We start from the raw sequence: 115429 nt of genomic DNA on the forward strand, positions 1-115429 counted from the left end.
AATCATCAAGGCTCAGGCTCCTGCCCCAGTAATTAAAGCCTAATATGGAATATTCATGATAGCTGTAATTCCTTCATTACTTTTGCCAATGAGTCTGTGAGTGGCTATTGATATCCACGGATTGGCTTCCACTTAATTATTATGATCTTCCCATTAATATTACATTTTTTCAATCCCCAAAGCTTGAGCCCTATAACTATTCATGAGTCATTTCCCCTAAAAGTTAGATGTAGCCCAAGATGAATTACCTTGAGTTTCATTTGATCAACAGTTGAATTTTAATGATCACCTGCTGCACAAATAAAATAAGAGAAGCTCTCATTTTTTATAAAAGTCGTGTGTGTTTTTGATACAAGTTATATTTAGCTACTCTCCTTGAAGTTTTCTGTAAATTTTGAATGAGCTAGCTAGCATGGGGTAGAGTGAAATCACAAAGACTGCATAAAGAAGTAATTAAGAGCACACTGATACATTTGAATTGCAGTGTCTTGTTTTACATTGTTTTCAGTGGTTTTATCATTGCCTTTCTGTTATTTAATGTTCATGTGCCTAGTTGTATAACCGGGTAGTAGTATGCTTGAAGGCAGTTTCTAAGATATCTCAGTATTTTGAATTTGAGTATCAAACACCTAGCATGAACTCACAACCAGCTCCTTTCCAATGAAGAGTTTAAGTGAATGGGTAGATAAAATCGGTTAGGACAGGTAGGTTGAAACATAAGATACTGCAAAAAAGACTGCTTTGGAGTGTTAAAAGAATTAGACAGGAATTAAAATGAGAACTTAGTGGAACATCTACTCAGGCACCTGTGGATTTCTGAATTAGTGTAAAAGGGCATAAAGGGCCATTTACTTTATAGCTCTGAGTAAATAATACATTTCAATGTTAAGATTGTGTGTACTTTTTACCTCAGTTACTTTTATAGGCTGTTAGATGTAACAAAATCTATAGTAGTGCTGGTAAGCATAATAAATTATGTTTATGGAATAAATTGTCAGATGTTGGTTGGTAGCAAGAAGGGAGACTTTCCATTGCATCCAAAAGTGATGTTGCTTTTTTTTTAAGAGAGGAAACAATGTGTCTTATGGGATGATATACAATTATTCTAACAATATTAAAACCAAAGTTTTTTGGTTTTAATGGGATTTCCAAGTGCACTGTGCATGAGGGATTGAGATGATGTTCTAAAGATTTGATTCTTTGTAATTTTTATTTCACAAATATTTTATGACACCTGAAATTCATGGACAGCAAGAATTAAGCGTGTTGCTTGGACTTCCTGGAATGGTTACCTGATATGTCTGTCAGACAGTAAGAAAAGTATAAAATTAAGGAAGATGAAACATAGACTGTGGCATCATCTGAAGTCTTTTCCTAAGGATGGAATTAAATTTCCTTGATGATGCCCAAGATGATGAAAGGAAAGAGCTCCATGGCCTCTGTGGTTCTTTCTAATTGTCTGATAACCTTGAGGCAGGCAATTTCTGTAGAGAAATTAGAGAACAATAATGCCCCATTAGTTTCTAATAAAATATGTAGATCTAGTCCTAGGCCACATTGGTAGGTGAGGCACCTCTTGCCATTGTTCTCACTTTTTGCCTTTTGCACATAATTGCAGGTTTTTACTGCTGAGGTACACCAACTCATTATTTGGATTTCAGTCTTCATAAATGGCTAAGGAAAAGGGTAGGGTATAAGGAGAAAGACTGTTGTAATTATGGTACAAGAAAACAAAATGTGTCCATCTCTGCAATTATCATCTCTCAAATAGTCATGAAGGCTGAGCCCAAACTCTCCATAGTATTAATTCTTTCAATCCATGAGCACAGTTATTCATTTCATCTTCAATATCGTTCATCGGTATCTTCTAACTTTCAGAGTATAAGTCTTTCACCTCCTTGGTTAAATTCATTCCTAGGTATTTCCTTCTTTTGGATGCAACTGTAAATGGGATTTCCTTAATTTCTCTTTATGCTAATTCAATTTTAGTATATAGAAGGTCAACAGATTTCTGTTATGTCGATTTTCTATAGTACTGCATATAAATGTCAAATCACTATGTTATACATGTGAGACTAATATAATAATATGTAACTATACTCCAATTAAAAACTTTTTTTAATTTCTAAGAAGGAAAATAAACCCTCTCCATAGTAGTTGCAGCACATTTTGGTGGCTCTATGCCTATTATAATTGCTGTCTCTGACACCTGCTCTGTACTTATTTGGCTCATCTGCAAATATTAATGAGACCTAATTATATGCCAGGAGTTGTGCTTGGTCTTGGGATTATAGGAGAAGAACAAGCCAGTTTAGTATTTAAGAACTCTATATTCTGGCACACCTCTTAAAACCTTCCAGTCTCTCATTAATGTTGTGAATACGAGCAAATTAATATATTAATTGTACTTCATTTTCTACTTAAAAACGTGAATAATATCTGCATTAACAGAATGCAGTGAGTACTAAATAATGAACATAAAGCACTTTGAAATGAGATCAATGTTTATGTATTTTCAATTGTTGTTATACTATTGTTTTAACAAGCTTTAACTCTGTGTTAGGCACTACTAAGTGCCAGATTATAAAAGTACATGTATCTGGTCTTTGTGTGCTTACCTGGCGTAAAATCCAAGATCAAGAATGCTTCTCTGTAGAATGAGTTCCTTCCTGCTGGGTTGCTTTTGTAGAACCTTCTGGTAGGCAAGCACCTAAGTCCTAAAGGGCCTCGTTGGTGAAACTGTTCCTGGGTGTCAAGCTGAGAGACCCTCCCGGCTAGCTAAGGGCCTTCAGATGTTTGCCTTCACTGGGGAGCTTTCACCAGTAAGTGAATGAAGGTTTCTGCCACTTACCCACTGACTGCATAGACCAGACTATAAGGAGTCCTATGTTCATTGTGAGATTACTTCCCTCTAAGATATGGCATCTAATTTCAGGCAGCTTAAAGTGGGGCAGGTAGACACACAAATTAAACTAACACATTGAAAAAAGAGGGAAAATCTAGATGAGGAGCAATGTGTAGTATGCAATTATTCATACTCTTCATCACTCAGCTGTGAATTGGTGTTCAGGGGTGGAGTTTAAAAATCCATGTTTTCATTTATAAGGTGTGAGAAGTAGGCAATTTACTGCTCTTAACCTTGGCTTCCTGGTCAGCACAATGAAGGTGACCATAGTTTCTTCATCCTAGCTTATTGTGAGGTGATGTACCATACCTAGCATCTTGTACAGTGCCTGACATACAATAAGCTCTCAGTGAATGAAAGTAATTCGAATAATACATGGTGAATAGATTTGGGGACTGTCAAGTATCTCCCAAAGGAAAGTTAATGTCATACAGCATAATTTCCAAGTACTTGTAGAATGATTCATATTAGTGTCCAGATTTGCTCGGTGGCTCCCTATTTTACAGATTTTATGAGGCATCTACCTCTGTTAGGGATCACCAGGCTTTTACAGCCCAAATCTGTTTCCTTTCTTTCCTTTTGGTTCTTAAAAGAAACATTTTCTAAAGATAAGGAATGTATTGTTTCTTAATGATTCTACTTCTGTCATCCACAATGCCATCTTAAAATAAATGAAATAAACATTAGGGAAGTTAGATATATAAATAGATGATAGATAGATGTGACTGTATAATGGGAGGCTATTAAGTTCCTCATGTTTTATGTCATCTTCCTTTATGTGATAAAAACAGTGGGAGAACAAAATGAGTAACAGGAGAGAAAATTTGTATCAGAATTGTATTAAGTTTAGGATGGCATGTACTGCCTGTGTTCCAAAGAATGCCCTACTTGTATTGTTTTTAAAAAATCATGAAAGAGAGGATACATTTTAAAAATATCCTGTTCCTCCACAGAAAATCTCTGCTGGTTGTTGAAATATTAAATTCTCTCAAGCCTTATGAAGCTACTTTTCTATGATAAAGAAGCTAAGGGTACACCAGGCTAATTATGTTGCTGGTTTCTGTCCAACAATGACTTATTCTTACAAGTTATCAGTGAGTTTATTGAACTGCTAAATCAAGAATTTATTAAAATAAACTGCTTTCCCTTACTTTTTGCTGAAGCATCAGGGTATAGAGTAAGTACATAAGGCTACAAAACATTAAATAAAAGATCATGAGCTTGAGTTTCTGATGAAAGTAAAGCTAGATTTAAAATTAGCGAAGCATTAGCTTCACACTTGGAATTCTTGGCAAAATAATGCACTTGATGTGGGAAGGTCCCATTTTTAAAGAAATTTTGCCTTGACTTGGGGTGAAAAGTTGGGGAATGTAGGGAAATCATCTGATGCCAAAATGACTTCTAAATGACAGGTAGGCTCAGCATAATTTTCCTGGGAACCATTCTCTACATTGGATTCCTTTTAAAGCTGCTCTTCTTATTACATGAAATTCATCACTGGTGATGAGGACCCACCAGTAAAATCTGAATCATGGAAAATTATTCATATTAAAGTTTGATTTCCTTACTTGGAATGACCACCTCTCTTGCTAAATGATTTCTTTTAACATTTTATGATTTAGCTCTATTGCTTACCCTCTGTGAATGTCCATCATTATTCTCATTCCTAATGAATTCCTATGGTAGACTATGCTCTAACAAACTCAGTCCTTCCTTTTGTGCTACTTGGAAACTCATAGATTGCTTGCTTGGAATTTCTAGAGGGTTGGAAATCTGAGTCAATGAAAGTTGCTTTACTGTTATTACTGTAGCTTCACATGCTATAGTCTGTTAAAGCATAAATAATCTGCAATGTCAGGCACATCTTAGGCAAATATTTCAAACTTCAGAAAAACAATTTGTCCTCCAAAATAAATGGAAAACCACTCAATAACAGAGAGAGTGATGTCATGTGATGAGTAAAATTGGCTTCCATTAAAGATCAGGCATCCTTGGAACTGTCTGAAGAGCACTCTATTTTCTAAACTGTCTGAAGAACATCTGAATAAAAAGTGTGACCTAATTTATGGGCCATGGTCAGACTAGGCTGAAACATTTACAATTGAACTAAACATGCTTGCTTCACTGGTATCCCCACATAGGAACCAGGTTAACTCACCTTGGATTTAAAAGAGCTAAGAGAGAAGAGTAAAGAAAACACAATGCCTGGTGAATTGCTGGTGGGGGAATAATTGTGTAACAATTGTGCTGGAAGCTGGGGAGGGGAGAGATCGGAGGGGAGAGTGAGTGAGAATTACATCTGGGAGAATTCTTTATGCCTCTCCACCCACCACAGGGACTGGCAACATTTACTTCTATGAAAGGCCCAGGGTTCCTGGGAGATCCCCTGTTCTGTGTGAGAGGAGAGAGAATTCTATGTACAAGGTGGAGTTCAGCACTTGGCTGCACTCCTAGTCCAACCCCTGCACCGTTCACATCTAAACTGAATGTGAAACAAAGGTTTTCAAGTTAAAAACATTAGAACAGCATTCACAGTAAACAATGATAACAAAAACAAAACAAAGCAAAACAGGAGGAATTAGTGTACTGAAACGTCGGAAAAACTGGGGCATAAACAGCATTTTCGAGTGGCCCTTTCAGAAGGTGTAGCCCAAGAGGAGAGAAGAAATAATTACCTTTTTGTGGTAATGCACTTAGAGCTGTGGTAGAGACAGAGGATTTGGGTGTTCATAGGGGTAACAACAGCACCTTTGGGTAAGTGATTACTCATCAGGGTCCTACAGGCACTTAGGAATTCCATGCAGCCAGCAGGAAATTGGCTTGTTTGTGAGCGTGTTATTTATCTCCTTGGGTATTCAGACATGTTTACCTAGGGAAGGAGAAGGACTTTTCTAGAGGATTGGAAATAAAAGTCAGTGCAAGTTGCTTTATTATTATTACTGTAACCTCACATGCACTACAGTCTGTTTAAAGATAAATAATCTTCAATTTCAGGCAAATCTTAGGCAAATCTTTCAAGCTTTAGAAAAATAATCAGAGTAAAAGACTCAAAACTCTTGAATATAGTAATTTATAACTTTTGAGTATGAAGTGACTCAGGTTTTTGTGATAAAAATGAACAGTTCTTCCAGATATAACAGAAATCATTCAAAGGGATAATATTTATTTCCTTGGACAATTATTTTGAATGTTGATAGTACTAAGACAATCATTATAGGGTTGTGATAAATACAATGGGAATTTTTTTTAAGTAACACAAGCATATTTTGAACAAGAAAGTGAAGTGAAACTAAGAAATGTCAGCACCCCATGGAAAATATTCTTAAGTGTAAAATTTTAGACCAGACACAACAGTATTTTGGTAATTTTCCCATTAAACCCAAGGTTGATTTTGTTCCCTTAAGACTTTCCTAAGATTTTGAGAAGGAATATAATTCTGGAATTTATTTTGAGCAATCACTGAAAAGGGCAGAACAGAGATGTACATGAGCTCTCAGTGCTGCACCTAGAAAATGTACATGGTTTTCCCTTCTTAAAGGCAACCATGTCTTTCCACAAGTACCTGTGAGCAGGAAACAGACTGAGGAATCTAGAGGTCTACCTTCCACCCCCTTAACCAACCACATTCACAGTAGCATTCTCACCATCATCAGGATTATAAACATGCAACTGGATACCTAATATACACCAGGCATTATGCTAAGTGATCTACTTACTTACTTATTTGATTTTTTAAACAACCTAATGAATAAAGGAGTTTTAATCCCATTTTTCAGATAAGAAAATCACAAACTGTAAAACTTGTACCAGTTCACTGATAAGACAAGCAGCAGAGCTAGGATCTGAATTCAGGTAGTTTGATCACAGAATTTGTCTTATAAATGAGTGCTGCTTTATCCTGCCTCCCATCAGTTCCAGGTTATTTACATCCAAGTACTGTATATACCTACCAGAGAGGAATGATGGAATTTAACCTTCTTGTTTATATTTGTCTAGATAAGGAATCCTGCTGTTGTCTCTCAAATAGAATTGCAACTAAACTGTTATGGACTTGCTCCAGGTGAGAAAAATCAGTAGTCAGCCAAAAACAGCTTATCTCTATTTGCAAAATGACCAAATATATGTACCTCCATATAACTGCAAAGCTAGGATGCCTCTTATTTGGGAGAATACATTAACTCCTTCCATCCTCAGGTGAAGATCTGTATCCCATTTGTTTAAAATGGTCTTTCCCAGACTATTATTTTTCACCAGTTGAAGGACAATCTCCTACCTTCCTTAATGACCAGCATAATCTCCATCTACTCTCCCATTTCCTGGTATCATTATTTTTGAGAACTTAGCAACTATACTAGTTTGATGAACTGAATTCATGATTCTACTTCAGGAACAAATAGATCTTTTTGTCACAAACTCAGAATTACCTATATGCCACTTCTTTCCCTCTCTGCCTCCTTCCTTTCTGCATTCTTCCTTCCATCCTTTCTTAGTCCCTTCCTTCTGGAAGGAAAGTGTGTGCCAGGCACTCTAATAGAAACTGGAATTTTGATAAAGAGAAATTGATATTCTTTGCATCTGATAATATAATGAAGATCAACTTGGAAGTCCATTGTCGTGCAGCACAGAAATTGTGTAATGGGAGCACAGAAGGGGTAGAAGCAGTGGAATCTTGATAAAGCAGATCTCAAAAAAAAAAAAACCCCAGTATATAGTGTTTACCAATTTCCAGATTATGAATATTCTCACCCTGGAAGATATCAAATTACCAAAATCACATCACTGAATGTGGGGTTGGAAAGAGATATATGTGATTATTAGCTCTCACAAACCTGTATAAGCCACCCTGGCACTCTTTCGACTATAACTGCTTAATCCATCTACAGGTGTTAAAGGAAGTTGTTGCATTGGAGGTGACGTGATTGTTTGCCCATGTCTCATAAACTCTTAAGTCCTCCTTATGTGCCTTTATATCCTTTCAACCTCACCCCAGTCATGTTTATTGTAAATACATGATAAATTCACTAGTTCAGTACAGACAGATAAGTATATATTTAGGCTGAACTAAAAAGCATAGAAAGATAAGTGGATATAGAGATATGAATAGATATGGACATGAATATAGATATATAGTCCCAAGGGGTTAAATAGTCACAAGCACACCTAAACTGCTATATAGCTACATGAAATTATAATGAAACTTTTCTGGTATCTACTTATGAGTTCCTATTAGTTCACTGTATTTGGTCTCATTGCTGCTCTGCCATCCTTCATCCCCTCTTAATTTTCCATTTCTTTATAACTGCTGTTACAAATGTTTTCCATTCTTTTGCAGTCATCAGTTCCATTTCTGAGCCCTTTATTCTCACAAAAAATAACCCCAATTCCTTCTCTTTAGGGAGCAAGATCAAACAATAAGAAGCTCTTCTTTTTTGGTGCCTCCAAATACAATTTGTGTCTTTACCTACTCAACTTTATCGTGTGTGCTCCTAGTTCTGTTTATTTCTGATGTCTCTGAAACTTTGTCCGAGCATTTGTCAGCATTTTCTCTCCATCTTCATAACTCCATTTTTTTACTGGCTGTTTTCCCACACCTATAAACAAACTTGACTCTTTTCTCCTATGAGAGATTTTTCTCCAATTGGATATAACTTCAAGCTTTCTTTTTTCCTGCCTTGTATATTTTTCAGGAGAGTTTTCTAAACTCTTTTCCTCTTTTGCTCCTTTTAACCTTAATTCCTTAGTGACTTTCACTCTAGTTTTTATCCTCACTCTTCTGTGATTATTTATTAAAGGTCACACTGTGTGTCTAACCAGGGGGTTGTTTTTACCGAGACTGTTTTACTGGAGTGCCTACTGACTGGCCTCTTTGCACCTGGTTTTTTGAAATTTGCTTGATGCTACCGTTTTGCTGTCCTACTTCTCTGACTGCTTTTCTGTCTCATTCAGTGGCTCCTTTTCCAGTCCCAACTCCATAAGCACTTCCTCCTTGGGGTCCTTTCTGTGACAAGTGTAACTACTCCGTAATTCCAGCTAATTGTTAGATGCTCTACATCCTTTTGAATATTTGGAATTAGACATTTAACTTTAGTTGTTTTAGTGCTTGTGCAGTGGAATCACATTGGGTTCCACTGAGGACAAATTACACTTTCACGTACTTCTTTACCAATTTTATGCAGGAATATATACGTATTCCTCTTTGAATAGTCTTTTCAAGTCTTTGCCCATCTTTTACTGTGTGGTTTATATTTCTTTATTGATGTATAGAACTGCTTTAGATATGTTCTGGGTAACAGCCTTTTGACAGATGTGTATCTACCTTTCTAAAGCCTTGCCTACTCATTTTCAATGGTGTCTTGTGTCTTTTGAAAAGGGGATATTTTAATTTTGATGAAGTCCAACTTATTTTATTTAAATACTTTTATTTAATCAGTGTCTTATTAAGCAAACATATCCTATCTTGTTGTAAAGTCAGCATCCTATATTATTTTCTGGAAGTTTGAAAACGTTAGTATTTATATTTGTGTCTATGATGCATCCCGCATGAATTTTTATATGTAAAGTGCGGTCGGTAGTGGTTGATGCTTACTTTTCATCCATATGAATATTCAATTATTCTGGCACGGCACGTTAAAAAACATTTCCGTCTTTGAATTGTTGCTGCTGGAGGTCGTACAGAGGATGCGACTGCCTGTTGATCCCGAGCTAGATCCGGGCAACCCGAGGCTCCTGCCCGGGCCCCTCTGCGGCCGCCCCAGCCGTTCCCTCGGCGGGAGCCACGTTGGAGGACGCGGGCGGAGAGCGGGTCGTGTTCCTGAGACCCGCGGGGCGGGCGGCGCTCGGGACAGGCCCCGGGGAAGGCTCCAGATGAACTTTCAAGGTAGCGACCGGCGGTCTGGAGACCCACTCCTTGGGCGGCCAACCCGGGAGAAGCCTCCTAAGTTCCCTCAGTAAACCGCCCGCTGCCCGGGTGCAGGGCCTGCCGCGCGCCCAGGCCCTCCTCGCTTCCGTGTGCGACGGCCAGTGTGCGACCATCAGTTTCTTGGCGTGTATTTAAAATCGAATGGCCGGTGGGTTTATTTACTTACTTATGCAATTCATCTATTTTTTTATCCTTTCATTACTGACAAAGTATTTTGATTATAGTAGCATTGCAAGAATCTTGAATTTAGAGAGTGTAAGTCCTCCAACTTTGCTTGTTTTTCAAGATTAATTTGGGAGTTCTGATCCTTTTCATTTCCACATAGATTTTAGAATAAACTTGTCAATTTCTGAAAAAAAAAATGCCTGTTGGAATTTTGAAGGACATTGATTTATATCTTGAGACCAAACAGGAGAGAATTAACATCTAAATAATATGGAGTCTGCTATTGCATTAACATAGATCATCTCTCCATTTATTCCTGTCTTTATTTCAGCATTTTTTTTCTTTAGTTCAAGGTTATAATTGGAAGCACACTTCTAAACTTATATTTTATACATTGAAAATTATACAGTGAAAAATTCCTGCAAATCTTTTATTATAATTATCCTTAAATATTTTTTTCCTAATGACAAATCATGTATTTCAATTTAATATCCCAGTTCTTATTACTAATCTATAGAGATAAATATATATTAACTTGTGACTTTGTTATGAATTTACTAAATTTAGTTATTAAATTGTGGATTTTTTTTGTACATTGCTTAAGGTTTTAAACTTAAATAACTGAAAAATACATTTTATTTGTTTCTTTCCAAATTGTGCTTTTTATATATCTTACTACAGGTGAACTTTTGTACAATGTTTAAAAGACATGATGAAAGTGAACATTCTTTCTGTGTCCCTAGTATAGATAAAACATGCAGTATTTTACCATTAAATACTGTATTAGCTGTAGGTCTTACATATATGTGCTTTGTAAGACTGACAAAATTTCTTTTTATTTCTTGCTTGCTGTAATTTTTTTTTTATCATGAATGTGTGGACATTGTCAAATACTTCTTTTATATCTACTGAGCTGGTTATGTTTCTTATATAGCTTTTATTCTGTTAATGTGGTGAACTATATCCAGTTATAAATATTAACTAAACTGCATTCCTGGCATACACTTTTCTCTTCTTTAAAATTTTTATATGATGTTCATTTGATTTCTAGTATTTTTTTAAGGATTCTGCATTTAATTCATGATGGATATTAGTTTGCAACTTCATTTTTTTTTTTGTAGTATTTTGGTCTGGTGTTAGCATCAGAATTATTTGATTATTCTGACCTCATAAAATGCATTGGAAATGCTTCTTCTGTTTTCTGAAATAATTTATGTATAAGTGATATTATTCCTTTTTTAAATATTTAATACAAAATTTTGGTGAAGCCATCTGGGCCAGGAATGTAACTGAGGGAAGCTTTTTGAATACAAACTTGGTTTCTTTAATAAGTATTAAGCTATTCAGATTGTGTATCTGTTTTGAAATTAAGCTTCAGAGAGTATATCTGAGTTTCCCTAAACTTCACAGTTAACAAAACATAACTCAGTTTTAAGATGAACAAAATTTGGGCATTTTGCAAATGAATATAACTTTAAAATTTATTTACCTAAGAGCCTTTATTATGTCAGATAGAGGTGAGCACAATTAATGCCAAATTTCCCAAGGGGAAAGTAAATATGTAAAATGTACAACTCCCAGATTCCTACAGGTAATCAGTCACCTGACAGGCTGCCTACTTTGAACTGACCTTGATAAGGGTGTCAAAGAGGCACTCAAGTTGTCTGTGAGCCTTTAGCTGAGGCTGGCAAATGCACACCAGGCTAATGCAAGTGAGCAAGTCCATGTGGCTGAGCCCCAGTCAAGTATTATAGTGGTTAAACAGCAGAGGAGTGGTAAGAAAAAATAGGATGCACTGCTGCTTTTTCAATAACCAAACCACCTTATCAAATCATCATATCCAACTTGTGGCCATTCACCTCCTTTGTCATGAAGTCACTCTCCAACTGCTAATATCATCTGATAGCAGTACCTAGATATTTTTTAGGTGCAGACATGATAATTGGAAATAAATTGGAGGATGCAAAATAGGAAAAATATAATTTCAAAAAACCTCATAAGTCTTTCAGAGTTAATCCCAGAATGTTTCCTTAATAAAAGTATGTGTTTATAATTCATAATTAATATCATTGTGTTTATATTTTATATATTCATTTTTTTAATTAATATGTTATTATTTTCCAATTCAAACTATATATTTTTGAATTTCTTAATTGTAAATTATGTCATTTAAAAGCTACACTTGAATTTGTTTAGCCATTACTTGCCTTAATTTTGATCTGCATAAAATCTATATAATTCTTTGATAGATTTTCTCATCTTTTGGATAGATTCCTATAAGATGAAATAATGGGTCAAAGGTATAGACTTTTTTAAGGTTATTGATAATATATTCCTAATTTGTTTCTTGGAGAGCAATGGGAATATTTAAATTTGTGCCATTGATAAGTGGAAGTGCCATTTGCTTGCACAATTGCAAACAAGCAATGTTTACAAAACCTATGAACATTTGCTAGGTAAATATTTATTTTGTTAATTTTACAAAACATTTTCTAACATTCATAAAACATTTTAAACATTCATAAAATTAAACTTTTTTCCTTTTTCAAATTTTATTGAGAAATAACATACATCACTGTGTAACTTAGGATGTACACTATGCAATTTTTCTGTAAGTTTCAAGAGGTACAGCATTATGGTTTGACTTAGATAAACATTTTAATATATTTTTATGTATATATACATACACACTTTTTTCAGCAAATTACATTATTCTCTTTTCTACTTGCCTAGTGGGATTTTGGTGTAATTCTTATTAATGTATATGCTCTTTAAGGAATAATATAAATTTTTTTCTGTAATATTTTGGCAAAAACTGTCCTTGGTTCTGTTTGCCTTTTAATTTAGTTTATGTGTTTTGATATGCAAAGACATTTATTTGCATTTACATTTTCAATTCCTTTTTGGTTTATTTAATTGCATATGTTTTTAGAAAATCTTGTTTCATATTTATGAAAATTATTCATCTGTATGTTAGTGAGTGTTATACACTTTATTTTAATGCTTAAAATTCAGTCCATTTGGAATGTATTTTGCTGTCTTAAGCCTTGCCATAAAGGAGTCTACCTTTTCATTCTCATCATTAAGTTCAAAGCTTAATAGGGAATGAAAGAGAACTTAATAGGTCATGAAGTTGATCAGTGTATCTTGTGTTCATCCTTCATGATACTCCGAAAATATGGTGTTTTCCCTGTGTTAGAAGGGCACACATTTCCAGCTCTTAAACAGTGCACTATAGTTAGTGACTATGCAGCGTATTTCTATAGCACATGATAGAAGACAACTTTCCACAGGATGGGCTGAATAATAATTATAGAAGAGGGAAAGAAAGAGAATAGTATTTGAACTGTGGAGGCAATAATTAAGTTTATTTTCAGAAGTGGTCTTTGAGTGGTTTGGTATATGGGGTGTGTGTGTGTGTAGGGAGAGAAAAGGAGCAGTTAGTGAATATGGGGGTGTTTACTGTATATTTTCTAACTTTTTAAATTAGTCTGAAAAGTTTCTGAACACATACCACTTGTTTTCCCTGCCTCTGACTATTCGAAAATACTACATAGCATTCAATACGGTACCCATCTGTAGTAGGAAGTCACAAAATTTTACAGCATAAAGAAAAATACAACTTAAGATGAAAGGAATTATCTATACTATGGCAGGAGTTGCCCTTTAAGATTGTGTCCAATTGTGAAAGTAGGTTTTCCTTAAGTCTGAAATTTAAGGTGAGAAAAATTATATGCCTTTGAAGAGCCCTCTGATCACGCTATGCAACCTGCAGTACAAAGGAGGACTGGATTTCACTGTGTACTTTGAATTCTAATATTCCCTGCCTACTTCCTAAATGCATAGATATATTTTGTAATAAAAATTGGCCCCAGAGCAGGATTAATATAGATGAGATCCCCTCAAACACAATACCAATCATGATCCCTTCAATTTAAGTTTCTACTTCCATGGGATTTGAAAGGAAAGAAATTTAATTTTTCCTGAAGACAAATGTATTAATATTTAATAAAAACAAAGTCAGATGATGGTGTTAGTAAAAAATAAGAAATATACATAAATCCTCTCTGTATTTGAATAAGACAACTGAATTGAGCAGCATTAATTCCTGGACAGGAAATAAAATATGGGTGAGAAGAAAAATTTCAGGCAGAAAGAAAGTTTGGTTGTTGAGCTTAAGTGTTGAATGGATTTATGTTATGGTAATAGATCACTGATTTATTCTCAGAAAGACTGTCCTTTCGGAGAGTGGAGGATATGGATGTGATTAGGTCTAGGAAATTGGCAACTATGTTCAGTATGAGTTACCCACTATGAGACAAATACAGGCTATAAAATATATAGTGGACACAATTTTATATTCTATCTCTGTTCCTTTGCATTATGACTTCTCCAAAATTCTGTATGATTTATTTTGGGTGGTTCCAAATTGGATCTGGCCTTTTAAATTATTTTAAACTCTCACCTAAGTACTCAGAGACTGGCATAAGAAACAAGTTAGTCCCTCAAGATTGATATCTGAGACTTGCTTTCATCAGATTGTTCTATTAAACAGGAAATGCTAGGATATTCTACAGCAACAGATTAGTGCTGGCATTTCAATAAATTAACAATAAAACAAAGATATATTTGTAGATCAAGGAAAGTCCCATTTGGGTTGGACCACACCCTTGCTTCTGACTGCACCATATGAAACATGTGGCCTCCAAGATAACTGCACCAGGGAGAAAGAGGTCTGAAAGACACAGGAAAAGTATTTCTAAGAGCTAGGCCTGAATGGACTTACACCGTTTCCGCCCACACCTCATTGGTTAGAGCTCATGTGCATGGCCCCAGCAATGTGAAAATGAGGCGTGGGAAGAAAATGGCAGCGTGTCTTCCCATGTACTTAGTAGGAAGAGGTGAGGCGGTGAAAGTGTCTTCATCTCAGTGCTCTTCCGAATAGTCCCATAAAATATGAGTCTTAAGTAACTGGTGTCCATTTTTTTTAACCCAGTATGAAAAAAAGCCTTCATAAGAATGAAAACAGGCAGAAAGGCATTGTCCTGAGTATATCATTTGAGCCTTGCATATGACTTCGTAAGTGCTCACCTCCTTTTTCCTAAGTACAGTTTAAGCTGGGTTTCTCCTTACCATCAGGGGTCGTCACTAATTTAGAGCTTTTAAACTACCTAGCCTGATGCTTCCTAAATTTAGCTTAATTAATTAATTAATCAACCTATGGGAAATAATTTATCAATTAGGAACCATATCCTTAACACTGTAAGTGCACCTAGTAAATTTCTGCTCATCTGTCAAACTGGGTTCTAGTGTCACATGCTCAGTGAGGTGACTTCATCACATTCTGTTCCCAGGGCTATCAATTCACGTAATTCTCCTGGGCAGCATGGCATGAAAAATAAAAGCATAGACACTAAGTTAAACCTCCTTGATATAAATGCTGGCCTTCCCAATGATCACTTTGCATCATTGGGCATTGCGTTTAGTTTCTTTGTGCCTCTGTTCCCCCAACTGTAAAATGGGTATAGTATGAAGTTATTTTAAGTAACAAAGGAGTTGACATAGAGAAAGATGTGCAACAGTGGCACACTTCAGGTAAGCCTCAGTAAATATTAGCTATTGCTGTCATTATTGTTTACTTTTTATTAAGACTGTAAATTCCTCAGGGAAAAAGACAATTTTCTACAGTACTCAAAACATGTTTGGTATCTAGGGAGTACTCATTAAATTTGAGTAAAAAAGATTGCACTAGTATATTAGCAGTAGTAATTACAACAACTAGCGTTATTAAGCACATACTAGATGCCAAGCATGGTTCTAAGGGCTGTGCATTCATTAACTGATATAATGAATAAATAGAGGAAGTAGTATATCACTCAGGGTAATTAACTTGCTATTCTAATGCTACAAACACTCCCAAATTCTAGTGGCTTAAAAATATGAGTTTATTTATCATTGGCACAAATTTAAATTCAATGTTCTTGGTTGGAGAGGTCTCCTGGGTAGCCCTTCTGATTCAGGGCCTTGAACTTGGCACCTCTTGTTCTTAACCAGGGCTTCCAGGTCACCAGAAAGGAAAGAGGTAAAAGAATTTTAGAGATTTTGTTTTATCCTTTTAATTAGAGCCAGATCTGGAAATGTATCTATTCTATTGGTCAAAATTTGTCATATAATTGTACTATAATGGAAAAAAAGACTATTTTTGTGACCACTAATAAATTCATCTGATAGAAAGATAGATCTCTTAATGGGGGGAGGCAAGATTAACACTCAAACAAATAAAAAATAAAGACTTCTATTATTGGAGAATGTCCCACTGAAGAACTGGGATGGGCTCAGCAGGATAAGAAGTTGGATTGGTGGAAAAAAGGGGAACGTATTCCAGGTGAGGTGACTGGCACAAGTAAAGGTATAGAGGAAGACTTAGGAGGAAAAACAACTATTAGATAGCCAAAGGCTCAGCACAAATAAACCCAGCATCAAACACAGCTCACAGTCGTTACAATCATGTAGCAATTGACACATGCATCCTCTTTCTAGAGACCCCTTTTCGCTATAGAACTAAGCATATTCCTGGTGGCAGGTTGAGTTATTCCACTGCACTTGGACATCAGATAAACAGACTCTGTATATGAAGCCATTCTTTTTTTCAAATTATATATCCCACACAAGATGGTCTACTGATCTGGTTTATGCTGACATTGCCAACATTTTCTGACAATTTCAACCTGGTTCACCAATTCTGAATGCTGATTGTTTTTGGAGTTTAGCCGTGCCTCCTCACCTAGAAGATACATTTGTAAATAGGGGCTTGAATCACTCCACAGTCCTAAGCACAGTGCAGTAAACACTGTTGTCATTTAAATGGCACTTCTTTATCTCTTGATCACTAGGTAATTTCATAGATATCTGGCACTGTAGTTCTTCTTTGGTTTTGGTACACAGGTTTCTAAAAAGCAGTGACAAATCCCCAAACCCTATCTATATATTTTTTTCTATTTTTTATCTTTTCTACTGAATAGTAATGGAACAAAAACCTGAGTTGTGACATTTCAAGTCGTGGACCTGTCCTAGTCCCTTTAATCCTTCTTGTGAGACATGGACAGCTGATCATTGGTAAATGATTGGTATTTTCCATTTCTCCCTGTTCATACAACCATCAGTAACCCACATTCTGTTGAGTATGTTGTCCTCTGATGTTATTTTTCCACTCTTCTGCCACATTTGAAAGTTGGGCACCATGTTAGATTGTGTGGGAGTCCAAGATTGCCTTAAAATTGTAGTGCCTTCTCTCTTCAAGTTCTGAGGCATTAGGGGGGAGTGTAACTTCTCCCTGGAATGCATCTGCCAAGTAAGGAAATTAAATAAGCAAAGAAATAGAAATGTCATATTATGTAAAATCCAATTCAGGTCCAATTGAGGTGTTTCCAAGAAGCATCTTTTAAAAATAAATTTCTAATCCATGTTAAATTTGTATCTTAAAGTGAGTTGTTATGGAGATGAATGGATTGCTTTCTCTATGGGAGGAAATAATTTATGTTGGACTAAGTTTCACTCTAAATCTGAAATATATTTTCTCTTGAGGTTCAAAATACATTGGTTTATGGTATTCTGTTTTTCAAAGAATTGCATCTGTAGGCTCTTAGATTAAAACAATCAGAATCTCCGGTATAGTGAAATCTGGCTGAAGGCACCTGAATTGAATTTGAGGCGCTGGTATTAAAAATTTGTGATGTAGACTGGGGATATCTTTTATCCTCACTAATGCAGGTAAAGACAGAATCCCAAAAGAGATGACAAATTGGCTAAATGAGGCAGCTTTGTAAAGGATTCTGTTGATCATCAACTAGATTTGATATGCATCTAAATCCCAGTAGCCATGAATGAATGAATGACTTAGACACTCTGCCCAGCTTCCTTGTTCCACTTTTTCACCTATTCATTTGTTGACCCTGCAGTAAAGACTGCACACAGGCATTCAGAGAAGTTTGCGATTTGTATGTTATAGGTGGTTGCTGTTTCTCCAAGACAGAGAGGTCAAGAAGCACTCCTCAGGTTTCTGCCACTAAAGTGTGGTTCCGAAATAGTATGTAAATTACCCTTTGCAACATAATTCTTTTCTGCTATTTTCTTGCTCCTGTAGATTGGCACATAAGAGGTTAGGCTTTATCTCACAACTGTAAATATAACACTTTGACATTAATATAGATTACACATCAATATGAGATCTGGCAAGAATGGTGCTATCCAATAAATCTGATGAGAAGAGTTAAACTTCTCTCCTTGTACCAGCATTGGCAATTAGATTTGGTTGAAAAATGAGTTGTTCTCACTGGCACTAGAAATTGTAAATTTCAAGTGTTCATATATCAACAAATAGCTAATAACCGACATTGTATATATCATTAAATAATCATAACAATTATTCTTCTTCAGTAGGACTAGAGAACCTTGTGCACTCAGCTGAGTAAATCACCTCTCCTGATGGTTTCCTGTTTTACTCTAAAAAGCAAAGAATGTAAATAGTACAAGTTGTTAGCTGCCACACAACTCATATCATTAGTATAAAGAATATTTACAGAACCTTAATCAAACCTAATATGACAGAAAAAGGATGAAAGGAAGACAGCAAAGGCATGGTAGAAATATTAGTAGGAGAAATAGCAAATAATACAGAAGAAATATAATGAAATCCAACCTGATTTTACATAAGCATTCTTCCAATGAACTAATGTGTTGATTCCTAGAAGTTTACTTATACCTGGCTAGACGTTTTGATGGAAATATGCCCTGAGTTCTAGTACAAATTCAGATGTACAGACTTTGATGTGCAAAAGTCTATTTATCCCAGAATAAGAATAAAATATTTAGTTAGGTATTAATAGTTATTTGAAGCTGGTTTCTCATATAACTTATACTCAGCTATTTGTAAGACCGTTTGGAAATAATAGTTGATTTAAGAAGATAGAAGTGAAGAGCAAAAAGCACAAACTCACTTTCATTGGAAATCCAGTATTATATTTTTCTCTCCTGCCATTCATATCACATATAAAGCATCTTCAAATGTGCCTTATGTTCAAAATGATATCTGAAACTGGAAATTATCCTTATGTTCTAGACAATACAAAAGAACAGGACAACAGGGACTTTTAATCCTTTCAAGCTTTTCTGGAAGTTGCAAAGAACAACTTCTATGTGCATTTAACTGGTCAAAACCTACCTTAAAGGAGGCTAGAAATACAATAGTTAAATAGGCACAGTATCTTTAATGGATTAGTAATATGGTCTCCTCTTCAAATAATGGTTTAGTTCATTGTTTTTGACCAGTCTGCCCTCTAACAACTAAAAATATTGGAGGAATATCATGATAGGCAGATAGATAAAGATAGTGGTATGCGCACACAAAATATTTGAATGCAGTTAAGAGCTGCTAAGGCGGTGAGGAGTTATGGGGCCAGTAGTTATAGGATGAGAAAACTCAGTGATAATTAGTCAGAGACTTTGGGATCTTGAGTACATCAGTCACTGAGAAGCTGAGTAAAACTTCCAATGTTTGTCGGGATGGTGGGACAAAAAAACGAAAGCCTGATAGAGACCTTGGACTCTGGCTATAACTAAAATGAGAGGATGCAGAGGAAATTGATCAGTCCCTACATTAAATAATTCCCATCTTTAAATAATCTTGTTTGCTAGTTGGATTATGATTATCTGGGAATTCTAATACTGCTAGTACCTTCATGGTAGAAACACAGTTTTTTCTGAAGGAAGATGGTTCTGTTTAATGCCTTATATTGTCTCTGTACATTTTTATACTTTGTGACTGGATATCAATAAAAAAACTACCCAGGCACTAGAGAAGACATGTTTTTGTTGCTTCATTTATTTAAAAAACAGGTAATAGAGGCAAATCCACAGGGACTCCAACCAAATAATGGAGTCATTATAATTAAAAAAGAAACTATTGAATCCTGTTGTATACTTGAAACCAGTATTATATATAAGTAACTGTACTTCAATAAATAAATTAAAAAACCCAACCTTAATGTGTTTGTGGAATTAAAGAAAACATTGAAAATTTCAGTAGAATAATAACTGTAAATTAAAACAAATGGAAATATAAATGAAAATACAATTATTGAAAACAAAATCAATAGATAGTTTTTACCCACATACTAGACACAGACAAGGAGAGAACTAGTGAACGAGAAGATAGAATATCCAGATTGAAGTTCATAGAAACAAAATGATGAAAACTGCAAAGAAAGAGTATATTGCTCATATGGAATATGTTATAAAGGTCAAGCATGCGTGTAATTAAAATTTTAAAAATGAGCATAGAGAGGAGGGCAGATACAGGGACAGTGAATTTCTCCCAACTGATGAATGTTACCAAGGCACTCACCTGGTAAGAACTATGTACCACATCACAAATAATACCAAGAAAATACATACAAGAATATCATAATAAAATTGGTAAAAGCTTTGACCAAAGAGAGAAATCTTATAAACAGGCATATAAAGTTTTATATTCAAAAAAGCCATAATAAGAGTTATAGCTAATTTCTTAACAGAAAAGCTGGAGGAGAGGAAACAGGTGAATAATGTAATTAATAAATTAAAAGTTTGTGATGTCCAGTCTTAAATTGTCTATCCAGAAGAATTTAAAAAGGAAAAATATTTTATTAATAAAGTCAGAATTTATTCATAATTAATAAAGTCAGAAGAGGGATAAATGGTGTTAAAGTATTCTAAAGATGTTGACTAGAAGGCAGTAAAGCACTAATTTATATTTATTAGATATATTATGTAATCTTTAATATACCACTTAAACTATAAGAATATTGTATAATAAGCCATTTTAGGCCAAAATTAATAAAATGTATTAACTATAAGAAGTCAAGGAAGCAGAGAAAAAGGAACAAGAGCAGGCAGGTCAAATAGATAATAAATAAAAGGTGGAAAATTTTAATGTAAACATATGGATAACCACATTAGTTAACAATAGACTGAATATTCTGACTTAAAAGGAACAGAAAAAAAAATATTCATTTCCTAGAAATGCCATAACAAATAACCTCAGATCTTTTGCTTTAAAGTAACAGAAATTTATTCTCTCACTGTCTGGAGGCCCATTCCTTCCAAATGCCCTAGGAGAGAATTCTTCCTTGCCTTTTCCAGCTTCCATTGGCACCATGGATGCTTTGGCTTCTGGCAACGCAGCTCCCATTCTGCCTCTGTGTTCCTGGCCCCTACATCCTGTGTTTTATACTCTTCTTTCTCTTACAAGGATACTTGTCATAACATTTAGAGCCCACCTGGTTAATTCAAGTCAGTCTCTTCTGGAGAGCTTTAACTTAATTACAACCAAAAAGACCCGTTTTCCTGAATAAGATCACATTCACAGGTACTGGGCATTAGACTCAGCTATTATCTTTTTTGGGACCATTCTTCAACCCACTACAGTTGCCAGCCAGACTCAGGGGAAAAATTCACCCATGTGTGGTTACAATAGACCCATTTTAAATATGAAGTTGAAAAAAAAGTAATTAAAAAAAATCATGCAAACACTAATCAGTAGGAAGCTGCTACAGAAAATTTATATCAGATGATTCAGTTTTTAGACAAGAATTATAATTAAAGATAAACTGATAATTTCATGATGAAGAAAAAATTCATTCATTAGGAAACCATTAGTAGATCTGAATACATATGCAACCAATGATATAGCCTCGATATATATAAAGCAAAATTATACAGAAATAAATAGGAAAAAGATATATCCATAATTTTGGTGGAAGACTTTAAGCAGGTGATGGAACAGGAAATAGGTTCAGTAAAATATGACAAATGTGAAAAACAAATGGACAAACTTGGTATAAACTGGGAAGACTTGAGCACTGAGCCCAAGTATTTAAGAAGGCATATTGATTTCAAGTGCACGTGAAATTTTTGATAAGATGGACTATATGTTAAGCCATTGTCTAATTCTTAACAAATGCCACATAATTGAAACACTAAAGAGTAAGTTCTTTATTTTGAAATTAAGCTAGAATGGACTAACAGAAAATTGCCCAAGATGTATAAATTAGTCAGTAATTGTCTAAAAACCCATAAATCAAAGAAGATACCACAATCAAAAGTTATTTTCAACCTAATGAGAATTAATGTTATTATTGCAATGAAAAGCACAACAATGATTAATTGGAATGCTGGTAAATCTATGAATAGAAGAAATTTCTAATGTATGAGCACATACATTAGAAAATAAAGAAGCCTGGGAAGTAATCACTTAAGAATTCATTCAAAGAATTTTAGAAAGTAACGAATGCCCCAAAAGACCAGAAGGAGGGAAACAATAATGATAGAAGTAGAGATTGACAACTAAAAGAAAATAAAAAAGACACATGCACCTCTATATTTATTGCAGCACTATTTACAAAAGCCAAGATATGGAAGCAACCTAAGTGTCCATCAGCAGATGAATGGATAAGGAAGATGTGGTACATATGCACAATGGCATACTGTTCAGCCATAAGAAAGAAACTAATTCTACTATTTGCAACAACATGGATGTTGCTGGAGGATATTATCCTCAGTGAAATAAGCCAGGCAGGGAAAGACAAGTGCCAAATGATTTCCCTCATTTGTGGAGTATAACAACGAAGCAAAACTGAAGGAACAAAACAGCAGCAGACTCACGAGTCCAAAAAGGGACTAGCAGTTACCAAAGAGGACAGGTGGCGAAGGAGGGAGAGGGGATTGAGGGATATTATGATTGGTACACATGGTGTGTGTGGGAGGTCACGGGGAAGACAGTGTAGCACAGAGAAGACAAGTAGTGACTCTCGCATCTTACTGCACTGATAGACAGTGACTGCTATGGTGTATGTGTGGGAACTTGACAATATGCGTAAATGTAGTAACCACATTTTTCTTTCATGTGAAACCTTCATAAGAGTGTATATCAATAATACCTTAATAAAAAAAATTTGGTGGTGAAGCTATGTGGTCCAGGGATTTTGTTCTTAGGTAAATTTTTTTATTACCAATTCAATTTCATTGCTGGTAATTGGTCTGTTTAGATTTTCTGTTTCTCCCTGGGTCAGTCTTGGAAGGTTGTGTTTTTCTAGAAAGTTGCCCATTTCTTCTAGGTTATCCAATTTGTTGGCATATAATTTTTCATAGTATTCTGTAATAATTTTTTGTATTTCTGTGGGGTCCGTCATGATTTTTCCTTTCTCATTTCTGATTCTGTTTATGTGTGTAGACTCTCTTTTTCTCTTAATAAGTCTGGCTAGGAGTTTATCTATTTTGTTTATTTTCTCAAAGAACCAGGTCTTGGTTTCATTGATTTTTTTTCTGTTATTTTATTCTTCTCAATTTTATTTATTTCATCTCTGATCTTTATTATGTCCCTCATTCTACTGACTTTGGGCCTTATTTATTGTTTTTCTAGTTTCATTACTTGTGAGTTTAGACTCTTCATTTGGGATTGTTCTTCCTTCTTTAAGTAGGTCTGGATTACTATATAATTTCCTTTTAGAACTGTGTTTGCTGCATCTCACAGAAGTTGGTGCATTGTGCTGTTGTTTTCAGTTGTCTCTATATATTGCTTGATCTCTTAATTTAATTTGGTCATTGGTTCATTGATTATTTCGGAGCATGTTGTTAAGCCTCCATGTGTTTGCAAGCCTTTTTGTTTTCTTTATATCATTTATTTCTAGTTTCATACCTTTGTGATCTGAGAAGTTAGTTGGTACAATTTCAAAGTTTTTGAATTTGTTGAGGCTCTTTTTGTGGCCTAGCATGTGGTCTATTCTGGAAAATGTTCCATGTGTACTTGAGAAGAATGTGTATCCTTCTGCTTTTGGGTGGAGTGTTCTATAGATGTCCTTTAGGTCCATCTGTTCTAATGTGTTTTTTACTGCCTCTGTCTCCTTACTTATTTTCTGTCTGGTTGATCTGTCCTTTGGAGTGAGTGGTGTGTTAAAGTCTCCTAAAATGAATGCATCACATTCTATTTCCCCCTTTAATTCTGTTAGTATTTGTTTCACATATTTGGGTGCTCCTATGTTAGGTCCATAGATATTTATAATGGTTATATCCTCTTGTTGGACTGACTTCTTTATCATTATGTAATGTCCTTCTTTGTCTCTTGTTACTTTCTTTGTTTTGAAGTCTATTTTTTCTGATACAAGTACTGCAACTCCTGCTTTTTTGTTTCTATTATTTGCTTGGAATATCTTTTTCCATCCCTTCACTTTTAGTCTGTTTGTCTTTGAGTTTGAAGCAGGTCTCTTGTTGGAAGTATATAGATGGGACTTATTTTTTGACCATTCTGTAACTCTTGCATCTTTTGATTGGGGCATTCAGTCTATTTGCATTTACAGTGATTATTGACAGATGTGTATTTATTGCCATTGCAGACTTTAGATTCATTGTTACCAAAGGTTCAAGGTAGTTTCTTTTCTATCTAACAGTCTAACTTAACTCCTTAGTATGCTATTTAAAACAAAATCTAAAGGTTTTTTTTTTCTTCCTCCTCCACTCTTTATATGTTAGGTTTTGTATTCTGTACTCTTTGTGTATCCCTTGACTGACTTTGTGGGTAGTTGATTTTAATGTTGCATTTCCTTAGTAATTAATTGGTCTACTTCCTTTATTGTGATTTTATTTTCTCTAGTGACAGCTATTTAGCTTTAGGATTACTTCCATCCAGAGCAGTCCCTCCAAAATACACCATAGAGATGGTGTGTGGGAAGTAAATTTCCTCAACTTTTGCTCATCTCAAAATTGTTTAATCCCTGCTTTAAATTTAAATGATAATCCTGCTGGGTAGGGCATTCTTAGTTCGAGGCCCTTCTGTTTCATTGCTTTAAATATATCATTCTACACCCTTCTGGCTTGTAAGGTTACTGCTGAGAAGTCTGATGATAGCCTTATGGTTTTCCTTTTGTATGTGATATTTTTTCTCTCTGACTGCTTTTAATACTCTGTCCTTGTGCTTGATCTTTGCCATTTTAATTATTATATGTCTTGATGTTGTCTTCCTTGGGTCCCTTATGTTGGGAGATCTGTGTACCTCCATGGCCTATCAGAATTCTTCCTTCCCCAGATTAGGGAATTTTTCAGCAATTATTTCTTCAAAGGCAATTTCTATCTCTTTTCCTGTCTTTTCTTTGGTACCCCTATAATGCAAATATTGTTCGGTTGGATTGGTCACAGTGTTCTCTTAATATTCTTTCATTCCTAGAGATCCTTTTTTCTCATTCTATCTCAGCTTCTTTGTATTCTTGTTGTCTAATTTCTTTTCCATTTACTGTCTCCTCTCCCTCATCTAATCTGCTTTTAAGTCCCTCCATTGTATATTTTATTTTGGATGCTGTATGTTTCAAAGTTTCCATCTTTCTTGGGAGTTTTCCATGATATGTTGTATATTTTACTGTATCTCCATGAACATGTTTATGATTTTTATTTTCAACTCTTTCTCCAGAAGATAGATGATTTCAGTTTCACTTAGCTCTCTTTCTGGTTTGTGTGAGATTTTGGTTTGTATCAGGTTCTTTTGCTGTTTGATTGCTCTGTGTAAGTGGCGCCCTCTAGTGCCCAGAATCACTTCTCTCTGAAGCTGCCCAGTCCTTGGAGCAATGGCGAGGGTTGCAGGTAAGTGGCACCAGTGCCTGAATGGAGGAAAGAGATCTTTCCTGTTTCTTGGTCACAGTGCCTGCCCCCACTGCCAGGGGCCATGGACCGAGCACACAGAGAGGAGCCTCTGTGTTAGGCCTCTGTACCTTCCATAGGCACGCCACCCTCTGCCTGGCCTGGCACAGTGGTGGGGGCAGCAGGTTTGTGAACTGATTCTTTCTGGGGGGAGAAAGCAGCAAGCTACCTATCTCATTGTGGGGACTTGGCACATGTTGTCAGTCAGAGGGATGGAGTGAAAGAAGCTCCTGAAAGTTCACAACCTGCTGGGCTAAGTATGCCCAGACAATTTTGTCCACCTGTCCTTTCTCCTGTGCAGCAAGCTCTGTATAATCCTTGCCCCTCTAGCAGATGTCTCACTGTTCGGAAGTCTTTCAAAGTGCCCTCCTTTCTTTTGTCCCAGAATCTCCAGTTTTGGGTACCTGTTTTCCACAAGTGACTGGAATCTCAGTCTCTCTGAATATTCCACCTTTATCAGCTTTCCAACCCCACTAATCTCCAGAGCACCATGTAATGTAGGCTTGTGCTCCCAGAGCAGATCTCCAGGGCTGGTGTTCAGCAGTCCTAGGCTTCCACTCGCTCCCAGCTCTGTTTCTCCTCCTCCCACTAGTGAGCTGGGGTGGGGAGAGTGCTTGGGTCTCACCAGCTCATGGCTTTGCTCCTTTACCCTTTTCCTTGAGGTCTTCTCTTTTCCCCAGATGTAGGTAGCCTGTTGCAATCTTCTTTCAGGATTTATTGTGTTTGTTGTATTTTCATATTATATGTGATTTTGAGAGGAGTTTTCTGTCTCACTTCTCATGCCACCATCTTCTCAAAAAAGTCTGTGTGCTTTTTAAGTTTTATTTTGATTTACATATTTCTCTTACTTATTGATTTATAAATTACATATGGTTATAGGCTGAATTTTTTCCTCTCAGAATTCATATGTTGAAGTCCTAACTCCTCATACCTCGGAATGTGACTATATTTGGAGATAGGAGCTTTAAAGAGGAAATTAAGATAAAATGAGGTCATGTGGGCAGGTCTTAATCCAATGTGACTGGTATTCTTATAAGAAGTAGAAATTTGAATGCAGATAGTTGTGGATGTGGAGGAAAGATCACTTGAATCCTCAGTGAGAAGGCAGGCATCTGCAAGGCAAGGAGAGAGGCCTCAGGAGAAACTAACCCTGCTGACACCTTGATTTAGACTTCAGAAGCCAGAACTGTGAGAAAAAAAATTTCTGTTGTTTAAGCCAAAGAGACTGTGGTATTTTGTCATGGCAGTTCTGGTAAACTAATACACATACAGTAAAATGTAAAAATCTTGTGTTCAGTGTCATGAAATTTTACACATTTATAAGGTACATACAGTTACCACTTAAATACATAGATCATTGTCAGTCTCCCAAATGGCTCCCTTAACATTACAGCTATCTCAATCTCTATTATCACATTAGTTTTGTTTTGCAGCTCCATGTAAATGAAATCACACATGTAAATGAAATGTAGTAACTTGTTTTGTGTCCTTTTTCTTTTGCTCCAAACTACATCTGTGGGATTCATCCTTGTTACTACTACAGCAATAGTTTCCTCTATTGCATGGCTGTACAGTGTTCCATTGTGTGAATATACAAAAGTGTTTTAGTTCATATTGTTTATGGACATTCATACTGTTTCTGCTGTTTTACTGCTGTAAGTAGTCACACAGTGGACATCCTAGTATACGTCTTTCATGGGATGTAGTGTTCATCGCTCTTGAGTTCTCATACATCTTTTATTAAGTATGAGCACTACCTTCTCTTGGATAGATATGTAGGAATGAGATCACTGTATCACAGAATATATGTATGTTCTGTTTTAATTGGTTTAATTTGACATTTTTCAGAAGCTGGTATACTCTTTAATACTACATTCATATTTTCTGTGTACTGTTGATCCACAGGCTCACCAACAAGTATTTTCTGTTATCTTAATTTCAGTTGTTCTTCTTTGAAGTGCATTAATGTCTCTTTGTGATTTTAGTTTGCCACCTGATTACTAATGATTCTGAGAAAATTGAAATATAACATTGTGTAAGTTTAAGTTATATAGTGTGATGATTTGAAACATATGTACTATATTGCAAAATGTTTATTACAATAATGTTATACTTATTGATCCCTAAAATATCCTCTTCTACCCAAGTAGCTCTTCAAGTCTTATCTACTTAAGTAGTGGTTTGTCAGAGTATTTCTGTTTGATTTGTAGGAATTCTTTTTATTTTTCTAAATGCTTGTATATATATATATTTCTGTATGTGAAAGATTTATTATTAATTGACAAATTTATTTATAAGGTATAATATTTAGGATTTTATATTTCATCTTTTTTCAGTTTTGATAAATTGTTTTTTTGAAGGAATTGATGATTTCACCTAATTTGTAGATTTCTTATAATGCTTTTTAATATACTACAGGATATATTCAATGTCTGTAAAATGAATAGTGATTTATCTTTTTTATTCATGTGTACTAAATGTCTTTTATACTCTGGTTTCTTTCAGCTTTTATTTTCTATGCTTCAATTTCCATATAACCTATTGAACTGCCCTTAAATTCATTAATCCTACCTTCTGCTTGTCAAGTTTTCTATTAAACCTATGCAAAGAATTTTATATTTCATATATTTTGTATTTCAGAATTAGATAAGGGGCAGATACCATCAACCAGTAAGGTATTGAGATGGGTCAGGATAGAGCTGACATTTTAGCAAGGGTTTGTTCACTTCTGGTTTGTCTCTTTCTCATTCGGGGAAGAGATTTTTATTCCAATCCTGGTGTGTCTCTGTTTTTTCATTGCCTCAAGAGACAGAGTGAAGGATATTCAGCTTTGCCATCTGATGGTTTTAACTTCACCCTTTAGCTCCATTCTTTGAAACTTCAGTAGGGCAAGTGTCTGATGTAGAGACAAAATGTGGGCTTGAGGCAGGTCTTTTCCTCTGGCAGGGCTTTGCCTATGAAGGACCGAAAGATTACCAGGGCTTCCCTTTTGCCTATAGAAGATGCTCTTGAGTCCTCAGAGTGCGGCAGATGTCCCATGGGGAAAACCAGCCATTCATTCAGGTTCTGTAAGTTTTCATTCTGTTACCTCATGCCTGTTTGTCTGCCAACATCGTCTTTTTTCTCTCTCTTATTTTGTTAAATCCATGGGAACTAAACTTGATACTCACTTCATGACCAAACTCTACAAAGGCCTCAGTCTAGAATATGGTCAATAATGTCCAACTCTATTTGAATGGGGTTCCTGTGTCTGAAATTTCAGTTCATTTGATCCTCATTGTTTACATGGTGCTCTGATTTCTTTTAAAATAAATTTATATAATTTACACAGCTTCTCCGGGTTGTTGCAGAGATTTACTGGGTGACTGATAAAACCTACTATATTCTACGTGGGGGCAGAAGGCATGTAGGATAATAAAGTTTGGGGGGCTAGAGGCTTAAATAAAGGAGCTCTTTTGTTTCTACTATTTTCCTAGTTGATCTCACCTTTATGAGACTTTTACATTTATTTTGCCAGACCAGACCCATTTTCTGAGCTCCATATTATTATGGAAAATGACCTGTATTCCATACCTATGTTGATGTTTTGAAGCACTTCAAACTCTACAAGTCTAGGAGTGAACACACATTTATTACCCCAAACTGGGCCTCTTGAGTATTTTGATGACCAGTAATATGATCCAGTTGTAGTGTTTTCATTCGCCTATCAGAGCCCAGAGTCTTCTTTGGCTTCTCTCTTTCTTATACCCCCAATCTAGGGAGCCACCAAATCTTTATTACTTCACCACTTACATATTTCTTTACTCCATCCAATTCTCTATATGTTTACTACCTTCCTTCTAGGCCTTGCCACCCTCACTGTTCACTTTAACTTTTGCTGTAGTCCCATAGTCTTTAACTGCCTCTGTGCTTGCTCTTTTCCATTGCATTATTCAAGGGTGACAAGTATTTGTCTTGCCTATTCAGGCTGCTGTAACAGAATATTATGGACTGGGTAGCTTACAAACAATAGAAATTTATTTCTCACAGTTCTGGAAGCTGAAAAATCCAAGATCAGATTCAGTGAGATTCAGTGTCTGATGAAAATCCATTCACTGGACTGAAGGGATGAAGGAGCTCTCTGGGGTCTCTTTTATAAGGGCACAGATCCCATTATGCCCATGAGCCAATCACTTCCCAAAGGTCCCACCTCCTATGACATTGGGAATTAGGTTTCTATGTGAATTTTGGAAGGAGCTCAAGCATCCTGTCTATAGCAGTGTTCTTTTAGTAGCCTCTATTTAATGTTTTTCTCTGCTAAAATTTATGACTTCCCATGTTTCACAAGAATATGTCTGCAATATTTAATAAAGGTATTGAGGTCCTGTGTGATTCATCCTGTGTATCTCTAGCCTTAGTGGAACTCTCTTTGGGTTTTTTCATTGTTCTTGTTAATTCACTTAACTTCTCTTCATGCTTTTCATGGATGTTTTTAACCCTGACTTACACACTTTATTCTGTGTCATTGTAGCACAGGAGCTTGACTCCTAGCAGGTTCACACTTGGATTCTGCAAGACCAAAAAATGACAACAGCATTAGATAGAGGGTTCATACCAAGTTTTATTCTCATGACAGCTGGTGGAGCAATGCAGTCACATCCTGCCAAAAATATCTATCTGGTGGTCATCCTTTTATAATAGCATAGACAATAATGGCTCACCGCCAGCAATTACGTAAGCATGTGCCTGCGCAGTGGGCCCAGTGATTATATAAGCATAAAACAGCATATGCCTGCACAGTAGGTACAAGCATGAGACAACATCCTGGGGAGTATCCTGACCATGGTGACTCCATTTGCCTTACAGTCATCTGGATAACTCCTACTTATTCTTTATTTTTTAATACAAATGTTTTCCTTTTGGAAGAGTATTTCATGAGTCTCCATTCTAAGGCTGATATTCCTCTTCATATATATTGTAGTCCCTTTACTTCTCTACTGCGCTATTGGGGAAAAGTTTCTTTTTTTAAAGAAGATTTCCAACATAAACAAAAGAGAATAGTGTAATTAAACCCCCATATGCTTATCATCTAATTTCAAAAATCGCAACTCATGGCAAATTTTATTTCCACTTTGCCATAACCATCCCCTATGTCACTCAGATTATTTTGCAATAAATACTATGGACATTTCAATATGTATCTTTAATTCAGTATGTATCTTTAAAAGATAAGGATCTTTTTAAAAAATCATACCATTTATCACATGTAAAAGTCTACAGTATTTTCCAGTACTTTCAAAGTATTAGTCTTTATTTCTCTGTCTCTGGTCTCTTTTTCTCTCCCTGATCCCAGTTTGTTTATTTGAATCAGGATTCAAAAGCACGAACCAGAAAGTAGGTATACCTTACAACAGATTAACATCACTCCTAAATATGTTTTTATACATGTATTTTTTTTGTCTTGCCATTTGTTTGTTGAAGAATCATGGGTTATCTACTCTGTTAATTCCTCCATACTCTGGACTTTTTGGATCATCCCTCACAATGACATTTAGCATATTCCTTTCTCCTCTATGTATTCATTTCATTTGTAGTTATATGTAAAAGCTAACATATTCAGTTTTGATACTTTGGGGAAAATGTGGTTTAGGTGGTTTCAAGTGCTTCCATCAGGAAGGCACAGTATTCTGTTTTTTCCTGTCTTTGTAAGCTCAATTTTCATTAACAGTTTTGTGCAATCATTGCCCTGGGCTATTTTCTGTACATGGTATGTTCCACAAGGGCAGGAAATACTCCTATTTCATGCTTAGAATACTTGTCATACATAATGTATTCAACGTATCTTAGATTGATTGAGTGAATGAGAATTTAGCCTGTTCTTTTAATTTATTGTATATTTGATCTCCACATGGATTTTGGGTTGCTGCAGGGACAGACCCTTTTATGTAACATCCTGGGCTGGATTTAAATTTTTGTCACATTATATATATCAGTGAAATTTCCAGTGGATGCTTTAGTTCAACCATGCAATTTCGTGTGCTATAGAGTACCATCTGGTGATGAGGGATCTTAAGGATATAAACCTCTGCAATTTGATCACCTTGCATTTGAGAGTGGTGGCCAAGAAAGTAATTCCATACACTTTTCAGCTATAGCATTTTTCATCCAAAGTACTCCAAATGCTTTAATCCATGGTAGTATTGGGCCTCTAAATCTCAACTGACTACAACCACATGGAGCTAAGTTTATGATATGAGAAGTCACTTTGTGGTTTACAATTTAATATGCTCAGTTAACTCTAATGGTGTTTTTTTCTTTCTTCAGCAGACATAATTTCCATGATTAAAGATAAAGGTAAACTTTGTCCTTATTGTTTTTGCTTTATTTACTGTTGTTTGTTCAGTACACTATCAGCTTAACACAAACATAGTATTTTTTCCCAAACTCTTCATAGGTATGTTATATTTTCTGCTTTTCTCCTCTTAGTCTGCAAAGACAGGACCAAGTGCAGAAGAGGCTTATGACTCTGCTACTGTAGGCCTATTCAACATTAAATTGATTAATCAAGTAAACAGAAGTCATTTGCCAAAAATACGTTTATTGGAATCAGAATTGTTTTATGTGCAGAGATTGCTGGATGGATTTGCCAACTCTTACTAAATAATTCATCAAATCCTGATTTGCTAGAAATATAATACAAAAGGAATACATAATAAAACAAAGTTCTTCTTTCTTGTAATATTACTTTGGAGGAAATACAATTAGACTTCATTGCCATATCATAAATACTATGATGTTGAATTCAGTAGTCAAATGTGCACTGACGTATTTCAAAATAGACATAATAATCAGTGGTTATGTTTTATTGCCATCTTGATTTTAAAATAATGAATATTCTCCAGTCATCCTCATAATCCCTTCCCAGATCTCTCTTCTGCTGGTGAAGAAAAAAATAATAATGTCTTTGATAAAGACAGATCCCTTGGTTGTCCCTTGAGTTCCTAATTGAACTCCAGGAATTAAGGAACCATTTTTTATTTACCTCTGAAATGCTACATTAAGTAATATTTTACTGTGTACTTCTGTAAAAATCACTGGGATCTCCCTGTAAACCCTTGAAATTAAAACTCATTAGTCTACCTAAAAATTAAAGAAAAAATCACACAAAAACCCTTTAAAAAATTATAATGGCCTGCCACTGAGGAACATGGTAACCTTCCTGTTAACAGATTGGTTACATTAATTTAAGGAATGATGATGAGTATATCCTCCTTGTAAAACCTCATTGGGAAGTTTTATTTGAGCATCCCTTTTGAGACCTGCTTCTGACTCTTATATGTTGCGTACCTTTATGTCTTGTGAACCCTGTAATTCATGAGCTAATCATATTTTTGCTTTGTTTTGTCTGTTAGGCAATTCTAAAGCCAAGCTATAGCTCAGATACCATTTGAGCATGATTTTTCACCTGTCATCAATATTTGGTTATTTGTCTCCTCACCCCATACTTGGGCCTGGATTTATTTTCCTATTTTTATGTTTGTTTTCATTTCCTTCTCTAATGCCCTTTAGTGTAATTTATGACAATTAGAAATATAAAGTCCAAGATATTTTATTTTACAGTCTTCTAACTAGCTGTACAAGTATTATAGTTTTTCCCTATGTTTCATTTAAATTTATCCTGTCAAATCTGTTTCTTTAGAAATTAAAGAAATTAATTTTTTTCCTTATTGAGCTTGGTGTTTCTGTTTCATGATTTGCATTTTCCTCATTACTTGGTGATTCTTAATAATTTTGTTTTTGTTAACTTGTTTTGTTTTTAGATCACCTCCAGAGAAATCTCCTGTATGTTTTCCGTAGTTATTTTTCTGTAGACATAATTTCTTATGCTGTCTGCCTTTTAGAATTGCCTTAATTTATTATATGCTGATAGGAATTACTGTTTTTGTTATTGTCTAGCATATTTTCTGTAATTTCCCAAGTTTCTATAATTTCATGGATGAGAAGGACTCATAGGCTTATTTTACCATCTTGATAAGGTCTCTCTCAATCACCACTTTTTATTCTACTGGTCTATCACTTGAGGATGTGTATGGACTTATCTCTGGGTTCCAATCTGTTCTATTAACTTATGTGTCTGTTAATTTAGTAAAACCATGCTGTCTTGATCACTTTAAGTTTATAGTAATTCTTGACATTGGGTAATGTCAGTCCTCTGACTTTGTTATTCTTCTTGCAGGGTTTTTAAAAAAAAATTATATTTTTGCCTTTCCATTTAAATTATAGTAGCAGTTTGTTGGTACCTACAAAATTAGCATGATTGGATTTTGATGGGATTGCATTGTATCCATAGATCATTATGGGAATCATTGAAATCTTAATATTTAATCTTGTAATAAATGAGCATGGAATGTTTCTCCATTTATTTAGCTCTTTGATTTTTTTTTTATCAGAATTTTATGGCTTCCCACATACTGATCCTATAATATTTTGTTATGTGTATAATTATTTCATTTTTTAATGCTAATGTATATGATGTTGCATTTTTGATTTCAAGTTCCAGTTAGTTTTTACTGTTATAAAGGAAAAGCAGTGGACTTTTTTACATTTGTCTTATATCCTGTGGCTTTGCTATAATCTTTTAATTCCAGAAACTTTTCTTTGATTTCTTGGGCTTTTTCTGCATAGACAGTCATGTCATCTGCAGACAAAAACAGTTGAATTTCTTCCTTCCAAGTCTGTATATTGTTTACTTTTCTTTTTTCATTATACTTGTTAGGACTTCCAATACAATGTTCATGAAGAATGGAAGGAGAGTGCATCCTTGTCTAGTCCCTAGTCTTATGGGGAATGTATTCAGTTTCTTCTTTAAGTATGGTGTTAGCTGGAGTTTAATCATAACATTTGGCCTCTTTTTATTAGAAAATTTGGTATTTTTTGGGGGGGAGAGGAGGTTATAAGGTTCTTTCCATATTAGGGTAATTGGCCCTTTGTTTGAAATATGAGTTTTAATTTTGGTTCCATTTTGCCATTCATCTTTTTTCTGGTTTTATGGCAGCTATTGACATTGAAACTTATTATTTTAATGTTCTACTTGAAGAGACTTTTCTAAGTGAGACACATAATTCAGAAGTCAAAACATATTTGATATATCTGAGATAAAAATAATTTAAAATACTCTCCCATAGTTTTTACTAGCAGTGTCTAGGCTTCATTGTTTCAACTTAAATCATGGATCATTTGGGGATTCATTCTGGTGTGATACATAAATCCAAATTTATTTGAATTTAAATAGGCACTCAGTTACCAACCCCAGTTCACTCTGAAAAAAAGAAAAAATCCTCCTCATACTACAACTTACTGTTTATATAACTATTGTGATTAATTTGGATCTGTATAGAATCTTTCTTCTTGAAATTTGGACCAATACAGTTTCCTAATTCATAATTCTTCCTAGAATCAGAGGAAATCTAGAGAAAACTGGATATATTTAGAGGCCCTCTGAGCCTTTGCTTTTTGGGCATGTATATTGATTTTAACTCTTCATTAAATAAAGTGTAGTATTTCCATGGCCACTGAAACATACTGAATTTAATTATACATCAATCATTTGCATATGCATTAAATTTTGACTGAAATACAACTATTTACAAAATATATGTTCTGTATCTATTGTGAGCAAAGCACTCTATCTGACACTTCAAGACATACAAACATATTTAAGACTACCCCTGCCTTCAAGGAACTAACAAAATTTTATAATAGGTCGATAGTTGTGATAAAAATCAGGTGAAAGTATTTTTGTGAAGGTGCTAATGTATGGGATACAAAAGAGGGAAAGACCTCACATGGCTGTGAGTTAGGCAGGAGAGGATTCATGGAGAAGGAAATATTTGACATGGTTCCTAGCAAGTTGAGCCGAGCTGTACAAAGATCAACCTAAGAATAGAAATTTTGAAATAAAAATCGGCATGTTCAGAAAACTATTACCATATAGAAAACAGTCTCATTTAACTCAGATGTAGAGTAATACTTATTGAGGAGTAAGAGAAAGTAAATTTGGAAAGGTAAATTGGCATCAGATCAACTTGGCATTTGTTCAGAATTTCTGAGTAGTGAGAACAATTACAAGGTTGAAGAAGTAGAGGGTAACATAACCTTGAGTTCACAACAATTAACTAAGTAACCAAGTAAGGGTTGGCAGAAGTCTTTGTATATTCATGAAATGTTTCAGAAGCAATCATTATTTCTACTATAGGAAGTCAATCCCCTCTACCCTTAGGAACTTCTGTCCTTGGATGTGTGTATTTTGTGTGTGTGTGTGTGTGGTGGGTGGAGATTGGCGAGGACACTGAATATGGTGATCCCACCTAGAACTTGGCAGATACTAGGATTAAATTAACCAGCAATTGGTGGCTCTGGATTTTTCTCCTTGAATTTGTACAACAGGTAACAAGGAAAATATCTGCAAAAGACCTTTCTATTATTCTATAGGGCATATTTGACAAGCAAATGTGCTTGAGGTGAAAGTCTCTATCTGTGTTGTCCCTTAAAATTCTTTGGAGATTGGTAAGAAGATAAAATGTCTTCAAATAGAAACAGGAGGAGTATGCTGGGATACTGTGTATGTTTGCCTAGCTTTTTTCCGATAGTTCCTGGAAGACGTCTATTTGCTAATGCATTAAAAAAAAATCTGTCATATAAATTTAATTTCCTAAAAAGCTTATGAATAAATAACCAAAACCACATTCTAATCAGTATTTTGAGCTGGCTTAATTATGTGATGCTGCCTGAGGGAGAGGGTGGAGAGCTGGACCTGAATGCCTTTGACATCCTGCCCTGCACTCACCCACATACCTTCCTCCCTTCCATTGGAGGCTTCAATTTATAAACATGTTTTTTTTTACCTATGAAGGCTGAGAGGCAATTGTGACAGCTTTTGATGGCTCTGACCCCTGAAGGTCAGGACTGACATTTTAATTTAGCTCCTGGACATCCATATTCATTTGTATGCATTTGATATTACGAGAATGGACTTCCTGGGAAAGCAGGATTTCTAATAGCTAAGCCCTTTGAACAGGTGGCATCTAGGGTTGGTTAAGAATGATGTAGCTGGGGCTCCCAGCTCTATCCCAGACCATGAAGGAGAAAGTCACTTTTCACATTTACCATGCTGGAGATTATAATAGACAAATGTGTGAGAGGTAGAAAAGAGACAGACAGACACACATCCATAGGATAGAGAAATGTGAGAGTGAATGTATGTAATTTAAAAGTGATCTAAAAATAAAGTCAGGTACATCCTACATGTAAGAGTGCACATTTGTGTGTAAAATTATTTCTGTATGGATAAAGAAAGAAGGAGTGGAAATCAGAATAAAGTCACAGAAACAGAGAAATTGGTCATGGTTGAACATGACGAGGTAGTTGATTGGAGTCCACAGTAAGCTCTAGAAGAGCTTTTCAGAGGCAATGATCACTCACCCTAGGCTTCTGGGATGTAGTCTCAAGGGAGGTTATTACAGGAATAGCATGAAAACTGTCACAGGTGGAGAGAGGCCTGCTTTTGTGGCTTTTTTGTTTTTGGTATCATTAATATACAATTACTGAGCAACATTATAGTTACTAGACTCCCCCTATTATCAAGTCCCCACCACATACCCCATTACAGTCACTGTCCATCAGCGTAGTAAAATGCTATAAAATCACTACTTGTCTTCTCTGTGTTTTACAGCCATCCCCGTGTCTCCACCCCCTCAACTACATTATATGTGCTAATCATAAGGCCCCTTTTTTCCCCCTTATCCTCCCTTCCCACCCATCCTCCCCAGTCCCTTTCCCTTTGGTAACTGTTAGTCCATTCTTGGTTTCTGTGCTTCTGCTGCTGTTTTGTTCCTTCAGTTTTTCTATGTTCTTATACTCCACAGATGAGTGAAATCATTTGTTACTTGTCTTTTGCCACCTGGCTTATTTCACTGAGTATAATACCCTCTAGCTCCATTCATGTTGTTGCAAATAGTAGGCTTTGTTTTCCTCTTATGGCTGAATAGTATTCCATTGTGTATATGTACCACATCTTCTTTATCCATTCATCTACTGATAGACACTTTGGTTGCTTCCATTTCTTGGCTATTGTAAATAGTGCTGTGATAAACATAGGGGTGCATATGTGCTTTTCAAACCAGGCTCCTATGTTCTTAGGGTAAATTCCTAGGAGTGGAATTTCTGGGTCAAATGGTATTTCTATTTTGAATTTTTTCAGGAACATCCATACTGCTTTCCACAATGGTTGAACTAGTTTACATTCCCACCAATAGTGTAGGAGGGTTCCCCTTTCTCCACATACTCACCAACATTTGTAGTTGTTTGTCTTTTGGAAGTGGGCCATCCTAACTAGTGTGAGGTGATATCTCATTGTGGTTTTAATTTGCATTTCCCTGATGATTGGCGATGTGGAGCATCTTTTCATGTGCCTGTTCGCTATCTGGATTTCTTCTTTGGAGAACTGTCTCTTCATATCCTCTGCCCATTTTTTAATTAGCTTATTTGCTTTTTGTTTGTTGAGGTGCATGAACATGTTATATAATTTAGATGTCAACCCCTTATCAGATATGTCATTTATGAATATATTCTCCCATAGTGTAGGATGTCTTTTTGGTCTACTAATGGTATCCTTTGCTGTACAGAAGCTTTGTAGTTTGATATAGTCCCACTTGTTCATTTTTGCTTTTGTTTCCCTTGCCCGGGAGATATGTTAATGAAGAAGTTGCTCATGTTTATATCCAAGAGATTTTTGCCTATGTTTTTTTCTTAGAGTTTTATGGTTTCATGCTTACATTCAGGTCTTTGATCCATTTTGAGTTTACTTCTGTGTATGGCTCCTTTATTGTGTATCAATTGACTATATATGGTTGGGTTTATGTCTGGGCTCTCTAGTCTGTTCCATTGGCCTGTGGGTCTGTTCTTATGCCAGTACCAAATTGTCTTGATTACTGTGGCTTTGTAGTAGAGCTTGAACTCAGGGAGCATTCTCCCCCTAGCTCTGTTCTTCCTTCTCAGGATTGCTTTGGCTATTCAGGGTCTTTTGTGCTTCGATATGAATTTTAGAACTATTTGTTCTAATTCATTGAAGAATGCTGTTGGTATTTTGATAGGGATTGCATTGAATCTGTATATTGCTTTAGGCAGGATGGCCATTTTGACAACATTAATTCATCCTATCCATGACCACAGGATGTGTTTCCATTTATTGGTATCTTCTTTAATTTCTCTCATGAGTGTCATGTAGTTTTCAGAGTATAGGTCTTTCACTTCCTTGGTTAGGTTTATTCCTAGGTATTTTCTTCTTTTTGATGCAATTATAAATGGAATTGTTGGTCTGATTTCTCTTTCTGCTCATTCATTGTTAGTGCATAGGAATGCCACAGATATCTGTGTATTAATTTTGTATCCCACAACTTTGCTGAATTCAGATATTAGGTCTAGTAGTTTTGGAGTGGATTCTTTAGGGTTTTTTTAATGTACAGTATCATGTCATCTGCAAACAGGGACAGTTTGGATTTTTCCTTGACAATCTGGATGTCTTTTATTTCTTTGTGTTATCTGATGGCTGTGGCTAGGACCTCCAGAACGATGTTGAATAAAAGTAGGGAGAGTGGGCATCCTTGTCATGTCCTCGATCTTAAAGGAAAAGCTTTCAGCTTCTTGCTGTTAAGTATAATGTTGGCTGTGGCTTTGTCATATTATGGCATATTATGACCATATTATGGCCTTTATTATGTTGAGGTACTTGCTCTCTACAGCCATTTTGTTGAGAATTTTTATCATGAATGGCTGTTGAATTTTATCAAATGTTTTTTCAGCATCTATGGAGATGATCATGTGGGTTTTGTCTTTTTGTTGATGTGGTGGATTATGTTGATGGATTTTCATATGTTGTACCATCCTTGCATCCCTGGGATGAATCCCACTTGATCATTATGGATGATCCTTTTAATGTATTTTTGAATTCAGTTTGTTAATATTTTGTTTAGTATTTTTCCCTGTATGTTCATCAGAGATATTGGTCTGTAATTTTCTTTTTTTGTGCTGTCTTTGCCTGGTTTTTGTATTAGAATGATGTTGGCCTTATAGAATGAGTTTGTGAGTATTCTCTCCTCTTCTACTTTTTGGAAAACTTTAAGGAGAATGGGTATTATGTCTTCACTAAATGTTTGATAAAATTCATCAGTGAAACCATCTGGTCCAGGGGTTTTGTAATTTGGTAGTTTTTTTTATTACCAATTGAATTTCCATGCTGGTAATTGGTCTCTTCAGATTTTCTGTTTCTTCATGGGTCAGCCTTGGAAGGTTGTATTTTTCTAGAAAGTTTTCCATTTCTTCTAGGTTATCCAGTTTATTACCACATAATTTTTCATGGTATTCTCTCATAATTCTTTGTATTTCTGTGGTGTCCGTCATGATTTTTCTGTTCTCATTTCTGGTTCTGTTTATGTGTGTAGATCCTCTTTTTTTTCTTGATAAGTCTGGCCTGGGGTTTATGTATTTTGTTTATTTTCTCAAAGGACCAGCTCCTGCTTTCATTGATTCTTTCTATTGTTTTATTCTTCTCAATTTTATTTATTTCTGCTCTAATTTTTATTATGTCCCTCCTTCTACTGATTTTGGGCCTCGTTTGTTCTTCCTTTTCTAGTTTTGTTAATTGTAAGTTTAGACTTTTCATTTGGGATAGTTCTTCTTTTCTGAGGTAGCCCTGTATTGCAGTATACTTCCCTTTAGCACAGCCTTCACTGCATCCCACAGATTTTGTAGTGTTGAATTATTATTTTCATTTGTCTTCATATATTGCTTGATCTCTGTTTTTATTTGGTCATTAATGCATTGATTATTAAGGAGCATGTTATTAAGCCTCCATGTGTTTTTGGGCTTTTTCATTTTCTTTGTGTACTTTATTTCTAGTTTCATACCTTTGTGATCTGAGAAGATGGTTGGTACAATTTCAATCATTTTGAATTTACTGAGGCTCTTTTGTGGCCTAGTATATGATCTATTCTTGAAATGATTCCAAGTGCACTTGAGAAGAATGTGTTTCCTTTTGCCTTTGGATGGAGTGTTCTGTAGATGCCCATTAAGTACATCTGTTCTAATACGTTATTCAGTGTCTCAGTCTCTTTGCTTATTTTCTGTCTGATTGATCTGTCCTTTGGAGTAAGTCGTGTGTTGACTTCTCCTAAAATGAATGCATTGTTTTGTATTTCCTCCTTTAATTTTGTTAGTATTTGTTTCACATATGTAGGTGATCCTGTGTTGGGTGCACAGATATTTATAATAGTTATATCCTCTTGTTGGGCTGACCCCTTTATCATTAAGTAATGTCCTTCTTTGTCTCTTGTGACTTTGTTTTGAAGTCTATTTTGTCTGATATAAGTACTGCAACTCCTGCTCTTTTCTCCCTGCTGGTTGCATGAAATATCTTTTTCCATCCCTTTACTTTCAGTCTGTGTATGTCTTTGGATTTAAAGTGAGTCTCTTGTAGGCAGCATATAACAGGTCTTGTTTTTTTATCCATTCAGTGACTCTATGTCTTTGATTGGTGCATTCTGACCATCTACATTAGGGTGATTATCGATAAGTATGTAGTTTGTTCCCATTGCAGGCTTTAGATTTGTGGTTACCAAAGGTTCAAGGGTAATTCCCTTACTATCTAACATTCTAATTTAACTCACTTTGTATGGTATTACAAACACAACCTAAGGGTTCTTTTTGTTGTTGTTGTAACTTCTTTTTCTTGCTCTTCCATTCTTGCTATGTCAGGTATCATATTCTGTACTCTTTGTCTATCCCTTGATTGACTTTGATGGTAGTTGATTTGATTTTGTATCTGCCTAGTAATTAATTGTTCTACTTTGCTGTGGTTTTTTTTCCCCTGGTGACATGTATTTAGCCTTAGGAGTACTTCCACCTATAGCAGTCCCTCCAAAATGCACTGTAGAGGTGGTTTGTGGGAAGTAAATTCTCTCAGTTTTTCCTCATCTGAAAATTGTTTAATCCCTCCTTCAAATTTAAATGAAAACCTTGCTGGGTAGAGTATACTTGGTTCAAGGCCCTTCTGTTTCATTGCACTGAGTATATCATGCCACTCCCTTCTTGCCTGTAAGGTTTCTGTTGAGAAGTCTGATGATAGCCTGATGGGTTTTCCTTTGTATGTGATCTTTTTTCTCTCTCTAGCTGCTTTTAAAAGTCTGTCTTTATCCTTGCTAATTGTCATTTTAATTATTATATGTCTTTATATTGTCTTCCTTGGGTCCCTTGTGTTGGGAGTCTGTGCTCCTCCCTGCCTTGAGAGACTGTCTCCTTCCCCAGATTGGGGAAATTTTCAGCAGTTACCTCCTCAAAGACACTTTCTATCCATTTTTCTCTTTCTTCTTCTTTTGGTACACATATAATGTGAATATTTTTCTGTTTGGATTGGTCACACAGTTCTCCTAATATTCTTTCATTCTTAGAGATCCTTTTTCCTCTCTGTGCCTCAGCTTCTTTGTATTCCTTTTCTCTAATTTCTATTCCATTTACTGTCTCTTCTATTATGTCCAATCTGCTTTAAAATCCCTCCATTGTATGTCTCATTTCAGATATGGAATTTCTGAATGATTGAATGTCCATCTTAAATTCATTCCTGAGTTCTTGAATATTTTTCTGTACCTCCATGAGCATGCTTATGATTTTTATTTTGAACTCTCTTTCAGGAAGATTTGTGAGTTCGTTTTATTTGGCCCTTTTTCTGGGGTTTGTGAGATGTTGGTCTGAACCAGGTTCCTTTGGCATTTCATATTTCTGTGTGCTGCCCTCTAGTGCCCATCAACTCTAGTCTCTGCAGCTGCTCAGCCCCTAGAGTGAGGTTGGAAGTCGTAGGGGAGTGGTGCTGGTGCCTTGGGGGAGGAAAGACCTGTTTCCTGATTCCCAGCTGCAGTGCCTGTCTGCAATGTCAGAGCCAGTGGGCTGAGCTTTGTGTATCTAGCTGTTGTAGGCAGGGCCTCCCTCTGACTGGCCTGACGGCCAGCTCAGTGACTGCCGGTTTGCAAGCCTGTGCCTGCAGGCCAGGAGGAAGGCCCAGCAGGCTGCGTATCACACTGGGGGACCTCGGAGCTTAGTAGCCAGCAAGGGGTTGGAGGTCCTAAAGCTCCTCAAAGTTCCCAACCTGCTGAGCTGAGCACTCCCATACAACCTTGTTCACCTATCCCTTCTCCCATGCAGCAAGCTCCGTGCAGACCCCGAACCTTCATCAGCCCTCTCACTGCTAGGGAGCCTCTCAGACCGCCTGCCATTCCTTTGTTCCAGAGCAGCCAGGTGTGGATTCCTGTCTTCCACAAATGGCTGGAATCTCAGTCTCTCAAGCACTGCACCTGTCCCAGCTCCCCAACCCCACCAACCTCCAGAGCACCACACAATGTAGGTTTGTGCTCCCAAAGCAGATCTCCAGGGCAGTCCTAGGCTTCCATCCTCTCTCTGCTCTGTTTCTCTCCCTCCCACCCATGAGCTGGTATTGGGGAAGGGCTTGGTTCCTGCCAGATCAAGGCTTTGGTATGTTACCCAGTTTCATGAGGTCTGCTCTGTTCATGCAGTCTGTTTGCAGTCTGGTGCAGCCTTCCCTTCTGTTGCTGTTCCAGGCTTAGTTGTGTTAACTATATTTTTGTACTATATGTGGTTTTGGGAGGAGTTCTCTGACTCACCTCTCACACCACCATCTTGAATCTTAATGCCTGAGGTGGGACTGTTTTTACTGACCTCTGAATGCTGCCAAATAAGTTCTAACTCTGGGGTCTTTGACCCATTTTGCCACTCTGGATCTTGACGCCAGCTTTGTTTGCTGAGAATGACATAATGACATGTGGAGACAAATATCTTGGAACAAAGGGTATCAGGTTTCTATCCACTGATTGGCAAATCAATATTTCTAATAGTGCAATTCCAAACATTTATTTGGAAGAGCCATGGTAATAGTTTATGTAATTGTTAGGTTTTTAGTTTCCTATTGACAGCAGCTCTAGAAAATATGGGAAGTTGATGGAGAAAGACTAATTCTTAATGAACCACGAAGTTGGAAGAAAGAGGTAGAAGAAAACCACTGAGTAATAATAGATATGGAGAAATGGGAGTTAGGAAGCAAATTTAGGACTCTGCTGGCTGGAGGTATAAGAAGGGATTCTAGGAATTTAAGGTGTGTTTGTAAGTCAGGCTGCAAAGAAAGTGGGAAGTTGCCCAAGATGGTCAGCAACCCTTACCATAATTCAAACTATAGAATTTTTCTCTTCATTGGTCTGGTTACTATTCTCAGCAGAAGACAAAAAACATTTCCTTCTGTACTCAGTAGTAACAGGTAGTGGTACAGCAAACACACACATATCCACTGCTGTTGTTTACTGAGTACATGGTAGGTGCTAGGATCTCCATAAATCTATTTATGAGCACATTATTTAACCCTCACCATGATCCTATGAGGTGGTACTATTATCAATCATGTTGGAGAAGGTAAATAATTTGTTTAAAATCTCACCTCTAATGTCTATTAGTGGTGGTGTTTGAATCCAGATTATATTAACAGAAATGTCTTATTTTTTTGACTGTATAACTAAGATATTGTTCTTATTAGGCTGCTTTTGAGATAATTAGAACTAAAGAGATGCTTTGTCATAAATAGGGTGAGTGCTTTCCATGGAAAAGAGAGGAGGCAGGCATTTCCAGGGTTATACTTTATCCCAAGGGAAGCCTCCAGCTTGCCATCAAGTGTGAGAGCTCATACAATTAATACAGCATTACTGAAGTGAAATGTGACTTTGAAATTTACAATATGTTTTTGAAAGTAATTGTAGGTGAGGCAGTGGTAAAAAAGTCAGCAGCTTTGAAGCAGAAAGAAAAAGGTTTGTAAGGAAAACTCTATTAAAGTCATCAACATTCCCTTGCTTAAGGTAAAAAACTTACAGTAATAAAATGCTGGAACATTATATTACAAGTGAGTTCCAACAATAATCTGTTTTCTTGCTTCTGTCAGGACTCTGCCTGTGGCCTTTCTATTTGATCATTGTTGTGTTAAGGACTATGAGCCAATGATCAAACCTTGAATACCTACAGGTCTAAAATGGTGAATGAGGGAGAGGGAAATAATGCCTGCTTGGAGGAAGGTTTCTTTTTTCTCTTTTACATCATGGAAGTCAATCTGATATAGAAACCATTGATTTGTAGTTGAAGGCAAAGATATCTGTCAGGAAAGTACAGATAACCACATTAACTTTTCTTGTAAAGAAAAGACTGGAGGAAAGGAGGGGGAGAGTAAATTTTCTCCAATGTGTGTTTGGCTACCTACCTCCCTGGGATCAAAGTACTGTTCTCAAAAGATTGTGCTTCAGAGAATTAGTCTCTTGTCATTTACACAGTACATCAAGGTCAGTGAAGAACTTTTTATTTATTTATTTATTTATTTATTTATTTATTTATTTATTTATTTATTTATTTATTTATTTATTTTGTTACCATTAATCTACAATTACATGAAGAACATTATGTTTACTAGGCTCTCCCCATCACCAAGTCCCCCCCACAAACCCCATTACAGTCACTGTCCATCAGCGAAGTAAGACGCTGTAGAATTGCTACTTGTCTTCTCTGTTGCACAGCCCACCCCTTTCCCCCACCCCCACATTAGACATGCTACTCATAATACCCCCTTTCTTCTTCTTCTGTGCTCTTATCTCTCCCTCCCCACCCATTTTCCCCAGTCCCTTTCCCTTTGGTAGCTGTTAGTCCCTTCTTCGGTTCCGTGATTCTGCTGCTGTTTTGTTCCTTCAGTTTTTCCTTTGTTCTTATACTCCACAAATGAGTGAAATCATTTGGTGTTTCTCTTTCTCCGCGTGGCTTATTTCACTGAGCATAATACCCTCTAGCTCCATCCATGTTGTTGCAAATGGTAGGATTTGTTTTCTTCTTATGGCTGAATAATATTCCATTGTGTATATGTACCACATCTTCTTTATCCATTCATCTGCTGATGGACACTTAAGTGGCTTCCATTTCCTGGCTATTGTAAATAGTGCTGCAATAAACAGAGGTGCATCTGTCTTTTTCAAACTGGGCTGCTGCATTCTTAGGGTAAATTCCTAGAAGTGGAATTCCTGGATCAAATGGTAAATCTATTTTAAGCTATTTGAGGAACTTCCATATTGCTTTCCACAATGGGTGAACTAATTTACATTCCCACCAGCAGTGTAGGAGGGTTCCCCTTTCTCCACAACTTCTCCAACATTTGTTGTTGTTTGTCTTTTTGATGGTAGCCATCCTTACTGGTGTGAGGTGATATCTCATTATGGTTTTAATTTACATTTCTCTGATAACTAGCGATGTGGAGCATCTTTTCATGTGTCTGTTGGCCATCTGAATTTCTTCTTTGGAGAACTGTCTGTTCAGCTCCTCTGCCCGTTTTTTAATCGGATTGTTTGTTTTTTCTTTGTTGAGGTGCATGAGCTCTTTATATATTTTGGATGTCAAGCCTTTATCGGATCTGTCATTTACGAATATATTCTCCCATACTGTAGGGTACCTTTTTGTTCTATTGATGATGTCCTTTGCTGTGCAGAAGTTTTCAGCTTGATGTAGTCCCATTTGTACATTTTTGCTTTTGTTTTCCTTGCCCGGGGAGATATGTCCATGAAGAAGTCACTAATGTTTATGTCTAAGAGATTTTTCCCTACATTCAGGTCTTTGATTCATTTGGAGTTTACTTTTGTGTATGGGGTTAGTCAGTGACCCAGTTTCATTCTCTTACATGTAGCTGTCCAGTTTTGCCAGCACCATCTGTTGAAGAGACTGTCATTTCCCCATTGTATGTCCATGGCTCCTTTATCGTATATTAATTGGCCATATATGTTTGTGTTAATGTCTGGAGTCTCTATTCTGTTCCACTGGTCTGTGGCTCTGTTCTTGTGCCACTACCAAATTGTCTTGATTACTATGGCTTTGTAGTAGAGCTTGAATTGGGGAGTGAGATCCCCCCTACTTTATTCTTCTTTCTCCAGATTGCTTTGGCTATTCAGGGCCTTTGGTGTTTCCATATGAATTTTTGAACTATTTGTTCTAGTTTGTTGAAGAATGTTGTTGGTAATTTGATAGGGATTGCATCAAATCTGTATATTGCTTTGGGCAGGATGGCCATTTTGATTATATTAATTCTTCCTGTCCAAGAGCATGGGATGAGTTTCCATATGTTAATGTCCTCTTTAATTTCTCTTAAGAGTGTCTTATAGTTTTCAGGGTATAGGTCTTTCACTTCCTTGGTTAGGTTTATTCCTAGGTATTTTATTCTTTTTGATACAATTGTGAATGGAATTGTTTTCCTGATTTCTCCTTCCATTGGTTCATTGTTAATGTATAGGAAAGCCACAGATTTCTGTGTTAATTTTGTCACAACCTTGGTGTATTCTGATATCAGTTCTCGTAGTTTTGGAGTGGAGTCTTTATGGTTTTTATGTACAGTATCATGTCATCTGCAAATAGTGACAGTTTAACTTCTTCTTTACCAATCTGGATTCCTTGTATTTCTTTGTTTTGTCTAATTGTCATGGTTAGGAACTCCAGTACTATGTTAAATAACAGTGGGGAGAGTGGGCATTCCTGTCTTGTTCCCGCTCTCAGAAGAAAAGCTTTCTGCTTCTCGCTGTTCAGTATGATGTTGGCTGTGGGTTTATCATATATGGCCTTTATTATGTTGAGGTTCTTGCCCTCTATACCCATTTTGCTGAGAGTTTTTATCATGAACAGATGTTGAATTTTATTGATTGCTTTTTCAGCATCTGTGGAGAAGATCATGTGGTTTTTGTCCTTCTTTTTGTTTATGTGGTGGATGATGTTGATGGATTTTCGAATGTTGTACCATCCTTCTGGGATGAATCCCACTTGGTCGTGGTATATGATCCTTTTGATATATTTTTGAATTCTGTTTGATAATATTTTATTGAGTATTTTTGCATCTACATTCATCAGGGATATTGGTCTGTAATTTTCTTTTATGGTGGGGTCTTTGCCTGGTTTTGGTAGTAGGGTGATGTTGGCTTCATAGAATGAGTTTGGGAGTATTCCCTCCTTTTCTATTTTTTTGGAAAACTTTAAGGAGAATGGGTATTATGTCTTCTCTATATGTCTGATAAAATTCCGAGGTAAATCCATCTGGCCTGAGGGTTTTGTTCTTGGGTAGTTTTTTGATTACCACTTCAATTTCTTTGCTTGTAATTGATGTGTTTAACTTTTGTGTTTCTTCCTTGGTCAGTCTTGGAAGGTTGTATTTTTCTAGGAAGTTGTCCATTTCTTCTAGGTTTTACATCTTGTTAGCATATAGGTTTTCATAGCAGTTTTTATTAATTCTTTGTATTTCTGTGGAGTCTGTCCTGATTTTTCCATTCTCATTTCTCATTCTGTTGATGTGTGTTGATTCTCTTTTTCTCTTAATAAGTCTGGCTAGAGGCTTATCTATTTTTTTTATTTTCTCAAAGAACCAGCTCTTGGTTTCAGTGATTTTTTCTGTTGTTTTATTCTTCTTAATTTTGTTTATTTCTTCTCTGATCTTTATTATGTCAATCCTCCTGACTTTAGGCCTCATTTGTTCTTCTTTTTCCAGTTTCAATAATTGTGATGTTAGACTATTCATTTGGGGTTGTTCTTCCTTTTTTAAGTGTGCCTGGATAGCTGTATACTTTCCTCTTAGGACTGTTTTCGCTGCGTCCCACAGAAGTTGGGGTTTTGTGTTGTTGTCATTTGTTTCCATATATTCCTTGATCTCTATTTTAATTTGTTCATTGATCCGTTGATTATTTCAGAGCATGTTGTTAAGCCTCCATGTGTTTGTGAGCCTCTTTGTTTTCTTTGTACAATTTATTTCTAGTTTTATACCTTTGTGGTCTGAAAAGTTGGTTGGTAGAATTTCAGTCTTTTTGAATTTACTGAGCCTCTTTTTGTGGCCTAGTATGTGGTCTATTCTGGAGACTGTTCCATGTTCTCTTGAGAAGAATGTATATCCTGTTGCTTTTGGATGTGGAGTTCTATAGATGTCTATTAGGTCCATCTGTTCTAGTGTGTTGTTCAGTGCCTGTGTGTCCTTACTTATTTTCTGTCTGGTGGATCTGTCCTTGGGGGTGAGCGGCATGTTGAAGTCTCCTAAAATGAATGCTTTGCATTCTATTTCCTTCTTTAGTTCTGTGAGTGTTTCACCTATGCTGGTGCTCTTGTGTTGGTTGCATATATATTTATAATGGTTATGTCCTCTTGTTGGACTGACCCCTTTATCATTATGTAATGTCCTTCTTTATCTCTTGTTACTTTCTTTGTTTTGAAGTCTATTTTGTCTGATACTAGTACTGCAACCCCTACTTTCTTCTCTCTGTTGTTTGTATGAACTATGTTTTTCCATCCCTTGACTTTTATTCTGTGCATGTCTTTGGGTTTGAGGTGAGTTTCTTGTAAGCACCATATAGATGGGTCTTGCTTTTTCATCCATTCTATTACTCTGTGTCTTTTGATTGGTGCATTCAGTCCATTTACATTTAGGGTGACTATTGAAAGATATGTACTTATTGCCATTGCAGGCTTTAGATTCATGGTTACCAAACATTCAAGGTCAGCTTCTTTAGTATCTTACTGTTTAACGTAACTCACTTATTAAGCTGTTATAGACACTGTCTGGTGATTCTTTATTTCTCTCCCTTCTTATTCCTCCTCTTCCATTCTTTATATGTTGTTTGTTTTATTCTGTGCTCTTTTGTGTTTCCTTTAACTGCTTTTGTGAGTAGTTGATTCTATTTTTTGCCTTTAGTTAGTATTTGGTTGGTCTGCTTTCTTTGTTGTGATTTTATTTTCTCTGGTGACATCTGTTTAGTCTTAGGAGTGCTCCCGTCTAGAATAGTCCCTCTAGAATACCCTGTAATGGTGGTTTGTGGGAGGAAAATTCCCTCAACTTTTGCTTGTCTGGGAATTGTTTAATTCCTCCTTCATATTTAAATGATAATCATGCTGGATACAGTATCCTTGGTTCAAGGCCCTTCTGTTTCATTGCATTAAATATATCATGCCATTCTCTTCTGGCCTGTAAGGTTTTTGTTGAGAAGTCTGATGATAGCCTGATGGGTTTTCCTTTGTAGGTGACCTTTTTCCTATCTCAAGCTGCCTTTAAAATTCTGTCCTAGTCCTTGATCTTTGCCATTTTAATTACTATGTGTCTTAGTGTTGTCCTCCTTGAATCCCTTCTGTTGGGAGTTCTGTGTACTTCCGTGGTCTGATCAATTATTTCCTCCCCCAGTTTGGGGAAATTTTCAGCAAGTATTTCTTCAAAGACACTTTCTGTCCATTTTTCTCTCTCTTCTTCTTCTGGTACCCCTGTAATGCTGATATTGTTTCTTTTGGATTGGTCACACAGTTCTCTTAACATTGTTTCATTCCTGGAGGTCCTTTTATCCCTCTCTGCATCAGCTTCTATGCATTCCTGTTCTCTGGTTTCTATTCCATCAATGGCCTCTTGCATCTTATCCATTCTGTTCATAAATCCTTCCAGAGATTGTTTCATTTCTGTAGTCTCCCTCCGGACATCATCCCTTAGCTCTTTCTCTGTAGCTCCATCAGCATGGTTATAATCTTTATTTTAAATTCTTTTTCAGGAAGACTGGTTACGTCTATCTCCTTCTCAGGGGTTGACTCTGTGATTTTGGTCCATATCAAATTTTTCTGCCTTTTTATGGTGATAGAGATAGGTTGCGGAACTGGTGCGTGTGATGGCTGGGAGAACATCCCTTCTTGCTGGTTTGTGGCCTTCCTCTCCTAGGAGAACACTGACCTCTAGTGGCTTGTGCTGGGCAGCTGCATTCAGATGGGGTTTCTGATTCTTGCCTGGCTGCTATGGAGTTTAGCTCTGCGGTTGCTGTGGGTCTGGCCTGCCTCAGGCTGCTGCTCCGATATGGCAGAGCTGCGTTGGAGGGGAAATGGCTGGGAGGCTGTTTATCTTCATGAGGGGCCTCTGAGCTGCACTGCTGCCCAGGTAGTTAGGGCGCCTGGAGTTCCCCGGGATTCCCAGCTGCTCAGCTAAGTGTCCCGGGACGCTTCCGTCCAGCTGTGGGGTCACTGTCCCTTTAAGACTTTCAAAAAGCACTCACTTTTCTTTGTCCCAGAGGCACCAGCTGCGGGGACCCACTCACAGGTCTTACTGTCCTGTTTTCCTAGTTTCCAGCACCCCACACATGCACTGTGTGTCTGTGCTCCGGTGCAGATGGCTAGGGCTGGGTGTTTAGCAGTCCTGGGCTCCCTCTCCCTCCCCACTCCAACTCCTCTCCTCCCACCGGGAGCTGGGGTGAGGGGCCTCGGTTCCCGCTGGGTGCGGCTTGTATCTTACCCCCTTCGCGATGCTGGGTTTTCACAGGTGTGGATGTAGTCTGGCTGTTGTCCTGTGTCTTCTGGTCTCTCTTTTAGGAAGAGTTGTATTTGTTGTATTTTCAAAAATATATATGGTTTTGGGAGGAGATTTCCTCTGCTCTACTCATGCCACCATCTTGGCTCTGCCCAGTGCAGAACTTTTTAACCACTTGATGAAACAAACACATGGCTAGAATTTGAATCTCATCAAAAACAGAAATTGCAGCCAGACTATGGGTGCCTAACTCAAGGCAGGTATATAAAATATTTTTTAACTTCCCTAGAGCAAGTGTATGTAGGGAACATATGTAGGGAACAAACTTTTAATAACTATATGAGTACATGAAGAATGGAAGGGAAGAAGTAAAGAAATGAACAGTTTTAAGCATTGGATTTATAAGCATGTTTTGTAACTCTGGGGCAATTATTGTGTATCAGAATTTTTGATCTTTTAAATGGTAGTATCTGGGTGAGGGGTAGAGGTATCACCCTTTTGTCTTTGAGGTTAGTTTTGTAATGAACTTCAGGAATCATCTACTCTATTTCTAGTATTTACATTTTAAGAAATCTCAGGATTGGAGAAATTTAATAATTAACAAAGGTTGTAACTCTTGTCAGTGCCAAAGGTAGGATTAAAATTGGTATTTCCTGACATTCTCATAAGTGGTCATTGGGACTTGTCATTGATTTGACCCCAGAGTCAAAGTCAGTAAAATGTTTGTTATTTACAATTCCTCCTGTTCTATTCTTATTATATATCATCTAATTTTATTCACTTTTTTCTAATATCTGTTGAGCACTTTTTGAATGCCAAATACCACGCCAGGCACTAGGATTCAGCAATGAAGGAGGCCAGTATGGTCTCTGCTGTCATTGAGTTTACATTCTTAAGTCAGAGAGATACATACATACTAAATAAGTATAAGTATAAACAGTGTTTGGAAAAGTGGAGTATAGTATAATCTTTATCAGGGCAAGTTTTATTATATCTCTTTTATAGATGAGGAAACAAAAAACCTTCCAGGAAATCGTTAGGCAAATGTTGTTGCAAGAAACTGGGACTCTAACTAATGGTCCAGGATTCTTGAATCTTATTCCTTACATGTTTGTATAGAGGATCTTAGACCTTTTAGAGTTTTTAACTAGTTTAAAGTTAGATTACAAAAAAAAATTACACCTGGTGGAGTTGAACAAGCAAGGAAGATTTTATTCAAGACTTAATTGCAGTAGGGGAGAGGGATTCAACTCAACTCTATTGAAACAAAGGATAGGGGAGTTTGAGCCTCTGGGGTAAACTGTGGAAAAGGGTTTTAGGGATGAAGTTTCTGAAAGTGATTGGACCATCTGAGTTTTCTAATTGTTACTTATGGAAGTTAGGTTCCTACTCTTTCACAAAGACTTGGAGATAGGGTCACTGTCTTTCTTGATGCTTACATTTCAAATGGATGACTTCCAGGTCCTTGAGAAAGAATGTTTTACAACATTTCTGGGTTATAAAACTGGCAGAAGGCTAGAAGAAAAGAAAGTATTTACAATTGCAAGTTTTCTAAAGTAAATGGTCTAAGAAAAGGGAGGTTATATTTACCCAACATCATGAAAAGACCTATCTGAAGTTAAGTGAGGCTGAGGGAAACAGTAAGTCCATCTTGGTCATAGAATATATTAAGGAGCTGATAAAGCTATGAACCCTCTTCTCCCCAAAATACACATATGAACTAGAGTAGAAATCTGATCTTTTGCTTTAACATCAATTCACACTGCTGTTTTAAGCAGCTGAATTTCTATTTCTGAAACCTCCTACCCCTACTCTAAGTCTTTGTGGTTAGGTGGGAGACAAGAGGTACATACTCAACTCTCTGGCTACAAAGGTTGGTTAAGGAATGAGCATTTGACACAACTGTCCAAATGTGGAGGTATTGTGAAAGAAAAATTTTTTTCTTACTATTGGACAGGAAGGAGGAACAATCTAAGACTGGGTTTCTAGGATGACCATCAGGTGGAGGGAGCCCGTTTGAGAGTGAACCCAGCAGATGGGAAAGTAGACCTAGGAGACTGACAGCAGCAGAGTCCTGATGACATCATTGCAGCCTCTGGATCTAGCAATGCCTTAAGCCAGCAGGTTCTGTTATGTTTTGTTTTGTTTTTAATGAAAGTGAATGTAGTCCCTACTTTAACTGAAACCAGTTTGAGTGAGTTTTCTGATACTTTCAACTTGAATGAAAGACAGGAGTGGGAATGAGCATTTTTTTTCTTTTAATCATCTAATTTTTTTCTGAATCATGAAAAGATAATACATATTCAACTTCTTAAATATTGTACAAGTGTGCTACTGAGTACAACACAATATGCAGGGCACTGAGATATGTTTATCACCAGACTCTTAGTACAGAGCTCAACCCAAAGTTAGGAAAGAAGTTGCTGAGGACAATGGACCTCCATGCATACTTGGAGCCACTTAAGGACATTAATCTTTTCAAATACCTTCAGGAGAATCCCTCTACTTCCTACTTTGTGCCATTGGGCAAAGCTGACTTTTCTCCCATTACAATCACAGACCTCTAAGAAGGCTTTATAGCTGTGAGCTGGTGTGTGCTCAAGACTAAGATGTCATTATGATGATGGGCTGTTCCTCACACCCAGCCCTACTTGTGGGAAAAAGGAGACAGTCCAGCATCAACTCGTTCTCAGAGCTCAGTGGTCATCTGCCTGCAGCCCCATTACATTCTAACAAGACATGAATCCTCCAATATAGAATAATCAGGACAGTATTGTGTAATATTTCTCAGGGTGTACAGTGTAGATGCATAAAGGGAGACAGTTCCATAAAAACTGCTTCCACTTGTTTAGATGGTTCTACCTAAAACCATGGGGTCTGCTTCATTCATTTTTAGGTATTATTCAAATTCTTTTAAAATATTTTACTGATCAGTTTTAATCACTTATTTAGCAAATTCCCCCCCAAATGATTGGGATTCCAGTGCATAACTTGAGGGCTTTATTTTTCTAGATGCCTAAAATTTATTAAGCCCTCACTCTAGGCTAGGCTGTGTACTGAATGAGTTTGTATAGATCCTTATATTTAGTATTCCAGGAAACTCTATAAGTACTGCAGTCATCCCTACTCTAGAGATGATAAAAATCAAGGTTCAGAAAATTTAAGTGCTTGATTCTGACTCAAAGAATGAATAATTGGGAGCAGTGGGATTCAAGCCCTAGGCAGGATGCTTCTGGATCCATGTCTTTATCCACTGATTCTTTGATGCCTGTATGAAAGTTTTAAAGATCTAGGGATTTATATTAGTTTCCTATTGCTGCTATAACAAATTACCCAAACATAGTGGCTTAAAACAACACAAATTTATCATCTTGCAATTTTGGAGGTCAGAAGTCCAAAATTGGTCTCATGGAGCTAAAATCAATGTATTGCAGTCCCTAGGGAGACTTTGAAGGAAAGTCCATTTCTCTGTTCTGGCTCCTGGAGGCTTCCCCATCCCTAGACTCTCATTTTCAATGCCAGCAATGGGCAGTCCATTCTTCCTCATATCACATCACTCTGACACTTCTGCTTCCCTTTCCCACATTTTTCTTTCAGCTTTTTGGAGGTATTATTTAGAAATAAAAATTATGTATACTTGCAGTATAAAATGTGATGTTTTGATAAACCCTTACATTTTGAAATAATTACAATTAAGCCAATAACATATCTATCACTCCACATAGTTATCAGTGTGTGTGTGTGTGTGTGCATGCACATGCATGTGTGTGTGTGTGTGTGGTGAGAACATTTAAGATCTACTCTCTTCCTCTTTCACATTTAAGGACCCTTGGGATTATGTTGAGTCCATCTGGATGATCAAAGATAATCTTCCTATCTCAAATTCATCTGAAAGGAACTTTAATTCCATCTGCAACCTTAATTTCTCTTTGGCATGTAACTTAATACATTCATAAATTCAAGGGACTTGGTCACCCTTGGCAGGTCATTATTCTGCCTGCCTCCAACTCAAGCCCTAGAGATACTATAGTGATCAGTTCTTATTTCCTGGTATACCCTTGGTTCTAAAGACACAGAACATAAAACTTTTCCTGGGACAAGAAGTGTTGGTACTCCTTGAATTACTTATTTAATATAACTGGCCCCTAAAATACCATGAGGCAGCATTTCTTTTTCCATCACCTGCCTACATCATCTGTTAAGTTAAACTTAGCCAATTGTGAATAAATAAAATCCACAACCTTTGCTGTGTATTCCATGACAAGGACAGCACCCTCTATCGTAGATAATGGCATATCTCATAGCTTCTCAAAGGGGCTAGATTAGCCAGATACACCAGCAACATCTGACCTATAGCTGTCTAGGTCATGCTTTAGTCTTGACGCTTACCAGGTGTATCATGGAAAAATAGTAGTTTCTCAAAGTGAGAAAGGAAACAGGTTAGGCAGGACCAAGCTGGGATACAGGCCCAACAGCAGCCTTGGCTGATCCCATGGGGAGCTCTGGAGCTAGAATGGCCCTTTGGAATTGTCCAGGTTGGACTAGATGCTGTTTATCAGTCATTGGATATGGTCCACCTTGCAAGAAGCATGTCATGGGTGAGGCAACTATCTCCTACCACAGCAGAGGGTCCCTCTGCTGACAGCACTCAGAACAGTTGAGCAACAAGATCTTCATTAAAGGATCTGGGTGGCATTTTAGTGTTGCTCTGCTCTCACCGAAGGGTAGTTTCATGAGGTCCAGTCACATATCTCTAGGGGCCAAATAGGTTGACCCATTTTTCCACAATGGAGAGAGGAGTTGCCTCTGAAAGTAGCTACCTAATGAGGCTAAGAAGTGCCCAGCAGATCCAGGTTGGAGTGAGATACTTGCCCTAATGGTTCTAAGGATATATGTGGTTATGGTGGTTAATAAAAGTCACTTAAGTTGCATTAGGCTACTTTGTTGTAACTTCCCCTGTAATTATGCATTGTAATTGCACAAAAAGGACAAAGGCTTTCTCTGAATCCTTTCAGGTAAAGACTTCCTCTGCTGGAGAAAGCAACCAACATTGCAACTCCCCATTTCCTTCTCTGGGGAAGCTAATGTTTTTTAAACTCACATAAACATAACACACCCATGCATACACACTCAAGAGAGCACCACCACCAATATCACATACTAACATCAATACAAAAAACTGGATTGTTGTTACCCTGATGGCCTTTTGAGCTCAAGCTCCTAGAAGAAAGTTTCTGTCTCTCAAATTCACATTTTTCTTGAATGAGAAATTCTCAGTTTATTTCAAGAAGACCTCAGATTATGGGACGGATTCTTCTAGAGTACCCTATCTCAGGTCTTTTATTGAATGATGTATCTGGGTTTTTCTTTCTTTATATTCTACCTTCCCCCCTCCCTTCTTATTCTAAGTGTATTCATTTGTTTATAAAAATAAATACTTTGCCAGTAACCCTAAAAGTACGTAATATTATTGAACCTATTTTAAATATACAGACCCCTCAACTCAGAGATATTAAGTAACTTGGCCAAAGGTTATTGAGCCTGAGATTGAGCTGGGATTCAAACTAGGTCTTTCTGACTCCAGAGCGTATGTCCTTCACGGCTCAGATACACTGTCTTCCCTAATGAAAGGGTCACAATTATAAAATGGGCAGCCTTGCAGAGAGGCTCCCTACCCTGTTAAAGTGACACTTAGAAAACAGCTGACTCCGTTTATAAAGGCTGATTGAAATGTGAATGCCCCAAAGGAGGCTTTTGAAGGACTGAGGTTCATTCTGGGTCATAGCAATGCATGGGTCATCCAACTTGAAATAATGGATGCAGTGGTAATAATTCTTCTCAGGGTAGATTGTGCAGTATTTAAAACAGTGTTCAGGGAAAAAATGTGTTATTTAACAAAGCAGCATTACAGCTTTAGAGAAAAATGACCCATCATTTGTCTTTAATTCTATTTTTTTCCCTCTGGTCCCTAATTTGGACCCAGGGTTTCCTCATTAATTGTATAAATGCGATTAATGACTTCATGCCAGTAGAGAACATAAAGTACTTAAGAACTCCAGTCATGTGACACATTATTGTAGTAGCAAATGGTGAAGCATTTACCATTTATATAGTACTTTATTTGCAGTGTGCCTATTCTGATGGCATAGTCACATACACATTATAACCCTAATGATCACTTTGTGCTTCTCTATTTATTATGCTTGTATGTATTTGCAGCACTTGAAATTTGTAATATTAAGCAAAATTAACGCTTATTAAAGCATGCAGCTGCCTGCCCTGTGTGGTTTGGTGATTCATGTATTCACAGACCTTTGCCTCTCCTGCTGAGGATCCTAACCCCAAGTATCCCAACCAAATGTTTGGACTTTTTGGGATCAGGGACTCTAGATCAGTTATCTTCTGTTGATGGAGATTTTCAACAATGCCCCGGGGTTATTTGGTTCACTGAGCAGCCTTTGTTTATGAGCAGCTTCTCCATTGAGAGATCTTAATTTCTGGCTGCAAACTCCATAGCCTTTAATCCATTTAAATAGGCTTAGACTTTCCTTGAGGTGCTTTAATTCTGATTGACCAACTTCTAACTGACAACTATCTAGGAACATGCAGAATGGACATTAGTGCTTTTTCACACTTTTACCCTTGAAGGCTATTTATAATTCTTCTAGTTTCTGTAATAATAAACATTCCAGAATATTAACAACAATAATAATGTAAAAATAAATATTGTTCAAGCAGTTGGGTAAGTACTCTATGTAGACTGTTTCGCTTACTCTTCAGAAAGCCTTTTGAGTTAATGACTAGTATCATTCCAGGGTTAGAGAGGAGGAGGCTGTAACTTGGAAAGAGTTCAAGTGAGTTGCCTATGGTTCCATACCTAGGAAGTTTTATTCTAGTGTTTAGACTCAGGCAAAATGTATTCCAAAACAATTATGAACCTTACATTTACCCCATAGCAGGGAGAGGATTTCATGCTGGGTGTGGAAAACAGTGTCATCTCTGATCTGCTTCCGGTACGCAGATCGCTCTGCTGCCTACAGTTAACAGTCAAGGAGTCATCCTTAGCCATACACTCCTCTTTGTCTTCCCGTTTCTCTCCTGCCCCTCATAGTCTTCCTGTTAAGAATGACTATGAGTTTCTTAGCATTGTGTTTTTCCTGTACAGTTTTGAATTCAAGAGTTTATAAGTTTATAATTCAGCTTTTTTTATCCCATATTATAATAGGATTCAAGGGTCTTTGTAGCGTTGTTTAATGACATATCTATGATACTGAGATAATATCTGGAAATGGAGTCTTATTTTTCTATAAAAAAGTGAATTTCATTGAGATTTGAGAAATTGTAACCTCTTTTTTGTTTACTCCATCCTTTACCCTCTTACCTTACGATACTCTGGCTTCCCCAAATCACTTCTCACCTACGATGGTGATCTGGGATAACAGGTTGACACTTGCTGTGGTCACGTCATGAGGTCTCTCTGTATCCTTTGAGGTGGGTATGCACCTGGCTTCTGGAGCTGAGGTGGCAGAAGGTGGCGGGATTCCTGCACCCTAGCTATTGGTGACAAAGCAGTTTTCCTCTTACAGTCAGGGAATCTGTAGGTGCAGCTCTTCTTTGGGAAGAACTAACTGTTCTCTTTTTCCATCCTAGTCGGTGACTGTGAGGAAGGAAGATCCCTTTTTGATCAACTATTATGTGTTAGTCACATTTAGACTTATCTCATGGAAAACCCATTGCTTTTTCTCTTTTCCCTGAAACCCAGCTTTATGAGGTAGACAGATGTAAAGCAACCTAGAAAACTCAGTTTGCAGAAGTTGCCCTTGGCTTTCTCCTGCTCTTTTTTGTCCAGGAGGAGGTTTTAGATTGAAGCATTGCTGAACCTGTCTACTCTAGAATGCATCAGGACACAGATCTGGGAGTTGCCAACTATTGAATAAAATATTGCTCCTGCTTTTCTCCCAAGTAATATTCCCAAATTCTAAACATTGACCTAAGCCCTCTTCTTATCTATTACTGGTCCCTTTAATCTGGAGTTGAGAGGATCATATGGTTCTGAGTTTTTTTTACTATCACCCCCACCCTACCCACAGAAGTCACAAAAGAAAGCAATGTAGCTGAGCAGTGTCCTCAAGTGAGCTAGGGTTGCATGTCACAAGCCCATTTTATAGTGTTAACCCCTGTAAATGCTATTTGGGAAAGTCTGTATCACTTAAAGAGCTGCTGCAACTCAGGGCCTCAGACAGCTACCATTCGTAACATAAAACCAGAATGAATAAATTCCTGTCTGACAGATTTAAAGTCTGTTGAGACCCAGGGAAAAATCATCCAAAGCGCCTGAAGATTGATCTTCCTGTCCTCAACAGGAAATGAGTAAAAAATTCAATGAATGAAAAGTGTCAGCATGTTGAATCTCATAAATCTGTCAGCAGTCTTAACTCTCCATGTATGTGAAATTAAGCAAATCATTTTTCCTCTAACTTGAATTATGTACTCTGAATTATAGATAGATTAACTACTTCCCAGCTTGTAGCCATGCTTATGGAAAACATGGATATATTTTATGTTAATTTCAGTGTGTTTCTGATTCAGTGGTTAGGGTGGCAATTGGCCAAGCATCAGGTTAAGAAAATTATCTGTAATAGCTAAGTGTAAACCATTTTTAAGTATGCACACTGAGATATAATTGGTGATATTGACAACACTTGAATTGCATTGATTTTCCTATCCAGCTGAAAACCTTGTTGCCACTTTTATTCTATTCCTCTTTTTTAATGAAACAATTTGTACAGTGAAAAAAAAGTACTAGTTAAAACTTCCAAATGCACTTGGATATATGTTATCTTCAAAGATATCAGAATAGTGGTCAGTTAACGATTGCTGACTATGCAGGGCCTTCGTGTACTGTTGTGCAGGTTGTACATCACACAAGGGCACCCAGCCAAGGAGAAAAACAGTGTCTGGAATCCTGCCCATACTTAACTTGCCAACTTGGCCACCCAGATGAAGGGCCTTCTTTAATTTACACAAAAAACACTGTATGAGCAAACACAAGTCAGCTACTGTGTGCCAGGAACAGACTAGAAGTTCTATAGGCTGTATTATATTTAATGTGTACGAAACCTATAGAAAATATTTATTCATTTACCCACCTAGAGATATGGGGACTGAAGCTCAGAAAAGTGAAACAGCTAAGCCAGAGTTACATCGCTAGTAGGTGGACACGCTGCTTTTCAAACCTTGATCTGTGCCACTACAGAGCCCTGGGCTTATTTCCCTGGGTTCCGAGTCCACTGCTGCAATTCTGAAATAGTTTCCTAGGGAAAGGTGCTGTGTCATACCACAGATGTAGTGGAGAAAAGGTAGCTTACTTGAGCTGCCCCAGACAGTTACAGGCTTTTTGTTTGTTTATTTACCCACATCACTGTCACAGCATCAACCACTGTTCATTGGCTCTTCCAAAAAAAAAAAAAGTTACTTTACTGCTCAGATTCTGTTTTCAGAATGAACACAGGGCTACTCTTCTAATCAGGACTCATTTTATACCAAGAAAGACAAGTCAAATGCAGAGGGTGGCTGGAGGGATTGCAATGAGGTCTCTGGGGAAGACAAGGAAAATTGAATACCAAGCCTCAGGAAGATTAAGACTTTAATTTTTCTTAGTTTAATCTCTTCTTCTCATGGCTTCTATAAATTTGTTAATTCATATGTTCCATTTTGTTTTACTTATCTGCTTCCTCGGGGAATCTAATTCTTCCTAAACCTGTGTGCACGTGTTCTGATATGAGGAGCCCCAACCGTGTCCATGTAGCACCCCTCACACTTAGCATTTGTAATTTAATTCTCTGTCTCTTGAGTTGAATTCCCAACTGTGGGAATCCCACTGACTTACTGTTCTTCTCATGCTAGATATGTATTCAGGTATTTTCTTCTGTATTACTTAGCTGGAGCTGCTTTCTGCAGATACTTGGTTGCCAGAAGGGATTTAGAATTTGGGCACTATGTAACATGCACTCCAAGATAGGTATAGATTGGCAGTTTCCTAAACTAGATTTAATGTACTTTCTAGATTTTCCAGCTGATATTATATGTAGGAAGGGTCATTAACAGATGCAACACATGGCAAAGGCTACAATATCTAAAGTTCTAGTCTAAGAATGAAGTTTGACAAAATAAAAGAATAAATGAATCTTAGGGTATAAAGATGCAGAGAATGAATGGCTACCAGAATTCAGGAAAAATCTGACTATCTTTATTGTTTGTTGCCCATAATAATACCACCCCTTTAAAAACTCCAGCCCTATTAATATCAGTGGGCAGCAGACCTATAGTGCCTTCAGCCACCAGCATGTAGATGTGATACGATGCTAGGCTGTAATTCCCACCCTCTGCTTAATATCTCCCTTGTCACTTGGTTCCCTGAGCTGCAGCTGTCTTTAGCTTGACTGGAGTAGCCCCTTCGGATTGTACTTCTTGGGTAGTCTGTTTGGATTGGCAGTCAGATTTCAGATGATCTTTGCCCTGGCCTGGCACACTCTTAGGATGTGGTTATGCATTTGGATCCTTTATCTCCATCTGGTCATAGCCAGCCTATCATTTTATAGTTCTTTATGTAACATGTATTGAACACTCACTTAAATCAGGACTAAACCTGTTTGTTCTTCACTAATTCGTTTAATCTTCAGAAAGACCCTGTGTGACAGCTAATATGGTTATCCCTATTTTACAGAGTGAAAGAAGGTTTTGGAAAGATAAACTGTAATATCCAAGATAAACCAGAAACTAAGAGGCTTAGGTGGGATTTAAGCCCAGACTTGGGAGCCTGTCCTCGTGCGCCGCCCCGCCCTGGGTGGGGGCAGTGTGCCAGATGAGAGCACCTGCACTGAAACCTCCTCTATACGAGGGGGGCACTGCTTGTTTCTCGAGGTGTTCCTTATCTAAGAGTTTCCTCTCCACTTAGACCTAAACTGTGGACCTTGGCTATTTGGAGGCACAGATCAAGTTTTCAAATATTTGTCTAATGGGACCTATGCTATACTTCAACTTTCATCGCCATTGAAGGAAAGTTGTCACTGTGATGTATATGTATGTGTGTTTATCTGTATGTGTATATTTGTACGTTTTTTGCTCAGCTTCAACTCGTTTTTCCTAGGAGGAAATTTAGAGTTGTTTCTCTGAGCTTGTACTGTCAATGATCAGCTTCCCCAAAGTCTAAATTTTATTCTGAAGCAGTTAGTACTTTATAGGTAAGTGTGATTATGTGGCTCATTGATTTCTTTTGGTGATTAATTAACTTGAGTCATTTGATGATGGTAATGTTGTATGTTAATAATAATAGTGTATTATTATCAAAATTATATTTATATCAATATACTATAAATTATACTATTTAAATTTATTTATATTATTATAGAGAATTAATTTTAATTAATGTATGATATGATTTATTATAGCATATATTATACTTATTCATATATTAATATATAAATACATATTTGAATTATAGTAATATATAAAATTATATATAAAATATGTTATATAATTTTTATATAATCATGTAGTTAATTTATAACATTACTCTTATATTTTAAAGTAATATATTTTCGAATGCCAAAAATTTCTAAATTTCTGCTTCCACTGAATTGGGGCTCTTTGTGGTAAAAAAATTGGCAGCACTTTGATGATAAAATATTCTTTTAAGCCATCTAAATTGAAAGCAGATGTTAATAACATGCTTTTAATCACTAGTGAGTGATTTAAAATAAAAACTAGCAAACAAAAAAACAAAGCAACCTTTTCGACCTCTCCCAGCCCTCTCATCTTCCCAGGTGATTTGAAAACTACTCAGGTCACTCTGGACTATGGTGGCCAAGAGGGATGAAAAGAGGAAACCACAGATGGCTCTGTACCACATTCTTAAAATGATAGTCTGTCTCCAGCCCCTTTGGGCCAATTTCTGTCACTGAGATGAAACTATCAGGGTTACTTATACCCTGACATCCCAACACACACACACACACACACACACACACACACACACACACACACACACACACACACTCATACAGCATACATATATTGTTGCTATTACTTATTGTTGTTACGTGAAAATTTAGTAGTGTAACATGACAGCCCCTTTCTTACAGCTCACACCTCTGTGGTGCACGCATTCAGGCAGAGCTTAGCTGACTGGTCCCTTTGTTCCATCTGGCATTGGTGGAAGTTACTTTTGGGATACAGCTGGCACACAGTCTGGTCTAGAGTATCTATCCATAATGGCTTAACCCACATGTCTGTCACCATGTAAGTATGGATACAAGGGTAGGTTCAGCTGTGCAGCAGATGGGAAAGCCTACATGTGGACATTCCAGCATGGCAGTGTCAGAGTAGTTAGAGGTACATGGTGGCTCAGAGCTCTTAGAGTTCATCAGTGAACAAGAAACACATACAACTTCATGTGCCTAGACATGGAAGTTACATAATGTCACCTCTCATTCTCCATTGGCTGAAGCAGTTAAAAATCTACCCAGATTCAGGACATAGACCTCACCTCTTAATGGAAGGGATATTAAAATATATATGGCTATCCTTTGAACTAACATATGCTTGAATGTACTTGAAAAGACATATTCTTTTTTATTACAAATCCCAAGATCTTGATATAAGCAGGAAAGCCATCTCATACAGAAAGGTGTCAAATTTCACATCTTTCTTCAACTTCTTGACTTCAGAGATGACTTCCTTCTTTCTGTTCCAGTTTCCTGAGCTACAACAAAAAGATCACTCACAGCCAGATATCTATTCTGGACTTGGCTCTGCTAATTTTGATATTATGTGAGACATTTACCATGCAGCCTCAGTGTCCTCCTCCTTACAGTGGAGATGAAAATACACCTTTTTTCTCATGTTTTTCTAAGAACAAAATAGGATAATGTATGTCAGAATGCTCAACAGTTAAACAAATACTGCTGTACTTATTATTGTTTTTTTTAGAATATATTTACATGTGACTTTAAAGGAAGTTTAATATGTGTGCATGGTGGGGAGTGGGGAGTATGGTTTTCCCCTAAATCAACTGAGACAAATCTTGACCTTGAAGGAACCTGAAGAAACAAACATGCCCTTTTTGTACTGCACTTCCTTTAATGCTGTGAGTTCTGCACTTTCCCTTCCTCAGTGCTGGTTGTTTTATTTCAGACTTCTCAGGTACTATGTCAGAGAGTCTAAAGAAGCAGGTTATCTCTGTTGATGGTTGCATTATCTCCCTTCCTCTTCTATTACTCCTCCATGCCATACACATCACAGGTTGAATTTGAACTTGGCTTTCCATGCTAACTCAAAGGAATCTTGGGTCCAAAGAAGACATGAAGGGTAGATTTTAGACCATTGAAATTTTGATATCTTCCAAAATCATAGTAGTAACCAGTGCTGATTTTTGTGCATAAGGGTCCTCCCACAGCAACAACAACAACAAAATGATTTATTTGACCCAAGTTCAAATATATCCCATGAATGTGGGTTAGTATGTTAGGGAACTAGCTGCCTCTCACACAATGTTGAGATAACAGGCTTTGAAATAAGACAAACGCGGGCTTTAATTCTGCACATCTATTATTTGTCACATTGCCATTCTGGGTCACTAATTTTCTAACTTCAGTTTCCAAACAAATCATTATCCAACCAAACAAGGATGATAATAACATCCTTCCCACAAGCTTGTTACAGGATTAAATGAAATGTATCACTTAGCACAGTGCCTGGCCCTAAGGAAGTACCCTCTAAGTTACAGCTAATATAATAACTATTCATAGTAGCTGTAATTCATAATAATAACATTTATGTGAATGTTTTTATCTAATGGTTTAAGATCTTTGACTACCCAGGTAGCTTCTCTCTTTCATTGAGTTTCATTTGAGCCTTGTCCAATTTAGTTCCTCTCACCCAAATTCCTTAGAGGCTTCCTGAAGGTCATGGCCTGCCTTTTAGGGAGCTGTCCTGGGTAAGTCAGGCTGAGCATAGGAAATCGTGATTGCATTAGATTGGTGCCTGGATCAGTAAGACCAAATCTGATCACCAGCTAACTCAGAAAGCAGAGACAGAGCCTGGCTGATCTATGCCAAGATAGGACCTGTCTTTTGCTCTCTTCAAATAGCATAACATCTTATTCATAATTGATAAGATCCAAGGATATCTCAGTTATATACCACTGTAATTTAATGAAATATATTAAGTAAAACAGTGGTGCTCAAAATGGCTATTGATTCCAACATTCATCTGGGGACAAGCTAATTTCCTCTCAACAGGGATTTCACTGACAAAACAGGAGGGACATCCAAGAATTTCTTTTCCTAGCTTATCTGAAGCATAAACTGAAGGTGTCACAATTACTTAAAACAACCAGGCTTTGATAACTTTAGCACCAGCAAATCAAGAAAATATTCCTTATGAAACTTCAGCAAAGGGGAAAATGGGCAGGTACCAAGCCCTGTGAAATCAAGCCCTAGTTGGAACCAATATTCTCCTACCATTGGTAGTCATAAAGTGCTGCTGAACAAGAAAAGAGAGGAGCAGAGTTTATCTAATTGCTGCTCAACTATCATTAGTAAAAATACTTGATTGATGTGGAGAGAAGCAAAATATAGCTTTAGTGGGCACTTAGACAAGAAACTCAGTGTATTAGTCTATCACTGCATAATAAATTACCACAAATTTAAGCAGTTTAAAACACTTATTAGCTCACAGTTCTGAAGGTCAGAAATTCCCCCAGAAATTCAGGCACAGTGTACCTGAGTTCTATGCTTGGGTTTTATAAGGCTGAATTCAAGGCTGCATTCTAATTTGGAGACACTTACAATTTATACAGGTTGTTGGCAGAATTCAGTTCTTGGCATCTGTACAAGGGAGGTCCCCAGTTCCTTGTTGGCTGTCTGCAAGGTGCACTTTTAGCTCCTAGAGGCTACCCATACTCCTTGACACATGGCACTCTCCATCTTCAAAATCATCAGGATAATTCCTCATATGTTAAATCTCTCCTACACTTGTCCCTGACCTTTAGGCTCAGATTTAAGGGACTCACATGATTTTTGTCAGACTCACCTATTTTAAGGCCAACTGATTGAAGGCCATAATTATATCCATTGAAGTCCTTAGTGTCAATACCTAAGTTAGTGTTTGACTGGCTATCTGGGGGAATACTGTGTTTATACTAGGTGTCAGGAATCTTAGAATTCTGTCTGCCACAGACGAGATAAGGGTTACATGAATGCTGGGGTTGGAAGGCTTCACATCATCTCAGCTGGGTGAAGAACTCCTGTATGAATAGCTTATAGAAGAGTTTTGACAATGCCTCCAGTAACTACTATTTCAGAAATCAAAGAAATGTTTTTTAGTATATCTGAGTGGTTATGAAACATTTTGTATATTGAATATGTGACTCAGACATCCTTTGAACCAAATGAAGGCAAGAAAATTTCCTTCAAAACAGAATTGCTTTGCACATTAGAATGTAAGCAGCATCAGAATTCAATGAAGTAGTAATACCACCACTAGTTACAATAAATAAGTGTGTGATTGCATATTTCTCTTCCATTATCTTATCAGGTCTTCCTTCAAAAAAAATTGAACTAGAAGACATGAGATAGTTTATGGATTCTAAAAGTATTGTCCAAAAATCAATAATAGATGCCTCAGGATTAGTGAGGGAGGAAGTATCTGTTAAAAATACAAAGTTGTGAGCTTTAGCTTAGAATCCATCTGTGAGAATCTCTGTGGGTTTGATATACAAATCTCAGTTTTAAAGATGCTTCAAAAATGATTTGTTTGCATGGAGAATGGCTGATATTTCTTTCTCTGTGACAAGAGCTCAATTAGTGTAATTTCCATCTCTGCCGCTGTACTCCCTTTTACACAGGGAACATGGAATGATGTATCTTTAGGTAAAGGTGTAAAGTTGCAAAGAATAAACCAGGCATGCTCGGCCTAACTCATGTTCTTCATGGGAGGACCTGCCTGGGGCAGGCTCCTTCTCTGTGCCCTACATAATCATAGGGGCTCCATGGGCCAACTGGCTGGATGATAAATCTGCAAAATTCTTCTATTTCTGGGTGGTCATAATCATTAAGTTCCTATATTAAGTTATATTCTCCAACTTAGACTTTTTTATAATGAAGATAGCATTTTGAGCTCTAATCTTTCTTACTATTCTACTTTCTTGCTCAGTTCTTTCAGAACCCAGGTACGGCAGAAGGCTGTTCACTTGTAGAAGAGCATTCCTCCAGAAACAGTATTCTAGAAAAATCTATTTACCTCCACCCACCCATTCACTCTGGTTGGAGAAGCACCTACTTTATTTAATACCGATAGCTTTATTTTTCCCCCAGAGAGAGTGTAAACTGGCATCTTTTCCTATAAACCATAAACTCTTTCCTCTGCCAAAAATCCCTCCCTCAACCTAGTGCCTTTACAATTCTTTCCTCCTCCTCTTCTGTATTATAGCATGGAATTTGTTCTTCCAGCAGGGAGGTGATTTTCTTTTTATTAGATCTTACCTTAAATCAGATGTCTTTCATGCTATTTATTTATTCATTTATTTATTAAAGTAGGAGACCCTTCTGAGTTCCTCACCAGACACTACCACAGGGGACACTGAAGCCAGGAGAAGACCTTCCTTTAAGGCTGTGACAAATAAATGTCCCTTCCATGGAGTTTACTTTTCCTTTGACACATAGCTCCTCCAATTACCTTCTAGAACATGCTACATACACTTTTTGGAAAATTAAGATTTTTGTTTTTAACCACTAAATCACAAGTTCCTTAAAGGCAAGAAGCATGTTACAATTTCCCCTTTAATCTTTTGAGAATCAAGCATAATGCCAAGGAAAGAATAGTTGTGTGACAAATGTGTGTTTAACATGAAGTTCCTTGGATTCTCTTACTATTATTTGAAATCACACAAATAATAAACATTATTGTAGAAAATTATGAAAATTTGTAAGTATGAAAAAATATAATACTGTATTTGCTATTGTATTTTAACACATTTAAAAGCAAGTTGGATATATATGATTCCTAGTTCAAAAAACTTAACATAATATGAACATTTATCAATGTTGTTATAAGCATAAAAAGTAAAAAAAATTTTGAATTATATTGCAATGGATTTACTAATAAATATTATATTACTTCCAACTTGACCATAAACTACACTGGACATCTTTATGTATAAAGGCTTTTTGAAGTTAGAGAAAACATTTCCTTAGTGTTTACTCCCACACTGGAGTTACTGTATTAAGATTACTACTAATTATATGATTGTTTTTATAAACTTTTTACACTGTGTTTGCAGTAATTTCCTTGTCTTGCTCTTTGATGAGGGTTTTGTCAAATTTGAGTATACCTATATAATTTTTATAAGTACATAAAATTATATAAACTGAAGTTTGTAGGGCAATTTTTTTTAAAAAAAGCTTTTATTTGAGATAAGTGTTAATCTGTACAGTTGTATAAAATTTGTGTACTACACAAAAGCTGCTGGGTGAGGGAGTAAAGTAGGAGTTACAGTCTAACTGGTGTTGCGCTTACCAAGCTATTCTCTAGGCTCTGCTCAGCGATGCTCCTTTTTCTCGTTTGTACAGGGGCATCATGTCCTCACCAAGCTATTTGCCCATCTTCAGTCTTTTCCTAATTAGCACAAATACTTAAAGGGCAGGAAGGCCTTGACCTAGATTTTCAAAGCTCGTGGATCCAATTTATATATTGGGTTTCCCTGTTACGCTACTTCCCCAAAGAAAGGGTGATCAACCTGTGGAGTTCACCTTTTTTTTTTGGATGGGGGTTGGGGTTGGGGGGATGGTAGGTAAAACAAAGTTGACACTGTGAAAAGCTTAGATAACAGAATTACTAGAATCTTTTTTTTTTGAGCATGGTAGTTGAAGTGTCCCACAGTACCATAGACCTAGCCAGTTATATCTCTCACTCTGGTACATCTGAGAACTTCACTCATACCACATCATGTTTAATACTGTCTTTATGCTGATCTTTCTCACTCTGCTCCCCTCATGTACTTCTCTGTTAATAAATCTGTATCATCTTTGAAAACCCAGCTGACTCTTTACCTCCTTGTTAGGAGGCAGTTCTCCAAAGGTCTCTTGTATTACTGCATGTCTTATGAGTAGAGTTACTGATTGCCTTTTTTCCTGGACTATCTTTTCAAAGATGCTTGTATAATGAACAGTTCTGAAATTCAGAAATAGCAAAAGGCAGGTTTATTTACAGTCTTGAAAAATATTTACTTACTGCCCATTATAAGAGGTGTGTATGCCCCAAACTTAGGAAGTTGTGCTTCTCTTCTGTAGAGTGCCCCTGCATGCCTACAAATATCAGGGGTGAGGAACTAGTGTAAATGCTGATTGCTGTAAGTAATAAACTGTCTGTTGTCTCTCACCTACAAGTTGTATCTTCTAGTGTTCATGAAACTCTGCCTGGACCACTTATTAGCTGCAAGTAGGGTAAAAACTCAGACCCTTTACAGTTTCTGACATTTCTATGAAACTTTCTCTAGTTGCTACAATTCTTAATAATCAATTATCTTTTCCTCCTTTGAATACATAACACCTATGTTTTTGACAATTTTGCTATGTAGCACTTCGTGTATAGGCTCTGGAATTAGATTACCTTGTCCAGAAAACAGGCTCCGTCACATACTCTGAGAAGCCTTAGGGAAGTTTCTTAAACTCTGTGTACTTCATTCTATCATCTATAAAATGGTAATTACAATAGTACCAACTGCCTAGGCTTACAGTCAAGGGAAACAAATTAATATGGTTATCACTGCGGTGCTTGACAAGTAATTTTGTTGTTATAATGTTGGTTTGTGTATAGTAAGGCTTGTTATATCAAACGAACTCTAGTTATTAAGAGAAGGATTTTCTCTTCCTCTGTGTGTGTGTGTTCCCCTCTCTCTCTCAATTCTTATAGATCTCTGCACAAGGCAGATGCTATTTGTTTTTTAAGATGAATAATAGTATAAATGGACAAGCAGTGATTTAACTGAACCACAGTCTATATTCCCTTATTTTCTTTCTTCCCTCCTTCCCTCTCTCCCTTCTTTCTCCCCACCTTTCCTTTTTTCTCTCCATCCTTCTTTCCTTCAATGGATTAATGTTGATTAAACACCTAGTGTATTCTAACATCTCAGAATACAGGAGGATCATATACAGGAGACCACAGAAGCCCACATAAGCAGACCCATGAACAGATGATTGGAATGTGGTAGGAAAAGTGTTAAGAGCTACACACAGGAATTCTGTATGCACAGGAGGACAACTGACCTGGGTGAAACCAGGAGAGTCACACATAGCTAGAACCCGGGGATAATTGTTATGTCATTTCTGACTACGGTGATAAATAGTATTAAGGAATAAATGATAGGTAAATGGAATGAGCTGGGAACAATAATCTCTTGCAGCGGGAACCAAGAGAGCATTGACAGTGTTTCTTGAATGAAAGAGGACCCATATTTACCTAAATTGCTATGATAATGCTTTTCCTATGAAGATACTTACCATAAGAGAAAAGAGAAACAAAAAAGAACAAAATAATCCTTTTACTATAATTAATATTCCCATCAATGTCTACCCTAAAGAAAGAAAGTTTGGGGATATATTCACAAAAATATTTTAGCTGAGTCAAATACTTTTGTTTAATACCTCTTCAGACAAGAACCAGGCAGCAAGCCACATGTGGCTTAATTGCTAGATCATATTAAATACAAGGCAATTTAATTGCAATTAGTGTTAGAGTAATTTACTCATAAAACGCCAGTATATATATTTATTTTCTATAATCCATTCCTTCCTGCCTGGTGCTATGTGAGCTCCATTAAATTATAAAGTACAAGGTCATTAACCTACAATTCTGCTTGTGATCATGTTTTTAGATTGCATTCTGTTTGCTCTTTGGTTAGGATTAAATTATTAACCTTCTTAGGTCATTTATCTTTAGCTATTCAGTTTCTCTGTGATCATCTAAAGGCTCTCAGTATTGCTAATTAAACAGGTGTGACCTGCTCAGAAAACAGTTGGCTTTCTTGAACATCTGGTAGGGATCCAAAATCAAGGCAGTTCTCTAGCTTTTATTGTTCTGTCATCACTGACTCCCATCAGTAGTGATTCTGAATTGTAATACATGTCTGCATGTTCCAGATGATTAAAGTTTTGGAGGCTGTTACAGAAAGCATTTGGCACATGGAAAAGTGCACACATGTAGGGGGTCTTCCACCCCGCCACCCCTGAGTGCAGGCTGAGACTTACCTTTGGTTGGTCAGAGATGACCCGCTGATCATATGGATAATGAATCTGGATTGTGGAGTGAGGCTTTCCAGGCAAGTAGCTTCACATAGAGAAAAACCCACATTCACCAGCACAGAATACTGGTACTCCTGGTCAAGGTCAGACTTCTGTATCTCTCTAAGTATACCCCTCAAGTGAAAAGGAGTAGATAGTTCAGTCCAAACCCACCCACACTGTTGGTAGATTGACTGTTAGTTTGTAGCAATAGGAGAGAAATCCAGTTTATTAAGTTCTTCCTGACAAAATAGCAGAGAATGTTGAGATAAAGATTTTCAGGTTCATGGCCCCAAGCAAATTTCCCAATTCTTTAAGGGAGGTACTGCTACAAACACCATTTTCTGTAGATGGAGAAATGAGACCTAGAGATAAAGTTACTTGTCCAAGATAGCTGACATGAAATTCAAATGTAGGATTCTGGGATTCTAATATTTGATACAATATGCCACATTCTGTGTCCTTTAGCATGGCCATATGCAGAACAGTCAGTATTCCAGAAACTAGTTAAACTGAGGAATAACCACATTTCGTTTTTCTTTTTCTCTTTCTCTTTATATTCTTCATTCTTGCTGTACTCCTCTAAACAAGAGATTTCCTTAAAGCCAGATAGAGGAAATGTAAGGCATCTGTTGTGGTGTGTCACTGAGGTTACCTCTCCTGACTAAGGCATCTACTAACCCAGCTTCAGGAAATGTTGCTGCTGATGGATCTCAGTTTCTCAGTTTCTCCCTAGAAAGTGTTCTTAGCCAAAAAAAGCTATTTTGCCCAAGTTTACATGCACTGTCCACAGTAGGGGCCAATGAATGACAGGTTGGTATAGGGAAATAGAGACATAACCCTGGCCTTAATTAGAGGTATCTCTGGTTGTCCCTGTGTGATTAGCTAAGCCTGTAGTGTAACTGGATCCCACTTCATCTTCCTCTGTCTGCCACTGAATCCCTCACTCCCACAGCGGTGTTATTATTAAATACATTTCCCAATGAGACACCAGCATGCCAGTCTGCATCTCAGAGTCTATTTGAGGCATAAAAAAGTCTATCCTGGATGATCAGGGTTAAATACTGTACCAAGCAAGAATAATGTGGAAAAAATCTTTACTCAGCAAAGAAAGGCACTCACACTATCTTCATCAAAGGACAGATGCATCGATCTCTCAATATGTTGATGTTGATGTTCAGACAACATTAAATTGATCTTTTTTTTTAAGTGTAAAGCTCTGGTTTTAGAATGTTTGTTTTGTTTGGTTTTCTTCCATATATAAATATGCATTGCTGTCTTCTGACTTAGGTGAAGAGTAGGAAAAACTAAAAATTTATTTGCTCCATGTGTTGAACTACTCTGACCACTTCATTTACAAATTAGACAAATGAAACATGTTGTTGTAACTATTTTAAAGATAAGAAAATAGAAATTCAGGCATATTTGAATTGTGCCAATGGCCAGTAGCTGGTAGATGGTAGAGACTCCTGGAGTCCAAGTTACAGCCTCCTTCTACCTGCTCTCGGAAACTAGATGCTGCTTCCTCTGTGGTAATAGCAGAAGGGCTTCAAGCTCCTGCACTAACCAAACTCATTTTCTTTCTTCAGGAAGACCAGCAAATAAATTTTCTATTGCATGGTGCGGGAGCCATTTTGCCGCAAGTTTTTACTTTCTTATTGAATAAAGGGAAAAAATAAAATTATCATCTAACAAATTAAAGTCTCAACTGTTTTCTCCGGATGGGAACTTTCTCTCCTCATCATAAATAAGCAGACATATTTTTTTCATGGATGTGATGACAATTTTGTGTTTTGTTTTACCATTAACATTGCATAATTAATACTTTTTACTTCTTTTACTTATTCAACCCTTAGTATAGGCCAGCTCTCTGTTAGTACTTGGATATATAAAGGAACATTAAACTGGCTTTTTGCCAATGTAAGTCTCACATTCTAGGGGGTAAACAGATATGGAGATCAAAAATGACAATATGGGCAGACAAATATTATAACTGATACCTCTGTCTAATTAAGTTAGGAATGATTAGGATACAGGAAGCTCTCCTTGGTGGAAGTGGGTCAAGTGTGGGACGGCAATTTTAAATGGCAGGAAAGACTATGGAGAAGGAGTGTCAGGTAGTGCAATTAGACGGAAGAGCACATATCAAGTCATTAAGTTGAACATCACAGATTTTGGATTTAAACTATAAGAACTTTAACCTCTGTTCCTTGCTTTCTAGCCTCCATAATTGGTAGTCAAGGAAAGCAGCCATCTTTCTACACTGCCATGTTCTGACATCTGGAGGAAAGTCATAGCAGTACAGGGCAATAGAATGATTTACTGCAAGTGTAGGAACTTGGTGCCCATGCTTTCAGAGCAATTTTCAGTTTATGTCTGACCACAAACCATATTTTAAGTTAAAATGCTGGAAGGAATCTGGGATAATTTACTACTTTTTAATGTTTTTTAAGGGGAGTAAATTGGATTGCTGTTCTCTTGTCATTCTGTCTAGCAGCTTCTATCCTTTTCGGGTAATTTGAATCTGCATCCATCTGGCTCTAAAGCCTGAGTATAATAATATTAATATTAGTGATATAATAGTAATAATATTGCTGCAATTCTGATATAGTGTCTAGGTCTAATATTATATGATTCTGTAGGATTGTTCTTTCGTGGCTTCTCCATTTACAAAGTATGTGTTTTCATCACCACAGTACTTGACAAACGACCTCCCTTGGGATTGTCTACAATTTTGTCTGGACATCACAATCTGCCACTGTTTAAAATGTTTAAGCATTTAAGACCTTGCCGCCCAACCTAAAACAGTGACAAATTAAACCAGAATATCTGATATCTGGAGATGGCACCAAGGTGTGTGTGTGTGTGTGTGTGTGTGTGTGTGTGTGTGTGTGTGTGTGTGTGTACAAGTTATACATAAATTCTCAGGCTGTCCTAATGGCAGTTAAAGTTGAGAATGACTACTGTGTGGTCATTAGTTATGAGTCATTTTTTTTAAATTCACACCCTAGGTGTTCACTGTGTACCTGCTATGTACCTGCTAACAGTGTTAAGCAGTAATTGGAACAATAAAAGAAATAGTGCAGGATCTGTTCTCTAGAACGTGACATTTTTAGATTGAAGCTCAAGTTAAGCATGTATAAAATAGTTAATGAAAACTCAAGAGATCATAGTAATAAGTTGCCGCATGTATATGCCTGTATATATGTGCCTTTTCTATGAAAAGAGGGTGATGATACATTTAAGTTTGCCCAGAGACAATAACAGCTTATAGCTGTTTTCCATGGATAAGTATTAATAACACTCCATGCACTCTAAAGTTTCCTAGTTTAGCAGGTCAATTATATGCTCATCCTAAATATTAAATAATGAAGCAATGGGAAATTATGGAGTGAACATGTGTAAGAGGCAATATTGTGGAGGAATTGGCCAGGAGGGAAAGAGAAAGAGGAAAAGTGAAAAAGTAAGAAAGTACGTAGAGTTAGGAGTGATCATGCCCAGTGGAAAGACAGTGCATGGAAACGCCAGCCAGTCCAAAGGACAGTTGTATAAATAGATGGTTCCCCAAATAAAGTAGTCTGAACATATTGGAAGTCAAAAAATTTTGTAAGGACTTCTCCTTAAGTGGAGAAAGTTATTGAGAGCAGTCTGTTTTCCCTACGTCCTCTTTCCCTGAACATGGAGTTCCCACAATTAGCCTCTCACTCCATGCTTTTCCTCAATACAGTGCAAATAGCATTCTGCTCCCCAAGCCTGGGCTTACCCTCTAGTTCCTTCCCCACTCTTTCTCTCTTCCCTTTTTGTAGGCTATCTTCTACTCATCTTTTAAATATAGATTGAAATGTCACCTTGTCAGGTAGACATCACCTAGCACACCGATTAGGTCACCTCTGTGACGGGCCAGCACTGAATCAAGACTCTGTCCTTGGAGTTGCCCTGGCCAGTGCAAAAAAAAAAAAAAAAATCAGGGCTCACATGAATTAATTTCCATTTTCCTTTTCTTTCATGCCTTCCTAACATGGTTTAAAGTTGGTATAGCTTCAGTTTATAGGTAAATCCCCTTGTCTAAGTAGAGCTCAATTGCTACTTAAAAAAAAAGACAACCATTAGTTAATATAAAAAAATGAATCACTTTTTATATTCAGAGCAATAAAAATTCATTTTGCATAAATGAAATGGCAGCTTTGGCCTCTGGTTTAATTTTTTTTTCTTTTTCTTCCTGCAATAACTGTCTTGTGATGAGTCTGTCACTTCTTTGAGTTCCCACAGTCTACTATAGATTCCTGTTTGGTTAGCTCAGCATCGATTGTCCCACCAAGGCTTTTAGAAGATTTTTGTATAATACTATTGTCAACCCCAAAATAATGTGATTTGTTGAGAGATTTTTCAGCTCTATCACTAACAATAAAATGGCCATCTGTAATCCAGTGACATCAAGTATAATGTTGGTATTTGTGGGTTGGAAGAAGCAGGTAGGTAAGATATTCATCAGGTATCAACACATGACAATTTTTACAGGGCCAATACCTTTTTCATAGAGTCAAGACCAACACAGAAGTTTAATTAATTCAACTTATAAGTATTAAATATCCCCAGAGTGCCCAGCTTTGTGCTCAATCCTAAACACACAACATGGACCTCAGTCCCTGTTGGATTTCATGGTCTGGTTGCCTCATGTTCTGCATAGAGGTCTACATGGAGTTGTTAAATAACTCATGAAATGGAAATAATTATTTCCTAACTGTTATGCAATACGTGTTCCACTAGCTCCATAATCAACAGTCACCTGATGTGAAACAGCTAAGAGACGCTACATCCACAGCAGTAGAGCTGAATTATATTTATATGTATAAATCCATTCCTTAACAAATTCTGCAGCCATGGGCATGTGGAGCTGTTCAAGGACAATTTCTATGTTAACATGTCTAAAGAATCTTAATTAAGTCACTCACTTCAGTCTGAAATTCCCCTAGGAGATTGAGGAGCTGGCAGGTTGGAAGACTCTGTAACCAGGTGGAACAAAGGAATATCCAGTATGTACCTTGCCACCGAGCTGCTTCCTCAGGAAAGGATTGTCTCTGGGGTAGGCTAGTTGGGTGTCTCTAGAAGATAATTTAGCTGAATTCTGCCAAGTCAGTGAGTAAATCATTTATCATAAACATATGCATGATGTACTGCTGTAATTTAGATGGTAGCGTCAGCTTAGTCTTTTAGCTTGTTCTGAATTATTTTTCCTCTTCCTTGCATCTTCCCTTGTTTCCTTCCTTCCTTCCTTTTTCCCTTTCTTCTTTCTCTTTTTACTTTAAGTAAGCCTCTCATCATCTCTTTCTCTGTAGTTGTGTTTTCATTTTTAACCAAACTATTAGCTGAACAAATGATTTGTGGGCAAGCAGTTCTTGTGCACTGAAGATAGAGATTTACTAAAGACTTAAGGCAGAGAAAAGCTGATACAATATTAGGCAAAACGTGGTAATAATTGGTTTACTTCTCGGAAATTCTTCCCTACAGTTGGCTGTCCTTAAACCTTGTTGCCATGGAGCTGGGTTTAAGGGCCAGTCGTATACTATAAATAACAATTGCATCAGTAGCAATTTATTTTCTGTTAGCACCTGTTAAACAAAACACCACCATGGTGTAAAGGGTCTGAAGAGCCCCACTCAATCATAAATAACAGGGGCAAAAAAGTAGTGAAGACATTATTTATTCAACACATATCCAATTATGCCTTCTACCTCTTGGGCAGTAGTCTCAACAGGGATAAAGAGGCATGTGGGATACAGCACTCTGTCTCCTCAAGGAGCTTACAGACCATAATTGAACACAAACATGCAGTTATAGAAGACACAGCGTGATAGGGAAGAGAGTGAGGATGGGAATGTAACCTCATCGAAGGCAATTGGAGACATTTTCTGGGAAGAAGTGACCTTAGAGCTCAAAGAAGAGTGATGAAGGACAAGAGGCAAGCCAGGGGCGGGGGAGGGAAAGTGTTGTAGGCAGAGGTGTGAAACAGAGACAAGAGAGACTGTGACCTAGTGGGAAGCATTACGTATCTTAATGTGGCAGGAGCTTAGAGTCCAAATAGAGGAATGGGAGAAATGTAGCTAGAAAGGTCAGCAGGTCCAAATGATGCAGACCACTAGCAGGGCCTCTCTAGGCTTATTGATTGGGAACTCAGAATACCTTTATGGAATTCATGGTAATAAATGTGGACTTTTCCCAGATAGCATCATTAGCATATATTATAAACAGCAATGCCTGTGGTCTACCTTTCTCATCCAGTGATAAGGAATAGAGGAATGGAGGTTAAGGTTGCAGAGGTCAGGAGGTGAGGATTGCAAAGGTCAAGACTAGAGGAGGGATACCTTTTACCCAAAGCTATTGAGTTTCAGAGCATGCAGACTCAAGAACTAAGGCAGAGAGTAAATCAAGTCTGGCAAGAGAGATGCATCTAAATAAGTCATCAAAGTCAGGTTAAAATAAGAATGAGATATTGTAAAATGAAATTCCTAAGCAGGAATCAGATAAAAACAAGCAGTGGATGAAATCAGTATTTTAGAGAAACAACTGGATAATTCCTAACTCATGGATTAATGCCTCTGCCCCATACTTTGGAATGCCTTGCTAATGTCAAAAGTTCAAGGGACAAGGAGACCATTGGGACCCCTTGACATTACTGAGCTACATTCTACACCAGATTCTTCAATATTGTTTCACTTCGGCTCTATGCACTTGATCTCCTTGGTTTCTCTGGTGCCAGGATTTGACTAGCAACGAAATGTACAGATCTGTTATTTCCTTGTTTTCATCTCCTCTTGTTAGACATGTGTATTCCTATACAGAGAAGACAAAATGATACTTCCTTTTCTTGTATGTTTATATCTGCAACAGAAAAGTCTAATCAATGCTGTAATCCCTCTGGCCTGGAAAAACACTAAATTATAAGCAGTGATATTTCTAGCTTGAATTCAAGGTCCAGTCTGTTATTAGTATTCCGGCATGTCTGGCTCATGGGTCTCAGAGCAACTAGACAATTACCTGTTTATACATGGTATTAAGTTGCATGGAGGAGAGGACTCAGGAAAGAGGGTAAATTCTGAAAATAGCGTGGCTTTTGCCAGGCAATTTGCCCCTAGTCCAGCCCTGTTGGACTCATATCTGGGTCCTAGAGAAAGATGTACTTTAAGCAAAAGTAAAGAGATTTGCTTATACTTAATATTTTGTAAGACACTGGAGAGTAGGACAAGATCCCACTTAATAATGAGGTGGAAAAGTTGAGCACAGATAAAATCCCTGTGCCCAGCCTGCATTATGAATCCAGAAATCCAGGAGCTCTAGGATCGTGGCATATCACATATTCACTGCACGAGTGGCAGGAGAGCCCATGCAGTCTGTGAGTTGCCAGGAAAACAGTATCACATTCCTCAGTGGTCCTGGAAGCAGTGGGCTCGGCACATGATATTGTCCTTGTGGGCAGAAGGGATGGTCTGTCACTCAAGCAATTTCCTGGGCAGCGAAGAAGCAGATGGAAGACTTGATATGGCAGAATTTGTTCAAGGGCTTGTGAGGCCCCTGCTGAGGATTTCATGATGTAAATAAATGAAATTGGGAGGGGCTGACATTTTTTTCTGTATCAGTGAGAGGGGACAAGATCCAGAGAAATCCTGTTGAAAGCTGTATCTTACCTAATTTTTAACCCCATCCTCAGATGAGCTAGAGAAACACATACCGACCATATTAAAACTATTAATTCCTAAAATAATAAGAGAAATTAAATAAAGATAATCTTATGCAAGGTCTTCAGATAGAATTTAGATTAGAATTTAGTTTCTATTTTTCTATAATTGTTTTGAAAGGGTAATAACCATGATTCTGAAAGCTGTATCTTTATGAGGCCCATATATAACCAAATTATTTCATTGAAACACAAAATGTGAATTAGACATGAAAAGTTCTCTTGGGTGTGGGGATATGGTCTTGATTTGGCTACTCCAATAACCTCTTAGGGATACCCCTAATTTGTGAAAGAATCAAATGTTCCTCTCTAAATATCTGATACCTGAAGCTAGGGTAAACTATTCATTCAAAATCATAAATAGTATCAAAGTCACCTTCAAATTCTGGGAAGACTACTGTACTCTTGATTATCAGGAAATAATCTGCTATGACACAATCAGGCTTCAAAAGTCTCCTTTTCTTTCCTTCCTCCTCAGATTCCTCCTACATGATGTATTTGATGATGTCCCTCAATCTAGTGTTTCTTAAAGATTTCTTTATGTTGCCTCTTTAGTGTCAAGGGGTCTCTATCATGTCTTACTGCACTTTTATGATGCATTCAGAATTACTTCTTAAGTTAGAGTAAAGAATTTTGCAGAATAAAGGAGCCTAAGATGTCAACCAAATGCTATTTGTGACCCTGGCTTATAAATGGGACCAGAAAACCAACATGTGGACAAAATTATTGTAAAATTTGGAGACATTTGAATACATGTGGTGGACTATAATATTAGTGTATAATATTACATTTCAGTGTGTTAATTGTACTTTGCTTACATGATAGAATGTCCTTGTTTTAATATACTCTGATACATGTAAGGGTTAAAGGATGTATCTCCAAATTCCTGTAAAATACTTCATAAAAAATATTTGTATATGTGAGAGAGAGAGAGAGAGAGAGAGATTGAGAGAGACAGACACACATTTCTCTCCCTGGATTTCCATGTTTTGTTATGTTTGTGCTCTAATAACTAGGCTTTATAGAATGCCAGAAGAGACTGAAATCCCCTCCGTAACACCCCCAAATTTTCTCTGGTTCCTTAAGACCAAAAAATTGCATTTTAGTCCTCTTATTGACCTACTGAAAAATGTTCCTTGGGGTCATCTAAATTTTGTACTAAACTTAAAAATTATCAATAAAAATAACCAGTTGTCAAATGCTTCCTTTGTGTAATGCACCATATTGAGCAATTTGCATGCTTCATCCCACTTAAACTTCCAGTAGTCCCGCAAGTCCTACACACACACACATGCACATACACACATAGTTATTATACCCATGTTTTCATGAGGATCTGAAATTTTAACTAAGCCATTGACAGTCATAGCACAAGTAGGTGTCCAAGTCAAGCTGCAAATCCAGGTTATGTTATTCCTAAATATACTCTCTGACTCACTAAACTTACTCTGAAAAGTACACATCAACATTTTAATTTGAAAGACAACTCCCAACTCATTTGCTCTGCCAACAATACCGCATGGCTAGTGGCACACAAGGGAGAAAGCAACAGTCTTTGCATTGATGTTGGAGACGTAATGATCTTCCTGCCCTGCTTTTCCGTGTCAGTAAGGCAAGGGACTCTGTACACTTAACAAAATATTGGCCTTGGACTCACACTATTTCACCACTGTCCCACACACAGTGATGACTGGACATTTTGAATGCTCAAGTCTTCAGGTCCCTCTGAGTTAAAAGAATTGGGATGTGACGTGATGCATCTTCCCACCAAGTCACATGCCAAGCACACCTGAGTTAGGACACCTGTAATGTATAGTCAGATTTATTCTTTGCCTTTTCCTAGGGATATGGTGTCAGGTGCTACAAATGCAGACTTGAACGTGAATAATGACCTAGAGTCAAATGGAGAAATTCCAGTCTTGTGTGGTTGGTTTTCTTTCTTTAATTTGAAATCTATTCTCATCTCACTACTTTCTTGGCCTAACTTTGCATCAACTATTTAATTGAAGATATGAACCAGCTGCCTCCTTATGGTTGTTTATGTCTGGGTTTTGTGACTAGCAGTGTTAGCTCTTGGCAAAATATGGGAAAGAAGAATCAGGATACAGTAGAAATGAGGTGGAGCAGCCCTGGTGAGGACTTCAAGAAAGAAGCTGGTTGGTCCTGGCTGTGGCTCTGATAGGCAGGCATTTCCAGGCCTCTGACTGCATATCAAATAAACCAGGAGATCACGCTTCTTGTTTGCTCAGGGTAGTCCTTTTTTTGCCTGTTTACCTAGTGTAGTTATTAATAGTGCTCAGTTTCACTCTCGAAAGTATCCCCATTTGATGATAAATTATATGATCACCCAAATAGAAGAATAATTGGGTTGCTAGAGGGATCAAATGGAATAATGCAACATGCGGTAGGGATTACCAGCACAGAGCCTATAGACCCAGACTGTTGAGGCTTAAATAATGACTTGGCCACATATTAGCTATGCGACTGTGAGACATATAACATGGTAAGTTGTGCCACCCCCTCCAGGAACAGTGAGCAGGTCATGAAAGGATACACATGTATAAAGCAATGTACTTTCTGAGATGGCCCCTTTATAACATTCTTCATGAATCTATGGGAGCCAGGTATTAGGATACCCTGATACTCATTAATATATAACTATTGATTAATAGATTAACCAATTCCTGTCAAAAGTCATGAAACCATCATTTCTACTTAAAGGGTACTACATACATAAATGTATGCTAGCATACATACGTGGGCTTAACCAACTCTAGGGAAGAGGCCTGCCTGGGATGGAAGTACAGCATAGAGAATATAGTCAGTGTAACATCTGTAACATCTTTTTTTATGTTGACAGATACTAACTGCACTAGTTGGGGTAAAGATTTAATAATGTGTGTAACTGTTGAATCACTGTGTTTATACTTGAAACCAATATAATACTATTTATCAACTGTACTTCAATTAAAAATAAATAAATAAATGAAAAAGGATGCTATTGCCTCACTGCCAGTCGAACTTTCCCTTGAAGATTTCCCCTTATAGTGGGGACAGGTTTGCTCTGAATATTCTGTACTTTCTGGCCTAGGTGTCTCCATAAGGGAGCTGGGCTGGCCACTATCTGTGTTTATTCCCAAACTTAATCCCTCTGCCCCTTGACTTGACCTTGTTGGTTCTCTCGTGGCCCTGTGAGGTGTAGCATGCCCCCTTCCCCCGGGATCTGTGAATAACAAAACTATTTTTTAATGGCAATTTTCTTCTTATCTTTTGACCTCACCATACCTAAATAATTATAAAGCCTACATTTTAAAAACAGGTCTGAGGCTCAGAGTCTCTCATCTGCCTGGCCTTTGACACTTGACTTTGGTTCTTTACGGAGCCATTTGTCCTCTCGTGGTGAGACATTCAATCATAGTGACTGTTTGCTTTCCTAATCCATGAACTTTTTCTCACCTTTAGGAAACCCCATTCATATTCATAACATATTTGCAACAGTTAAAAAGAAAGGAAGAGTAGTTAACAAAAATTACCTTAACATTAATCTGTGAAACAATCTCCTGTACTGTTGTTTAAAATAACTTTGGAAGGAATACCTATGTCATAACCAGTGTCATATGATTTTTACTTTTTAAAGCATATCATGTATATTTCCTCATTTGATCATTGTGGTAACAGGCTTATTATTATTTCCTCTTTCTAGATAAAGGACATGAAGTTCAGAGAGACTGACTGACTAGCAGCAAAGCTAACATTAGAAATGATTGGCTTGGTCCCAGCCTTGAGTTCCTTCCTTTGTATCACGTTGTTTCCCATCAATGAGTTACTTTTCATTGTAGAGATAATGGTGATAATGAGATTTATAAAAAGTGTTTCATGTCTGACATTTTTATTTTTATTTCTGCAAAAGTAGCCTTTCCTTTATACCCAAACATAAATAAGAAGTCATATTTCATGACCTAGAAGAAAGAAATTGGTCTCCCAATTTTTCCCTAGGCTTTTTCCTCTATGCTAAGAAATATTTTCCAATGCTGTTTTCTTAACAGTAAACAAGGTTACAAGAGGAGTACTCAACCGAAACAATTATAATTGGCTACAAACATAATCTAATAACCTCATTTCACCCACACTGTTAAAAGAGTTAATTGTACCTGTACAGACAGCCACCAGCTAAATATACTGCTGTATGCAAACTGTGCATTCAATTTCTTCTGTAAACATCCCTCTGCAAAAGTGATGTACATAAAAGGGGAAGGAGAGGATTCTGCAGGCTTAAGTCCCAAAGTTCATCCATTTATCCATTTGGTTCCAAGCATATGATCCTGTCAATTCAGAAAGAAGAGAAAGAGAGAGCAGAGAGAGGATATGTATCTATGTATCTATCATCTATATACATTTTCTAGTGAAACAGGTAAGCAATAAAAAGAAATAATTTTTTTGAAGTATAGTTGACATACAATAGTATATTAGTTTCAATTTTGCAATGTAGTGATTTGACAATTATGTGCATTATGAAATGCTCATCGTGATCACTATAGTTACCATCTGTCAGCAAAGTTTTTATAATATTATTGACTATGTTCCCTATGCTGTACTTTTCATCACAGTAACTATTTGATCACTGGAAGTTTGTGCTTGTTAATCCCCTTTACCTACTTTGCCCAATCCCTACCTTCCTCTCCTATGGCAACCAGTTTGTTCTCTGTACTTATGACTCTATTTCTGTTTGGTTTGTTTGTTCATTTGTTTTGTTTTTTAGATTCCATATATAAATGAAAAAGAAGTAACTTACATTGCAACCAGGCTCAACCTAACTCAAAGGGGGCCTCCCCTTGTTTTCTGCCCAGACACCTGGTAAACATTGAACCTAACATCTGTTCACATTAATCTGGAGGAGATGGGGTCTTTTTTGTCTAGGTAATTGTTTCCCTTTAGGCACATGAGCATTGATTTTTCTCTTTGAAAACCCAAAGTATAATAAAATCTTATTTTTTCAGACTTTACTGATTTAGAAATTATTGCTCTTCAGGTCAGTAATTACCTCATCAGAAATATTAGACGACATCCTGTGTCTATGGATTTCTGGTCTCACCACACTCCTTATTCACACTGCAACCTGGTCAAGTCAGGAAGCATTGTAAGCCTTACTTTGTTTGCTTCTGAAGGTAGTCATAATCATGCTTTTCTCTTACTAATGAGGTCATGAATGATTGTGAATGGATTTTTAAAATATGGAATACATACAGATTTGGGAAGATACTCAGTAAATGAATGCAACAAACAATAATGTCAACAAGTATAAGGAGAAAACTTATCTTCCAAATACAAGTTGTTTTCAGTCACTAGTTTCAGTAACAAGTTTTGTTAGTGTATCGATAATAATTATTATGAAAGATTTATGGAGCTTATAGTTCTATAGGGGAGATGAACTAGAAAACAGTTCATCAACAATATAAGACAGTTTATGGTTAAGGAAAGCAACTTGTGAATCTTAGAACATAAATTATGTCCTAACAATGAATTTGCAAATGACAAATATTCATGGTTAGTTCACTAAAGAATGTCTCTCCATTGAATGTTTTCTGCTAATACTTTGTTAATTCAGATTTTAGTTGTAGAGTTTAAGTACACTTCATAAGTGAGGCTTTCCGCAGGTCAAACTGTGGGTCATTTCAGCTAGTACAAATTCATGAGTTTGTATGTCAGCCATTTTCTTGGTCTCAGTTGACAAGCCTCAGACTTGGAATTTTTGTTAAAGCACAAGCTCCATTTTTCTTCTATAAAATAAATTTTTTTCCTCTAAATTTTATTAACCACCTTTGCTTCTGAGACATTCTTTAAATAAGAAGAGAAGAAGAATACTGGTTCCACACTACAGCTTATTGCTAGAGGAGCATTTTACAAATTCTGAGTGTTTGAGTTTATTTCTTAACCTATTATTAGCTCATTTATGTCTCAAGAAAGAGACCATGCACCTGCCACTCATCTGTTGTGCTTGCTTTGAGGATCTTCAATTCAATTGCTTTGTATAATTTGATAAATTATCTTCCCCAAATTTGTTCCTATTCATGTGTTTACCAAGATTATTCACAGCATGGTGCTATGAACTACAGGAGGCAAACTAAATGTAATTTTGTTACAGGTTGAATTTGTTATCCTAGGTTCTTGTCAAAAACTGAAACAAAGAATTGAAAGGCAGAACCACAGTAAGGAAGCTGAGTGAAAGTTTTGTTTGAATACACTTCAAGGGAGGAGCAGGCCACACTCAAGGTAGACAAAGATTTCTAGGGGAGGATCTATTTATGATGTCCTAGCTGGGAGGTGCCTCTTTGATTGATAGGGTAAGGTCATTTGATTGACAATTGTAGTTCCACACCTACTCCTCTTGGTGTGCATGTCTTTTACCAAAATGCACACAGAAAAGGCTTGGGGTAGGAAGACTGTTGTGGGGATTGGAGGTGCAAAACCGCCATTTTGTTTTAATGAAATTATGATGAGGGGTGGTTTGGGCAGTTCTTAGTTTTGTTTGATTGCACCTGCATTGTGATCTGTTTGGGACTAGTTTGACCTGTTTACAACAGGCAAGGAAGTTATATCCCTGCAAAACCTTTGTTGTTTTCAAGGAGGGGCCCCCTAACTGGATGGTTTCTCCTTGAGCCTTATCTTTCCCTTTCCTGGCTGCTCATGTCTATTTTTCTACCTAACAATTTTAGTTGTTAGTGTATCGATAATAATTATTATGAAAGATTTATGGAGCTTATAGTTCTATAGGGGAGATGAACTAGAAAACAGTTCATCAACAATATAAGACAGTTTATGGTTAAGGAAAGCAACTTGTGAATCTGGCAGTCAGTGTTATGGGAATGGAGAAAAGATAGACTATGATACTTGGAGAAAGCTTCTTGGAGGAGATGAGACATGAATTGAGGTTTGGTGGGTGGGAGTGGGGACTGACTAGGTATAAATAGAACAAAATGTGAGAAGAGAGATTTCAGATTGTGGTTCAAAGTGGGACTTCAGGGGCCTCACTGCCTTTGGGTGATTGACCATAGTAGGCTACTCCTTTTTATCTTTTGCTTTAAATGAAGGTAAATCCTTGAATGCCAGTGATTTGGCCTTTACACAATTTATGTAGCCTCAGTGCCACTTAATTATTTTGTCTGATCTTTAATCTTTCTTATGGGAACAGCAATCTACTTCTTGGAGCACTCCTCCCTCACTCAAGCCACATATTTTCTAGGAAAATTTTTTTCCCATAGAACCCTGTTGGGATACACATCTGCTAGCCATGTTTGATTGGTTCAGGATGAGACCTTGACCAAAGCTTAACAAATGAGTCACCTATCCAAGATTTTTGATTTTTGAACAAGGGAAATCATTAGATCAGTTTTTCATTTACATCTGTAAGATGTGCAACTTGGGGGGCCTCATCAACTGTGTGTTTGGCCAAGTGTAGAGAGCTCCCTGAGGCAGAAGAGAGGAAGGAGGAATGAGAGGGTGGGGTGGGGTGGGGGGTAGGAACAGAGGGAGGGAGTGACAGAGCGAGAGAGTGATCGTCTTTAACACACTGATGGCTCTGTTATTTTTGAGCCCCAACCACAATCTTGTTCTTAGTTTACTTTTTAGTATTTACAAGTAAAACATACTAACTTACTCTTTAGCAAATGCTATGACCTAAATGTTTTTGCCTCTCCTATTCCCAGTTCATATGTTGAAACCCTAACCTGCAGAGCCCTCATGAATGGAATTAGTGCTTTTATAAAGAGGCACCACAGAGCTCCTTAGCCTCTTCTACCAAGCGAGGATATGAGAAGTCTGCAACCCAGAAGAGGGTCCTCTTCCCACCATTATGGTGCCCTGATCTTGGACTTCCATCCTCTACAATTTTAAGGAATACATTTCTGTTGTTTATAAACTACCCAATCTGAGCATTTTGTTATAGAAGCCCATACAGACTAAGACAGCAAATTAACAACTGATTTAGAAAGGTGAAGTTCAGCCTGTGGTTGTCCATAAAGCACTGTTATGCAGATTGAAATAAAGATATCCCCTCTGGTTGTCTCATAGGCATAGGACTCATCACGTGGAACACAGAATGTCTTTGACTCCCCACTCACCGACACCTTGACATCTTGTCTTTATGCAGTAAACAATCTACACAACATTCACAGCAACTCTACAGACATCCTGGATCTTTAGCCTTGGCTGTAACGACTATTTTGGTTTAGTGATTCCCTTCTATTTCCTAAACAGCTTATTAATTTATTTGTTTTCAGACAAAACATCCTGTGGAACTCACCAGGAACAGAGACCACTTTTGTGGAGCTTTCCAGTCATCAGGAAATCACATTCTTTTCCTAATCAACAGAAGCATTTTTTTTTTCATTAAGAGTGAGGAGTAGCAATAGATATGACTGAAACATATGTGTGAAGCCAGTCCTATTTGTTTTTAGTTGTATGATTTGAATATTCTAGTAGATAATTATAACTTAGTTCCTGAGCCATGAATACTTTTGACAGTTATACTAAGCTTGGGCACCAAATAATGTTCCTAGAGAAATTCACAATAGGTATGTGACATATTATATTGTATTACCAAATGAAGTCATAATGCAAACAGAATGAGCACAGCCAGAATAGTTATTTCTGGGCCGGTCTGCTCATGCCTCGAGGTCTCTGCAAACAGAGGAAGCCCTCCCCCAAGGCTGAAGAAAGGCCAAGACATTGTATTTTCTATGTAGGGGGATGGCCTTAGTGGGGTAAATACTTCAGCATAAATAATTGCATTTATAACTTTTTTATAAAGAATATGATTTAGCTTTTCAGCTCAAGAGAAGAATTCATTGTATCTGTAGAGGAGATACCTTGCAGGGTAATTGAATTTGGAACTAAGAGGGAATGTCCTTATTAAGAAGAGAATTCTTCAGCAACAGATTTAAGGATAAAAAAAATGCAATCAGATTTAAAGATAAACCAATTTCATTGGGGGGGTTGGCAGCTTGTGATTCATGAAGCAAACTGATCAACCATCCAAAGTTCATGTGGCAGGAGGGTGGGAAACACAAAGATACAATTCCAACATCCTATTGAGTACAATTTCTTCCCATCCTCAGAGCAGTTGTTTAGATCTTCATGTTCTCTTATCCAGATTATGATAATAGATTTCCAGTCTCTGATCTTAATGCTGTCCCCTTGAACTCTATGGCTAGAGTTACTTTGCTCAATCGTGGGAAGCATTGTATAGCTTCGCAGTCACAGTGCCTTAGTTCAAATCTTGGCTCTGTCAGTCTCCAAGTATGACTTTAAGCTGCATATGTTCAGAATCTTTCTTTCTTCACCCATAAAATGGAGGTTCAAATAGCCCTACAGGGTTGTTATTAAGCAACAATGGGTATATATTTAAGTCACTTTGTGTGGCTCCTGGCTCAATTAATATTAGTTATTGCTCTAATGTTATGCCTCCAGCTTAAAAATAAACCAAAAATTACTATTTGCTATTTAGGTTGGCATATCAAAGCTGACATAATTTCTTCACCATGATGTTATTTAAATTCTGGCTTCCGCATTTTATATCACCCTCAGCCTCCACCACTCTCTCCTACATTTTATCTTTCCCTTATCATTCATTCTGGGCTGAGAGACTTCCTCCCCATTCTGTCAGTATGTCCTGGTCTTTTCTATCCACTACACTGTTTCAGCAAATCCATCCTTTTCTGCTGTACTTGGTAAATAACTGTTGGTCCTTCAAGATGGGGTCTTGAGAGCCCTGTACTTACCAGCTTTGGGAATCAAAAGATCTGAATTCGAATCTCTACTCCACCACTTAGCCACCGCTTATATTGATAGTAACATAGCAAATTATGTTAATTTGTGTGGCTTAGTTTCCTAAGTTTTGTCATCTGCAAATTGTGTTTTATGGCTCATGGGCTAGTTATGAGGATCGCTGATAAATGAGATAACATATTCAAGACACTTAGGACAATGACTGGCATATGGCAGGAACTTTAAGTGACTGTAACTGTAATTTGTGCCTCAAAACAATTTTTATCTTCTTTGTGAAGTTTTCATTAATGCTTCATGACAGAATAAAACAAATAGGATGTATATGATGTATTTTAAGGTACTGGTTCACTTGCTTGATTGTGTAGGCTGGCAGATCCTTAGGACAGACCAGAAGGCTAAAAATGACAAGAGTTGATAACACAGTCTTGAGCTCTAGGCAGTCTGGAGGAGAATCCTTCCTTGGGGCCATAAGTCTTTTATGGCCGTCAACTGTTTAGGAGAGCTCTGTCCATATTATTGGTGGTAATCTGCTGTATTCAAAGTCCACTGATTTAAATGTTAGTCAAATCTAAAAAAATATCTTCATAGCAACATTTAGTCTGATGTTTGATCAAACAGTATGGTACCATAGCCTTGCCATGCTAACTTAACTTAGCCATCATGAGTCTATAGCACTATCCATGGCACTTACTAACTTGAATAGTAACATTATGGTTAGAGGTCTGTTTTTGACTTGGATTGTAGTCTTGGATGCAGGGGACTATGCCTTAGTCCTATCTATAGTTCCTTAGAAATAGTAGGTGGAGTATCTAAATGTGATGGCATTTAAATGCTGAGTGTTTAAAGGACAGTGTACAGACTCAATGCTATAGGTTTTAGAGGAGATAAAGAAGTGTGTGTCAGAAAGTACAGACAGTTGTTTTTTAAGAAACTTGAACATAGCCTAAAGAGAGGGCATTGTGTTATAGAAATTGTGACTCATTTGAGTAATTATTATTATACAGATTCAGTCTACTCTCAATTAATTGGAGAGTTAGGCTGATCTGAAAATTAAAGAGTAAATTCCAATCATGATTAGAATAAAATAGGTAAAAATAAGATACAAATAGGTTTAATGCAGTGTATTTAATTAAAATAGCACACAATATTTAGGACACATTTATTACTGATCAGTTTATGCATACTTTATGCAAAGTCGCTAGGTAATCTGAGAGTTCTAGTGCAGGTCTGGCTGTATTAACTAGGTTAGGCCACTTGCTATAACAGCTCATATACAATGGAGGGACTTTTTGCTTAGGTAACAGTCCAAAGAATGATCACCTATTATAGAACCAAACAAACCAAGATAGATGTACAAAATTTCCATCATAATAAAAATGTTCTGGAGAAGAAGCCTTATACCCCTTATCAGTCTATTTTTACTCCCCTTTCTGCCAGACCCTGGCAACCATTATTCTCCTTTTTGTCTCTTTGCATTTGCCTATCCTGGAATTTCAAATAAATGTAATCATACCATATGTCATATTGTGCATGGTTTCTTTCAGTTAGCTTAATGTTTTCTATGTTCATTCATGTTGAAACATGAATCAGCATTTCATTTCTTTTTATGGTTGGATAATATTCCATTGTACGATTTTACCACATTTATTTAACACTTACCCAAAGATGAATATATGTGGTATTCCTTTTTTGGCTCTTATGAATAATACTGTGATGAACATTCATGTACAGGCTTTTATGCTGATGTGTGTTTTAATTTCTTTTGGGTAAGTACCCATTAATGGAATTTTGGGGTTATAATGTAATTCTATAACTTTTTGAGAAATTGTAAATTGCTTTCTAGTTCTAACCAGCAGTATGTGTTCCAGTTTCTCCAAAATTTCTCCAATTTCTCCAAAATTCTTACCTGTTATTGTACATTTTTAAAGTTGAGTCATGGGAGTGGATGTGAAGTGGTATCTCATTGTAGTTTTGATTTGCATCCTACCTAACAGTATGAGCATCTTCAGGTGCTTATTCACCATTTGTACATCTTCTTTGAAGAAATATCTGTTCAAACTTCTGCCTATTTTTATTAAGTTGTAAGAATTCATTATGTATTCTGGATGCTTGCCCCTTATTACATATTTGATCTGCAAATATTTTCAGCCATTCCATTTAATATTTTTTCATTTTCTCTGTAGTTTCCTCTAAAGCACAAAAGGTTTTGTTTTGATGACCTAGTTTTTTTCTATTGTTGACTATGCTTTTGCTGGCATATCTAAAAAATTGTTGTCTAATGCAGTGTCACTAAGATTTAGGCCTGTATTTTCCTCTAAGAGTTTTATATTTTTAAATCTTCACTTAGGATTTTGTTCAATTTGTAGTTAATTTTTATATGGTGAAATGCATGTCTGACATTATTCTTTTTTTTGTGTGTGTAGATATTCCATGTTCCCAATAGCATTTGTTTAGTAGACTCTTGAATTTTCTTGGCATTGCTGCTGAAAATCAAATGATTAAGAATATAAGGATTCTCTCTGGACTCTCAATTCTATATCTGTGTATATGTACCCATATATCTGTATGTCTATTCTTATGTCAGTATGAAACAATCCTGAATATACTTATAGTTGATGTAAAGTCCTTCTCCATGTGCTCCATCCTGTTTCTTATTCTCAGTGGTTTTCTAATGACCAGTTTTTCTCTTTGTTATGGGTAACATTTTTTTATTTCTTCTGTCTAGTCATTTTGATTCTGTGTTACAGATTTTTGGATTTTGATCTAGAAGGCACTTAAGTTACTGGTGGAGCAACTTTATACTTTCAAGATTAATTTTTAAGTTTTAGCAGGATAAGTTTAGGGCAGCCTTTATTTGTGTGCTAGTTTGACACTGCAAACACTTCTTGGGTTTCTGTTGTATGTGCTGGATGTTTAACGATGACTGCTCCCTCCGGCTGTTTAGAACTTCAAAGCCTTTGGGGCTTATGTGAACTCTAAGAATTTTTCATCCTCCAGCTGCTTGGTAATTCCTTGCTCAGTATTATGGAGATTCACATAAGTTTCTGAGGTATTTAATCAAAAGCTCAAAGGGACTTGAATGTAGGACTTCTGATATTCTTTGCCAGGAGGAAACCTCTAGCACTCAGCTCCTCAAATTCTATTTGCTTCAACTACTCTGAGTTCTAAACTTTACCTTAGAGTTCAACTCAGCAAACCTGCCAAACCTGACACACCTAATGGGCCTCCCACTTGACTCCTCAAACTGTGATTTGCAAAATATTTCTATCCAGAAGAGTTGTAGGATTTACAAAATTAGTTTCCCTTCTATTAGAGATCATAGCTTTGCATTGCCTGTTGTTCAATATCTGAAAAACAGTTATTTCACGTATTTTGTTCTGCTTTCTCATTGTTAAAAGTAGGAGGGTAAGTCCAGTTTCACCTACAGAACTAAGGTGGAAACAGAAGTTCCAGTCCCTCCCAGCTGATTTTTTATTCCTTGATATTTTTGGCCTCTTTTTTTTCCAAATTTTTTAATGTAATTAGTAATTTAAAAGTACACTAAAGGATTTATTAACAAAAATAATAGCAAAGGCATTGGTTTCTTGCTTAACCCTCCCCATTTCTTATCAACATTCCAAAAATAATTAATTTCCTCTCTTTTATCTGTTTCTTAAAACAGATTGGACGTTAGTTCCCTGGATTTTCCTTCCAATGTTGACACTGATCTGTTACTTTTGGTTAAGAAAATTTCTTCTGTGCATTAATAAGCCAATCTTACTCTCTATACATCAATGTTATTATATTTAAGACAAAAATACAAAGCTAATTAATCACTTCAGCATGTATGAAGACCTCTGCATCAAAGAGTTCAGACATGCTTTCCAATGAGAGGTAGCATAGCTTAATAGTTCAAGACGAGGCTCTAGATTTGGAAAGACAACTCCATCACTGGCATTTGCAAACCTTTTAGCCTCCTGTAAGTCATAGAACTCTTTAATATTCATTTGTATAATGGCTATAGTGACAGTGCCTACTTCATAGGAATTTTTCTGAGAAGTAAATAAGATAATACCAGTAAAGTGCTCAGCCTAGTGCACCTGTATATGGTGCACACCTACATTTATCAGTATGGTAGAGAAGTAAAAGGAAGAGGTAGAAAGAGGAGGAAGAAAAATAAGAGGAAGAAAAGAAACAGGAAGGAAAGAAGGCATGAAGTGCCAGGAACTATTAGGAGGTATTTTATGAAGGCTTGGGTGGGATCTTGCAAACTTAATTTTTAATAAGAAATTTTACCTCTGCCATTGCAACAAACATTTGTTCTGCCCATTTCTATTGAGCTATATAACTTTACTTTTCTACAGAGGAAAATTGGATCTGTCATTAGTTAATTACATTAGTTAAATACCTTGAAATGTGGTAGGAGTAATTCACTGGGGGCATTATATACCATCATTCTGACACCTTCCTGTGGGTATAGTTAATGATAGCCTCATTATAAATTTAGTCACATGTAAATATATACTGTGGCTCTTGGGACTCCAACTAAAATTAAACCCCAGGAAAATGACAGCACAAAAAATAAAGGAGATGGGTGTTTTAAGTAGGTCTTTTAAAAATAGTTAATCTTCAGGGAGTGCAATAGGGAGATTTTGCACACCAGACTCTTCATTGGAGTAGATAAATAGCATTGATTCCAGATGCACTAGAGATTTTCTTCCTCTGTCTTCAGGCATCTCTTCTTTCCTTCAGGTGCTGTTAAGGACAAAAAAGTGTGACCCAGAGTTACCTGCTTACAGAGCACAGATATGCTGTGAACATGGAAGATGAGATGCACCCCACAACCCACCTCACAGTAAACCACAGCGACAGATGGTAATGCAGCTACATTGCTTCCAGGGCTCCCAGAAAGCCTCCAGCTAATGCTTGAATCCCCTCCTGACAGAGTAAGACACTGAACCTCTTCTGGTCCCAAAACATACACACCTGGTAACAGAATCAAGGCTTCATACAGGTGAACAACTATAAAATGACGCTAGGCATAGCAACTGTTAGCAACTCAGAGAAGGGTTTCAACTCTTAACAGATAATAGATTTTCAACACATGATGCTGAACTAATCTCAGTTCCCTGTAAAAGAATGTTAATAATCAAGCTCACTCCACCAACCACCCATCACCCAACGTATTCCTGGTGAAACACCATGCCGCAATTTGGTGTTCTGAAAGTAGTGATTCTTTCACGAGAGCTGGAATAAAATTTGCTTGTGAAAATATCCTGCTATAAATAAAGATATAAAGCCATCTAGAGATGATATCACTGAGTAGAGTTGGGTTGTTGTATTTCACCAGTCAGATTTGGACTTACTTACGCAAAGTCAGCATGCTAGTTCTGAGGCCATTTTCGTAACTGAATAATTACTTTGGTTTTCATATCACAGACACATATTTGCATATATTCATATAATATTATATGCATATGTGTGTAATGTATATGGGCATGTGTGTATATGTATATGTATATATCAGTGAGCAAAATAAAGTACAGCGTAACAGAGAGAAGACCAGTTTTATTTCAAACAGGTGTGTTGTTGACCACAAGTGTGTGACATCCTATGTTATTCAGGTAATAAAACAACAACTGCTCCAGACAGTCTATTTTAACACTGCATCTATTCTAATTCCAGAAAAGGCAACTTCCCATGAGCAAGACATATTTTCTTTCAATAAATCTCTGTTGTCAACATATGCCTCATTGACATGTGCAGTGCCAAAAGGTACTTATAAATAATTACATTTAGAACATGGGCCTTAGGGCACATAGTACCATTGCTGAATAGAGAGGGGGCCTGGATCTTTTTTTTTGATATATTTTGTGTCAGAAATTTTACATTTATTCTTATAATAACACTTCAAGAGAGTTCATTTTATCAATTAAGAAAGGAAGTCTCAAAGACATTAAATAAATGATCTATGGATACATAGCTGGTGTATTACACAGCAGAGATTGCTACCAGTTCTAGATTTATTCAGAGCTTTTCCATTTACCATTGCATCAAGAGAAAAATACAAGAAAGGTACACATGAGTATCTTTATTATAGGTGTTAAAGCAAAAAATGCACTGGGCAATAATAAACAAGCAAGGAAGATTTTATTCAAGGTTATTGCAGTTGAGAAAATAAGCCAGAGCAGAGTCTGAACTCACTGTCCACTCAAACAAGGAAATAGTGGGGAAGTAGAGCTGGAATAAGGAAGAGATCCTAGGCCACCTGTGTTTAGCAGTTGGCTTTATCCAAAGGAAATGTAATCTTCCTCCTATCATCATATCAAGAAGTCATCTTACTATTTGGAACAGGCACCCCCAGGGGAAGTTAGGTTCCTATACTCCCAGAAACTGGAAGATAAGGGCACTGTCTTCCACATGATGACTTTTTCAAAGGGATGGCCCCCAGATCTTTGAACAAGACATTCTTGGGTTGTAACACTGGCAAGAGATTTTTTGAAAGACTTGTGTCTCAAAGGGACAGTGAAAGGATTTATAATTACAGGTTTTCAAAAGGAAATGATCTAAGGAAAGGGAAATCAGGAGCCTAAAGGCAGGAAGAATCCTGTCCAAAATGCAGCCAAGCTGAGGGGAAATGCTAAGGGAGTCTTAATCGATACAAGTATCTATGTCTGGCTTCTTGCCTCTTCTCCTTTGCCTGTTGCACCTTTATCCATCTCCTGGGTTTCTGTCTTTGTGTACCTATCATCTCACTGTTAGTAAGGGATAATTTAAAAGATAAATGTGACTATCATGCAAATACAAACACTATTAATAGCCAAGCTGTTTTGCCTGGTGATGATAGGCACTAGTGCTGTGAGGGCCTTCTCTTCAAGCATTTCCTCCTGTCATAAACTCCTAAAACTGTTTCTTTCAGTGAATCATTGTGTCCTCCAAGGCATGTGTTATCTCAGCAATAGGTTGTTTCTATTGTTGCTCTGCATTTATCTTTAGATTTTTCTATTGGTGTATTTCACTCTCTGTTGCTCCAGTGTTAGATTTAAAATCATGCATTGATGTGTGTTTGGATTTATTTTTATTATGCATTTTGCTTTCTGTAGTTTCTAAGAACTACTTTCTTAAGAGAAGAGTTGTAGTAAAAAAGAAACAGCAGCTTGGCAAGATAAGGGTCTGAAGGGTGTCCTAGAGGTCTTCCTTTACACCAGATGAACCTCTGTCTTTTTCCTCATCTCTGTCTCTCTTTTCCTGTGTCTCCCCGACTCTCTCTGCCTCTCTTTGTTTTCCTTTCTGTTTCTTTTTCATTCTCCCTTATTCTTTCTCCCTTGTTTCTTTATAGTTCCAAACTCTGGAACATGTCTGAGCTGTTTTTCAGGTAATGGTGAACTCACAGAAAGGTCCTACATGAGAAAAAGCAGAGTCGAAGCAGACTAACCTGAGCAGGCTGTAGTGTTTGAAACATCACACTGTTTTCACTAATCAAATAATTCTTCTGGGTAAATGCTGTTGCCCTGAAAATATGATCTTGGAAGATGGATATTTGAAAAATGAGCATGCTCTAAGGATATGAGCAGGGAAATGAACTTCAGATATAACAGAAAATTAGAAGAGAGAAGAAACATATCAATGGCAGAGGAGCCTTAGGTGGCTATCCATCAAGGGATGGTGTTATCCATCCTAGCACATTAAGCAGAAGTGTAAATACTGAAATATTCATGTAGAGGATGGATGCAAGGAAGGGTGAGTTACAACCTAGAGCTCCAATTTGATGAATGCTATGCTGCCAGGGGAAAAGGGGAAGAGGAAATGGGCATGAACAAAGACAAAGGCCCCTATTTAGTATTTTTCCTGTTACTTTCTGTAACACTCACTTATAAAATGAGAATGTCAGAACATACAAATATAAATATACATGCTTTATATAGTATATTGAAATTTTCTGTAGACAGGAAAGAGAGTAGGTCTGGGATTTCTGTCTTGCAGGAATATAGAAATATTTTTGTGAAAAATCAGTAGGGATCCTGTTGGTGGTGGACACCTGAGGGGGTGGTACAGCCTCACTGTCTGATGACATCAACTCCTTGTAAATGCATGAGAGTCAGGGTTCGATTATCAGCACTGCACTTGGGCAACATTTGTCCGATGGAACCAAGGCAGATGAGGCACCTCATTCACACAAGAGGGAAGATTGGTGAAAGACTAGTCTACAGGGTTCTTAGGAGTTTGCTGGTCAATATCGCAGTGACCGTCTGCATTTTTACTATTGCTAACACTCAGCTAAAGAGATTTGCTCTTCTCCTTTCCCTTAAAATGCATTTCCAGAAAGCAAGCTGAGGGAATAGTGACTATCTAGGAAATAATCAATACCCTGATTATGTTTCCAAGAAAACTTTCCAACAGTACTGTTGAACTCTTTATTATAAAGTTACATGAAAAAAGTGTGCTTGAGAATATAAATTGCCTGGAGTGCTAAAAATGCTAGTTGAGCATTTACTTAATAAAGGTGTACCAGACATGCAAGCTGTTGTCCATTAGATACCCTTTGCTCTTGAATTCTAAAACAGGACAATTTGAGTAACCTTCAACAACTTTTATTTAATGACAGATAATCCATTTCATCTATATTGTGATCTTACAAAACATTGAAGCTTAAGATGAAACTGTCTAGTATTTACAGTCAAAAACATTCAGTAAGTAGATGAATTGGGACTAAAAGGAATCTTCAGCAAATTAGTAAAGAAGGAGTCTGCTTATACTTCTATTGTGGAAGGTAATTTATTTTCCATATGCCCAGAGTTAATTATAGAAACGGAATTTAGGGGAAGTCCTTATCTGACCTTATAAAATAAAAACAGAAGTGAACACAGAAAACATTTTAATGGCTACTAATGACTTAATTAGTGTAGACCATCACACTGTTAACATATTATTACCCTTGATGGATTGAAGTGTGCCTAATGGATTTGGCCATTATTTTCCTCTGTTCCGTAGATGAGATAGTTATTGATCTCTGTGTATGACACATATTTATGATGCACTCGTCACCAATCTTTGTGCATCTAAACAGGCTAGGGGGTCTTGACTTGTTCTTTGTATACTCTTCTCATGTAACTGTCCTTCAGAAGGAGAACCTGCAGTTTTAGTTGACTTTGATGCATGGGTTCCTGGTTGGCTGAAATCACTTGCTCAGAATTAACTGCCCCTTACCTCTTAATTTCATATCAAGCAGGCCTGCCTATTGCAGCATTTTCTCACTTGCCTCCCATTGTGCTTCTGCACTGTCCTGCAGACATCAGGAGCATGTCAAGTGTTCCACTCTTTCTCTACACATTGTAGCTCTTTGTTTCTAGACAAGACCTAGACTTGTAAGCATAGTACCTTATACTACTGGGAATTACAAAGGTCATTATTCTTATTATTCTCATTACAGATATATTCAGAGAGGAACATTTATGCCACCACTTGCAAACATACAGAACTTTATGTCAGTCCCTTCTGAGATAGTATTTTTATTTAAGGAGAGAGATGAAGGAGGGAAAGAGGGAGAAAGGAAAGAAACAAGTAAGGAAGGAGGGCAGGCATGAAATGGAGAGGTTTCTGTTTTTCTGTCCTTCTTGCCTCTTGGCTATGGCACAGTTCATAAGCAGTATGCCCTCCCCATCCTACTCCCAGCTTCCCATCTAACGAAGAAGGCTTAAAAGAGTGAATATAATGGCTGCAATTTGTTTACTTTGAAGAAAGTCCCTATTTTAGGGTTGAAATTAGAAAATACATCATATTAATGGTTGAGTACAAGTGTCAGTGCTGCTTTTCAAGCATTTTGGCAAAGCTGCAAGTTGACTGATGTCCCAGCTGTGGCTGAGAGACAAGAAATCTGTCCCTTCACTCTCTACCCACCATTTTTAACAATTGCAACTTTCTTCAATTATTCTCCTTCAATTTATGAGCTGCTCGTTTCCCTTGGGGACTTGCTTGATTCCCTCAAGGGCTCTGTGTTTGTATTATTTGCTGGCTTTGCTCCAAATAAATTAGCCCAAAAAAGAATGAAGGTGGGAGGCGGGCATGGTTTGTGATATATGCTAAGGCAGTTGACCGAATGTTTTGGAGGTTTTAATGCCAACTCCTGAGCCATATCTGATCGCTGCGTGAACGTCCTGACAGAGGTGCGCATCCACACTCGGCTGCTCGTTGCTCGGTAGCCATGAGAAGCCATTATGAACAATGGCACAGCTCACTATGGAGGTACCTGCCCTTTGGGTCAATAAAAGTTACCCCAAATTGATTGCTTTCCTTTACAAAACCCTATTAATCTGAAATCCAAGGTTCTGGAGAAAATGAGATTCTAATTAGAGGAGATCTGGTGAGAATAGGGTAGTTACTAAAAATTGTTTCACAGTCTTCAAAACCCTGGAGTCTAGACCAAAGTCAAAAATATGATTTCTTCATTTGTCTGTCATTTCTCCCCTTTCCTCCTTCCACTGTGTTCCTGTTCTCTTTTTAACTTTTGTGATCCTTCCCAATGTCATGTACGTAGGCCTCTGATGCCTTGTGTCTGCTGTGATGCCTACTGCTGTTAGTAGGGGAAAATGATGGGTTTGGGTCTTAAAAGGGCACCTCTACTTGTATTTTTAACAATCTCCTGCTCATGTTCAGTAGAAAGTCCCTTAGCTTCTTGAATAAATATGCCCTACCTGGAACTCCTCCTCTCCTTCAGGCAATCCCCTTTAGTATTCACCGTCTCAGTAAATAGCCCCACTATCTCCTTTGGCAACCAGGCTCAGGATTTTTTTCTCTATTTTCTCCTTTTTCAAATCTCACATCTAATTGTTACCAGTAGTTCTTGACATTACATTCAGTGTTATTTCCCAAGCTATCAATGTCTTGTTAAACACAAAAGTTCCCAGTATATTTTTATAAACTGAATTACTGCAAGATCCACAAAGCTCTTGACTCCAGTCTTGTCCCTTATCCACAGCCCCACTGTCATCAGTATGATTTTACTAATATGCAAATGGGATGCTGTTTCTTCCTTGTTTAAAATCCCATGGTAGTTTCCTAAATCTCAATGTGAACCTTGAAATTATATACCAGGCTCTTTATCATCTCGTCAGCTTTCTCTTATTATATGTCAGTCTTTCCCTCCATTGTCCTTTGGTTGTATGTCCATTTAGTGTCTTGCTTCCAAATGACTCCAGTGCACATGCTGTTTCATCTCCTTGAAAAGCTTCACCCATGCTTCTTTCCCTAGAAAAGCCCAAACTGACACTTCAAAACAAGACTCTAATGTCACCTCCTTCTCTCCTCTCCTTATTAACTTACTTTTCCTTTGTATTTTCATTACACTTATCAAACTGTTTTCTAATCCAATATTGTCTAATATTTCTATATAACTGTGAGCTTATAATGACAGGGACTGTATAGAACTGATAAAATAATTTTAAAAATACATGATTATACTTCCACTTTAAGCCAAGGAAGAGTAACCAGGACAAGATTTACTTTACTGTACAAAACAACTAAAAAGCTGGAAAATAAAATGCAGGCATACTTCAGAGATACTACAGGTTTGGTTCCAGACCACCACAATACAGCAAATACTGCAATTGAGATTTTTGGTTTCTTGGTACATATAAAAGTTATGTTTATACTATACTGTAGTCTATTAAGTATGCAATAGCATTATGTAAAAAAAAAACCATGTACATTACTTAATTTAAAAATGCTTAATGCTAAAATATCCTGACTGTTGCCCAAGTTTTCAGCAAGTCATAGCCTTTTTACAGTGGAGGGTCCTGCCTTAATATTGATGGCTGCTGACTGATCAGGGTGGTGGTTGCTGAAGGTTGGGGTGGCTGTGGCAATTCCTTAAAATAAGACATCAGTGAAGTTTACCAAATTAATTGATTCTTCCTTTCATGAATGATTTCTCTGTAGTATGCAGTGCTGCTTCATAGCATTTTACCCACAGTAGAATTTCTTTCAAAATTGGCATCAGTCCTCTCAAATCTTGCTGCTGCTCTATCAACTAAGTTTATGAAATCCTTTGTGATCATTTCAACAATCTTCACAGCTTCTTCACCAGGAATAGTTTCCATCTCAGTAAACAACTTTCTTTCCTCATCTGTAAGAAGCAATTCCTCGTCTATTAAAGTTTTATCATGAGTTGGCAACAGTTCGGTCACATCCTCAGGCTCCACTTCTAATGCTAGTTCTTCTTCTATTTCCACCACAGTTAATTTCTGCACTAAAGTCTTGAACCACTCAATGTCACCTTTGAGGTTATAATCAACTTCTTCCAAACCTCTGTTAATATTGATATTTTGACCTTTTCCTATGAATCACAAATATTCTTAATGGCATATAGAATGGTGAATCCTTTCCAGAACTTTTCAATTTACTTTGCTCAGATCCATCAGATGAGTCATTGTCTACAGCTGCTCTAGTCTTAAGAGATGTGTTTCTTAAATAGTAAGACTTGAAAGTCAAAATGACCCCTTGAAACATGGGCTGCAGAATGGATGTTGTGTTAGCAGGCATGCAAACAACAGGAGTTTCAGTATACATCTCCATGAGAGCTCTTGTACGACCAGGCCCATTGTCAATGAGCAGTGATATTTTGAAAGGAATCCTTCCTTCTGAGCAGTAGGTCTCAGCAGTGCGCTTAAAATATTCAGTAATTTAAATTGCAGGCTTAACTTTTACAGGCTTACAGCATTCAGTGATTTTTAAATTGAGGAGAGGCAAGAACAATGGAAGGGGTAAGGGTGGAAATGAAAGGTAAACTTTATTCACTTCTGCTTTGCTAAAGCTGTACCTAGAATGAGCCATGATAAAGGTGGGCACATCTACGACATGAATGAAACATTGGAGAGATTTAAGAGGAGGATCCCTATTTTTCAGAGTGAGCCCGAGGGCTGAGATTTGGCTCTAACAAGTGAGGAAAACAAAGGATGCAGAAATTGTTGGCCTGGGCTGAGGCTCTCACCACTGTGTGTCTCTCCGAGCGAGGCTCTTCACTTCTGAATTACCCTCTGTGAGGTTTTCTGTCTGACACAAAGCTGGTTTGGAAAAACCGTGAGGTCACTGATCACAAATGTTCTGAAATACAGGTTGACCAGAGGAAAGTTTGTCAAGCTCCCATTCTTTTCTTTTATTTCTTTCTTTCTGTTTTTTTTCCCCCTACATATTATTAACAGAACCATGGGACACCATTACTAACTATTGGGCATTGCTATTGTTCCTAGATCCTAGAATATACAGGAGGATTTTCCTACATGGTTGCTGATGCAATTAGGGAGGAAGTTTTGCCCTAAACTCTTGATGTAGTTATGATGACTGACATAAAGGAGAATGTGCTGAATCCTAATAGTAACTAAAAATTATTGAGCACTTAAAATGCAGGCACCTATGTTTTGTACTTGACATGTCATATAAGCCTGGATTCTCACCAATGGCCTTTGAAATCTTAAAAGAAATGTATATATGTTTTTTACACACATACACACATATGTATATTTATGTACACATATACAAGTATAATGTGTATGTACATACATACATATGTATGTGTATAACCAATTATATAAAAATGCATTCCTGAAGTTCTAGGACTCCCATCAACTATTTTGCTCTTTATTTCCTATATGTCCCCTTTAAATTTTACCTACTTCAAGGGGAATTATTACACACTGGCAGCCTTACACACTGGAAAAACTTATAATATGAATTCATTAAATTCACAGCATCCCAGGGTGTAAGGCAAAAGCATAAAGTGGGAGTCTTCAAGATTTACACCATTTTTATAGACATTATACATAGATATGTGTTGCTATCATGTCTGTCTTCATGATACTAGCTGAAGAGTTTCTCAGAATGGGGTACTGTATGTCAGGAAAGAGTCAGGGAGGGAGGGAGACAGGCAGGGAGAGAGAGATTTAGAGAAAGAATAATAATAAATAGATCAGGGATTATCCTACACAAAATGAAAGGAGAGAGCCCATGGACTGAGTATGCACGTATCCCCTAGCGCATGGAAATGCAGGCAGATACACATCATGCCATCCAATACATCTTCAATTAATAATTATCGTATTATATTATCATATTATACATTATATTAATATATTATAATTTATAATGATAAAATTATTAATTATATTATTATCTTTATTTCCAGACTAAATGGATAAATGATATGCTGTTGAGGTACTCAATTTGCTCCCTCAATGAATTCCTACTATTTTTGCTTTCTAAGGTCGCACTCAAGAGAACAATAATTGCAAGAATGTTTCTCTCATTGCATTTTTTTTCTAGAAATGCTTGACAGCTTACATGTGAAATAACAAAATGTCACTATCTGATCAAGAGTTTAGAATTTTTAAAAACATTAACTAGGAGTCCTGGTCACTGTGATTCATAAAATAATGTAGTAAGATGTTTTGAGAAAGATTGAGGAACAGAAAGAATGTGTTTGCTCCCAGCAGGCAAAACATTGCTATTATTTTCAGTAATAATGAAACCCAAGAACTCAATCCATTTTGTATGTCAAAGAATACACTCACTTAATTTGTTTAGGCTATTTGGTTAAATTTTATGTTTTTTTATGGAATAGGTTCAAGGGTATTAAAAGTAAAATGAAAATCTAGTGATTGTCCAGAGACAAGTAACTGATAGTTGACTTTTGTAACTAGACTGAAAAGATACTTATGCAAAAACTGACTTCTCTTTTGCTTCATCAATACTGCTTTGTTTCACGTTCAGAAGGCAGAAAGGAAAACCAAATATTAACAAACTTGCACTAATGTCTGTGTCCCTGTGCCTGTGCATAAAATTAAGAGCTCTGTCCCTGATTTCTGTCCTAACTGGTGAGATTAAACTAGCTGTAACATTTCTAAATTTTCCTCAAGGGAAATTCTATCACATTGAGTCCCTGAGGTTTAATATGTGGAGATCATGTAACATGTTAGTGAATATTTCTCCCATGGAAGAAGTAAAGGGATAAAGCTTTGATTCAAGGTGAAACACAGTTCCACAGATCAAGCTTTAGAGTTGGCACCGTATTTTATCAGTTGAACTTCAGCAAGCCTGAAAATTAATCAATTTAAGGGAAATTCTTAAAATCTTTACAGTATATTTAAAAATTATATTCTTGCATTAATATTTAGCTTGTAATTGGTCACTCAGCGAGGAAAGAGTGCCCTTCTGTGATTAAACAGCTTACATGGTTGGGTGGACAAGTTTTCCGCAGAGAGCTGAGGAAGGGAGAACTGAGTTTTACAAGACGCTTATATCTCATGGATAAATAATCCCTAAGAAGTAGACTTGTTGAACTATACCATAATGATAGGAATGTTGTATATCACTTAAGGTATATTTTTAGGTACTGAAATATGCCATTTCCAAAACTTTATTAGTCTGAAATAATTGTCTACCTCTGAATTATCTGCCAATATGTGATGTCAGTGACTCAGACTAATTGCAATTCATGTTTAAGGCTGCTGATCTTGTAGGTGGGTGAACATCCTTTATTATATAAACAAGATTTGGATCTTAATCCTGGGTTTAAATCGTCCGTATTTTATCAATTTAAAATGAGGATATAGCTGTCATTTGCCTTGTGAATTTGGTAAAAGTTTTCTTAGTATCAGAATTTCTGGTATATTTTCACAACATATTAATTTCTTGCAAATATTCATGGTTCTTCTTTATGACATTTTTCACATCCTGATCTCACTCATCTCTGAACTCTCAATTCTACATGTCATTTTAAGACTTTGGAAAAATTAGCCACATTTTTCTGGTAGAAGTATATTAATTAATGAAAGGCAAAACAATACTCATCTTTAAGCTATAAAGATCAAATGAAATAATGTATGTCTAGTACAAAAAACAAGACCAGGTATATAATAATGTGATAGTACAGTTATTATTATCATCGCTAATACAATGTAATCTCCTCTCAAAAGCATACTCATAAAGGAGATAAACGAGTTTACTGTAAACTCATCTGCTCAAATGTGTTAATTGATCAATTGCTTACTTTCTTTACGTAATGAAATCCCTAACCCCAGAACAATATTTTATTTACATTTTTTAAACACAGTTTTTGGAACTACGGGGATTGTAGTTTTCATCAGCACCTATCTCATTGATATCTATTTTGATTTTTTACATGTAAGAAAAATTGTGTAATATAGGAATACATGACTTTTGACATAAGCTTGTCAAACATTCCAGAAAAATGCAAAATCTACTTTGATATATTTTTTAAAGAATTAAGTAACAATATAAAAACCACAACTTATGTGACCCAAAATTTTAGAAAATTTCAATTTTTTCTTTATTTTATAAGAAAAATTATATTAGAGACAGTGTATTGTAATGGAAGAGTAGATTTATTCTTGGGATAACTCTCCCACAGACAAGCATACAGTCTGATAAATATTATACTTAGAAAAAAAAAGGCATGAAAGAAAAAAGTGGAAGGAAGTTGACTCTTGAAATCAGGTAATGACAATGAAGATTGCTTGCACTGATACAGAATTTCACCTGAGTGTATCCTTGATGTTAGGCAGGGGAGAGTTAGAACACAAAGATAAAGCAAAAGTCTTACTGGACTAAGACACTAGAGGGCTGAGTTTGAGGCCACCAGGTGGACTAGAAAATAGAGAAGAGAATTTCCAGGAAGGGCAAAGACACAGGAGTGGGAGGAAGCATTGCAATCTATGTGTAAATTCGGTCTGGCTCCATGAGTGACCCTGAAATATCCTTACTTTGGCTGTCCTTTCCCTATGCTAACCATGTATATGTATGTGTGTATTCATACATATGTGTGTGCAGGTGTGTTCACACAAATGTTAGGATTTCTACAGAAATACAAGCATCCAAACTCTGGATATCCATATTGAAAAATAATATGTTTAGTGATTAAGGAGCAAAATCTATTAATTAATTAATTAAAACTAATCGAGTGCATGTCTCTGTAATTATTGTCAGAAATAAATCAGAGCATGTAATAAGACTGTTTAAGGTTCAAGTGAATTCTGAGGATGAGCAGTTTATCTAGATGGATTGATAGTTTCTGAGACGTACATTGTGAAGCAAATATATCTCCACCTCAAGCATGCCTTCAACAAATATTGATTGATGATTAGTGTCAGCTCGGAATGAGCACCTTGGCAAACAAAACCACTAGAGACTGTCCTGCCCTCAGAGAACATATTCTAGCTGGGTATAGGGGTACATGGAAATGAAGTAAGGAACACATTTAAAAATGTGTGTGTGTGTGTGTGTGTGTGTGTGTGTGTATTATATGTATATATATTAAAAAACTGCTGCTATTAAGAAAATAAGACAAGATCATGTAAGAAGGACTTACCGTGGATTTATTATTAGATTGAGTGGCCAGAGGAGACCTCTCTGAGGAGGTTGTCACTTTCATCTAGTGTCGCAGCTTTGAACTCACCCTTGTATACTCTTCCCACCTTGAAAATTACTCATCATGCCAAGAAGCAGGAAGATCTTAAACTGAGTGCAAAAATCAATCAATTGATGCCAATATCAAGATGACAGAGAGAGAGAGAGAGAGAGAAAGAAAATAACCAATTCAGAATATTGTCCTACCTGTGGGTGTATTTTCAAAGACCTCTGTTGTTGGTATATGGCACATAAGGTAGAGAAGAGGCAGAAAAAAAGGCATTATGATTTTTGGTTTCCTCAAGCTTGGAAATGAAGACTTCCAAATCTAGGCTGGAATACCTAACCTGAGGTTCATATGACATTTGAAAGGTGGGCAGGTGGCTTGATCAGGACATCATTGAGAGGGTTTTCCTAGGGATTGCAAGCTTAACGTGTGCAGTAGAATCTCAGGAAAGACACTGCCAAATATTCCCTTTGGGGAAAATTGTCCCTCAGTTAAGAAACAGTGATGTAAATAAATCTTTAGCCTATTATTGTGGTCAGTATTCCAAATCAAAAATGGAAAGATATTTGGATGAGAGTTCTTCCACCTAGAGCAATGGTGTATGCAAGAATGATTGGCAGGACAGCTACTGAAGGTGGGAATTATGTCTATGTTCTGAAGGGGTTCAGGGCACATTGCCCCAGGTTTGACACCTTGTCATATTGAATTAAAGGGGATAGAGTTTGATAAAACAACAGAAGCAGGAAGGTCTCTCCAACTGTCCCCTCAAACCACCTCTCTTAAAGCAGGTTCTCATTTCAGAGGAACCGCTGTCTACCAGGAGAAAATGAATATCCTTATCCCCAAGGAGATACCATTTCTTCAGGTCTTCATTTCCTTCTGAAGGTTCCCATGTCAGGTAAAATATATGTTATACAAATGCATATTCTTTTGTCCTGTTGATCTGTGTTATTCAGTTTAATTTTCAGACCCAGACAGGGTCTCTAAGTGGGTCAAGGAAAACTTTTTACTCCCCTACAGTTTTTATCTGTTGTATCTCCAGAGCCTAGCCCACAGTCAAGATAAGAAATTGACATGGATTAATGAATAAACCAATGAATGTCAGTGAAAATTTTTAGCTTGCAGATGGGACTTGTTGTATTCAAAGTTCTTATAGATATGTTCAATGGGAAAAAATTAGACTTGCTGTGTTTGATGTTAGAGATGTTATCCCAGAACAATGAATATAATTTTAGGCAGGAGAGTACTGTTTCAATTAAGGAAACAGGCTGTGTTATCTTGGATGATTCTTTTTTATCCCTTAGTATATTCTTGCTTCTCTGGGGTAGGAATCACACATTCCTTGATCACTGTTATGTTTCCCTTGCTAGCAAAGTGAATGCTAAATAGTAGACTTTTTTTTTAATGATACACATTTATAAGTGAAAACATTTAAAACTCTTCAAATAAAAAAGTAGTGAGTCCCTGATCATTGGGGCTATTTTGGCACTCCCCAAATGTCTTTACAATGGGGATCTCATAACAAGGATGCAGGGATCAGGTAGTGGTTGAGCTGTGTGATATGTGGACTATGTATCTATTTTGATACTTTAGAATTCCATCATATTTGTGCGCCTAATTCTTTACACAATTGCTAGGAAAATCTGTCCCTCCATCTGTAAAGCATTACTCAAAAAACAAAACTCCTTAGACCATGTGGGATGAGAGAGCTTGATCGTTTATGGGGAGACCATGTGGTAAACTTTTTATTATGGATTAAAAAGACCTTTCCTTTATTCTCCTTCCAGATCATCTCACCCTGTTACATGCATTTCAAAATTTTCAGCTTTCTCCTATATGTGATAGGAGCCCCCTTACTAGAGGCTATCTGAATAAAATTTTCTTCCTAAATGGTGGCTGATTATGGGGTTTCTGTTGGGGAATACACTGCAGAAGCCAGGCCATCATCAATAAAACTTATGTTGTTAAATGTTCCTGAAGTGTTACACCGAAGTGCCATACAAACATTATATATTGTGATGTGTGTGCTTTCTCTTCCTTGTGGATGCATTAGCAGAGTACACAGAGAGCTGTAACAGGAGTGTCTTTAGGGCTTTCTAGCTCCTGGAGCACCTTTTCTGGGGACAAAATCATGCTGGCTGAAATTCTTTTTCTGGTGAAAATGCTCTGTGATGCTAAGACATCCCCAGAGTCGCAATGTCTGTTGCCACAGAAGAGCATCTTAGTTTTAAAAATAGCAGAGGCTTAAACCTGCAAAGGTTTTCTTAATCTGCCTGGAAACGATTGTGTGCCATTTGGGCATTTGCCTATTTGTTTCATCTCTCATGCATATATTTGCTCAATGGAAACATAATTTACTGTTTTCATTTTTTCTTAATTTAAAAGTATCAGCTTTTGAGAGTGAATAGAAATAACAATTAGCAATAAATAATAGTTGCAGAATGCTGAAAAATTGGCAAAGGAGACTGTAGTATATTTAAAAAAACAGTCACACTACTTTGCAGTACCTCTGATTGAAAAGATGAGGTTTGAGTCCCCATCCCTTTCTGCTGTTCTGTGGTGTTTTGACTTCACGGCTGAGGTGACCTGCAGGTTCTGGGCCTAGGCTTCAGGATGCCTTACAGCTTCAGCCTGGCTGCTTTTGAACTCCTGCACCCATGTGTGAAGAAACTGCAGTTTGCAGGCCCCCAGTGCTGCCATAGTGAACAACCTGCCAGATGCCAGATGTGGGAGTAAATGTGTCCTAGTTCACCCAATGGCTAACCAGTCTGTTAGCTACAGTCAGACTACAGACTTACCCCAAACCCAGCTGAGATCAACTGACTCCCATTATTGTGAGCTCAAAAAAGGTTGTTTTAAGCTACCAAACTTGAGTATGATTTGTTACACAGCAAAAAGATAACTAATACAGAAATACTTCATAGAAATGAGATGATACAGAAACAGATCTAAACCCTGTGTCTATTTTTTAACTCCTCTTCTAAAATGTAATCTAAGTAGAAGCAGCAACTTCATCACTTGCTGGTGGCTGTATCACTAGTTAATGGATTCAATTTAGTGGCCAATACTTTCAGCATGAAACTGTTTTAATTTTACAAGATTCTGTCCTTCCTTATAATCTAGGAAAACTTATCAAGGGGCTTTCTATAAGATGAAAATATAATAGTGGTATAAGAGACACAGCTTTCAGTTGTGGTTTAAGATAACTATATTTTGAATAAGAGTAATACTATGTGCACTTTAGGGGCCAAACTGCCCTTGAGTAGACTGTAGTTTGGGAGAAGAGAGGAACTAGGGATTATATTTCCTTGATTAAGTATGGCAGATAGAGAAATATTATCCTGACACATTCATAGAAGGTGACAGCAATCTTATAAACTCTGTAAACACAGACAATCCTGACAAGTCTCAAGCCAACATCAGATGGCGCATGTCAGTGCATATTCATGGGAAAAAGACAAAGCAAAACAAAAAACAAAACTGATCTACAGGCTAAATCAATAGGAAAAGATTAAAATGTAACTTAGATCTTAACAAAATGCCAAACTTCTTAAATGGTAGCTATTAATTTCAGGCTCAGTTCACTAATTCATATTATAAATATGTTTATATAAAAGAAAGGGGGGATCACGGGAAGATGGCGGCATGAGTAGTTCAGAGGAAATCTCCTCCCCAAAACATATATATTTATGAAAATACAATAAATACAAATATTCCTAAAAGAGACACCAGTGGACGCAGTACAACAGCTAGAATACATCTACATCTGCGAGAACACAGGATACATCTACATCAGCATCACACGAAGGGGGTAAGATACAAGCCATGGCGAGGCAGGACCTGAATGCTCCCCCACCCCAAAACCCGGCAGTAAGAAAGGAGTTGGAATGGGGAGGGAGTGAAAGCCCAGGACTGCTAAACAACCAGCTCTAGAAATCTGCACCCAGAATGCAGACACAAGGTGCACAGGGTGCTGGATATTAGAGAAACGGAAAAGCAAAACCTGTGGGCAGGTCCCCGCAACTGGCGCCCCTGAGACAAAAGAAAAACGAGTGCTTTCTGCAAGTCTTAAAGAGACAGAGACCCCATAGCTGGATGAAGTTGTCCCAGCAGCTGGGAATACCAGGGAAACTTAGGTGCCCTAAGTGGAGGCACTGCAGCTCTGAAGCCCCTCACAGGACTAGGCAGCCTGCCAGTCATTCCTCCAACTGGCGCGGACCCCGACACATGGGCCCAGTAGCAGGAGAGTGGGAGTGTGCACTGGGGGCGGAAGCGCTACAAGGAACCGAGAGCAGATCCATGCGCTGCAGGGCTAGCCCGCAGTGGCACAACCGAACAGCCCGGGTGCGGCTCACACACACTGGCGGCAGTGAAGCCAGAGCCGGGTAGAAGCCTGCATGGAAAAGCCCCACGCACACCGGCAGTGGAGCCACAGGGAGCAGGCGTGCTCCCAGGAACAGACCAGAATCCCAGCCCAAAGCACAGCCACCTGGGCCAGACCCAAAGGCCACTGTTGTTACACAGCTGCCTGGCAGGGTCGCCGCTAGCATGGAGGAGCGCACCTGGATGCCTGCCACTCCCCGCAGGGCTCTGCACTGCTCTGACGGACACCCTGTCCATAACAGCTTAGGAGATTACCCGATGGCTGTTTCAGGAGTGCAGGTAGCCGTCACAGACAGCGGAAAAGGGCAAGGCATCCAGCAAGCAGGAAAGGACTTTCTTCTCGCAGCTGACACACCTGCAACATGCCTACAATCACTGCAATCACCATGAAAAGGCAAAAAAACCTGGTCCAGACCAAGATAGTTACACCTGAGAAAGGATCTGCAGAGGCAGACCTAACCAGTCTCCCTGAAAAAGAATTCAAAATAAAAATCATAAACATGCTGACAGAGCTGCAGAGAAATATGCAAGAGCTAAGGAATGAAGTCTGGAGGGAGATTACAGACGTCTGGAGGGAGATCACAGATGTCCAGAGGGAGATTACAGAAGTAAAACAAACTCTGGAAGGATTTATAAGCAGAATGGATAAGATGAAGAGGCCATTGATGGAATAGAAACCAGAGAACAGGAACGCATAGAAGCTGATGCAGAGAGAGATAAAAGGATCTCCAGGAATGAAACAATATTAAGAGAACTGTGTGACCAATCCAAAAGGAACAATATCTGCCTTATAGGGGTACCAGAAGAAGAGAGAGAAAAAGGGATAGAAAGTGTCTTTAAAGAAATAATTGCTGAGAACTTCCCCAAACTGGGGGAGGAAATAGTTGCTCAGACTACAGAGGCACACAGAACTCCCAAGAGATGGGATCCAAAGAGGTCAACACCAAGACACATAATAATTAAAATGACAAAGATCAAGGACAGGGACAGAGAATTAAAGGCAGCCAGAGAGAGTAAAAAGGTCAGCTACAAAGCAAAACCCATCAGGCTATCATCAGACTTCTCAACAGAAACCTTACAGGCCAGAAGAGAACGGCATGGTATATTTAATGCAATGAAACAGAAGGACCTTGAACCAAGGATACTGTATCCAGCAAGATTATCATTTAAATATGAAGGAGGGATTAAACAATTCCCAGACAAGCAAAAGTTGAGGGAATTTGCCTCCCACAAACCACCTCTACAGGGTATCTTAGAGGGACTTCTCTAGATGGGAGCACTCCTAAAACAGCACAGAACAAAACACCCAACATATGAAGAATGGAGAAGGAGGAAAAAGAAAGGAAAGAAATAATCATAAGACTGTGTTTATAACAGCTCAATAAGCGAGTGAGGTCAGACAGTAAGGTAGTAAACAAGCTAACCTTGAACCTTTGGTAACCACAAATCTAAAGCCCACAATGGCAATAAGTACATATCTTTCAATAATCACCCTAAATGTTAATAGACTGAATGCACCAATCAAAAGACACAGAGTAATAGAATGGATAAAACAGCAAGACCCATCTGTATGCTGCTTACAAGAGACTCACCTCAAACCCAAAGACATGCACAGATTAAAAGTCAAGGTTGGAGAAAGATATTTCATGCAAACAACAGAGAGAAAAAAGCAGGTGCTGCAATAATAATATCAGACAAAATAGACCTCAAAATAAAGAAAGTAACAAGAGATAAAGAAGGACATTACATAATGATAAAGGGCTCAGTCCAACAATAGGATATAACCATTATAACCATAAATTCACCCAACACAGGAGCACCAATATATGTGAAACAAATACAGAATTAAAGGAGGAAATAGAATGCAATGCATTCATTTTGGGAGACTTTAACACATCACTCACCCCAAAGGACAGATCCACCAGACAGAAAATAAGTAAGGACACAGAGGCACTGAACAACACGCTGGAACAGATGGACCTAATAGCCATCTATAGAACTCTACATCCAAAAGCAACAGGATACACATTCTTCTCATGTGCACATGGAACATTCTCCAGAATAGACCACATACTAGGACACAAAAAGAACCTCAGTAAATTCCAAAAGATTGGAATTCTACCAACTAACTTTTCAGACCACAAAGGTATAAAACTAGAAATAAATTGTACAAAGAAAACAAAAAGGCTCACAAACACATGGAGGCTTAACAACATGCTTCTAAATAATCAACGGATCAATGAACAAATCAAAATAGAGATCAAGGAATATATAGAAACAAATGACAACAACAACACAAAGCCCCAACTTCTGTGGGATGCAGCAAAAGCAGTCTTAAGAGGAAAGTATATAGTGATCCAGGCACACTTGAAGAAGGAAGAACAATCCCAAATGAATAGTCTAACATCGCAATTATCGAAACTGGAAAAAGAAGAACAAATGAGGCCTAAAGTCAGCAGAAGGAGGGACATAATAAAGATCAGAGAAGAAATAAACAAAATTGAGAAGAATAAACCAATAGCAAAAATCAAAGAAACCAAGAGCTGGTTCTTTGAGAAAATAAACAAAATAGATAAGCCTCTGGCCAAACTTATTAAGAGAAAAAGAGAACCAACACAAATCAAAAGAATCAGAAATGAGAACGGAATAATCATGACAGACTCCACAGAAATACAAAGAATTATTAAAGAATACTATGAAAACCTATATGCCAACAAGCTGGAAAACCTAGAAGAAATGGACATATTCCTAGAAAAATACAACCTCCCAAGACTGACCAAGGAAGAAACACGAAAGTTAAGCAAACCAATTATGAGCAAAGAAATTGAAACGGTAATCAAAAACTACCCAAGAACAAAACCCCAGGGCCGGACGGATTTACCTCGGAATTTTATCAGACACACAAAGAGGACATAATACCCATTCTCCTTAAAGTGTTCCAAAAAATAGAAGAGGAGGGAATACTCCCAAACTCATTCTATGAAGCCAACATCACCCTAATACCAAAACCAGGCAAAGACCCCACCAAAAAAGAAAACTACAGACCAATATCCCTGATGAACGTAGATGCAAAAATACTAAACAAAATATTAGCAAACCGAATTCAAAAATACATCAAAAGGATCGTACACCATGACCAAGTGGGATTCATCCCAGGGATGCAAGGATGGTACAACATTCGAAAATCCATCAACATCATCCACCATATCAACAAAAAGAAAGACAAAAACCACATGATCATCTCCGTAGATGCTGAAAAAGCATTCGATAAAATTCAACATCCATTCATGATAACAACTCTCAACAAAATGGGCATAGAGGGCAAGTACCTCAACATAATAAAGACCATATATGATAAACCCACAGCCAACATCATATTGAACAATGAGAAGCTGAAAGCTTTTCCTCTGCGATGGGGAACAAGACAGGGATGACCAGTATCCCCACTGTTATTCAACATAGTACTGGAGGTCCTAGCCATGACAATTAGACAAAACAAAGAAATACAAGGAATCCAGATTGGTAAAGAAGAGGTCAAACTGTCACTATTTGCAGATGACATGATATTGTACATAAAAAAACCCTAAAGACTCCAGTCCAAAACTACTAGAGCTAATATCGGAATTCAGCAAAGTTGCAGGATACAAAATTAACACACAGAAATCTGTGGCTTTCCTATACACTAACAATGAGCCAATAGAAAGAGAAATCAGGAAAACAATTCCATTCACAATTGCATCAAAAAGAATAAAATACCTAGGAATAAACCTAACCAAGGAAGTGAAAGATCTATACCATGAAAACTACAAGACACTCTTAAGAGAAATTAAAGAGGTCACTAACAAATTGAAACTCATCCCATGCTCCTGGCTAGGAAGAATTAATATCGTCAAAATGGCCATCCTGCCCAAAGCAATATACAGATTTGATGCAATCCCTATCAAACTACCAACAGCATTCTTCAATGAACTGGAACAAATAGTTCAAAAAGTCATATGGAAACACCAAAGACCCTGAATAGCTAAAGCAATCCTGAGAAGGAAGAATAAAGTGGGGGGGGGATCTCACTCCCCAACTTCAAGCTCTACTACAAAGCCACAGTAATTAAGACAATTTGGTACTCACACAAGAACAGAGCCACAGACGAATGGAACAGAATAGAGACTCCAAACATTAACCCAAACATATGTGGTCAACTAATATTTGATAAAGGGGCCATGGACATACAATGGGGAAATGACAGTCTCTTCAACAGATGGTGCTGGCAAAACTGGACAGCTACATGTAAGAGAATGAAACTGGATCACTGTCTAACCCCATATACAAAAGTAAACTCCAAATTGATCAAAGACCTGAATGTAAGTCATGAAACCATAAAACTCTTAGAAGAAAACATAGGCAAAAATCTCATGGAAATTAACATGAGTGACTTCTTCATGAACATATCTCCCCGGGCAAGGGAAACAAAGGCAAAAATGAACAAGTGGGACTATATCAAACTGAAAAGCTTCTGTACAGCAAAGGACACCATCAATAGAACAAATAGGTACCTTACAGTATGGGATAATATATTCATAAATGACAGATCTGATAAAGGATTGACATCCAAAATATATAAAGAGCTCACACGCCTCAACAAACAAAAAGCAAATAATCCAATTAAAAAATGGGCAG

General features: G+C 37.2%; 1 long non-coding RNA gene across 1 annotated transcript; it reads left to right on the forward strand.

Moving 5' to 3' along the window:
* Positions 1-9623: 9623 nt before the first annotated feature.
* LOC140850346 (uncharacterized) lies at positions 9624-94252 on the forward strand. Its single transcript, XR_012133036.1, has 2 exons — positions 9624-9972; positions 93703-94252. It is a non-coding gene; the product is annotated as an uncharacterized lncRNA (long non-coding RNA).
* The last annotated feature ends 21177 nt before the right edge of the window (positions 94253-115429 follow it).

The sequence above is a fragment of the Manis javanica genome, chromosome 7, assembly GCF_040802235.1.
Source record: "Manis javanica isolate MJ-LG chromosome 7, MJ_LKY, whole genome shotgun sequence".
Taxonomy (NCBI): Eukaryota; Metazoa; Chordata; class Mammalia; order Pholidota; family Manidae; genus Manis; species Manis javanica.